A 144,179-nucleotide genomic window follows, 5' to 3' on the forward strand; every position below is an offset into this window, starting at 1 on the left:
TGCAGACAGGGGTTCTTGTTTGCCCCCAGCACACTCACCAAGCAAGCACATGGCAGGTGCAAAGACACCCTGCATTCCTAAGAGCAAGGGGCAAGGAAAAGGGGCAAATACAAATGGGGAGGTTCTATAGAATCCCCCATGTATTTGCAATAGATACTGTATTTCAATTTAAAGGGTCCACTCATTTATCATGCACATTATGATGGCTAGAGTTTCGCAAATACTGTGAGTGTGGGTGTTCTGAAGGCTACCTCTAAAGAATTTGATTGACATCAACGCTCATCAAAGTGGTAGAAAACACACAAGGGGACCAGAGAGTCAGTTGATAGCTCCTTATGATAGTTCCTTATTCTAGGTGATTATTTAGGAGGAAATACTGGTATTTTTAGATATTTGTGAATCAAAAAATATCTTGGAAGTTGTTACCTTGAGGAAGACTTGCAATACAACACGATACACCCATAACTACTATATCATAAAATACAACCGGATATTTAGCATATGGGTCTGCAATATGCTTAGTTCTTATGTGTGAAATATACCAGTATTCCATTTGAGTTCTTCTTCTAACTGGTAAACACAAATTGCTTATGTAGAAAGCAAACACTTCATTTGTAATGTTTATGAATGCTAACCATTAGAAAGGAATTGTATTGACTGTCAACACCTACTTAAGTAACCGGTTTCCATTTGTTTAACGTAATCCATTTCTGTAGCACTGTACACCAGTTGTTCCCCTTGAGTCTTTCTTGTAATGCTGAAAAAGTGTCAGGAATAATGACTATCTACCTATATCTGTAATAAAATGTAGAGCATGGATTATTATAGTTGTAAGTATTGGAAATTTATTTCATGGCTGCAGGTGATGATGAATCTCTTAACACAAGTAATGTCTGGAGGAAACCTCTCTTGCGCTCTCGGCTGTCACAAGGAGACTATTTATAAGACCCTGAGTACTCTTGGGTTTTTAGCATAAAGAGACAATGTGTCTGCGAAGCTTCTGATCTGGAATGATAGAAATGGTGTTCTTACATCAAATATCTTCTTAAAGGTGGCATTTGATTCTCTCAGTGTTTACATTCCCCAAAAGGCAAAGGGACAGGTGTTTAACATCAAACCATTAATCCTCTAACTAGTGCTTTGTGACAGCAAACCCAACAGAATGAACCCTTTGCCGTTTTCTTTGCTCTGAATAAATGCCACAGTTTAGTGCTGATTTACAGAACAGGGTCAGGTCATTAAAAACTTGGCAATGCTCTGTGCAGCTGGAAAACAATATGCATGATAAGCTAAAATCCAATACCTTCTTACACTAATTATATGGGTTCCCACCAGAACAAAATCACAAGTTACGATGCAGGCTTTTCTGCATCCCTCTGCATTTTTTCTGAAGAAGCAACTATGCTAAGCATACTTTTCTGTTCTGTTTTCTCGTCAAAGAAAACTTGCTTTAATGCATTTGTAACCTTGTAAGTTTTTTTTGTTTGTGAAGTCCGCCCTCTCATATCATTTTTCTTTTTGGCGTGAATACAGCCCAAATAACCGGAAATGTAAACTTTATAATATATAAGAAATAATATGTTTTTCTATATTCAGTAGTACACTTATGTTTGGTTGAAGTTATTATTATTATTATTATTATTATCTTTTATTTATATAGCACCTTAAACACCATCACAGAATATGGGAAAACTTGAAGCTGACATACGAAAAATGAACTGTAAATATGGTAAAGAGGGTCTTGCTCATAAGCTTACAATCTAAAGTAGCATTAATATTTTCATTAACCACACCCAAAGCAATCTTCAAGACCTGCAAATCACTACCAAATGATCATAATTCTGTAACAGGATTGTTTTTTAAATCCTGACTGAGAACCCTGCACATCAATCTTGTTTTAGGAATACCGCATTATAACGGTACTACCAATAAGAGCCTTTATAGATGTGAAGGTACACTTAAAACCTGCACTGTTTTGGCTTTTCCAAGAAAAAAATCAAAACCCATGAACTTGCATTGCTGCATCTTCTTAGTGATCACCAAAAAAAGAAGAAACCGAAAACTCTATGAATTTTAGAAGGATTCTAATTTTTTTTCCAGTTTTTGGTCGTATGCTTAATTGCTTAGAAAGTGCTAATTGATTTTTAATTTCTTCTTTTCTATATGTTTGTCGGACACACTTTCCTTTCTCCGGTGTCACCTGATACATGAGCTGAAAGGGGTTAGTCCTGGCTGAAATGTTGCTATAGCAACACCAGAAGCTTACAAAACATATTTTTTATTTAAATATTATTGAAACAGGAGAAATGTGATTTTTTATACAGAAAAAGATATATGTGTTTCATTTTCTTCCATTATCATGGCTTACCACTTATCAAGTGTATTTTATAGGAGGCACAATACATTTAAAAACAGACCCGTAAATGACACAGCCAGTAGAATACAATTGACTCCCTGCCAGAAGCTAGAAATGTTGTTCTTCCCTGTACCTCCTTCATACACCGGAGTAGTCACTGTGCCGGCAGTGATTGCTTTACAATGATTCACCTCATATATAAAGCACCTTATATAAAAAGTTTGTCTTCGGCTCTAATGGGGCCATCTTCTCAGTGCCCCATTCTCTGATCGGCAAGAAAATCTGAATGAGTTAAAGCCTTTGCGGGATTCAAACAAAAATATATACATCTCCTTTTGTGAAACTATAACTTTTGTTCTCTTCTTAACGTCAGGCTTTGTGGAAGAAAACATTTCGAATATGTAGCAATTTTCAAAACATTGCATGTTTGCTCCCCTGCTGATTTGAAACGTGTTGTTATCACCTATATCGTGTGCCTTGAAGCATCCGCTAAATGTATTTCCGAATGAACGAAGACATTTCCCCAACCTCCATATAATGCAACCCACTGGTCCCCTGCAGGAAAAGTATAGCATCATTAACAACGAGAGACACTCCAGGCTCGGGCTGAAGCTCCACCGTCTCCAACTCTTCCTGTCTGCTATCAAAATTCATATCCTGTCAATGTTCTGAGAGCAGAAAGGCTTCTCATTACAACATCATTCTCTTCTTGCAAGAAACACTGATTGCTGCACTGGTGGCTTCGGAAGGCAAAGATGTAATTTAGCAAAATAATGTACCATGCTGATTAATTTAATGTAGCCCATGACTAATTATGGTAATTCATTACATCTACAATTAGGCTAAGTAATTTATTGCACTGCAGTCTCATAAAGCAGAGGATTTATATCGAGTTTTGAATGTCACCCAAAGGACATTTCTGTACCTTGTCTTTACTGAAGCGGAATAGCGCTGCCAGCTGAGACAGACTTGCCCCCCCCTTCTCCTCCCACCCTACATTTTTATTCTGCCACATTTGACGTTTGTATTGCATGTAGAATGCGGGAATAGGGAGATAGCGATTTTTTTTTTCTCTTTAAAATCCCAGTGTATCAATAAGACCTTATTTTGATGATTTGGCCTTGTCTTTTATTGTATAATGTGCCTTTTAAAGCTGACTTAGTGGAACACAAAGCAGATGAATCTTCTCCCCTTCCTGTTGAGTGTAGATCTTCATTTTTTTAATGGAATACGTAATACTAATTTTTTTTGATGCACCGAGAAGGGTTAAACTGTCACTAATTTTGTTTTAGATCTGCAGTTATCTTTGATCGGGTAAATTAACAAGTGCGTTATAAAGAAAAAAAATATATATTTTCTTGTCTCTTTTTTTCCTTCTGTCTGGGAAAAAGGGAAGGTTCTGCTTGCAGCAGCAAAACAGACAATCGTAGCATTATGGTGAATTACTGCCTTCATGTCACACCCTGCAGCAGGGTTTGTTCCAGCAATGGTGCACTTCAGAGACCAATTTTTTAGCTGATCACTGTCTCCTTGACATGGCTGCAAATGTTACCTTTCTTTTTCAATCAAAAACACAGCAGGGTGTGCCATCTGTTTGGCACAAGTTTAGCTCTCTCTCCCCGATGTATTTTTGCACAGATAATTCAAACATGGCAGTTTACTAAAATCTTTTTTTTTTTAAGCCCTTGTTTTTTTTTCCATAAGTAATATGGCTTTGCGTAATACGATGCTCATTTTCTAGAAATAGTATATAATAAAAGCCGCAGAAAAAAATCTCATATTTCTCTTTATTTTTACATAGATCTGTAGCAGGGCAATAAGAACATGGAGAGATACTACATAATTATACATGTAACTGTTAATTTACATTGGATTGTTTTCCTCTTAGAGGCACGGGGGGGGGGGGATGGTTTCGAATGATCCTGCCCTGACTTCTGTATCTATTGTAACCGCCCAGCAAAACAATTAAATATGCATGTTTCATTCTGCATTCTGCTCCTCTTTGTCTCCCATAATCTATAGAGCTATAGAGGACGTTGGCACCAAATAAATAAATTATGACGGTAATAATGCTTTGGAAAAAAAAAACAGGCTTGAGTACAAATACCTTATTTATCGGTGAGTCTAATCATATTGTAAATATCTTGCTCACTGCAGCCTCTAAGCCAGGCACCTCATCTCCAAATTCACCAAAGCTCTTTTGGTGGTAGATGCAATCTGTGGGGTTAGATTGAGGCATTCTACAATTTTCCAGAAAAAAAAGAGTTTATCTTTTCACTATTTCGGTGAAGATCTTAAGTCAAGGATAATTTATTTTTGCATTTTTATTTCCATTTTACATATAATCAGACGTTATGAATTTTACCTGTTTGTGAAATAATTATAGCCAATGAGATATAAATATATATATATATATATATAATATATTATATATATATATATATAATATATATACACACATATATATACATACACATATATGATGCAGAATGAACGTGCTAAGCTCAGAGGTTGTTCAGAGCAATGAAGACCCCCTGATGTAGGCACAGATGATCAGCACCACAAGCAAGCACCACGGGGAGGTTCATGGATTTCTGGAAGCTTTGTAGAATACCAATGAATCATCCGCATGCTTTCCTGAGCAGAGTGCACAGACTGGGCCTCATTACAATTTATTATCCCTCAGCTTTCTGATGTTAATGTGCCAGTTATAAAAATAGCAAGGCAGAAATCAGCAATGATGAAAAAAAACCCAAAAAACAAGCACCATTCCCCACGCTTTTAAAAGCTAATTAACCCCTCTATTGCTGGAAGCTCGCGTTAACCTCCTGACTATCCAAATGCGGTGAAATTTTCAGGCAACCCATATTGAATGAAATTAAAATAAATAAGCCGCTGAAACAGCAATTACAGACTATAATGGTGCATTTAACTGCAAGAGGCCTAAAGAAAACCGATCCAATGTACATCTCCTGTTGACAAACATTATCCTTTCAAGGGGCGTTATAGTGTCATTAAAAGCTGCGGATCACGGAGAGTTCACTTCTGATCGTTCCCTGATCACCATTACCAAAGATTTACTAATGAGAACCGCAATTTCTTTTAGATGTCCCCACAAAGTACCCTGAATGTCAACTTTGTTAAAATATGTTTATAGCTCCTAGAACTGCAGTTATAAGTCACACGGGAAACTCTGCACACAAAAAAATGAAAATGTATGTTTAGCTATACTTCATCACAGCTAAAGGCAAACTTCAGGCTCTCTGCACTGTGTCTGGCAATAATCCCTACTATCTGCTTTTTTGTGTTAAATCTGATGAATGAAGATGTTTCTAGCATTCAAAAATAGTGTATACTTAATTAAAATTGGTTGCCAGCTAATCTTAGACTGTAAGCTCTACGGGTTCGGGCCTCATTTCCCAATGAATTCTTATCTATTGGACCTCAATCAAGATATCTGAAGTCCATTGTACTTATTATAGAACTGCAGTTATTGCACATCTTCTTTTATTGTACTGTAAACGGTAAAGAACTAAGTACATCTGTTACGGCTTAATAATAAAAATATACATACATACATGTGCAAAACAATCTGTTAGAAAGATAACATTCTATATGTTTAAAAGACATGGGAAGCCAAAGAGTTAAAACAAATAATAGCATCTGTCTACAAAATGACTGCTATTATGGCGAGAGGAACAGATTGACGTGTGGAGCAAGTTGTACATTTTTAGTGACAAATTGGATTTTTGGTTGCAGTGATTAAAGCGTGCTATGTAACAAATAATATGTATGTTCTGGAGCTGGAACCAACACCTACAAAATGAAACTACAATACTATCATTGATGTCATTATATAAGCCAACAAGATGAGCCTGTGATTTTTTTTTTATTACCGGATGATGTAATTTGAGATGTCCCTGGACATATTTGTCTTCTGGCCAGAGAAACAAAAACGACAAAAGAATCAGCCAGTTTTATTAATTATAGATTTTGTCTAGTAAATATCAGTAATTGCATTTTTCTTATTGAAAAAAACCTTAATGCTATAATTAACATTTTGTGTTTTTTTTTCCTTCTTTTTTTTATTTGACTTAAAGTAGCGAAATTTCGTGAAGATGGCCTCTCCATAATACATTTATTTCATTATTCATCCAGTTGTTGTAATACAGCCTAGGCTAAAGTGATTTTATTTATCCCGTTGCCCTTAACAAAGATATCTGAAAAAAGGTGATAATACAGGACTCAATGTTTCATAATTTAGGGTAAATTGGTCACTTACTGTTGGTTACCGGTATCTACTGGTAGTTAAAGAAACAAAAGAATATACAGACATACGTTATGCTATTATTATTATTATTATTATTATTTGGAACTTCATTTTTATCACCACTTGGGATTCTAAATTAAAATCTACACATAAAATTAGCCATTTTTTCTCTGCCATAAATTATTTTGTTTCTAATTTTTGTGCAACACATGAAAATGCAAGGTAAAGTAATTTGATTGATTTTGGATAATTTACTAGAATAATTCAGTGGTATAGTGGCAAACACAAGTATGTATTTATGTACATCAACATTTTCAGGTGCAGGTTTGTAAGATTATGGTCACCTTTTCCAATGAGTCAAAAATGGTCAATACGCACAAATATATATTTATTGTTGCTGTAGATGATTTTGTGTGCCTATACTAATATGTAAATGAAAATAATAAGAGCCAATCATGAAAACACATTTTTGAAAAATGATATATATAATATCATTGTAAAGCCCATCTTGTCTATATGCATTTTCTCCTCCTGACCTTAAGATCAGCTTAATTATTGTTCCCATTAAATTTAAGTTGCTGATTTTTATTGCAAGGGTGGGATGTGGAAAAGGGAGGAAATTTCAAGACAAAAATTGATTCAATCACCAAGGTAAACGACTCCTTTAACTTCAAACTCAATGCAAATGCAAATGATTTTGTTCCCATTTGAAATTAAGATTGACAATCGCTTGATCCACCGATAGCCTACATTGCTTATTGCAATAACGCAAGTTGATCTCAGTTGTTGGGTCACGACTGTTGAACTTAGTTCCCGAGGACCATAATCAAGCATCAGTACTATGATTTTGCTAATTAACATTTAATTAACCAATTAACATTTGAGTCTATAGGGAGTGCCAAGCGTTCCTTTGAAAACCAATCCAAACTTTGAACCTTTGATGACTCTATAAACTACCCATCCAGAGAATGATTTAAGGTAAATATATGTGGCTTTATGGACAGACATCACTATTTTATTGTCTTGAAACAGGATCTGTATACATTCTTAGATTGCATCGGCACGTATAGTGTATATGGTGCCATTTATTTTTTAAAGTAAGAATTTTCTAACTAGTCTATATAAAATAAACTGGTGCAAAAGTAGAAACTTGTGATACATTAAATAACTCAGTGTTTTACTTCCTTTATTACTTAAACCCAAAACATAATAGGTTTCTGGTTGTCCACACTATAATGTACGCACTCGATACCCCTTCGGACCCTAAATTCATTCTAAAAATCTAAAAATGCCAAAAGGTCTTCTGGGATCACAGAAACATAGAATTTGGCATCATGTAAGAATCATTCAATCTATTTTTTTCTAAAAACATCAAACCGTATTTCGCTATTGGTCTTGTCTTAAATTCAGGTTATCCTTATGTCTGACCTATGCATGTTTCTGCTGGGAGGCTGCTAAACTTATCTACCACCTTCTCAATGAAGCAAAACATTCTTACATGATATCTAATTAAGATCCAAAAATTAACACTGTGGACCACTGAATAAAACTGCTATAACCCCTTAATGACAAAGCCCGTATATGTACGGGCTCAAAATGCATTGTTTTCAATGGGTTTAGGGACCGCCCATTGTCCTTAAGGGGTTAATAAGGGTAACAAGGGCCTTCAAAAACCGTCATTATTTCAGGTGCTCTAATCATGTTCCACTTCATCCATGTATGCAGTTTCAGGTTTCTTGTTTTCTTATTTACTTTAATTTATTATTATAACTTATTTTTCCTTAAGTGCTCAACATATCCAAATTCTAATCAACAGTAAATTATTTTTTGACATATGTAGAAATACTGTAATTCAATTACTAAAATAAAACAGTAAGGAATACATTTGAACGAATTGTTGCCAACAGAGTGATAATAAATTTTAATTTCTGGTTTTGGAATACAGAAATTCACAAAGCAATGTGACATCTGTCAAAGCACAGTCCATGTCTGTTGGCCTCTAACCCTTCTACCGGATTTGGCGATAACTTGCATTAGCTATTGATGTTACTTACACTCCACACGGGCAATTATACATCACTTCTAGAAAGGCAAAATTACAAGAATGGAAGGGCCGAGAGCTGAGACTGTCGTATGCACTGTGCTTTCGGAATGAGACAAGCTTCATTAACAGAGTACACTTTGCACAGACATAAGGGAATCTCTAAATATCCATGACTCTACTTACAAACCTTTAGCATTTTCCTTTGAGCACCTCGTTAGAAATTGGGTTCCAAAGAACTGTTGTTTCCGTTATATATTCACAGACAAAAATAAAACCCAGGCGTAGTATTTGTATGCAATATAAATGTAATAATATATGTACACAGGCTTTTATTTGCTTAGTAACTCAACAATCTCAATAACTGTTGGCATCAAAAATATGGCTGCTTTATGAGCTATGAGAGGCCGGGTCAGCAACTGGACACTAGAGGCTGTATGATTTAAGGTAAACTTTTCATGAATTTATTACTATCCATAAATTTTTACCACGTTGTGTTTCAAACACAGGCTGCGATTGGTGGGAAGAGGTACAAAGCTTCAGGACATGTTTATTTGGCTGGAGCAAAATCAAATGGTGATGACAAAAGACAATGTAACGTCAGTGGATCACTGAAAGCGAATGAACTATGGAGAGAGCGGGACATTCATGCAGCTCCTCCAAACCACTGGTAATAAAATAAATAGGGAGAATATGCAGTATGCAGTTACTGCATATTTGATTACTTGACAATAAATTATAATATTCAGTGGGTAATAGATGTTCAGGCAAATATAGAATGGCGAAGTATGATTATAGGCATTCAGGTCAGCTGGTCACAGTCTATTATATGCCAATTATACTGTTTTTAAAACTAACATTGTACAAAATGCTCTTGAAGATATTGTCTATTACTATGTGTGTGTTGTATGTATGTGTTGTTTCTTCTTTTGTTCAGTATTGCTTTAATATAAGATCTGTTTTTTTTCCCCTCGTTGCTTAGTCACACACACAATGAATTGATTAATTAACTCTTAATTAGAGAGGCAATGAATATCTAGCAGGCTCCAGGATACACCATCAGAAAAAGATCCAGCGTGGGCTATACTTCCCAAACATTGCGCAGTTGTTATAGTCACAATACAGCTGTCCAGTATATGTAGTGTATAGCACAAAGTTAAACTTTGAATTACAGTTTATATTAGTTAAGTCTCACCTATTTAACATAAAAACAGATGGGGTTTAACACAGGAGTTAAATTCATACATTAAGAAATTCATACGAGACTTTCCACAGCATAACCGACTAAATGGTTCCGTTTATCAGATTTTTAGAATAATAAACCCGTTATATTTTTTTATGTGTATTTTACCCATTACACATTGTCATTATAAGAAGAGGATGTATCTGTATTGTTTCAGACACCCTGACTTCTTTGAATAAATTTACTTGACAACAACATTGTACTTCTTCATTTTGCTTGGAGGCCAGATGGCATTAGAATCATTTACTTCACCTTGTTGTACTTAATTACTACAATCAACACACTATTTTCTAAATTAATCATAACAAAGTAATTTCATTAGTAGCACAGCAGGCTGCTGAATTATTAGCATCATAGCAGGTTTGCAAACAATTAAACTTTATTTGAACCTTAGAAATTTGCAGGGTGGAACATATTTAAGGCTGAACAGAAGAATAATATAATTTGAACAGAACATGGTTTTATTGCAATTCTGACATTTGAAATTATACATCTTGGTGAAAAAATAAAGGTATTGAGAAGAAAATTATAATACCCTTCTTTCAACTATTCAGGGTAATAAGCATGCACCAGGAGTAGATAAAGTATTACACATTTTAATAATACTAATAATAATAATATGCCAAAAATAATGTATTTTTTAAGGCAGTATACTTAGGTGCTCAAACCAAAGTTGATTTCTAAGTTAATACTTTATTATGAGCAAGCATTAAAGGTCAGGTCATAGTGTTGATCAGCAGTTGTAGTGCTCCCTCTCCTGGGCATCAGGAGGAAAGACTACAAACTCATTTTAGAGTGACATGAATTTGTATCTATGTACCCACCAAATAATAATAAAAAAAAAAAAGTTTGGGGCTGGGCTAAGGGGAATTTAAATTCACCATTTTCGTTTAACATCTGCCACCTGCTGGTCACTAAACACAGTGCATCTGATTTAATATTCAGAGCATGATTTATTAACCCTATGTAACACCTATGTATATTTACTTGGCTAAAATTTAACTGTTTCTATGCATATACAATAAATTAGTTTTCTACAGTACAATTCAAGAAGTGTTACATGATAAAACTGAAAAATACTTACAGGTCCAGCTTAGCAACAAATTATAGTTGTTAAGATATCATGTAACTTAATAGCTCTTTTATTAAATTAATTATTTTATTATGTCCAAAGTGTAACATACAGTGTAAAAAGATCAACGCAAGCAATGAATTTGCATTGCAAGAATGGCACATATTTAAATCTTAGGGAAACATTATAGCTAATTTTAACATTTTAAAATAATCTTTATTTTTTTTTTAGATGATACATTACTATTATTTGCAAAATGTCAAATATGTTTTCTTTTGAAATTGTAAAAAATATTAAAATATTAAAAATACAAAATACATATTGTCAATATCTAGGAATGTCATATCATATCACTAGATGAGGGAAAAAATCTAGATCTGCAATGTACATTAAAAAAAATATTTGTTAATTAAAAATATTTCTTGTGGAAGATTTCCATATTTTCATGTAAAATGTTGGCTATTGTTGCTATAACAGTTGCAAAACAGGTTTAATCAACATACAGTGTGCTTCAGGTCATCCTAATCACAGATGTATTTCATTTTTATCTCTCTAAAATTATTATTCAAATCTGTAAAAACATAACGCGGTGGAATTAACGATGCACTAAAAGATGTCACACGGTAATTAATTAAACACTCTAAGATACTCTTCTTATTTTTCGATTCTAATTAAAGATGATTCCTAGAGAAAAAAAGGAAATAATCGTAATATTGAAAGAAAAAAAAAACAGACAAAAATTCAAAGAAACAATAGCTTATCGTAAACATTGCACTAAGACACTAATTAAAATGTTTGATTGAAGGCAATATACAGAAGCAAGCTGGGGAAGAGATAAGTGTAGGGATCAGTCATTGCAACGTGGGATGCTATTGCATGCAGACAACTAATGGAGCAGTATTAATTAAGGCTTAAAAGCTATTTTTTGCCACAGTCCTTAAGTTAATATAACTGCCACAGAGGTTTTAGGAAGGAAATGCTTATAAAACAGAGAACAGGAGAACACATGAGCCATTATGGAAGATTGGATTAAAATGTACTTACCCAGGCCTCTCAAATATCATACATCTCCATTATGAAGGCTTTAGGCACCAAGCCAATGGTTCCCTTCATTTCTCCTACCCACCAGCCATATGTATTGTACTCCTAATTCAAAACAATAAGCTGTATTAACCTTTTGCCTAGCACAAATGTAATATCATTTAATGCAAAAGCTACTTTTAAATGTTTGTGCCCTATGTTTGGTCAGCTAATCACAATAGCGCAGGCCATGTTTTAGCTGCTTCCTACTAGACTTCTTGTGAAATAAATTCCACGCATAGTTAGCTCGAGAAGAGAATGTAGAACACACAGGAAATATATAACAGAACAGTAGAAAAAAAATAAAAAAAAATAAAATAAAAAAAGGAAAAAATTCATTGCTGTGTACTGCAGCAGAAATACCTAAACCTATAGTGTTATAATAATCCATCTATTGATAACTGATGCTAAAATTGGTACCCAATAGTGTGACAAACATGTAAGTCTTTCTATGGAACATCTGTGTTTATATATATATATATATATATATATATATATATATATATATATATATATATAATTATTTATTGGATTATGAGGAAGCCTGTTTATGTCTCATATAAAAAGGATATATATATAGGCTTCATCATAATCCAAAAAATTATTCTGTAAACACAAATTCTATATATCTACCTAAACATAAGTATACATTTCAGTAAATTTCAAAAATTCTGAAAAACAAATGCAAATTAGAATGGCAGCTTGGCTTTTTTGCTTCCTTATACATTATACTAAAGGGAATGTACTTTAATAAATACGCCATCTACAAGGCTTCTATACCTAACAATCATTAACCTTGTTCATGTGCCTTTTAAGCTCTTTTTTCTCCTAAACGCTGTACATCAGTGGCAGTCTGTTTGCACTTGCTAAATAATGCTTATTACCAGTAAGTAGTTAACGTTAAAATGTGATAGTACCATTAAGTAGGCATACAACAACAGCACATAAACAATGTTAATTATTTAGACCACAATATTGGCAAAAAAAGGTAAAAAAAAACAATCTCTTATGGATACAGTAATCATTGGGATGGTCTCTGTCATTAAACTCTACCTGTAGGTCAGCTGTGTTGAACAATAGGACTCAGAGATCACTGCCACAGTGAGAATTCAGAACCATATTTGCCACTTTGATTGGTGATTCATAATGTATTTTGATTACATATTAATAAGGAAATATTTAAACTCTTAACAATGGAACATTGACTGCACCCTTATCACAAAAAACCCACAAGTGACCAGCTATTTTTCACAGAAATTATTAAGATGGTCTTAAATTGTTCTTAATTAAAAGAGGACATTAATCACCAAGATACAATGGACACAACCAGCTTATTTTAAGGTTGACAATCAAACTTTTTTTTTTTGCTGACAATTTGGATTTATTTAAGCGCATCTTGGCAAACAGCGATATATTTCCCTGGCACGAGTTTTATGCATGCACCAGGCCTTGGCACGCATGTGATATCAGGGAACATTCCAGGCTTTGCAGTTCTGTTTGACAAGTCAAAATCAGGTGGCTTAGAACAAGATATGCCTTTTTATAATAATAATTAATGATTGCAAAAAAAAAAATATTCAGTGTAGTCTTAAATTTCAATTAGGCTAGGTTTCCACTTGGGTTTTTTTAGCTAAAAACGCCTATAAAAACGCCAATAGCGCCACCTGGCGTTTTTTTGTGAAAAACGCATGCAGCCAGATGTTAGCTGTAATTCAATAGGAAATCGCAAAATGCCATTTCCACCTGGCGTTTTTCTGTTTGGCGTTTTTTTAGTCCTCTTTGGCGTTTTTCTGCTTTTTTGGGCTCTGTGGCAGTTTTTCAAAACTGCAGCATGTTGACACTCTGGCGTTTTTTGCAAGAAATCTTGGCTTTTTTTCTCCAATAGAAGTCTATGGGAGAGAAAAAACGCCATGAAAAAGCCATGTGGGTTTATTGCCTTGGCGTTTTTTATGGCGTTTTTTCCACAGTTACAATGCAGAGGATGGACCCAGTATCTGTGTGTCCTACGACACAAACAGTTTCACACAAAACAAAGTCCTGGACTGGTTCATATTGAATTTTACACCATTTGGAACAAACATGCCATTACAAACAAACATACGCGACCGGATCCTGCGTGCCAAAAGCAACAGCAAACAATTTGCACCATCATTTGGGGCCAATCTTCCCAGAGGAGCAGACATTCGGAATAAAGCATGCCTTACAAACCACAGAAAAGAGACAAAAGGGTCTACCAAGTAAATGACATCAGGAGAGGGCAGATACTTGCCATTTATCCTAATCCCTTTTAGCTGGGTGAAACTTCTAACTTGTAAAGGCTGGAAAAACTGCCTAAGGTCAAAAAAAGCAATTTCCACAGAAAGGCTAAAACGCCAGAAAAAACTGCAGAAAAAACGCCAAAACGCAGCTAAATGCAGCGGCAGTTTTCTTGGCAGTTTTCCTGGCGTTTTTCATCAAGAAAAAAACGCCGGACAAAAACCCAAGTGGAAACCTAGCCTGAAGGTGATTTTTTGGTAATTTTGGGATCAATCTGTAAAGATGGAAGATTATTTCCATTGACCTGGATAGTTCATGGTCCCTTATTACAATACATGGCCACTAGAGGTCTCACTGTATAACGTGGCACAGAAATTATTAATATTGGAAAAATATTCCCTGTAATTTGCCAAACATCACAGATTATGCTCACATTGACCCTACAATGGAATATGTGTAACCAACAGATCTGATGTAAAATTATATATTAAACAAAAATATTACAAGATATGCAGCCTGCTGGTACAACCTCTCAAATACTTTTATTGGTGTTGATATGGTTAGGATTGACAGAGAAGATAAAATAATAATTATTATACCAGAAATTAAGCAAAGTATGTTTTTAAAGAAAAGGAAAGAAAGGAAAAGTATATTAATGACCCGTTTAACGTTGTGTTACCCTCAAGAACATCAAAACCATTGGCTGGAGTTAAGATGCATGGAACAGACGACTGGCTTGGTATGGATCACCAAACACTATTACCGTGGCCAGATTAGCCAGCATAGCAAAGTGACTATACTTACAAAAGACTGATAAAATAATGAAGTACAGGAAACATTTCCTCGTCAATTTAAAAGAAATATTCCATCCATTTGGATGTGTAATTATTTTCTATTAATCATGAGCCATAAAAGGGCACTATTCGTTTATTGTGTTATCACTAGCAAGAGGCCTGCAGTCAGCTCTCGACAATATTGGGTAATTACTAACACGATGGTTCTTTTCCCCTGTCAGTCAGTAATATTATCAAGATGCAGAACACTTGCTGTGCCATATAATTGTAGCCTTCACGATAGTACTGGGTACCATTCAGTGATGATGGCGTAACAGATGATAAAGATATCTATTGTACTAGTCTGTAGATTATCGTGCAAGTCTGTTCTGAGCCATACCTTATAGTTACCTTATAGTCACCTTATAGTCATATACCTTATAGTTACATATGACATGAGGGTTTTTTTGCTTAAGTCATCAGTAATGGCTTTTTTTTCCACTGCTTAGTTTTAGTAGTGTGTTACAGACCCATACATCCCCCATGAGAGTTACACACCACAATAACCTCACTTTTCACCTGAAAGGTTTTCTCGACCTTACTCTTTAATGATGGCCCTTTAAGGCACCAACGGACTTAAACTATTTTGTTATGACTAATCGACAAATGCTTGTTTGACAGATACCAAACAAATAAAATGAATGAGTAAGGTATGAGTACCCATATGTGGACCATGGTATTCATAAAGTGTTGATAATACTATCTCTTATAACTTATTCCATTACAGAATAATTATTATAGAAGCTTGCTCACTAGGGGTTGAGTTGGACAGAGCACAGCCCAGAGACGAAAATGTCTCAGACTACCGATGAGTGAGTGTCAAGACAACCCAGTTCCTTTTGTGTGTAAAACTAGCCCTCATTGGTCAGTCCTTTGCTAAGTCTACTCGAATTATTCCTGCAAATTGCATCACTCTTGGGAAACTTATTCCGTATTTCCCAAAGGCTGTGCTCCTAAGCTCAGTTGCCATTGAAGTAAATGAGTCTAATCAGCTATTATAGGGTTCTCCTTAAACCTGGATACAAAAGCCCCATACTTTTTATGCCAGAAAGTTGTCTCATAATAGACTGTAAATCCATGCTGTTTAAGACACTTTTTGTTTTTGTAGAAAATGCTACTTGCAGTGTAAGTTGGACACACAGCATTTTGGAGTAATCACTGACCAGCCCCCTGGCACTCAAAAGGTGCATAGCCCTCCCCTTGTCTACCCCACTCTGGCTAGTGGGCTATACAATACGTTTGATGTTATTTTTTGGGTGGTATTGGATATGGAAAGTAAGCATCCCCAAGTCCAACATATCAATAGACTGGTTGGGTCAGGTGTCAAGTAGAACAATACATGAGTTATCAAGTTCATGCCATTTTCAAGTAATGTTATCATCAGCTGTACAGAAACTCTTATTTTTGGTGAATATTCAGTAGGTTTTTTCAGTTGTAGCATGCAATAGCGTCTAGTTGAGTCAGTCAAGAGTCAGTCCATTCATTTGATTGCAGTCATAAAAACTCTTGACAGCGGATGATTAGATAGAAAGTTAAATACATGGACTACAGTGCAGTATTTTTGAATGATAGAAAAAAAGGATGTTTATATGTTCCACAAAGGATATAAAGGAAAGAAAGCTTAGTAAGTACAGGTGTGATAGAATGCAAAAAATATTCGTCTTCAGAGCCAAGTCTGATGATTTATAACGCCAAAATCCACAGCCTACAGCTTGCGTACACGTATTAGTTAGATCTTAGAAAGCAAAGAAAAGAGCCCTTAGGAATCCATGCCCATAAATTGTAAGCAGACATATGATTCAAATTTTATAGAACGTAGAACATCTGGAAGAAATCCCTTTCATTGCATTCTGTGATTTTTGTCAGTATCTTATACATTAAAGCTGGAAGAGGCACTCAAATGTAAAAACAATATCTAATAGCGGAGAGAGTTATAGCGGTAGCCCCTGGAAAAATTGTAGACTGTCCTAAGAAGCATTCTCCTGATTATCCAAAAATCCATTCCTGCTGACTACAAGTTAATAGCAACTTTCAACAAACGACTTCCCTGGATGCCTACTCCAAACTTTTACAAACCACCCTTGTGGCTTCCAATGAAATCTTAAAAAAACATCATATGTTTTAAAACCCCTTTGAATACATTTTTGTTAGCTGTACAATTTCATGAGCTTGACCTTCCAAAAACATTGAACTGAAAGCTTGGAATTAGGTGGGGTTTCTTAGCTATTACTATTTCCAAAAGAACGCTTTCTTGTGTGGCAAAACGTAACTGATAAATACACAATGTGACACAGTGTAACGGCAATATTTTTTGGAGTAAACACACAATAACATGTACATCACAGGCTACAACAGCAGCTTTTTCTTTGAGGATATGGTAGGATTCCTGTAGTTGTTATTATTATTATTATTAATTATTATTATTGTTTCATTGATATAGCGCCAACAATGTACACAGCGCTTCCAACAGTGCATTCATTTAACTTAGGTATAGTTAGGTATGACAAAACTAGAATTGACAGACTAAGACAAGGAAATAGGTAAAGAGGGACCTGCTCGCAAACTTACAGACATTCTTTAAGTAAAAATTTACACTGATAAAAAGCATTACCCAAGCATCGCGTACGTCTTACAACCTCAAAAAAGACACATGCACCACTTTAAGCCATGTAGACAGACATACATTCCATTGGCACTTATGCCTAACAGCTGCCAGCATTGACCATGTTTAAAAAAGACATTCTCAGAAAAACGTAATCAAGGAAAGGCTTTGTGGACAGTTCAAAAATAGAAGCAAGGGCTTGGCATTCTGTATGAGCAGTATCTGGAGTAACCACTACTACACATCAATCTACCTTCTCAAGGTGCCCCCTAAAAAATGAGTATTCTACAGAGGTTCATAGGCAGTTTTATCAGGATCTTTGCCTAAAACAGTCATTTTTTTGGTGTAACAGGTGCCGTACGGACACTTTCCATGTCCCCAGACAAGCTGTTAAACAGTAGCCTTTGGCCAATAAGCACAGGAAGCAATTAAATGGAAAGTATTTATTGAGAAAAAATGTTAACCCTAATAATGACAAGGCATGTTTATGGGCAGGGTAAGGCTTCAATTAGTAATTAAGGACAAGCTCGTTTGAGCAGGGCCCTCCTCACCTTCTGTTTCTATAAGTCCAAAGTGTTATATGACGCACTACTTGTTACATCCTGTTTCCCTTTGTACAGCGCTGCGGAATATGATGGCACTACACAAATCAATAAATAATGAGAGCTCAAAGCCACTTAAACTACAAGATTGAAGTGTTTCATTTTTTTTACTTTTTCTAACTTTTTCTTCCATGTAATTTACTTGTAAGACTTTCTTCGTGAATAATGCTTAGAATCATAAGAATGGTACTGAAAAAAAAAATCACTCTGTCTTGATACCTTGTGATATCAACATAAGAAATAGAGACACAACTGTTTTAAACGGAACAAATAAACACATGTTTGGAAGCTGATGTATTTACAAGCAGCAGGCATAGTTTATAAAAGCATTATAGGAACTCTTTCAAGTTAGTCCAGTGCTGTGTGGTAAGGGGTCTGCTATTAGATACAGTATGTGAAATTTAACCTTTTGACTGCAACCCATTGAAAGCACAAAACCGTGTGATGTTGGGTTCCTATAAGTCATATAAAGCACTGAAAGCATAATGTAGTGAGAGGTCAGGAATCCTTTTTTATGTGACTTAACCCTTGGTTGGTAGAAAAAAAAACATCATTTTCAGTACAGTTGCATGGCTGTGTGCAAACACATGATCAGAAAAATATCATTAAAAATATATGTATTATATTTGATAACACTGGTTTATCTAGTACTTATTGGTATGGTTAACATGAATAATCCATAATTATTCTAACAAAAAATCTAGTTCTACACAATTTCACCTGGGCAAAATGAAACATTGAGCAATTCAAACATTTATCATATAGCATTGCACCTAAAAAATATCTTTAACATTCACAGGTCAATTTGCTAGCTTTGTAAGCTGTATAGAACAAATTGACAGTAAATCAGTCATTTCTAAACCAGGGCAAAAACAGTTTCAAATTCAAAATAACACATAAAGGGTTAAAAATAGTGAGCCTCAAAACTGTTACATTGTGTTCCTTGTAAGGAAAGCAGCACCAAGATTTATAACCTTGAAGGTGCAGAGGTTAAAAACTGCCCAGATGCCCCCTAGTAGCATTAAAGGATCTCGTAGCTTTCTGTGCCAGAGGCTTAAAAAGGCTCACATAACAGCTAGTAATTATATAATGTGAAAATAAAGAACCTGCATACTTGAGAATATTTTTTTGGGGAAAACCCATCTAAGATGACACTCAAATGTGAAGGTTCTCTTATAGAAATGCTATTATAAATAGGCTGCTCTGGATTTGTTAAATAAATAACATATGAATTTCAGGCTTCTCCTTTAATAAAACCTTCAAAAATGTTTATAAACACTGCAGCCGCTGACAAAATGTTTTTATTAAGCTAAAAATAACTTAGCCAACTTAATGTAAAGATTATATATGTTACACTGATTCATAAACAATGTCTTTATGAATTATGTATGAGTAATGTATACTAAATACATTCATTATCAGTTCTGGCGGTTTTTGCCGACTGCTTGTAGATGTGTCTAAATAATGTATTTTGAAGAATTTAAGGGTTTCAAGTGGCGTTCCTTAACATTCTTCAATTTACTAAGGAACTCATTTATCATACAGTTTTTTCCCCCATTATTCCCTTCTGTGTTGTATTTTGTACTGAAAATGAATACATACTGAGCACTGTCAGAAATGTTACTGATGCATGCAACCCTAAGCACACAATAATTACTTGTAACAACTTATCAGCAACATGGTTTTGTCATGATTCATTTCTGTACACAGCTGACATTTGATGGGATAGAAAGATCTTTGGACTAGTGAAAAGAAAGTGGGCACCTCTCCATTCCTGCCACAAGGTGGCGCACCGCACAGAAGAAATTATACTGATCTGCTCAACTTTGAGAAAACATGGATATCCTTTACATGTTTTATTTCATTTAAGCTATTTAATCAACACAAAGTCACCTTGATTAATACATCTGACTTAGGAGCATTTCTTTTGAAGTTGATTCCTTTAATAAAAAAAAAAAAAAATTCAAGCCACACAACTGTATCCCTGTGTAAACATTGTTTAAATAAATTATTTTCTGAACATATGCAGAGACCTACTTTAGAGTAAGAAGGTATGGTAGGAGTTATGTTACATAACTTGGTTAACGATGCATCAGGAGGTTGCTAGTAATAATTATCTTAGTGTGTAGATGGTAAATGGACGGTAAATGGATGGTAAATCGCTGTTCTCTCATATATGGCATAATGATAACATGAAGACCCCATATATTTTGCTAGTAGAATCTTTGACCATATCATATTTATGGCTGTGTGAGTGATGCCATGCAGTTACTGCTTTTAAATCCAGTTTATTGTAATTTATATGCAATACATTTATTTGGTTCATTTTTTTTACATTTAAAAATGTGGGTAAAAGGTTTTCTACAATTAAGTTAGAAGTTTACTTTTTGTAAACCTATTAAAACAGATCATTTTGAAAGTAACCTAATAATAATAATTACATTGTCCTAAATTTTCATTACTATCATTAACATAGAAACCGTATTGTAAATGGCTAAACAATTTCCACAGTTTTCTTTTAAAAACTGTTTACATTAAATAATGCTTTTATTTTTTGTTACACCCTACATAATGGAGATTGGAATAGCTTAATTCCCAGTTACTAGGGACAAATTTGCCACAAATATCAATTCTGATCTGATCTCAATTCTAAAATCTGTTAATCCTTTCTTACCTTGAACTAGCTGAATGAGAAACAGTCTCTAAAATGCTTTCTGGCAACTTCACTGAGGCTTACTTATTATGCTATGAAATCATCAAGAGGATGTGACATTTCAGGACAGTTCAAGTGACCAACTTTATGCTTAGGGCCAACTGAGTTATTCTTGCAGGAAAAACTCATTGGGGCTGATCCTTCCTAATCATACTTGGAAACTTCCAGGGTTTTAGTGCATAGACCACTTAGACCACAAAGTGTGTTGGCACCTTTTTTGTGTGTGTGCGTGGGGGTAATTGGATACCAGAAAGTGTTAGAGCTTCATAGATTAATTGTAAAACAATTTCATCTAGATGCTTGCTGGGAAAATACTAGCTAGGTGGCCACCAGACACAAAATACAACTAGCCGTGTCAATGAAGACTAGTATTTAATATGTTAACATGTCAGCACACTGTATTTTCTTTTAACCCATGAGATGTCAGTGTATAACTCTGTAATGAAGTACACTTAATGTATAATATGTATCACTAACAGCCAGGGCTTCTCATAGGCCGTGGCATTGGGCTCATGCCCTGGGTCCAACATACCACTGCATACAGCACTCTCTCACACACGTGTGGTCTCTGCATCATATGAGTCATATTAGAGCATTTCTCAGAGATCACAAGTATCAGGAAGTGCAGGTTCCAGCTTGCTCCTTCCCTTATCTCAAACCTTTCTTGCTCCAGGCCCTGCAAACCCTGAGGGCAGCCCTGCTAACAAGTGTTCAAAAACATAAATTGTGAACCGTATACATGTCTACATAACAATATAATAATATATTTTCCTGCACAACTCGTCATTAGGGTTTGCATTGACTAAGCCTCTCTATGATGCCTATTTATCAGCTCTACAGTACATAAAATCACATTCATTGTGAAATATCCATGGAAACAGGCTCCGCTGTACACTGCCCTCCATTACCTTCCCTAGGTGTATAAAGTGCTTTAATTCTTGTCACAATGTTGAAAATAAACATTCCCTGAATAAAAGTTCTGCATATACCTGGTATATACCTTGGTCACACATTTCTTAGCAGAATACCCAGAAGTGCATACAAATGGCAATAATTAGAAAATAAATAAAATCATTTTTGTATTTATGACTGATGTATTCCAGCCTGTTCTTCTTCTAAAAAAACTATTACAGCTTCAAACTGCCAGGGTAGCAGTTACTGAATCTTCTCTCCTTCATTACATAGTTAATTATGTTAAAAATTAAAGGCAAACCATGCCAGGCTCTCTCAGATTCACTTGAGGTATAAACGACCATTTTTCATGTGAAAGATTTACTGGGATCGCCAGAACCACATTGTCTGTAGTGATTGTGAGTAAAACAACTTTTAATGACTCCTAAAGACCATCTGTCACTTTTCCCATTTTACAGTTTCTTCTCTTAACCTATTGGACTTTCTGATGTCTATGGGCCAAATACTCACTGACACTCTAGCATTCGGCAGCAGATTGGGTCCTGCAGTGTGCATCCACCAGCTGGATACAAGGCACCACATGCTGCGTGAGTATAAAAATGTAGTGCGCGGCTGCATGACATGTTGCCAAAAGGTGTTTCTACTTAAGTTGGTCATATGTAATCTAGGGTAAACTCAGCTCTAGTGCTAATAGTGCCAATACTAGTCCAAAAAGCTGATGACTGTATCTATCTTCAATACTTGAATGTTCTTCTGTCCCTCAAAGGGTTCAAACTCCTGTTGGTACACTATGGGGAGGGACCCATAGTTGTGGATTTTTAGTCAGTAGTGGGTAGTTCCTGACCCACCGTATTGGTTTTGGCAGAACACTACAGAGCTGTAGTTAGCTCCTTTGGCACTCGAGGCAAGAACAGAAAAATGCACCACCCACACACACTTTACAGAGGTTATTTTGAGGAAAGCAGATGAATAAATTACAAAGAAACAAATGATATTAGAATTAAAACAAATAAAAGTAAAACACATTTCCCCAAACCCAGTGATTTATGCACATTTTGTGCTTCTCGAGGTCTGAGCAAGTGTCTTGTATGAGCTTAATGGGACAATAGGGACAATGGCATAGTAAAGCAACATTTGGCACATTAATATATACGAAGCTTGACAGTGGTACGCCACAATTCCCATCATTATACTCACATCCTATTAGTATTTACCAAGCCAGACACGGACGGTGGTACAGCATGTTGCCCATCATTATATAGTGATCCAAATACTAATACAGTATAACTCCCATCACTATATAATGATCGAGATAATGAGGATGGTACAGCATACATTTTATCATTATATAGTGGGCCAGACACAGACACTGCTATAACATAATTCCCATCACTATATACTGAGCCAGGCAGTGATGGTGGAACACCATAACTCCCATCACTGTATACTGAGGCAGACATAGACAGTGGTACAGTATAACTTCCACTATCATATAGTGATCCAGACGCAGACAGTGGTATAGCATGCCTCTCATCACTATATGAGCCAGACATTGACAGTGGTGCAGCAAAACTTCCATCACTATAAAATGAGACAGACAGATAATTGCGCAGCATAGCTTCCAACATATACTGCTACGGAGAACTACCTATGATGCTGAGCAAGTTTCACAAAAAATGTTTGGCTGGCTGGGCATCGTGATGTCTTACTCACACTCTGAATTACTCTCAATCACTCTTACTCACTCTATCTATCAATGCCCTGCTACCTTCTCTGCCGACCGCTTCCACGTCCCTTTCTCCCTTCCCGCAGCTCCCCTTGCTCTCTTGATTCCTCTTCTTTCTCAAAAGGTTAGAGCCTCTGCGTAACCCTCTCCCCGATTGGAGGAACGGGGGAGAGGTTGTTCACGTGGTTTGCGCCCTTCTGAGAACCACCTGGACAGCCTCTCCCTTGTTCCTGCAATTGGGGGAGATGGTTAGACAAAGGCTCCCACCTTTTGAGGACCTGCTTTCTGCGCCCCATCACAAGTGCCTCACTTGTCTCACTCTTCCTACAGCTCTGGGACACAAGAGGAGGTTCAAGACATCCCTTGTGTTGAATTGTTGTTCATCACGAAGGTTGGTTATAGTAACGTAATTAAAATTGTTAAACAAAGTTTTATATTCATGTACTGAATGTTGTACGGAAGGTTTTATTTTTCTGTAGATTAGAACACATTGCAGTGTTTACTAATACAAAGTGGCCTTTAAAATCTAACAGTCTCTGTGTGGTTATTTTGCTTCTCGACTCACTGGTTATCAGTGCAGAGGTCATGTTATTTCCAGTGCCATAAACACAGCAAGATTACATTTTATGTTTGTATAACACTTCAGTAGCTGTAATGTATTTCCTTAAGCCTGTCTTAAAGTGGCAGGAATCATTTTGGGTAAATTAAGACACTATGCTTACACAGCTGTACATAAAATACTGTAGCTGCATCTCCCATACATGTTTAATAAATTAGGCTATTTCTGGATGTTCCGGAGAGCGCTACATAATACTTTGCATCATACACACAGAATTTTTATTTTCATGAAAGATTCTTAAAAAAGTTGTATTGAAAAGATGTAATACGAATGATAATTCAAAGTGATAACTGTTGACAGTTTATCATTGTAGTGGTATAAAATGCCATTGGTAATACATTAGCAGTAGTTAATAAGATTTTCATTATGAAATCTGGCACTGACAGCATAAGAGCACAAAAATGCTCATATTTAATAAATAAAAAGCACAGGTCCCAGAAAGAGACTAATACATAGCTAATCAGAAAAGTCTCAGTTTACGTTCCTTTTACTTTACATCCACAGGAAAAATACTTTCCTTCGCATTATCAGCCTGAAGTCACAGTGCAATTTTCAACATCTGAGAAGGAAAAAGAACCATCAAGTTTAAACCTGTATGGTAAACTTATTTAATTCTTTTTAAGGATTACACAGACAATTTAATTTCTATTTCTCCAATATATCACGGAGCAGTGTCTTTGAAGGAACATTCATGTATATTTTTATTTAATTAATTTTATTTAATATAAAAAACTTAAAGCCCCAAAGCCTCCCTGTTTCGTGCAGAATATTTCTGTTGGGCTGAGCCCTTCCTGCTGGCTCACCTGGTGTCCCAACCTGTCTAGCAAACCAGGCTGCCAATGGCATTACAGAGCACCACTACAGAGCACCCCCCTATTCCAATGAGGCCAGGCCAATAGGCCAGGCCACTTTCTATAAGTTTGATATATATATATATATATATATATATATATATATATATGTTAAGGCAATAACCTAGACCAATCAGCAACACTCTTTTTCCAAGGTGGAGCAACAGCACTTAAACCAATGTAAGAGCTGGACATTGTTCACCATATGATCTGTCCAGAGGTTATGGCATTGGTGTATTCTGGACTATGCCTCGAGGGCCAGCAGCCCAAGCAATCAAGCTCCTTGGTGTGCTGCTGCTCAATAGGCCAGTTACAAGTGTGATCACTAATCTCCTCAACTGGCCAGTTTACATGATGGATGACTCTAGCTAACCAGCACAGCATCTGTATCTGGGGCCTGGTGTCCATTTGAGTTAACCCAACATAAATATATCCCTATGTGATGGGCGTTAAGGTTTTAATACTATAGGACTGTCACCTATTTTTTTCATTTATTGTTTATTTTCTACTGCTCACAGATGCACAGTGCTATGGGGTATCTTTGCTGGTCATCAGATTTACTTGCAGAGCTCAGGGCTGTTTTAATCATATCCTGATGAGATTTAACAAGATCAAAACATCTGTACATACGTGGAAATTTCAATCACGTGAAGCTGAAGGCTACATAAACAGTAATAGACATGTGCAAACAAGAGAGACCATGTACTGTAACTATGGAATCACAAAAAGTAACATACTCTGCCTGGAATCCTTGTAAACTCATCAAGTTATGGATTCACAGCAGGACTCCTTTTAAACCCGACCTTTTTGACATAGGTATGTTTTATTTTCATGGTTGGTTGTTAAACATGTAACGTTTTAGAATGTTTCATAATATAACAAAGGTACTCTTTGCAAGAACTGAACCGTTCAGAGCACACTAATTAATATAACCATAAATCATACAATATTATGTATTCATTATGTAAATACTGCTAGCATGGCAAGCCTTCCAAGTTGTCTTCTAATTATAATATACGTCAGGAAATGAATTTATCAGGTACACATGTTCTTCACCCGGGCTTGTCAAAAAGCCATTCTGGTGCTGCCAGTGAACTATGAGTTTAATTGCCCCCTGCATCACCTTGGCTGTTTTAAGCTTATGGGAGTTGCATTCCACCACTGATTGGCCACCCTTGGCTAATACTTCACACACCATACAAAGCTCTAGTGATGAATTCATAGGACCCTTGAGAAACATTTAGTTCTGTGGCGTTAACATCTATTCTATACAGAGATCTGTAGTTCTACCAAAATCCATGATGGATTTATATAGCCATTTTACACTAGAGATGCTATTTACTATAAACGATCGTACTGCCATCAGATTAAATGCGTGGACAGTACAAAAAACTGAAGGACATTTAAAAGGACCTGTTGATTAAAAATCCTACTTTTTACACATTAACACACAGAATAAACATAGGGGATGCAGTATTTATATTTATTGGAAATCCATATTCCATATATACTATATATATATTACATTACATTTGAGTTGGTTTTGACATCATTGTTGGGGGGTGAGAGGGGCATAGAAATTGGTTGTGTATGCTGTAGATCAGCTATCAGTAATTTTATTACATAATTTAAAATGCTAAGTGTAGGGGACATTTCCACTTTGACGTACAGGGTAAAACTGTTCCCTAATCTTTATCTGGAAAAGCTGCACTGGTAATAGGGAAGTTTACCGTTACTTGGCTTCAAATATAAAACAAAATATTAATATGTAGAGGGTGTTCTAACTTTGTTTAACTGTTACCATTGTGAGTCTATCCTGATAACCATATTGTGTCAACAATGTGGTCATTCCTGGTCAACATAAGCAGATGCAGATCAGAAACCCTGAAGACTGGTTTATATAATCATTTCTCAGGAACGCTCTTATGATTTTCTAACCCCTCCCAAATGTACCCGGTGCTGGATTGTAACTGGGATCTATGTGAAATAATCTAAACAATCTACGACATGTTTGAAGACATTTTAAAAAATTCTAAATAAAACAGGAAGGCTTCTTTGAATTGTTTTGGAGGCCAGAGAATAACTCACGTCCAATCTGATTTGCTGTTTATACCTTCAAATAATAAATAGCCCCAGCTGTACATTTTACTCACCTAGCCATATGCAATTAAGGATATGTAGCACATAGTTTAAAAAAATATAATTATCACATATTTATTAGTAAGCTCTAGCTTAAAGGTCAGCACAATGGGAGATCGTGCAGCCGTTCCACTTGTGGCCATCTTAGCACGATGTTCAACAACTACAGGGTTCCAGGGTTTTTTAGCACTACTCCAGGGCCCTATTCATAAAGGGACGACTCTGCTCAAGTGTTGATGTGGAAATTCTTTTGTAGCTATCTGAAACTTGCCGATGCTTGACTATGCCCAAATTACAGGTTCAGAAGCGAATGTAACTTTAACACAGTGAGATTTAAAATCATCAGAGCTTTCTGCAAAGGTGGCCTCAACGTAAAATTGTTGAATTGACTTACTTTCTCTAACACTGGAGTTAACAGTGAATTATCACACCATCTAATGTATCTATTATGAAGAGGCAACACCAGTGAGCTTCTGTCCTCACAGAGGAAACTTCAGAATCAATTTAGCGAACAAATCTTAACGTAAGTATATACTTACGTTAAGTCTATATACTTAAGTAAAGTTATATACTTAACTTACGTATTTAGACCACCTAGACTGCAAATGCTAGAAAATTTGGTTCTCTTTTCAGAAAAGAAGGTGTAAATCAGCCACACATATTTTCATATATCTTAAGTGTCCATCTTTAGCAGGGAGAACCCTTCTTTTTGACCCAAATCCCTCTGTCCCTCTTTTTCTCTCCCTCTTTCTAGCATAATATTTGTCGGACATAAGGCTATCATAGTGTTTTGCAGCTCTAAAATGCACATATTTACAGAGAACAGAAAATATATTTATATATTAAATTGTAAAAGGAAAACATGTTATTCTTCTTAGAAATGCCTTAAGACAATAGGTGAAAACAGCATGTATACATTGCGCTAAAGCCCTAGCTGCTAAGGCCATGCTATTACATTCTATATAGCTATGCCATTGACATAACTGCTTAACAAAGTGATCTGAAATGACCTTTAATGGACTTCCCATTAGTGAAAATAATTCCTAATCAGTCTCATCTACTTGCAAAAGGAAGTTAGAACATAATATAAAATGCACTGCATAGAGAATGTGGGCATTTATCCTGTAATAATTGTTTCTCATAACTGCTCAACGCTGAAGCTTAGCCAAATCCTAAGGCATGCATAAACATTCTTTTAAGTCGATTCCTGTTATTACGCTATGTTTTTATACTTGATTGTGTTTCACTGACAAAGTAATTCATTATTGTAACTGGGAAGACAAGTTTTGCAAGAGATAGTAGTCCTGGTGGCACAAGCAATACTGTGGTGAAAGCCAATTTTCCTCTCTCAAGTCTCCGTTCGAACAATAAAGGTCTCCGGTGATTCTTTCTCACTTTCTATCCATGACAGTGATTGTTTGTTACATACCTTGCTTATGATGTATATAACGTCACCGTGTCTAAAAGATAACTCATCCGGATGATCTGCAGTACAGTCCCACAGACCTCTGTAGAAATTTGCATAGTCTTTGTCTTTTCCTAGAGTAATTAAGAAACAAACTGTTACACAAAGTAAAAACATTCACATAAATAAATAACACTTTTTGGGGTGATGCTTAGCAGAGCTGATACATTGTAAATAGTATCAGAGATGTATTTTTCCGGCATCTTGTTTCTTATGTATATATTCTGTCAAAGCAGGCTGTCAAAGCCCGGGTGATTTTTTTAGCTTTTGTTAATTCATCCTTTTATGATAAAATATCACGAAAATCATCTATTATTCTGGTATTAGCTATGTTTAATGTTTTTTTTTGTTAATTTATGTGTCCCACCTTTGAATTCCACCAAAGGCAAGGTATTTTACACAAAGATTCCCATACTTCTTATGATCCCTGAGTGAAGAATTAATTGAAACTGCTGTCCATGAAATATCTAGCAGTACAGCCATCCAAACCTTTGTAAAGGTTTTTTTTAGAAATATCATTGTACTAAGGCAGGGGTAGGCAATCTTCGGCTCTCCTGGTGTTGTCGACTACATCTCCCATAATGCTCTTACAGTCATAATGCTGGCAAAGCATCAAGGGAAATGTAGTTCACAACATCTGGAGAGCCGAAGACTGCCTACCCCTGTACTAAGGCATCACAGGACCAGCTTTCCCTGTAGTTAAGAAATTAATACTTGACCAGCAGTAATATAACATATAATATTTAAGTTGATTGGAGCGGGGCAATCATGTTTTTGTTCTGAAAGTGAAAATTGTTGTGTTATGCATTTCTTGTTATGTCCTATTTAACTCTTCTACAGCCTTGTGTGATATGATGGTGCTATATACATCAATAAATAATAATGTATTACTACCTTTATCCAGTTTTAATTAATATTTAATGTTTTATTACTGATAGAATTTTAGTTAAAAAATTAGCATTTTAGTGCAAGCATTTTCCTTTAGAAAGTTCATTATAATTTGATCTGACATGTTAAACAAGACAGTGTTATAAAGTTTTCCCATTGGATCACAAAACAAAAACATGTGCTTATTTTCAAGTTAATTTCCAAGCGTTATTCTGTGTATAACCATTATATTACCATTAGCATTCAAGAATATTCTTGCCGAGACAATAGATGGGATGGTCGGCCTGCCATGCACATCATTAACTGATTGATTATTAGCACGGATCCTACAACAAGCTGACTAATATATGGTACCCATGCACGTGCCGCAATCTATATTCAGCATGAGATATTAAGTTATAGCATCTTAACTTCATTGTGGGGAAATGATGTAGTATTGTGTGTTAACAAACACTGAACAAGAACAGCATCAATTATAAGGGAAATCTTGATTCCAAAGAATATGACAAGAAAGCATGTGTTAAACTATATAAATCCACATGCAAATGACATTGTCTGATTTTGATGGACATGCAAATGCAACAGAGCCACGCTGTATCAGAAATGCCAGTCTAGGTTTGTTATATGATCTCTGAACAGCAGGCTAACTGGATTCCCTAGCACTTTAAAGCTCACATTTGCATATCATTAGCACATTTTAAGCATAATGTATAGCTCACGGATAAATTAAGCAGGTTTATCATGCCGCAATGCACAGATAGTCTATGTGTTGAACAGCAGAAGGAAATTGACACATGTAAATTAAAATAGAGTAAATACCTATCACAATTAGCTGAGAAATGGTTCATGTATATACTGTAAAAAGTAAATATTTTAGTAAATATAAGTAGATTAATATGGGTAGACAGATATTGAGATGGGTATTGGGGGAATAGAGATAGATAGTCATTGTCTTTATCTCTGGGGACAGGCTACAACCCAAACCACTGGGGGCACCTTGCACACCTCATTAGTTAAAAGAAGCAGATGAGTGCACCATTGTTGCTAGTTTTCAGTAACTACCCCGATTACTGTTTTTAAGAACTAGCATTTCTGCCTGAAGTGTTAGATCATTCTCTTCCTTTTTTGTATTGCAGTAAATATAGATGCCAAGATCTGGAACCATATTTCAATGCCCTTATTGAATAGCTGGCCAGAACTAGAAAAGAAGAATACGACGTTAGATCAAGACTCTTTGATATCTCACTAGGTTACCGATGAGAGGAGTACAGTGGGTACAGTGCCTCTAAACACTGGCACAAAGTGTCACTGGGGGGACATACTAGTCTTTGGACACTTTGCCCAAACCCTGCCCACCTGCCCGGAATGCCTTTCCACTTATTGCTCCATATGATGTTGTAATTGTCTCAGGGAGGAGAAAACGTCCCCAAGTCCACTGATCTTCCAGTGTTCTCAGATACAATTAGGAGTTGTAGAGTTCTTTGGCAGTTGCTGTTACTGATGTACCGTATATCAATTTGTTATACACTAGGACAGGGGCGTCCAACGTGGCGTCCACGGGCCAAATGCGGCCCGCCGGACTTCGAGCAGGGCTGGACTGGCCCTCGGGAGATTTCTAGGTGGGCCGGCCGGTCCATGGGCTGGCAGACCATCATTCAAAGCGGCCGCACGGCCAGGACAGAGCCTGTCCTGGTGTGTGTGTTTGGGTGTTGGTGTGGCAGAGCCTGTCCTGGTGTGTGTGTTTGGGTGTCGGTGTGGCAGAGCCTGTCCTGGTGTGTGTGTGTTATAAAAGTTGTTCAAAAAAAACTTTCCCACTGTTTTTTTCATTATCGCCAAGTTAACCCTGTATTAATATGCATTATAAAGCTAAAAAGCCATATTTTCTCTCAATGAAAAATGCGTGCAGCCCACGCACACATACATTTCTGATGAAGTGGCCCACTGCAGAAAAAACTTTGGATACCCCTGCACTAGGAAAAGATGCAAAAATCTAGGTAGAACAGCATGTTCTTTCAATGCTCACTTCCCACCCATGTCTTAACAATTTGCTAATAACCATGCCCCATGATGTGACTAGCCCCTTCTCCTCCCCAAAAAAAGGCTTAAGGCTATTATGGCTAGGAAATGAGAAAAATACGACAATGAAAGCTTTCTAAACAGGGAATTAGACAAATTACATGAGCAAATTGGTTTTATCTCCCATTGGACTTTATGCTTCTATAGCTCCGTAATTTACAGAAATATTAAGATTGCCAATTTTAAAACTCCAGTGGTACAACTGTGTGCCTCCCTCAATGAAAAATGCACCAAAGGGTAGTCGATCAATGAAACAACCCTCAGAGGTAGAAGCCTATCAAGGATTCTAAAGGGGCTAGAATAAGCTACTAGAAAAAAGTTATATTTTTAGGTAAATAATGAGACAGGTCATTGGCAATTTATGTTTCTTTGTTTTGCGAACTGAACCTAAGTCGGTTATTAAATCAAAGAAATGATTGTTTATTTCTCACTGTGTTCCTATAGCAAGATTGTGAGAGTCAGCGGGCCTGAAATTGCTTCTGCTGCTTATCAGGGCTCTCTAACAACAGAATGCCTGCACTTTGTAAGCGGCTGTAACAGAGGTTAATTCCACCCTGACATTTAAAAAAAAAAGCTCAAGAGAAAAAATTGCCAACACACACAATACAATAATAGAATTTACTCACATAAAAATGCAAAAAGTGCCAGGACAAAAAAAAATTATTTAAAATAAAGAGCTAGAAAGTGTAAAATTAATAATCTGTGCTGTGTTCCTTTCACGCAGTCTTCGGTGTAATTATTTTAGTGCTTTGTACTGGTGACATATGATGTGCTTATTTCCTTTGTGCAAAACACAAAGCCAGCCTAAACACTTACAGCAACCTGTTTCTGCTTTCCTGTGTAGGCCCTGAAATCAGCCCTTTGTTTCCTGTCCACATGTCAGAATAGGAAAAGCAGCGGAAATTGACTTCCTGAACATGGTCTTCATGTCCACCCTTCTTCTGACAGCACAAGAGGAGTGATGTATAAAGGGCACATCTGGCTGGGAGGGCAACCCAGACGACATTTCCTTACAGGACACAGTTAAGATACGGCAACCTTGCCTAGGCTTTACAGAGGTGCTAAGTCTTGATAAGGAACACATCTTTGGTGGTTTTTATGTCCTGGAATGTCTGTATTATTAAAAAACGGAATGTCCTTGGGCTTACTGACAGATCTTGCATTTGAAACCTAAAGGCTAAGAAACATTCCTAAATGATGCATCGTCACATGGATTTATTTTTCATGTTAGGCAGACACTGTAATTAGAAGCGTGGCATCCTGCCAGACTTTAAAACGGGGCAGAATACTCTTAAATACCTTTCTATTATCTTATTTTGCAGAATCTCTTCCATGCTGTTGCTTCTAGGATTTTTGCCTCCTCCACCCATCCCCGATTCGATTGCTCTCTGCTATAATCATATGCAATGAACATATGCATGGCCAACATTTAAACAAGCTGCAGATCAATTAGTGGTCTTAGGTTTATCTGATTTTTATCAAAGAAGACAGAACTGCAGGTCGATTGTCAGAGCCTGTGTCAAGTTGACCTTTTCAGAAATGTCTACATCGCCAGTCCCCAGGGTTACTTGTTGTCCTCTGTCAGCCTTTGAATGGCAGAAGTCTGTTCTGTTCAAGCACAAAGTATACACGGATGTCTATATTACATTCTCATAGGTGTGACAGCGGCTGCATGTTGTATCTATAAACTGTCCTTTAGCAGTGACACTTCCTCAATGATGATAAGCTAATTTATGCAACTAAATCTCCTTTGTGCAGAAATGAAAGCTAATTGAGTCATTACAAAGTAATTCAGGAAGGAATACCTTGTACAAATGGGCTTACTTTTGAAATCCATCTCAAGTGTTTTCCATGCATAGTAAATGGCTATAAGTTTTTAGCTGCAGCACAACGTCCCAACCCAAACACATAACTTTTTAGAGCCGTGAATAAATTTAACATGTACAGCCAGAATGATGAACATTATATTGTAATTACCTAAAGTGGTGCTTGGGGAAGCCTGGCTGAGTTTTTGGGTCTCCTTTTCAACAACTGGATTACTGCCTTCATCTGGAAAAAAAACGAAACTTGTGAAAACTTAATGAAAAAAATAGAGAAGAAAAAAGCGAAAACAGTAGTTAAACACATGGTTTGGCACATACATATGGAGTATCAAGCCAGTAGCGCTCTAATCTACAATTCCCACCAGGCTCCACCAAGTTGTTCGTTAAGAAAAGGTTAGTTAAATATGATAAACAGTAAGCTGCAGGTAAAAAAAAGTCTAGAAAAGTGATTATGTAAATATAAGTTCATCCCTTATATTTGTGCTGAGAGAATCTTCTCTTGGGGCTAAAAATACATTGCTTCCTCTCCAGTGCGCCGTACAAAGGAGGGGGAAATGGTCCAAACAACAGGTAATTTAAAAACAGCTGCAAAGCAAACATTTTCTCAAGAGCCTGCCAATATGACTTAATGTGTTACTCTCATGTTGACAGATGACTTGGCTTCCCCTGCCTCATCAATCTCTGGCCTTTCTTGTGAAATTGTCAGTAAGACTGACAACTTTCAAAACTAGAAACCACTAACTTGCTTCACGTGGCGTCAAGAAGCCAGTGTCCCTGGTCACTTGGAATCAATAACCTTTAGATAATGCATGACGGCGATCACATTGATAGAAAAATGCTAGATGCAGAAAACTACATGCTATTGGGGGGGAAAAAAACGCCAAGTGGGAAAGATATTAATATCCTTGGTTGGAGAAAGAAATTCATAAATTAGAGAAGATTCTATTAAGAGGATCCAAGTTTGGCAAGATAAAGTATTATGGTGAATTAAATCACAGTTCTCATGTGGCATCCGAAAATATTTTTCCGGAAAGTAAATGTCTCATTTGCTATTAGATGATGCACTAAACTGTTCCTGTTAAAAATATCTAAACTGGCAAATTTGTGATTTAGGGTTTGATTGCAGTGAAAATGCAAGAAAATGGAAATGCTATGTTTTTAGATCTCTGGAGGACCTTTGGATAATGGAAGAAATGTTCCATACTGCGTCTAGTTCCATGGATCTTTATAATAGCATCTGGTCTAGGTGGTTAAACTCACCAGTCGGTTTGTGGAGTTTAATCTTAAAATGAATGGGGATTGTTTGACTTGTGCAATTGAAGATGAATATACGTTAACATGGCTTGATAAACATTTTGGGAAGGCAGTGGTGTGGGGACCCCTCTACATTAGAATTACAATTAAAAAGGTTCTGGTTCTGTTGTGGTATTAATTGAATGATATTTTATAAACAAGCACTAAATTCGTTTTGTATGTTCTCTGTATATTTATGTTTTTTGTATGTTATCTTTTTTTCTTTTCTCTCACCATTCGGCCCCGAATGTGGGGGACCTGAGGGAGCTGAAAAGTCCAAAGAGATTCTTATAAGCTGTTTAAAACAAACCTACTTGTTGTTGCAATTAAGAAGATAACGATGAGTGGAAATATTTTGTATAACATTCCCATGTAATGTGAAATGCAAAACTGTTAATAAAAAAACTCAAAAAGGACCAGTAGTTTTTTTCAGTCCCCCGGCTCTCTAAAAAGTAATGTAAGCAAGAAATACTTGTCTTTTATTTCATGAGCTGTTCATTTTATATCATTATGGCCAAAGATTGTAAGCTTCTTTGAGCAGGGCCCTCATCAAGTTTTTGTTTCTCTAGGTCCGAAATTGTGATGTGATGCATTGCTGTTTACCCATTGTACAGCGTTGCGCAATACAACGGCGCTATAAAAATGAATAAATAATAATAAAGTACATTGATATGCAATTTCATCTACAACCAACTTCTGCCATGCCTTAACTTTTCATTTTCAGCGTTGGTGACAAATGACGCTGGCTTCTCAATGCCAAATGCTCAGAACCCGTGAAATGCAACATTTATTAGTCATTTTTCTGACATATGATGACACCATGACTGAACACTGGAGATGGAAATATAGCTGTTGTCGGCTTACAGTCACAGGAAGTGTCCATTTATAATTCATGAGTATACCAATCTATCTGTATTATACATGGGTGCCACTGCGTCTAATCCTCAAATATAAATATGTATAAAGTTAAGTAAATCCTGATAACCAATTAGTTCTGATGACTAAACTGAGGTTTATTGAACAGTGTTGCAAAACTGACTGGCATAGAAGATTTTCCAGTAATAATACAGTTTGTAGGATTATATACACATTATATAAATATATATATATATATATATATATATATATATATATATATATATATATACTCTCTGTATATATACATATATATGTATATATATATATATTCACATACAATTTTCAGAAATTAAAACCTGCTCTACCATGCAGTAAAATCTGTCAAAGCACACAGATAGTTGTAGGGGTTTTCATTATATTGTTTCCATGAAAATCATACCGCAAATCTGGAAGATTCTTACAAATAAGCAGCTTGTGTTTACATGCCTCTCCGCAGCAATGTGGAACCCTTCAATTTATCACTGTATTATTCCAATCACACACTATCCATACAGATAAATTGAGAGTCTTCATCTCTTCATTCGCAAGCTGTTTTTTTTTAAATCTACCAGTACTTTTAGTGGATAGTGTCCAGAGGTGAGCGTTGGAGCCTATACATACTCGTGCTTTGGTTAAACAGAATGTGCAGATGGCCAAGGGTCTTCGGAACTGCAGTCCAAAAACAGACCTAGTTGTTTTTCACTAGACTAGATATACTTTATTCATTATTCTCTAAAAAACGATTTCTTTGGTCACTGAGTAGTAAGTAAATCATCCTGAATGTGATATCTTCTACCAAGTACTCAACTAGGTTAGTTGTTATTATTTATTGATTTATGTTGCACCAGCATATTCTGAATTCTGTACAATGAGGTTGTAAAAGAGCACTCTTCATATGGTATGGAATTCATTCTACCCCCGATCTTCAGTCTCATAAGATCTACTTTTAAAGCAGTAACTACAAAATGGTGACTTGAATCTAGCTGATGGTGGTTTTTTTGCACATTGCTCGTGTTTTGTGGAAGAACAGCTCTTCATTTTGTATTTAAATATCCATCTGTATTCTGCTTCTGTAAATAGAGCTATACTGTTTAAAGTGCAAATCATTTAAGCATAATACATAATATTGCACCGAATAATAAATACAACTAAAACAATTTAGACAGAGAGGATGATTTCATACACATAAAATGATAAATTAGTAGATCTGGCTACAGCCTTGGTACTGGGTGCCGACAGGTTAATCCCGTAGCCTGGTTAAATGTGACAGGGTGCTGGAGTTAAAGGTGCCTCCAAGATGACATCATGCACAACAAACGCATGAACAGAAAATCCACACTCACTTGTCTTGAGACAAGAATTAGTGCTCACAGGAGCAAGTGGCTACAGGATGAATGAAGCTTAACGCGTTTCACACCCGTGCTGGCGCTATCTCATGAGCTAGAGTGCAAAAATTAGCTATTTATATCATATTGTGTATCCCTCAATTTTTTTAATGGCAATGATGGTCAGGTGTGTACAATTGCACATTCAATTGTATTGCATGATTCATCAATAATATGATATAAATAGCTATTTTTTTGCACTCAATCTCTAGCACCGGTGTGAAACGCATTGGCAAACAGATGCAACGTAATGTATTACATTAGGTAGGAATTTCTATGGCTAATCATAAGAGTAGTTGCGTGGGATTAATTAAAAGTAAAGTCTTGAATGGCCTAGCAAACTAAAATGTGTACTGTAAAAAAAAAAAATAGATTGTGTATTTATGTTAGATTTCTGTCTTCTCTCCTGCCGTGATGAAATAAGTTATTTCTCAACTCAAGTTTGTCAATGTAATTTTGGCAAATTAACTCCTCTGTAAACTTATTTCATGAGATGTACTGATCAAAATTAAAAGTTGAGAATTTTTTTTACAAAAAAATTCCCATGACATCACTGATGATGTATGTTACTGCAAGAGTGAAATGTTGATTTAAAATAAATGCATGATGTCTTCATAGCAGTTAAATTCATTGCATCAAACTTCTTTTAACAATTTTTTCATATTTTCAGCTTATTTAGTGGTACACAATCTGAACATAAATGGCTTATTTATACTTTTAATATCATTAAAATGCATTGTGCCTGGCAAATAAAAATTAAGAAATATATTTAATTTTAATAATAATAATTTAGTGCTTTAGGCTTATGATAAAAATAATCAAATATGTATTGGCTTCTTTTTTCTTGTCTCCTGCTGATGTGTCTTAGATTTGTATTATAATCTTGTCAAAATCACAAACACAAACCAGGACCATAAGACTCCTTCACTGAATTCCAAGGAGTGATCTCTTATGAAGTGGTGACTGGCTAACGGAGACAGCAGACAGCACTTTGAATGATGACTCTGCTCAAGATAATCCTGAGTGCATCTCTTTAAACTCTGTTTTACCAGCAACCATATTTGATAATAATGTCCACTGACATATCAATCTTCCATGGATACTTCTGACATCCATCTGTACAAATAAAGAGTTATTTTTTAAGCAGAATTGATTTACTATAGATATGTGTAAAATAAATAACATGTTTTTATTCCTGAAGATTCAAGTAGTCTCATCAACAGGGTGTTATGATATTGAAAGACTTCCCTTCGGGAGAGGGTATAAATGCCAGTATCACTAAAATATGAATACATACAGGTAAATGAATACCATAGTAAATAATATTATGTATGTTTTTTCTGTTACAATGTTATCTAGGGGTATAACTTACTGATTTCATATCCATATATACTGTCCATATATTTACTGCACTGTGCAAAAGTTTTAGGCTGGTGTGAAAAAATGCTCTATGGTAAGAATGCTTTCAACAATAGGCATGTTAATAGTTTTTGTTATTTAACAAAATGCAAAGTGATCGAACAAGAGAATTAACTAAATCAAATCAATGTTTGATGTGACCCTCCTTCGAGGTACTAGGGTGCAGGTGATATACATGGCTGATGGAAAGCCAACAATCGCCAACAGCTGATTATCAGAGATGGCAGAACTTCCCACCACTTGACCCAAAATCCTGGATGATGCTTGACGTGGCACCGAACAAGCTAACCAATATATAAATGAATGTGGCATGGACAGCCATACACTGCTACACCGCTAGTGTAATAAACACTTTGTTACAATGTAAGCTACTGACATTTTGTTACTACTATGCCAGTACCGACACATGTAGAAACAATCTCACAGCTTGAGAGGCACTCTACAGGGTGTGTTAAGAACATCCTGGGTGATGATCCCTCCAGTTGCTGATAACACATACTTTGTGGAAAAAAATGTGGGAAAATACAAAATGAATAACAAACAATAAATAGTAAAACAATAAAAAGCACCCTTTCAAGGAATGCAATTATAAGGTATTTGTGTACTCCGGGGTTGTTGAGTATAAATTTTATTTAAAAAATCTCAACAAAATCACAAAAAGTATGCAAAAAAAAAATGCAGCTGCAATTTTAGATTTACAAACTTAAGAAGTGGTTGGTGGGGAAATAGCTGTATAAAAATTATACGATTACATTTGTTAAGTCGCCTAGATTGTTTGTTTTTTTAGGAACATATACTTTTTGCAATCAGTAAGCAGTATTCAGAACCAACATATTTTAAAAAACAAATTTGAAAAACATGTAGTTTGGAAACAGTGATGAATCTCCAGGTGGTTTTGTTTCGAAACACCCCTCTGCATATATCTTTTTATGTGGGACCTGCTCATTTGTGGTAAATAAATACATAATATCAAATTTGCACACAAACGATTCAAGGATATAATAGCACCTTGTGTAGTCATGGAAATAGATAATTTAAATTGCTGACAGCAGTTATCATTAGGGGAAAAAAGATCAAAACGCTTTGCGGTCTCCTATGATCACTGAGCCCCTGCAAAGCAGGGAAATATATTATACCCTTTAAAATGTATCTTTACAAATGTTACTTTAGTAAAAACAAATCACAGCATATACAAAATGTGACACTTTTGCAGCAAATCTGACATCTTTATTATAAATAACCTCTTATCTGACACCTCTGTTGTTACCCCCCCAGAAACCACAAGTCTTATGAGAAATATATGTATAGATGTCTATTTCTTATCTAATGAGTAGACTCATTGAGCCCCATGCAACACCCCTCCCCAAACTCACATATAAGAAAAACAAATAGCTATAGATCTAACTAGTTTTTTTTAGACAGGAACCAGACTATGATTAGTTAGCAGTCATGTAAAAATGTAGGGATTCATATAATTAAAATAAAGTGCTTTAAAAGACTATATTTACATGAATATATATCATTTCGTAGGAATGGTATCTTCTTAAAAAATCTAAAGTGATACAAATGGAAAATTAGACTAATTGTTTACAAATAACATGCTATCAAGTACTCCCAGCAACAACAAAAAAGTCAAAATATAAAAAATGGAGGTTTAACTTGTAATTGTATACTTTAAGTTAATGACACACTGAAATAGAACAGAGCTGGGCACTTCATCCAGCAAATAGCAAAAATATTTGAAGTATTTACAAGCTGTGCTTCTTTTCAAGATGGATTCTCTTATGTACACAGAGACAAGAAGATTTACGCTGTATGGTTCAGTAACATGCGGTTACTGCAGACTGATGTAAACTTGGCCCTGCTGGAACCAATCCCTGAGAAAGTAATTTATAGAGCAGGACTAGTGAAGGGACACTCAACTCAGTGTAGTACAAGCTAGAAAAAAGGAAATACCGCTATTGGCAGCGGCCACAGGAATAGTCTGGCTCCCAGATGCTTCTTTCAATCACTTATCACAATCACTTAAACACTGTTTAAACAACTGACTATTTTGCACTTATTCCATAGAAGACCCACAGGCCCAAATATTATTATTATTATGAAGAAGAAGAAATAATAATAGATGCTTGGTATTTCTAAAAGGAACATATCTGTTTTGCTTTAAACAGCTCTACAAGTGCCAATTTAATTTTAAGCTACTAAGGAGAAACTGTTTACATAAAAAAAATTCATCCCGTTTTTAAATCACTGTTATTAGTTATTAGTTATCTCTATAGTTATTAGAGATATTTCACTTTTCACAAGGAAGCAGAGGTCTGTGACTCAGCGTAGCTAGCATTATTTGAGCAATTTCCTGTCCTGTACTCTCCTTCCTCATCATCCATCCTTACAAAGGCATCTTAAACCAATCATCAGCAATCAGTGACATAGCAGTTGGGCAGAGATAGCACAATGGGAGAAATATCCATGCAGATCTTGAGAAACAGAAGTATATAATAGCTATTTAGGATTTGGGAAAAGTGACATATCTTTTTTTAAGGTTCACATTAACTTATTCTATTCCTGTGATAATCTTAGAGTTGAGAAAACAGTGTCTTTTATAGGTTCCCTCCTAGGACCAGCCCTACTATATAGATTAACTACACAGGTGCCTAGGGAGTCAGGAGGGGGTGCTATGAAATTTTGCCTATAATGGAATTCATGAAAGCTTGGGGTGTGCATTAAGCTATTCTAAAGAAGTATTAGGTTAGTTAATACGATATCACTATCAATACATCTGTAGAATGTTAGCAAGCAAGTGCATGCAGGAGTGGGGCACTGCAGGCATCGTTCCTCCTGGGCTGGTCCTCTTACCTTCATTGTCATTACAAGGAATATCTATCCAATGAAATTAACAAACAAGCCATGCAAATTCTTTTTCAGCATATAGGAAAGTGTGATTTAGTAGAAATATACAGCCATGCCCTGCTTTAAGGACCGCCACTTTAAGGACACTCGCAAGCAAGGACATAGTTGCAGCGCTTTATGTATGCTTGTTGAGACTTTTGAGCATTTTGTGGTGGAAATAACCTATTAGAGTGCAGTACATGCATTGATAAGTGAAAAAAGGTAGTGCTTCACTCTAAGTAGATTTGTATTTACATACATGCTCTGAACCCATTACATATGTTAATGTGGGGTATGCCTGTATGTATGTATGTATGTATGTATGCATGTATGTATGTATGTACAGAAGCAGACTTTTATTTTAAAAGATGTGTATGTGATTTAGTTGCAAAAGATTGTGTTTACAATTGTGTACACTCCAATGCTGAGCTCTAGCTACCCCAATTATGGGGCCTGTCTAACCAACCCTTATATTTATACTGGGCCCCATGAATTTTGGCAGCATGTACTGTTTTTTTTTTTTTTTTTACTAATTTATAAGAAAATGACCCTGCATCTTCAATCAGCATACCTTTATGAACAAACCACAAAATGTTTACATAACTCATAGTATATTTTCAAAATAAATATTGGGTAAAATTTAGAACAAAGAAAACTATTGGGTGAGGTTTGCCACTAAGTCATAACTTATTCCCTGGACAGATCGTTTTACATTTTATTTCCTATTATTTTACATTTTTCAACTTGGCATGTAAAAATGCACAGTATCATGGTGCCAGAATGGAGATTGTCTGAAATGAATTATCTCTCTATTCTCTTACATCTAAGAACATCTGCATTCTGTCTTTCCAAAGTTATGTTGGAATCCTGAGCTTACCCATCTAAATACCCAAGCAAATCATTTTGAATTATGAGCAAATTGTTTGGCGAGAGTACAATTTCTGGAACCTAGAATAATGGTGCCGTGTAGTCTATAATACTCTCTTGCACTACAAACCTGCTGTGAAAGATTTGGGCTCTACACATCACAAGAATTTATAATGCCATATTGTAGGATATTCCTGGTGGTTTATTAGATTTAAAGTAATTGTGATATAAGCTTATTTTATGTGCTGTGTCCTCTTTGTAGTATGTTATAACAGGTTCAGCAGAAACTTACAAAGTTTTTGAAAAAAGAATTAAAATATGTCAGTTGTTGATGAAAAGAAGGTTAACACATAGCTGGCTGAGTATTATGGGAGTTTTGTTTTTACAACAGCTGGAGATCTGTTAACCTGCTCTATACGACCTGAAAATAGGACATACTTCAACCCAGAGTCACGTTTGTTGCTAATTTGTAAATACAATGATCTTATTTGTTTCTGTCCCATTAATACATTTAAATGTCTATGTATAACCATTACATAAGTGGAGCCTGGTTTAATTCTATGGGTTTTCACATGCGGTTAACAGCATGCACATTAGCGATGTACGTACCGGCGAGCATTAGGCTCTTGTGCTTGAAGTTATTCTAGGCTTAAAGTATTGAAGAGACTCAGACCACTTTTGCCTTTTAATGCATGATGCTTCCAGGAAAGTGTAAGTACTGGCAAAAGATGATAAATGCCGCCCACTGGCTCATAGAAGTCATTAAATTAGAGTAGGTAAGGCGGCAGTGAATTCCCCGAAGGCCTGTTCCGGCTCATTGTAATGGCTCTTGTTATTTGTGTCATTATGTAGAATCCATGTTGTTATAGGCTGACAAGTAAAGACTTTCAACAAGGAGACTTTTGAAAGACTGCAGAGGTGCTTCTTATGTTCCCATTAATAGTAAATTATTATTGTGGAGTAGTAGTAAAAATATCCCCTTAAATTTAGGAAAAGTACCATAGATTTTATGAACAGGCTGTGGCAAGGCAGAACAGGATCGGAGAAAATGAAAAAAGACTTTATATCCTTTCTGGAAAACGTGTCCCTACCTATACAGGTTTGAAAAAAATATCTGTGGAATGGCACAGAACAGATAGATAAGATCCTATAACTTATTAGTGGTTTGTATGGACACTCTAACCTTTTGTTATTTACACAGAAAATTAAATTCAGCCTCGGTTTTAAAAACTAAATCATCGTATATTTCGGTGCCACGGACAAAGCTAGGTGGAAAATCATGCAAAGCGTGGATCCATCAGAATGGTTAAAAGGCTGACTGGTGCGTGTGTGGGGGGGGTGTCCACGCTACAATTATTATAGATAGTTGTTCTAAATATTTTTATCCAATATGGTCCACGACAAATAACTAAAGGCAGATAACCAATTTTCTGGCAAGTAAGGCAGGTTCTGACAAGTATGTACTGAGTGCCAATGATTTGCTCTCTCTTAGCACAGCCCTTTTGTAAAATAAAATGTTTTTCAGTTAAAGGTTTAGCTAAACGTAGATTTATCTAAGACTTATCTGAGTTTACCGGTAAATGGGTCCATGTTACGAACTATATACAGTACAAGCAGACGCTCACAAACGTAATGTCAGCATCTTTTTTTAATTGAAAATAGATACTTAAAGTCAAAATTAAATTTTTTCCTTGACATAATGTGTATATATTCAACATACAATTGTCCTATGCACATAACTTGATGCCGAAGCCCCCATGTCCAAGGGGGAAGAAGAGGTCATGTAAGGATGGCCTCAGGGCTTGTAGAGCAATAGGTAAATGGCGGCTTGCATGCCTCCTTTTGCATGAGCTTACTTACTTGTGAAGGAATGAACCTGGCATCAGAACCCAAGTACCACCATCGCCTAAGCTTTTTAGGGAGCCGTCTACCTTTCACTTATACGAGACGTGATGAAGCTTTAATGTTTGAAAATATCATGGATGTTTCCATATTGTGCCACAGTCTTGATAAATCATGGCAATAGGATTCCTTTTAATTCAACCTATTTGTCTTATTAGAATGTACATGTATAGCCTTTAATGAAGCTAAATATAAATATAATATACAGAGATAATGAAATCAAACTACAGCACATCAGTTGCTTTGTATATATTAAACATATTGTCACCAGATATGTCGCACTAAATGAGTAAGATTAATTTCATTCCATCTCAGTAAGGTTTAGTAAACCTACTGTATAGAGCTGTGGAATATGGTAGCGCTATACAAACCAATAAATAGTAATAATAATAATATTAAACAATGGTCTTTACTTTTAAGTGACAGTAAGCTGAAAGGAAACAGCCCCCAGGCACATTGGAATCATAAATGAATTGGCCCATTCCATATATTATCAGTTTACCGGCTGTGATATGGCTTCAACAAGCCCACAACCAGTTTTAAACAGGTGTGTCTATCAGGCATATTGTGTTAAGCAGAGATTGTCAGTCTATCCCCATTGAAGATGGTGCTACTGCTGTAGCATCTACGCCCCAAGAACTGTAAGCCATTTTCTACTCATCACCGTCATCTTGAGGTTGAGGAGGACAGCATACCCTCTGTGTGGTTGTGTGGCCATGTGGCCAAGCAAAAGTAAATAAGCGGAATGGAAATATTCCTGTTTACCTGGAAGTATTTCATAAATATCGTCTTCAACAGGAGGAACAGCTGATATTCCAGCAGAATTTTCTTGAGTCACATCGTCATACACCTCATCACCATCTAAAGAGAAGCAAAAGTAAAAACTGGTTAGGGATTTTTTTTTTTATATAAAGTTCTGATTTGTAAACAGTTTTGTAAATTAATAGCCATCACTTATAATTACTCATGGGGCAATTTTAATCACCATCCCACCTTATCTTATGTATAACATAGGGAGATCCTTGTAGTCAATTCTGGTATCAATCACAAAATGTTTGTACATGGAAACTTATATTTCTGTTTTCCCCCCTGTCCTCAGAACTGATAAATCAGGACTACTAGTGGTTCAATAAAAAAAATGAATTTTACAGTAAACTTATCCTGCCACACATGCAATTCTTTATTTTCTACATGAGCAATACTTTAGTATAGACCATTTGAAATAATGACAAATAAGTCCATAAAGTACAGTAACGTTATCATAGATTAATTTGTTTATGAGATTACCATGTCTGTGTAAATATGAAGTAGAAATTATTTGAATTATTAAAAAGGATTGAATCTAAAAATAATGTTGTTCAGCAGTGGACTCCCTTTGGGTAATCCTTGCCATGAAATGTTAGTAAAATAAAAATAGGGATATTAAGAATGAATAGCACTAAAGCTGTAAAAAAGTCACAAGCTTTTCAACAAGTATTTCTCAGAACCTCGGAACATACAGACTAAATATGTGAAAGGTGTACTCATTTTATCTCTATCAAATAAAACATGCATTGACTTGAATACAAGAACGCATATAAAAGAGGCCTTTTATATTTACAACAAAGAGATCCCTACAGAGATCCATTTAGGTAGTTCTTCTGTAGGTCTCCTTTTTTCTAGAAACTTGTAAAAAGCGATAAAAAATTAAAAAAACGTGATTGTACAACGCAATAACTACATCCATTTTTTGGTCTTTGAGTTTTTTAAAGGTGTTGCGTCACCTGCACCAGTTGTGTTGGAAGTGGAGAAATCAGTGTAACGGGTTAATGTTATAATGCAACAATAAAATAATAAAATGTGTAAAAACAGACAAAACAGAAACAATCAAATGTATTGTTTTAAACTTAAGTAACTTTAGGCAAAGTCTAAATTTTAGCATGTTCATTTTCACATCAGTGTAGATCAGTGAGACTTTATACTTTACAACTTGCTGTGATCTTTCATATATTTCATACTGCTAAGCATTCCGATCGGAGAAGCCTGGATCAAATAAGTAACATCTCACGACACATACACAATGTGTAAACAGTGAAAATTCAGTGTATATTCCCTACAGTCCAATCCCAACTCCCAACCTCTGTGTAAAGATGTTCAAAGCAACACCACAAAGTGACATAAAGGCTAAGCTCAATGAGCAATGGAGAGAAGATGCAAGCATGATTAGCCAGCGTAGAAGCAGGAAAAAATAGGAAAAATAAAAGCTGAACTTAAACATTTGTATTTCTTTAAATAGGTATCTAAAATATTCCTGGCTCATTAGTATTTGGTAAAGTGGAATGGTCTGGACACCTCCTTTGTGACTTCTCTTTCTGTGTTTAGGTGCATCATATTATATAATATATATATATAGTATATATATATAATATTATATATTTTAAATATATTATATATTATATATAATATACAGTATATATATATATATATATATATATATATATATGCATATATATGTGTGTGTGTCTCCATATGTAGGAAGGATTGTTTTACCCATGTTAACTTACCTTTCAGATATAAGATGGCATTAACCCATTCCTCTGCTTCTTTGGGAGTGGCAGCCGCAAACTACAACAGAAGAAAGATAAAATCCCTAGCCATTTTGAAATAATACAACAACAAAAAAAATGTGCATCCTTGTCACTTTTTTCATAGAAACATTAACAATTCCTTACGTGCCTGCTGATACTTTTCTTGCAAGGATGCTTCTTATAATGTACGGTTAATTTTGACAAATTTACGTAATAGGAGCAGAGAATGATGGATTTGTAACTCTGATCAGCAGCTGGCAGCTGTGCAGAAAAAAAGCTGCTTCTCTTCATCAATGTCAAAGCAAAAGCTGATGAACAAAATTTGCCCTTGACAATTAGAAGACACCCGTGAATACACTTAGAATGCTAGGTATAGTTTTCTTAAAAATGTTCTTGTCAGATTCCAACACATTACCTGCCAACTTAATTAACTGATTTTCAAATGCAATTTCAGACAGTTAAAACATATTAAAGTTATATTCACTAATGACGCCGAAGGGCTAGATGTGTGACGCTCCCTGCTGACTGGTGCAACTCCGTCTTTCTTAAAAGCTTTGTTTAAATACTTTTGTATTTTTCAAGGGTTAACAAGAACACAACTGACAGCCCTGGGACCTAAGCATACATAAAGTTAAACCGAGTATATATTAGAGTGCTGTATGAATATATTTGGCGTATACTGTATATTAGCATATTGTTGTACATATGTACATTTTCTCAGTTAAAAATAGCGGCGCTATCGTAACTTCAGTCTAGTGTTGACAGGCACAGCTCCCAACTTGCTCTACTATCGCAGCTATTGCTAATGAGATATATACATATCTGCATATGTGTAGAAGATTGTCCCATGGGATGCTTCATGGAGATGTAAGGAAGCAAGAAGCATCACCCCTTTGCAAAAATGCATCCATAATAAAACCACTGACGTGTTGAAAATGACATTAGGTGTTGTGTGTATTATGTGTAGAACACAGTGAATGGTGCTGAAGGCTTCTTTGGGTCATCCGCTTATCTGAGATCTTCCCCTCTTCTGGGGGGTGACTTCATGACAGGGCAGGGCTAGCAGCACGTAGGGATGGCTAGCAGCACTTAGGGATGGCTAGCAGTACTTAGGGGCCTCAAATAATGTAACCTACACAGCCCAGAGACAATACCCTGGGCGATGTGGTTTGGTCATCTGTGCTACAAACGTATAGCTTTAAACTACTATATTCTTCGTCTATTTTTATGATTTCTTTTCCCTCTCACTCAGGATCCGCTTGAAATGTGGCGCGTATGTATACAGACCTTATCTAGATTTATTTTAGCACAGCCCCATATGTATGAGCATGCTGTGCAGATGTGCTAGCCAGCGAGCTGTTTCAACCCAACTGTTCTTGTCTCTAAGACTGGCAGTGTATGCGTTTAATCAATTTAATTTAAACAGTAGGGTGAAAAAAATATTCCAACCTGATAGACACGTTTATCAGGAGCGAAGATTTCAAAACAGCAGTCTTTCTTTGCATCCTTCCGCAGAGAATTGTTTATTCTCGCAATGTACCCGTCCAGACAAAATTCACCTTTTTGCTGTTTGTCTGTCAAAGACATAAGCAAGACAGAAACTTGATAATTCACCAGTAACTCAACAAACATGTTCAAAGTGGGGCTAAGAAGAACAGGGCCAGTCTTAGACCAAATGACACCCAGCCAAAAATGACTCCTTTGGCCCCTAAATTTCTCCCTTTACCTTGGTGTTTTACTAAAAATGATTGCGACTTCTGAGGTGGCATCTCACTGGGTGTGATAAACCAAAACATGCTGGGCTCTTAGAAAGGAGGTTCATCAGAGGAGTAAGAGAGGCACCTGCCTAGGGCACCTGGAGCTAAGACCGGTCTTGAAGAAGAAGAGAGAGGTTCTAATAGAGTATTCAACCAGTCTACCAAGAGTAAATGCAGACTGGTGCAAGTTCTTCATTAGGTGGTCCTAATTCTCCAAGTCCTTTTTGGCAGGTATTCAGCAGGTTAACTTAAACCAACATTATGGGACCCTGCATTGGTAGCACCGCAGCTTACGTGCCATGCAGGCTTTTTTGGATTCTTATTCTGTAACTTGTGATAGGATGTTCTGCAACATTTAAGCCAGCCCCATTTTCTCTAAAACTGAATTGTTTAACTTAAAACTCATAATATGGTAAGAAATTTAACCAAAGTTGTAGGTACCACGTTTGCATATCTAGAACATAATTAAGAACCACATACCTTTGTCACTTCCATAGTAATAGAAGATGGAGTTACTCACAGCACACCAACGCTTTTGCCATTCAGAAGCAAAAAAGCTGTGATCTAAAATATAAGGAGAAATGTAGGACTTACACATACAATAAGTCATTAATAACATGTAATTGTCAGAATGCGGCCCTCATCACTTCCACCATCCATCTCGCTGTGAATGGTATTGGTAGTTTAATAGCAGCTAGGGGGCTACATTATATACAATCCTGATATATTCCTCTCATAACATCTCTCATCCAGTAGTCTACTTTTGTTAAAGTTACATGTTTCTTGGACACAGAGGCTTCTCTTCACAGTAGACTAATATTTAGGAAGCTTTTTGTACAGTATTGAAAAACATAATATAAATAACTCAACTGTTCCCTTAAGGAATCCTTTTACAAATACAACATTCTAATATCAACATGTTGCATTCTATAAATGTTGAAGTGTGCAACGTACGGTATGTCACATATTTGAAATAAGTGAATATTAACCTTTCCGACGTTTTTCGAGGTAGCCTCTCTTTATAGCTTCAAGGTCCTGAGCTGCGACAGGTGGATACAAGTTTCCTGGTGAAACAAGGAACTTGTTAGAAAAGTGAGGTACGTCTGTACATCTTATCCATACATTGACATTACATAAACAGCATGATTAGGTATTAGGAACAAAAAAAGAACAATCACAGTTAAAAATTGGAGAATTTGCCACAAATTGGAGAACAGCTGTGTGATCACTTTTCAGCATGTTCACGCTATTGGCTGATGTGTAGCCAATAGGAAATTCATAGAAGACGGTAAAAACTGCATTAATGCAGAGGACCAGGATTACCTCTCAAAAACAACTCTCAAACAATGGTTTCATCTTACAAATGGAAATGAAAAAAATTGAATAAAAGAAATATGCAAGAAGAAAGAAAAATGGAAGGAGAGAAGAAAAGTCACCAAGATCATCTGCAATTTTTGGGTTATTTTTCTTTAATTTGGATTTTGCTAATTAGTTCAGTTACATCTAGTATGTGTGAGACCAGGTTGAGCTAAGCTAAATGAGGTTATGTCATGTTTTGGATCAAACCTCATAACCTTCTATCCTTTTGCTCAGTACACGTTACAAAATGTGTTGAAAGGGGCACACAGTCCCGGGACATTGCCAGGCAAAAACCAAGTAAGGAAGATTATGGAAAAAGCAGTGGCATCACCATAGCAACCAGTAGACTGTTACTGCTCATTGTTCCATTGTTACCAATCTGCACCATAACTGACCTTCCTTCTTCCCACAAGCCATGGTTATCGGGTTCATATATGCAAAAAAATATATTCTTAAAAATGTTACTTTGGTTCAGTTGTAATTCATGAGCACTGTACTACGGGGTATCCATTAGATTTTAGCATGTCTATTATATGAGCACCAGATACTGCTTGCAATGTCATTATTTGTTGTTCCTAGTCATTTGACACAGTATGGCTATTTATTTATTTCTTTACTTTTGAAAATGTGGTTATAACAAGTCACCCTTCAGCTGCTGTGGCATACAAATCTAAGTATGTTTAGCTGATGGGAGTCTGAATCCGTTGTAACTGAAATATCAGGGTATGGTTTGTATAGGTCAACATCTCCTAATTCAATTCAATTCAAGATCTGTTTTTGCATGTAACCAGTTGAAAAGCAGACCTTTTTTTCCTAGCAGAACATACCGTTTTACACACCACATAACAAATGCTTCTCCACTTTCTGAAAATGTTTTTTTCTTTTAAATGTAATCATCATATGACAGCTAGATGAAAAAAAATAGAGAAAAGGTTCCGCAAGGTCTGCAGGACACATCATCCAAATTAGCCTTATTACGAGAAGCAGTGGCCGTAAAATGAAGAAATGCAATGAAAACATCGTATTTCAAGTGCATTTTTTTTAAATCTCTAAGACAGCGGCAGCAAAATAAGCATCTGAAAGATTCATCTTACTCAATAACTCGTGCCAAGTAAAGGAAGAGCACTTTGCTCTGCACTGTCTATCAGATATCGTGACTATCACACTGTGCTTCCTCCATGAGGAATGAGTCTCCCCTGACATTTCCTGCTGTAAAAAACACAATTTTATCTCTAATGTTAACAGATTACAACACAATAATATTCTTTGTGTTAACAGTAAAGATGACCTCTCAATGGCAAAGGTCATTTTCCTTTATTTTTTGTGTAATGTTACCATAAAGTGGATATGTCACGTTTCTCAAAACCAATATATCTGGATGTATACAATGCCTCCCAAGACCTGCATGATTATTCCTCCCCATTAAGTTACCTTCTACCTGATTGCAAAGGTTGCCTTAACCTAATGAACAGCAAAGGGGGGGCGAGGAGAATAGAGAGAACTTCAGGGTCATGAAACTGATTAAATAATGTTGCCCCAATTGGGGTCGCATGCTGTAGTTTATAAAAGCTATTATGTGGGGTAACTTTTATTAATTCAACTACATATAATAAAATAGTGAGTTTTTGGCCACGTTTTATGAATTCAGTCTAGCATTAGGTGTCAAAATTGTCTAAAACATTCACATTACCTCCAAATGTCAGGTGTCTACATGCTCCATGACATTTTCATAAATCGATCATTTCATTCTTGCTAAATATCACATTTATTGTAGTAATTGCACTCCGTCTGTTATGTAAATAAACGAAAGTGAAAATCAGATCTTTTCATTGTTCCCATGAATGATCTTGATAAGAAAATTCGGAACATCTGAATGTAGCCAAAAAAACTGTTATACAGCGGTTTCTCAATACAAGTGGATGAGCTGCTGTTTAGCACCCCCCCCCCCGTGTGCACAGAGCAGTCCATGGGGATCAGGCCGTTGAATCTTGAATTACCCTCCATAAATTACATGTTGACTACACAAGCAGAAACAGACTTATGTTCTGTAACATGTTGGGATGTACCAGTTTTAAGATGTCCTTGTCTTGGCAGTTCTTGGCAGTGTACACATAACACGGTACAAGCATTTTATCAGAACTTTCCTTTCCACAAATAAATTACTATTTAGATGGATTGGGGAAGAAAAATGTAGCCCTGGTAAAAGTCCAGTAATTCCCGATACCTCCATTAGCAATATTCTTTTAATGAATTTCACTTATCGTATCTGTGGAATGGTTTTGTTGACATAAAACCATGACTGGACACTTTCTTCGGTGAGACCTTGAGGGTCAGTCAGCAATAAACACTGCTTGAGTAGAACAAAGCTAACCATCAAATGATTCGCCAAGAAATATTAGGAAGCAGAAAAAGGTGAGATAATATAACACAAAGATTTCAGGATAATCACAGGAAGGGGTTCCACGGGGAATCTCTTTAGATGTTTCATTACATACAATGTGGAAACAATATTTGGATCTATTATTCTAATACCATCTTAGCGTCCATTCGTCAGCATTTAACTTCATTCAATTATGATGATGGGAAGTGGTACATAAATTCCTATAAATCAATAGGAAATAGGAATACAAAAGGCAGTAAAATTTTAAGAGCCAGGATTTATCCAGCCCTACCCATGAGGATGACATGGACAGCCTGGCTGGCACACAAGGCCTCTTCAACAGGGTAGGTTTTGTGTTAGTGGAGTAATGATGCTTTTTGTGGTTAGTCTGAAGACTGAATTAAAAATTAGTTTAGGAGTACACACAAAACAGTCTACTATATAATGATCAACAATAAACCAATAGATAGTCCAGTGCTTATAAATGATGTCTCCTAACACAATCGGAACAACCTGATGTCAACTGCACAGGAAGAATACAGTTTCAATGGATTTACTTTTAGCGTAATAAGTAAAATATCTATACGCAATTTAGAACATGTTTTTGTCTCAAATTGTTTATGGATATTATACTTATTAAGCTAGAATCAAAGCAATTTAAAATGAAGATGTTCCCGTGCAGCCTGTATTTGTATGTATATCTAGTTTGAAGACTGAATCTGGGTTCATTGGGTATTACATATAAGAAGAACTTTTGGCTAAAAGTTATGAGTGGTCCAAACACCATAACAAATAACGGAATATTCCTGCCAATTTACCATTTTACACCAGAATTGCAATGTTTGCATAACCCCATTACCCCAGTGTTGGAGTAATGAAAGGGGTAACTAAAAGGGGGGGGGGGCTTCAACTACATGTAGCAAAATATGTCATCCACCACTGCCTTAATTTAGCGAATGCTTTCAACATTGTAAACTAACATGGGGCCAATGATTTCAGACACATAGGCCTAGAATGGGACTAGGGGCATTGATAAGCCAGGTATCTGTCTCATAATTTGAAGCAAGACATAATGGGTGCCAGGTGTTACAGCATCCCTAACCTTTACAGTCCCATTCAGGGTCAGCAGGGTCCACTAGTTGTTCTGTGTTTGTCAAGGGACCTCAGGCCAGCTATCCTTCCTTCAGAAAGTATCCAAGTTGGAAAGGGAAGTTCTGTGCATAAGAAAAAAAATCATTGGCCTCAAATGTTCCACCAAATGGCCTAAAGTAGTTTTGCAACCAATGTTTTGCCAGTTACCCATATGACACAGAATCGTAATTTAAAATGTTAAGAGTCTTAGTTGGTTTAAATGCAGTGCAGTCCCACTGATTCAGCTCCTTGGTAAGCAATATAGCCATGTTACCCTTAAAATTGGGGAACTTTGACGTAATGGCCGTATAGTATGATGCAATCCCCATTATTTATGCCTCGGTTAGGTGCTTTTAAATAGAATTTACTGGGTGCCCGTTGATCTCTTTTTGTTTGTGTATATGTTGGTCATTTTAGCAGTGTATACTTTTTAGGGTGTGCTTCCCTTTCTGTAATTTATGTGCACTTTAAAAGTAAAATCATCTTGTGATGAAAACAACTTCTAAACAACTTTAAATATCTTGACTTGTATTTGCGACGGTTACTTCAACAAAGTTAGCAGATATATTAATTCAACTAAAAAAATAAACCAAACAATAGTGGTATTTACAGCTTATTGTCTCCAAACAGTGTCTAAAGCATGATACTCTTGGCATGCATTAATTACTAGTTTTAACAAATAGGAGGAAGTTGATCCACCATTAAGTCTAAATTAGACCCTAAATCAGGCCAGAGAGAGCCTTCACAGAATGGTGTCCAATGGCAATTCTGGGGAATTGTCAGCTCACGTTATTTTGGGGTCAGCTTCTTTTTTAAAGTGATTTCCTTTAAAAACGTAATTTTTTTTCTCATAATATTACTTCTCCATAACGTGTTACAGATGCTTTCGACAAGCAAGGAGTTAAAAGCTGCAACAAAGTGCTTCAGTGAAGTCTTCAAACATAATCAATGCCTTTATTAAGCATGAGCTTTGCATGTTATTCTAACAATGGAAAGCTCACAGGATGCTTGTTTGTAAAGTTTTGATGTTAGCGGGGCTGACATGAAGCTCGCCCTGAGTGGAGACAAATGTTTACAGAGATTACCTTGGCATCAATACGCTGTGCAAACTGTCGGCTCGTCAGGATCCCGCAGAAACATATTCACCTGGCAGAGCTTGCATTGTAAGTGGTTCAAATAAATAAACGGATCAAGAAGATAAAAAGGGATTAGCTGTGCAGATTGAGCAAACTCCTAAATCACTGCCGCAGTGATTTTACAAAGGATTAGTGTGTTTTTACAAATATTGATTACTGATTTGCTACTCTGAAAGAAGATGAAAAAGCTTGCTATGCGCCGGGCTGGGAGCAAGGAGAAATTTTAATCATTCACTCCGGTGTTCCTGTCACAGGTATTATTGGAATTGACAGATATATTTAATGATACATTGAACGTTTAAACGAATGCATGCTTTTTTTTTTTTTTTTTTTTTTAGAAGGCCACACATGAATTCTTAACATAAGATGTTACTATGTTCGTTCAAAACCAAATCCACCAAGTCACAGGTATCGCAACATGTTTACAGATATCAGGCATGTACGTGCACGGATACGGTGACATTCTCTTTAATTACCGATAAAACCCATAACTTGTGTGCAATCGGCAAATAAAGAAATGCGAAAAATGCAGGAAAAAGGTTAAATGAAGATGACTGATGGTCATTAATTAAAATGAGATAACGTTACAAGATTAATGTACTTTAAAAAAAAAAATCATGCACTCTATCAGTAGATCTCAAAAGATATTGGCCATATGTTCTGTTTATAGCCTACTTTCGTCTATAGGCTACATGTATGGTAGCGAAAGTATTACTATTATTATAGTAATGGGGAAAAAAGGTGATGCAATTAGTCCCTGGCTGTTGTTGCCAGGTTTCCCTCTCTGCTAGCCATCAGCAAGCAGGTAGTCAATCCTATACAAATCAGCAATCCTGCAGGGAATGGGAGTCAAAAGAGACTCTTTAAATCATCAAGTAGTAAAACACGCCAGGCAGATTTACAGGACCACACACCTTTATTTGGGGACAAAACCATTTTTTCCTATACATTAGAACAATAAGGGGATGATTTAACAATGGATAACAATTTAAATTAGGATATCCAAGACATTAATAGCCATGGGGTGCGGATAACGTAGCACATGGGAGAATTGCCTCTACGGACCACTTAAGGCGAAAGAAGTATAAAATTATACATATATATTATCTTTTTATTTATATAAATGACAAATGCATAGAGAGGGTTGCTATATATCTGGGTGACAGATTAACACTCCTCTTAGAATAAAAGATTTTCATGGATTTTATTTTCTGAAACTCTGGATGGAATATGAAAGTTAATGTTTCATTTAACACAGCAGGCTTGTTATTCACTGCCTTCTGGCCTCAGTGAAAAGACTTAAATCAATATTATTAAATATTTAAATAATATTATATTAGTACACACAATATATGAAGATAATATCGTGCTTAAAATTGTACTTATGACATTTTAACACTATATGTCATTCTATTTGAATGTACCTATTAGGTTGGTTGAACTTTTCGTGTTAAGATGCTATAACGTACCCATGAATAAGTAAAAGTAGGATAAAGTAAGTAAAACTGGGTTTAAAATTGATGTTAACCTGAAAACAGCCTTGTCATGCAGGATGCATAATTAGAATGATATTTATTTTAACCCTGGTTTCATAAACATGATTATTTAATTGGCAGGGACAGTAATGACTTTGAATCATTTATTTGTAAGGGGAAGTACAGCACAATGACAGAATGCCATACCAATATATTACATACTGTACTTTGGTTGAACTTTTTGCAGAAGCCAAGATCCTTTATCCATGACCACTGGTTCCAGAATACATTAAGATAATGAAGCAATTAACTTGTTAATCCCAGCTTCATAGTCCAATGTGACCACTAAAGAAAAAGGTACCTATTAAAGGGATGCAGTTGATTTGTATGGACATTAACTGAACCTACGTGGGGGGTTATGTTTAATACAAGGAATGCAACTCAATTTTGTTTTATATTGCTATTTGCTTAAAAATACAGTATAGTCAACAAAATCTGTTTCTCAATAGAATTAATTTCTCCTTTCCATCTTTTGAAGTGGGCCCTACACATCACTGGAGCAGCTATAATCTTCTTTTATGTCAGCGCCATCTAGGAAGCTGTTGATATACATTGGGAACTCTTAATATTTACCCACGGATGTCAGAGATTGTACACCAATCTCAAGGTGAATGGGAAAATTCTCAGTGCCACAAAATCATCATCTTCATTTTCTACTTTGATTTAATATTTTATCATCCCAACTGATGTTTTCTCATTGGGATCCCAGCTTTACCCAATTCAACAATTCTTGATTGTAGGTCTTTTATGAGACAGGTTTCACATCATCAGATGCTTCTTGAGAATAGCAAACTCAAAATGAGTGTGTGTGTGTGGGGGGGTTATGTCAAAGTAGCTCTAGTCCAGTTTTGATTGGACTTCAGGTTTGCTAACTCCTGACTCCAATTAGCTTTTGTTGTGGTAAGCATAGGGGTTCACATACAGTACTTTTTTCCAACCCACACTGTGAATGTTTGAATAATGTATTCAATATGGGCGAGAGCAATACAATAATTTGTGTGATATTGGTTAAAACTAATTGTTGATAATGCCAAAGGGTTCACTTACTTTGTGAATAGCATTTATTATAGTATATAACCACAACACAGTTTATATGAATCTGTTGTCACAGTCTATCATATATTGTATGAACAGTTTGCTTTGAATTAACTAAACAAATTCATTATAATTTTACAATGTAAGAAATCTGTTATTGAAACCTGTTATATGATGAATATCTAAGAAATTAAGTGACAAACCATTTTCATTTTTGCTTTTAAGAATATTATATTGTATATATATATAATTGTGAATATATATTTCCACTGTGAGATTGTTTACTGCTTAGTCTAAATTCAGAATGTTTCATACATCAAAGGAAATTGCTTCATAGGTGCTCTTCCTGACCCCAGAGAAGTGACTCCTCTTAAACAGTTATCATTACATCCTACTGTTTATGTTAGCCAGAGCAAGCTTCAAAAGTGAAGGAAATAAACATTGTTTCAGGATGTAACTTACCACCCCTTCTATGGCTACATATGATAAAAAAAAACCTCAACATTCATCATGTCAGTTTATTTTTCTGCCATAGGTGGAATCTCACAAGTTAAAAGTTTTATGTTTATTTTGGTGTCTAGATTAAAGAGGGCAACGTATGATTCGGTGTTGAGGGTAGAGATGTAGGTGAAGATTAAAATGAAGTCTGAGTAAAAATCAAGATGGCGTATTGTTTTGCTAGACAATAATGCAACTGATGACATGGAATAAGATAGCTTTGTGACGTGAATCTATATAAACAATACATTCAAGTGATGTCAATAAATTCAAATTACTGCGTGTAATGTAAGTGTAGAAGAATTCTCAAGATTGGAAAATATATGTTCCTGTAGTTTCAAAGGTAACTAGGACTAGTCTGACGTTTTCCCCAGAAACTTGCTAATGTCACTATTTTAAACATATACATCCCTTTCACCTGGCTTTATTATCAATAAAGCCACGCAGCTATTTTTTATTAATATAATTATTATTTCCAATAACAAAATACAACATTTAAAATGTTGAAGCCACCTTTATGGATATCCTTGATCATTTCTGTCACCAGGAAACTGCTGCCATACATTAAGGATAAAAGCATTTTCTTAAGAAACGCCATCATTTTAGCGCTGGTACTTTTACTTCCTGCACTCCACAGCACATTTGCCAAGAAATCAAACATATCACACAAGCCATGACCTATCAATCCATGCCCTTGAAACTTAAGAAACCCACGTGGTTAAAAAACAGATAAGTAACAGTAACATATTGGATGGAGAAGCCAAAGTTCCCTTTGAGACCTTTTACTGCAGATGAGAACAGGGTGGGCACCAAAAGGTGGCCATGGTGACATCATAACTCCCAACATTAGTCCACTGCAAACATAACAATCTACGTAATTAACCCTAGTAAGTAATTACTTTTTGTATTTTAGATCTATGATTATAAATGAATCATGTGGATCCCATCGGCTGGACTGTTTAGCTAGTTAAGCAAATATTTAATGATGTAGGCAAAGCCAGTGCTGTCTAAATTAGAGAGCCAAAAAAACCCACATGTGGTCCTCAATGGCTTTGTTCGCCCCTTAGTCTGCCTAAGAACAAAATATTCCATAATTTACTTCATCAGGACACATAAACAACACGTCAGGCTAAAGGACACTCATATCACCCATAAAAATGCTTGATAGCTCCAACGGGTACTGTGTGTGCAACTGTTGATGGGCCATCATTGGTGAATCTCTACCCATATTCATATACTTTCCGACACTACACCACCAGCAGGCCTGTTTGCCCTTACAGAGAGCCCTTCTCTATGTGTTGTAATAATGTTTTGTCACAAAATTTATATAAATATGTGTTTAAAAAGGTATCATCTGTGCCAGGCTGCAGAAAATTTATCTTCAAAAAAAAAAAAAAAACAGAACTATTTTACCATAATGTCAGGATTTCCATTTAATTAGTGCCACCAGATGCAATTCTTCTAAAATATTTTACCAAATTAAGCGAGTGATCCTTATTTTTGCATGAAAATCCATTAACATCCTGCATTGTAATTGTATATTTACATTAAGTTAAAGAATTATTAATTTCACCAGCAAAAACCCATGCCCCCTTTTTACACGGCCAAATTGCACAACTTAACCATCTGTCAACTGGCCGGGATTCAGCAGCCGTACGGCTGGAGTTTTTGTTCTAATTGTGTTTAATGTTGCTCTAATTATTTCAATTGGGAATAATTTTGTACAGTCAAAGTTGACTCATTTTATAAACTGGATGCTCCTCGGCTATAAATTGGCAGGTATCATCCTTCATTTCTCCTAAGCGTTGTGCCAAAGGGGAATAAGTATATGGTTGCTCTGTGACCAAATGTCATATGCTGGGCAGAAACATTGATCCTGGCTATTAATCACTCTGCAAGCCCTCCCAGTAATCAAAGGGCACAGCTGCGGTGATATATAACCAGTGTCATAGCAGAAAGTCCTTTACAAGACGGTATGCCTACCAGCTGATTCCAGTATGTCCTACTGCATGCACGCTAGCCACTCCATGATGCCCAGGCTAATTAATCACCACATCTAACCGTTCACCCTATCATTAAACACCTTTATTGGCTGAATTACCAGAGGAGCTTTAGCCCCTAATTACTTAGGTCTGAAAGCCTGCTCACCTGGATACAAAATGTTGGCTATTACCTGAGGCATAACGACATGCCCCTTTTATTCTTACCTCAATAAAAAATGTACTGACCCAGCAATGAACCACAGTCTCGGAAGAAAATTGGATACGGTTGTGACTGATTTTTGGAGCCATGAAATCAACTGATCATGACAAAGCATGAGACAACCACCTCGACCAGCCTGAATCTAATAAGGTTTAAAGGCCTAATACCAAGAGAACGAGGAAACTCTGACATTCCAAGCTGTTACGTTAACATTCTGCTGTTACTGGTTGCCTCTTATGTGGGCACCAACATATAAATGTGCAAGCACACAAACACAGTCTATGTACACATGCAATACATCTAAGAACACTTTTTTTGACATTTGAACAATGCATATTTAGGAGTTTATTCACTAAAAGCAGGTGTTTCCAGGATGTTCACAGGAGAGCTGTGGTTTCCAGACACACATTTACCCCGGGCTAATGAAACGTAGAGTGGGGCTAGCCATGTGTGGGGGAGAAATGGTTGGGAATGGATTTGGTCAAATGCTACTCCCCGGCCGAAGGAAAGAAGAAACTGACTCTGAGTCCCAAGAAAGTATGGCTTTCTTAAATGTTATGTAAGGAAACTTTAAGGATTGTAAAGGGCAAATTAAAGGGCAAACTTAGGTTAGCTCTTAAATTACGTACAGTGGAGTCAGTAAGCTTAACATGCAGCTCTCCTGCATACTTTTTAATCGTGCCTCAGTGAATAAACCCCTTATTATCCTTTCTGATTATAGTGTGTTTTATACTATTATATACCATTCTAAGACCTTTTTTTTATTTTGGAAGCATAACAGTATTTATTTGTGCACTAAGTATTTGGGCATCAAGGGCACGTTTGACTACTATAATTTTGTTTTATATGATTTATGTGATGTGTCATATACTTTCTGCTATTGTGAAAAAGTTATCCTACTTTACAATTGTGTTCATAACTGAGATGATGAACTTGAGTAAACCCAAGTCAATAAGGCATATGTTCTTGTTGTCTTTTACCTCTATTACAAACAAATCATACAGCGTTGTAAATGTTAAGTGTACCTACCAAGAACATTTTAAAGTACAGCTACCATAGGAACCGATGGGCCTGCTTACTGACTAGAGAAGATAAGAGCATGGATAAAAAGGTTTATGGTGTAGTATATGACATTATATTTGATGTCTATTGAGACCTAAAAGCATCCCTGGTCCCATCAGTGAAGAACAGTCCTTACTAATTAGTTGCTAAACAAATTGGAGAATTAGTTGTTCATCTGTTTGAACGTTATATGTCCCGCCACAGTGGTATTAGGGGACTATAAAAAGGTAGCAAGCAGATTGTGAATCCCTTTGAAAACATCGTTAAATGATGGTTAATTTTTACATTGTAAAATGTACTTCCTTCAGAGCAATGTAGATACTTTTATCTTATTAACTCCACTTCCTAATGCATTGTAAGCTCTCAAGAAGAGGACCCCCATCTCATTCTGTACTGGAATATCTTACATTTGTTCATGTTATTGTTTATTTGTATATTGTTAATTTTAATGTTGCTATTTTGTATACTCCTGTTATCTGATGGTGCAAAATAATGATAATATTGTTATTATTAATATTTTACTACACTGATTAATTAATATGTATTTTAAAAATTATTTCCAAGTGAGTCATTATTTTTAATGCTACATAAATAAACTGTTCTTAACACAAGCACCGATGATTCCGAATCCTGTTTAACAACAACAGTTAAAACATGCCAAATGACTATCGGGAGTAATTTAAACAACACTGTCCAGACAGAAATTTGCATCAAATACTGTGGTTTTCAACGATTGTCCAAACATTTACAAAACAAGCCCCTGATTGAAATAAAATTAGTTATTAAACCATAGTACAAATGTGTTGGCTTAAAACAAGATTAATACTAGAGGACTTCTAGATAAAGGCATGTCCCTGATTTTCAAGTTTGATCCCATGGTACAGCGCTGCAAAAGGTTTCGGTGCTTTATAAATCAATAAATGCTAATCCAAACTGATAATACACATATTCACATAGTTAATGATGTTGAAAAAAAGACACAACATAAGTTAAAACATAAGATATTCCTGGTTGCACTTATCCATATCAAGGCAAAACAAAACTCATACTTAAGTTACAGAAATATATTCCCCAGAAAGGGAAGAAATTCCTTAAGAAGCATTATAAAGAAGCATAAAAGAAAGCAGCTGCCAGATAGAATGGGTAGAAACAAACAGGACAATGAATGTAAAACTGAATGAGGTGAACGCTCATTCATCATTAAGGAAACAATCACAAACGTAAGAGCAACACACCTCTTCTACTTGACATTTTAACACAACCACCTTGCGGGTGTACTGGATTGTTTCTGCTAATTTGTGCAAGTCATACTTAATGAAATGCAATTAATTAATAATAATAATAATAATAATAATGTTTAATTTATGTGCCACTTTAGTAGGGTTAAACCAGCCTTTAATATGTTACTTAAGTTGTTACAGTGAATGCTCAGTAGCCTCAGATTTGCTGGAGAGAAGCCCAGTCCCAGCTGCAAGCAAATGATTAGATTCATATACCCGGCAATTATGCCATTTACTGAAAGAGTTACCATATTTCTGTTCAAACAGAACATTATGTAAAAAGGCATATTCATGCAACAGTATATAAAGCTACCTAGTGCAACATATGTTTATGCCTCTGATCTGCTTGGAATAAAGTCATAGGGAGTTTCCAATTATACTCTCCCCAGCTTTCTTTACTATATAATTATCTAAAAACTATTTTTGTAGCCAGAAAAGCATACTGTAACATAGATCTACTAAATGAAATTGCCTCATTGCAGTTTTTCTTTTCTGTGTGAAATGCAGAGATATGTATTATGTATTTAAAGGTAATTGGCCATTATGAAAAGTTGAATTTTTAGCTTTTTGTATGTCGTTATACTCGTGTTTGTTGCATTCAGCTTCCAGCTCTATAATATGGTAATGTAGTTGGCAGATCCAAATTGACGTTACAATGTAATGATTGCTCATGATGAAATGTTACAGGTATAGGAAAATTGGCAACACTAAAAATTCTGTACATAGGAGTGTGTGACTGCTGAGCACTGCCTCTTTAAGGCATAGGTTATAGGTGAACATGTCTCAGAATGAGGGGTAAAACAGGAGTACTGACCCTCTCTTTTGCCACTTGAAGCTCTTCCATCTGCCCAACATACACTGAAGAGTTTATTGCTGTGGCAAAAAGTGTACCGGGCCAGTATGCTAAGTTACCATAGATAAGGTTCTTAAGTAAAGTTGTTCTTGGGGAAAGGCAGTTCAGACATGGCTTAAGGGCTTGTTGGCCTTGGACGATTGGTACATGGGATTGTTAAGACTGCCTAATGGGTGACCCCTTGGGTGGGTTCGATGCCAGCTAGTGGGGTTTAAACAGGCTCTTGGTGAAGTATAGTGTTATTGTTACTTGAATAAAGATCTGTTGCCTTAAGCTACACCATCTGTGGTGTCATGTGTGGTTATTTGGGATGAAGGGGCAGGCTACAGAGCTAAAGCTTTAAGCAAGGGTCAGTAGCTAGTCAATACCTTTCAATTTTTATATGCGTGTTTCAGATAATAGTTATGGGTTTCTGTGTATAATGATAATGCCTTCAACTAGGATGGAAATTCTTTGGAGAATTTAGGAACTAGGCAGAACATTTTAAGAGCCATTTTTTTATGAGCCAGAAAGAAATGTATAATGACAAACATAACACACCACAAAACAATGACTACCAAGCTCCTTCCTTTTGTTTCAAGGTGGTTTACTAGAGACTTTAAAAAGCAAAATTGACCAAGTAACAAATAATCAGAAAAAAACAATAGCATTCTGTTTTATTTGAAGAGTTCTCTGTTTGCCCATTGCTTTTTCTTTCCATTACAGCAATGGCTCGAGACGTGCATCAGTCATCTGAAGTAGGTGTGAACTGGCAAATCTTTAAACACCTAATGAAGCCTTTTTCCTACACCATTGTATATTTGACAGAAAATGCAGCACAAGTATGTGTACTTAGAGGGTGGGCTGAGAATAACGTTTTTCTGTAAAACATTCTTTCATATTGTACTCCAGATACTTTGTTCTAACCTACCCCCAAAACAAACAAGGCTATTACCACAAGTGTCAACACTGTCTGCTTGGAAACTTAATGAGTGCATGCCATTTAATCAAAATACATGAAACATTTAGACACAAAAAGGTTTCTAGATCATTTTGTTAAAAAGCAGACAAAACCTAAACACTGTTTGAGATGTGTTTCCAAATATTTTTTTCAACAAAGCACCAAAACTACACTATTAAAGGTATATATTTATTCACCTTTATTAGCTAATCTTAATAGCAAGTGTATCGTACCAAAATCTAAAATTAAGCAGGTGTTGGCATATCCCTGGAATAGGTCAAGTACACACACCTCAAGTAAACTAATATTCTTCTGTTTTATGTTGATTTAAAATCTTGAACATATTCAAGATCCACCAGTCCATAGTGTTTATTGGACCTTAAAAGTTACAGTTTAATGACACCTCCTGTAAAAAAGAATGCATATTAAAGTACTATGTGAGCACTTTACCATGCACTGTTCCAAAATGCTGCCCAGTTCCTCTCTGATCCGATTAATCTAGCCATTGATTGGCTGCTTGAGGCTGCCAATCAGTGGCCAGAAAATGCTTCCACTAAAATCAATGGCAGCACTTTCCACACATGTGCAGATGGGGAATTCTGCAAATTTTAATTTAAAAGAAAATACTAAAACAATATAGATCATAGAACACTTGTTCTTTGCGGTAATGATAAATATAAAGTTTTTTGGGTTTTTTTCCCCTGTGACAGATCCACTTTAAATATCCAGAACCACAAACTGTTCATGAATGTTTTATGCAGTTAAGTTTTACAAACATCATGCTTTTTACTGAAAGAAAAAAAATGACCTCAATCTGATTTAGCTGTTTGAAGATTTACTGAAGTGAAGTACTTTATAACAATTAGCTCAGTTTGGAAAAATGCAATATCTTTACAATCTGGGTAAATCGTATCATTAAAAAGAATGTTGCATTTAACTGAAAAGGTTCTTCTGGAGGGAAGAAAGAAGATGATTCTAAAATGACTTGGTAAAACTGCTCATATTAACAAATTAAAAGACTAAAATGGGTGTATCAGATTTCAAAAAAATACATCAACAAAATGAAAGCTTGTTCTTTCTTCAGAACATACATTTCAGAAAGAATTATTGCCTAGAGACAATTTGTACATTTTTGAATTACTGTTTCCATTCATTACATCATTTCTAGTGCTACTTAAACGAATATATTTATTCCCTATATTCTGTTATGGTGCAGATTTAAAAGTAAGGTCATCAGAGGACTGTACTTTATTGTTTGATATATTTAATCAGAAATTGTTTTAGGAATGCATTTGTCAGCCATTGGATGTGGAAGCACTACCACGGCTGGACCGGCGATGGCCAGGTGACCCTGGCATTTTAAGGCTGGCAGTTACATGATGGCATCAGTGTGGCCGACAGCTGGTTATGTGTGACCACTTACTACTCACTCAGTGTGCGATCGGGCCTATCAAGCCGCACACACCATTGAGTGGTAATGTTGGCCAGCGCCCCACCGGGCCATTCTAGGCCTGAGCACTACAGGATTTGAGAATTTTGAGAATATGCAAAACCTCTCCCATATGTATTTGCTCCATGTCATGCATGGAGTGTGTTCAGTCAAAAGTGAACTCCCCGTGTCCATGCGTGGGAAACTCCAATTTACACCAATCAGTGACAGAAATTCCAGACTTTGGATGGGCTGTTCTATTGCAGATGTGAAGCTGCAGCTTCTCTTTAATATATTTCTTTTGGAGGTTACATTTATATTACAAAGATGTGCTTAGAAAGTAACTTTATATGCATTCATAATACATGGGAGTCTGAGCCGTTGGAGTATCCTTTAAACATTTAAAATATTTGTCCAATCTGATAATGTGTTCCTGTGCCAACAAGAATAGATAATATATAAAAACCATTAAATAGTAGACTTCTTTACCCCTTCGAGTAGCAGTGTGGCATTAATTTTATTTAGTATGGTTATTGCAAATAAATAGATTATTAATAGCATTGGACATATGAGAGTATAAATAATTATATATATATATATATATATATATATATATATATATATATAGATATATATATATATATATATTCTGTTTATTCTGTAAGGTAAAATGTGTCTCTCAAATGAATCACACCAAATAAAGAGAACTCTGTACTGAGGTTCAGAAATCAAGTCAAAGAGTAAAATTGGTTAGGTTGTCATTAGCTGCCTATCTCAGCAAACAAAATACAAATATTTTTTCATTAGAAATGTCTGAGCACAATGCACCACTTCATTTAGATATTTTATCATAGACAACCAATATAAAAAAATCCTGATATATTGATATTTTTTATACAGGAATGGCCCCTAAAAAAACATAATAAAACTATAATATTTTTTATTCTACAAGAATTATTTTTCATTTGTATTTTTGTCAATGTTTTAGAACATTTTTTTTTTTACATGTCACAATAAATACACCCTGAATTTTAAATACATACCCAGTCGTTTTCTTAGTGACCCTTCCCTACTAGACATGTCTGTCTTCTAATTGCTATCTTCCAGACCCTACCTTCATCATGTCACGACAGCTCCTGACAAATAGTACTCATATCACTACAATTTATCCTGTTTCTTATTATTCCCCGAGGTGTTCTTGAGGAAGTATTCATCCTGATTAGGACTGATCTTAACCTCTGCCTCCGTGACAACATATGCTATTGTCTCATCTCATTTTGTCTGTATTTTTCTGATTTTGCATGCAATATATTTGTAATTATTTTTTCCATTGAGAAAACTGGATGCAATCTGTTAAGTTAGAGGAAAACAAGTTAAACATGGAGTCATTGACAGAGTGCATAATTATTTACCAGATGAGACTTTGTAATAGGGATGGCAAAGCATGTGCCAGGTGTCTCGGATCAATGGCATCTTCTTAGATGATGTAGTAGCAGTAGGGTTGAATGAGCAATAAAATGCCACATTAAGGGGCTATAAAACAATGTGGGGAGGATTTATCTGATTTACATCAAATGTTTCCAACTACATTGAGTAATGATCATTGTCTGTAAAAAATCAAATACCATTTTTCCTTTTTTATAACTGTACTTAATGCTCCTGGAGATACTTTACCTATGTATTTGCTGAGTTCTAAAGCTGCCCTGAGCTTGTAAACTTGTAGAGTTAAAACCAATGTAGCCGCAGCATGTCAAGGCTCTATACCAATTTCCTTGGCTAGTAAGGCTCCACTGGAGTCCAGGGTGGGAAAGCTTTTTAGTGCCTACTCACTTAAAGGTTGACAGGGGTTTTGTGGTTTCCACTCGTTCATTTCAATATACATCATGAAGGTCCTACTCCAGTAAGCTTCTGCTGCAGGAATTGCTTGGCTGGCCCTGTGCTATGTATAGTTTTACCCAGAAACTCAATTTAAAGCTCTTGTTTTCCAAGTCACTTTCTTTTCTCTGGGATGGGAAGTATTATTTGTATATCTACTAACTTCCCCTGCTACTCCCAACCAACTGTCTGGGACTAACCCAGAATATGTGCCTGTCTAGCCCTACCCCATGCATGACCATCCCCACCTCCATACACAACTAGTCCTACTTCCGTGCATGGCAACTGAATGCTCCAACAATAAATTCACTCTGTTTGGAATTCTGAGAATCACGTTTCGTATTGGTTAGAATTGCTTGGCCTACATCTCACTGGGCCATGATATTTCTCACACATTTTATTCTTTAAAGAAAAATACCAAAGCTTTTAATTTTCTGTAAGTTCCAATTGTTGAATGACTTGTTATGCCATGTTTACAGCACAGTGGAATATGATGATGCCGCATAAATCAAAAAACAATAGTAATACTCCTAAAAAACACCATACAAAGACTTTGGACACATTTAAAAAATATGAATTTGATTGTAAATTTACTGCTGGGATAAAAAATGTATGCTAAGATATATATATATTTTATTTTATAGATAAGTATACAGAGTAGCAACATGTTAGCAATGGGTGGACATTGTAAATGATGCCTGAAGCCACTGGACAACTGTGCAGAAAATCGTGGCGCTATAATTAATCAATAATTAATAAATAATAAAAAGACAAAATCTAAGTAATCTTAAAAGCGTGTATTATAATGCTATTAGCTAATTATTAGCTAATGTTAGCTTCATAATAATGGTACAATCAGTTTTACCATAACGTATAATAATCTGATTGGGCAGAATGATGCATAAAATGTAAACATCTAGTAATAAAAGCATTTATTATCACAGATGTAAACTATGTTAAATATTAACATTTCTAAAATATTTTATTTCACAGGCAAATTATATATTTTTGCAATATTTTTATATTTTTAATAGCAGCAAAAAAGTAAATATATATATTCAGTGTAGTGTAAAATGCTTCTTGAATAATAACAATTTTTTATCAGGCAGTTATTAGTTAAGGCTTATATCTTAACATGTGTGATGTCTACATTGCCAGTATACAAATATGTTATTTCTTCAGAATTAAATAAATACAAATCAAATGCCAAGATTATTTTTATTAGATTTCATCTTAAACTAATATAAGGTTTCTGATTCACAATGGAATTTAAAAGGATACTTTGGGAGGGGGGTATAGAAAAAAGATGTTTGCCAGTGTATCTTACTGGTTATTCCGAATATTCAGATTTAACACATTTCAGTTCAGTTATTTTTTCATCATATGTTTGAATGAAATATAATTATTAAAAATATGCTATATGTGTTGCCCATAATACTAAAATAGTCTTAGAATTTTTATACATTTTTTATGTTATTTATTAAAATATTAAAATGCTCTCAATAAGGGTTCTGGTTCAAATGGAATGTAAAAGGTTATTCGGGGAGGGCGAGTTGTAGCAAAAAGATGTTTGCCGGTGTTACTGGTTATACCATGATTTAACACATTTCAGTTCGGGTATTTTTTTCATCATATATAATGAAAAGGAAATATAATGATTAAAATACACAATATGTGTTTTTTTATAATACTAAAACAGTTTTATATTTTTATACATTTCTATTTTTCTGTTATTTATTAAAATATTTAAATGCTGACAATTGGGTTAACAATACTAGGATTACTCCAGATATATATATATATATATAATATATTTATTTAAACAATAGTCCTCTCATTGATCCATAGATAATTGAAATTTAATTATACATAAATACAACTTCTAGGGAGTTCCAATTATTTAATGGGACCAACAATCGCTTTACCTTTTTTCTTAAAAAAAACCCAAAACAGTTATTTCTGCAGAGTGCGTAACGACCCAAATATTTTAGAAATGCTAGTTCTCTGCTCCGGAAATGACACTAGCAAATATTTAAACAATATTTTCAGACTACAATAGAAAAAATCATAATTAAAAATAAAGCCTGTTTTGGCGGTGAAAAGTGAAATTAACATTGACTAAATGCAAATATGAAAAAAAGGCTTGTGGCTTAATGGGCATTTGTTAAATAATTAAACTCAAGCCTTAATAAAATAAAAGCTAGCCGATCGCAGCCTCCCCACCATCCTTGTTTTTCTGTCTCTGAACTTCCCATCAACACACTGAGCTAATTCAGCATGAAGCCTTAAAACAATATAAAAAAACCCTGCCTATTCCAGCCAGGACTCTGAAACACTGTAAAACGGAGAACATCATGGTCCTTCTCCCTTGTTCTTTGCTACTAGGGTCGTAAATATCTTCACGTTCAATAAAAGAGACAGGTTTTCTGTCTCCAGACTCATTTCCTCTGGGAAATGCTTTGTTGTAAATCCCAAGGACACATCTTGTTTACATATTCATTTAGAAACATCTGATATAGGCATCTTTAGCGTATAAGCATTGTATTTTAAGTGGGTTTATTTTAATATTTCATACCTTACACGCGCTACGACAACTCTTTGGAGATTTTATTTCCAAAGAAACAAGAGTTGGGTAGCGTAATAAGCGGAACATTTACACGCGTTGTTCTTGGTATAACCCATCCGATTTACGGTACGGCGCATCTCAACATTGTATTTTTTCCTGCCGTTACCGAAAAACCGCCGTGATTAAAGAGAGATCCCTAATGCAAAGCGGCGTTACCCTGCATTGCGATGAACCCCTTTTGTCCGTCAACCGACAATAAATTATTGTTCGGGTGCCACAAAAGAAAACGCTTTGGAGGCAGTAGAGATCTATGGGCTGTGCAAATGCAGTTGCTAAGAGGTGAATACGCCTCAGTTCTAATCAAATAGCCAAATTCAGAGATGCTGCTGGCTCGGGGCATGAAGCAAATTCCACCAGCCACAAACTTAGAAACAGTCCTGCATTATTTGTGGCTGACCGTTGGTTGAACCCGGCCCTGATGAGCACCATCACCATTTGCTACTTCTTAGTGTATTCCATCAACCAATAGCAAGAGCAACACGCTGCAGCTTCGGCTAGGAGAAATTGATCAAACAGGGTAATGAGACTATTTCTTCACTGAGGTTATTTTAAATGAATATAAATATTTTCTTTCTACATAATTTGCCACAAAAAGGTCACTGAACTCCCTCTGAGTCAGAAGAAAAATGGAACGGCATCTCCTTTTAAATATTCGAGCTGGAAAAGCAAAAAAAAAAAAAATAGACGACGGCAAACAATCGTGGACATTCTGCGATAGACTGGAAGCATAAATCCTAATGAGCATTGATGCCGGGTAATTAAAGGTGGCCACTGTTTTGTTTCATCTCTAAATTATAGCCAATGCGATATCTCCACAAAACTCATTTTCTGATCTCAACATGTCAATAATAAATAAAATCCTCTTACAATGAAGAGACATTGCATTAAATATGCATTAAAGATGCAGCCTGGAGAAGAATGAGGCCATGTGATTTTTAACTTTTTCTTTTTATTACTATTGTTATTGCGGTCCACGTCCCCAATGTCCAAAATGCCTTGACTTCAAAAACATTTAAGCGGCGGGAGGCAGACATTTTCATAGATATATGACAGAAGCGGCTAAATAACGAAAGCAATAGCAGAATAATAATAATAATTATAATGGGCCATAATATTAACAATAATATCTGATATAAAAATTCTAATCGGAGAGAAATCATAGTTATCTTATTTTCCCACGTTGTCTGCCGAAATACTTTTTTTTCTTAGGACACATCCCTATTAACAGAGGTATCGTTGTGTTTAGCAATCTGTATTGTACTTTATTTCTTCCCCTTTATATGGTTTATACGACTGATTCTACTGATTGCCAGTCCTGGTCAAAGCCCTTCTTTCTTGTAGGTCCTTTGCGTGTAATCTTGTTATATCCCCAATTATTTGGTGTCTGTGTCTGCCTGTTGTACGTCTCTCTCTCTCGCAGAATAAGTTGAATCTTTATATATAAAATATTATAACAACAGGTACTTAACCCGGATTATTGTTTCAATATATTGTAGTTCAATCTAAGTACACCTGAAAATCAAAACATTACAAATAAAAGACTCTCACTAAATCACTATATATAAAATCTTAAATGAGAAGCCTAACAGCTTCCACGCTTAAATATGTAATAATACAATAAATGACCACGGTAATATTTCCACTGTCGTAAAGATTCCATATGCAGCCTCTATATGTCTGTCTGCTAAATGAGACAAAGTTTTTGTTTCTGTAATATTTCTCTATCAGAAGCTAACTGTTCTTCACCTTGCAGTGAACAGATGTATAGGATGTGCTGTTTCCCACAATCTGCCATCCCAAGGGACTGTGGAGGAGAATGGATCACTGTCCAGACACACTCAGTCCCAGCCTGGATTGTCCTGTCGTTTAACCCTTTTGGCGGCAAGTGGCCATACACATTGTTTTTCTATATACTGGAAATTCCCTGCAACAGAGCAGAGAAGGTCCTGAGGGTAAAAACGGTATGTGCGTCTTACAGGGGTTTTTTTCTTTTAAAAAAAAGTTCAAAAACAATGATAAGAATGTATATATATATATATATATATATATGTGTGTGTGTGTGTGTGTGTGTGTGTGTGTGTAAGGATCTTACACTACTAGTAATCAGAATGTGATAAAGGCACAATCTTTATGACAAAACAATCAAATTTGCAATGCATTATAAAAATAAGAAAAGTCCGAGTGCTTGTCTAGCCTAAATGTTTGAAAGAAAATTCTAAATACTGATACATTTCTAGCTTAGCCAAAGCATAATTCAGTTCTCAATCCTCTATAGTTCTTTAATGGGGATACCCATCCATGTATCTACTACCATTTTCCAAAAACAAATTTCTTTTCTAGTATATTTCATTGTCTGATTCTACACTTAAGACTTATCTCTCATTGTCCAATGAAAAAATAAACTTCTTACTGTGTAACCTTACTTGAACTAATTGAAATTAATTGGACTCTCTGTCCAGAACCACATATATCAAGTAACACATCTGATCCAGCAGTCAAACACTGGGCCTTATTTATTAAGGCAATGCTGGACCAAGGCTGGACCAAAGTTCTAGCAATCACACAGTCAAACAATGGAATGGTAATGTACTTGGGCTTTATTCCGCTCTATACCCCCTAACTTGCCACTTTAGTTGGTTTAACAGGGTTCTTAGATTACCTTAAAATACATTCAATAATCTATTGTCGTTCGGTTGGTTTCTAGGAATATATCAGTGCGTGTGTTGAAGTCACATGTGGAAATCAAAAGTTTCAATGGATAAATATTAGCAAACTGGAAGGGAGGTATGTGTTGGCGAATGTTTTTTTAATCAGCAAAATTCTTCTGTTTTCATAGTATATGAAAGTTGTATTGTTTTTTTTGTTCACATTTGCAACTGCCCAATGCTAATTGGGGGATAAGGGGATACAATCTCTATTTTAGGCAGACTTTTTAAAAACAAAAAGAAAAACCAAAACTGAAAATAGATTTAGCCATGATAACTGTTCAGATTTAGAGAAGATACTTGTTTTCTATGGCATTTCACCCTTTTGTAGTGAAAAGGTGAGTCCAGATGAGTGCTGTGTTGTACCTAGAGGGATACCAAGTGTACACCATTGATGAGGCCCATGAAGGCTAAAATGTACATTTGGGGCTGTTGGTTACCTCATGCAGAGGAAATTTGTCTCACATTTCGGTTGTGGACAGCTCTTGCGGCAGGATTAGACTGATAAATTGATAGAGAGTTTTCATTTTTAACGACACAAGAGAGCTAAAATCTGAGATGCTCCAGAGTGGGGACTCGTAGGATAGGCTATGAAGTGGCTTTGTTATGGAGAAACCTTTGTTAGTGCAGAATACAGTAAATGCAAATTTGGGGAAAAGTGTTGACAGGAACATTGGAATCAATACTATGCATTATGAAGGATTAACCCCAGTAAGTTTCTCCTCCAAAAAATCTGAGCTGACACTTTGTAATGTATAGTTCAATTTAGAAATCTCACCCGCTATATGACATGCAGGGCCCTCTGTAGATATTCTTGCAGAAGCTCACAGGGGTTGGCCTTTTATAATACATGATATGGTTGAGGAGTGGTTTCAAGGATGGCCCTATTATCGGTGAGAAGGTCTGCATAGATGTGATATTACTAAGGAGTGTCAGATTCAAGCAGCAGGAACAAAAAATATTTACAGATTCAAGAAGGAAAGCCATCCATTGAGACAGAGAGCCATAACAGTGATCTATTCCTTTCATATCCTACAGACAGAGATGAGTTAGACAAAGTAGTATTGGGATGCATATCCCCTTAAGGCTTAAAGAGGAGTGGAGGAAATGTGTCATTTGGATATACACCATCCCCTGTGACAGAGCAAAAAAAATATTAATAACAATGAGTATGCTGATTTTGTTCTAACACACGGAAAGAGGTAAGGTTTCATGAGGGGGGTGGCAGATCAAGCCCCAGAGAGGGAATATAGTGAGTACCACTCAAATTCAACATACAACCAACAAGTCCACAGATGCGGCAAAACAAAAATGAATTCTGGGAATAAAGGCAGCTTTTAAAAAATCAGAGCTTCAAAATAGAGGCATGACTAACATGAAAAAATAGGTCTTACGGCTCTATTAATTCAGTACATTTATTATGGACCTTTTTTTTCTGTAGAACTGTAGGTTGCCTCCTCCTCTTTTGTATTTACTTCATTTACATCTGTAAATGCCTTAGAAAAACCTAAATAGAGCAGATTTTTTTCTAATTGTACGAGGGTATAGGAGGTCAATTATATACTACAATTAAAGTTAACTCTATTATCAAGGTAATACCAATAGTGGAATCCATGGAGTACCTAGGGTCTGTATATTTTTACTTCAGTCTTGGGGTTCGGATGAGATTCACAGGGTGACACAGTCTGGAACTAGCACTACCATATTATTCACTGATTCACTCATATTTCAACCTCCCATTTAGTGCTACTCCCCCTGTAAGTGACCATTGACATCCCTAGTTGAATACGTTAGTCAAAGGATAAAAGGCCAGATTACGGGTTCCATTAAACCCATTTTGTTACTCCAGTTATTGTGCTCCTCCACAGAATCCTTCTGAAGTTTTAAGGTTTTGAAGGGTCTCAGGGTTCACCGATACAAAGTCTGTATATTTAAGTCACTAGAATAGAGGAATCTGAAGCTAGCTGTTGCTGATCTCATTATTATTATTATTTTTATATGCATATAGCACCATACTCTGCAGCGCTGTACAATCGGATGATCCTCACCCAGCCTGTGGTTAATACCATGATTAGAGCAGCAAGAAATCTGTTATGCTACTAGATTGTTACTGACCAGCAATGCCTTATGCGGAATCATAGTACTATCTTGCTATCACCCCCACACAGCATTCTACTTTCATCCAATTATGGAAAAAAAAATATAGAGTGTTTAAGACATATTTAGGGAAGTAAAATCTATCAGTATTAAAAAGTGTAATGATCACGCGTAAGTTATTTTTTAAATTATAAAATCCAATTATTCCAAAATTCAGTACCAATAAGATTTAATCTATTGCAGAATACACTGAGATACATGGGAGGATGACTGAATTAAGACCATAGCTTAAAACCAATAGGTATTATAATTGTCATGTGAGCTCTAAACAGGTCCAAAAGCCTTTGCGGGAGATTCTGAGTAGTTGCGTATGGAACAATACGAGAGAATGTCCTTGATCATGCGTATGAATGATTTTTCATTACTTTTCATTTATAGAACACTAGCAGATTCCATAGCGCTACTGTAAATCTAGGATTGTTTGCCGTGTGCAGTGCTGCTGCCGGGTCTGTGCTGTCACATCGCTAGCCAGACCAGGCATATGTTGCTTGTAAGCACAGCTGTGTGTCACAACCTCTGCACTCTGCACGCATATGACATCTCATAAATGTGGTTAACTCTGTGATTTGTTTTATGCCACCTCCTCAAATACTACTTAAATGTCAGTGGAAGTTAAAAAGGATTCGACGCATTTCAAAATATTCCCAGTCCACATTTACATTCATATAAAACTACTGCTGTTACTTTTTTGTTTTGTAGGGTGTAATAGTGGTCATCTAGTTGCTGCATCACGTTTATTTCAAATTCGTAAACAACCACTAGTTCTAGAAGTCTGTGGATGATTAAGTGTACCTGGTACATTAAGGCCAGTGGCCGCCAAATGACATACATGCCGCCACACTTTATGTTTTTATAGTATTATAGTATAGCAGAGCGCCGCCAGGCATTCATGACCTGATCGGCAACTGGAGTGGCAGTATCGGTCAGACTTGGCCTTAAGGGGTTAAGCGCTAAGGGCATTGCACATGGATTAAGTGTTATATTTTGAGGCTCAAAAATACATTTGATTAACCAGAGATGGTTGACACAGTGGATCGGTTTAATAAGTAAAGTTCTAGAGATATCATTGTTAAATGGCCGTATTTTTCTAGAGTCGCTTTATATATCGATAGATATTCCCTGGTTTCACAGGTAACATAAGGTTAACTCTAGCTAGGAATGTTAAAGCATGAGTGTAGAACCCAGATAATTACATCTGATTAGCATATAATTTGTCCATTATTTCTAAAGCTTTTAACATCATGCTAGAATCCAATGATTTTTACTTTGTTTCCTTCAGGGAATATGGTAGTGCCATTAATGTTACTAACTGATGCTAATGTCACAATAAATGCACTAAGCATAGTGAATTAGGGTTTAAGAAGTTAAATAAGATTTGCAAAAATGGCTTAACCCTATCCCACCACATTAATAATTATTCCCATGCCTAAAAGCTATTGTGTCGTTAACATCTAATAAACCACAGAGCTCTTAGATCCTCTGTTACCTAGATCCGACACATTTCTCATTCCTATAATGCCCAAGTTGAACATGAAATGAATGCAATGAGAAGGAAGGGTACCCTACACTGCGTATAATGTCTGCCAGATCTATTTTACAAATTATCCAGCCGGCATGTACTTACCCTACCTCACACCGAAGAGCGGTCCCACAGGTGGTGCGCCTGTGACAGCAAGAGGTGGAGCAGCTCAGGCGCCCGATTTAAAAATCCAAAACTGCTAAGCACAGACACCCTAATGCGGTCCTGCTTAGCTGTATTGGATTTGTGTACTGCTGTTGACCCTTGGCTTGCCTGACTACTCTCCAGGCCGATTGATTCTGTACTTGATTGTCCTGCCTGTGCACAATACCTGCCTTGTCTGCTCCGTGAACCAACTTTGGCTTGTATGACACCCGTCTGTGTCTGACCATCCGTTCTGCATTGCTACCTGGCATCCAGTAATCCTGTCCTGTGATTCTACCTGCAGTGTTACCTATCCAGATATCCTACTGACAGCTACACTCAGTGCCTATTATACCTGCCTACACCTGAGCCTCCACATTGTTGGGATCATCCCAGTCCCTGTCCGCTTAACTAGGGGATCAACCCCTTGCTAGGCGGCTTAGGGTGAAGAATTTCTGTGGTTTGTACTCCTGGGTGACGGCAGACGTGAAAAAAGGTATAGCTTAAACTAGGATAAAAGCCACAAAAAAATCGGTAGCCTCAGGATGCAGACAAGATAAAGCAGCAGTGTTTGGCAGGTCAAAGAGTAATTAAAAGTTGCTTAGTTCTGTATGTACATGCCCTTAGTAAAATGATATTCCACCTGCATTTCCAACAAAATCTGACAGCACATAACATGCTGCACTGGAAATGGAGGCATCCGTGAAAGGTAATATGAATTGTGTGGCTATTTTCTTCGAACTTGTGTTGCTGGGGGTCCAGAATTTGTTTTCTTGCCCCTTGAAGGCAGGACCAATTTATGCACATGCTGTCCGCATAGATCAGAGCCGTAACTAGGGGAGTTGAGGGAAAGATCAAAGGATGCATTCTGTGCTAATGTCACTTCCACTTCTGGATTGATTGTTGTCTGAAGGCAATGAACAGATTTTATTTTTACTTTAACTTACAGAGAAGCTGCAGATCATTCAGACTGATCAGCAGCATTCTCACCCCTTGAGATGCAACTTCAAGGTTTAAAAGTAAACCATCATCAGCTGTCTTGTGTAAACCCTTAAACACAATTCTGCTGGGGGAGTTAAGGCTGCCACTTAACAACAGAAATTTATTTTAAGTGATCTCTCATAGCAACAGCTAAGTGCAGCATTCAGAGGGGGGATACACGGGTAGCCTCCTATGCCCAGTGTGCCCAGTAGGTATCTCCTACATAACTAGCACTTCTATGTTAAATAAATAATGGCTGTACTAACTGCGGACTTTGCATGTTTACAGGAGAACCTTCTTCGGTCACTGACTTCACTATGCATTATGAGGACCAACTCCAGTGAGCCTCCCCTGTAATAAATGCTGTGATGATCCTATATAAGACATAGTGAATTTAGGGAGATTTTTCATGATTTAACCATGTATACAGGGATAACTTCATACAACAGAAGCTCACAGGGGTGATCCAGGATGTTATCATTATCATGAAAAATTGAACTTTTCCACAAAGCCCTGTGGGTTAGTGATGGCCAGGGCCAGATTAACCAAGGGGCACATAACGCAATTGCTCCACAGCCCCAGAGTCTACCATTCTGAAGTCAACTTGGACTAGATTTGTAGCCTGAGCTGCTCCAATGGTATAATAACCGGCGCAGCCTGTGAGCTCTGGATTAACATGGGGGGCTGTCAGACACTAGCAGGGAGGAGCCGGCTCTATAGCAGGTATATATATTTTCTGATTAATCCGGTGCAGAGCCTTCTCCTTCCTCCCAGTGACCATCTTCACCCAGACAGGAAGAGTTGGAGGGCTTTAGATCTCTGATTGGCTCTTCAGCCGCCTTCCTCTCCCATTACGCCTCCTTTTCCTCCATGTTTCATGGGCTTATGGGCCGGGTCACAGGCTGCACAGGAGCTTGTGCCCTGCCGCTGAGGGGATTACAGCCTCTAGACCAAAAAGGAAGTGTCTTGAAGTAGAAGGGCTGAAAGCAACTCTAAGTCATTTTATGGGAGCTCAAGTGCCTAGTTTTTCCACCCCTAAGTTGTGTGGTATGTGTCATATTATGTTGTGCCCTACACTCTATTTTGTGTCCTGATATGAATGAGACAGTCTTAACGAGGAGTTGTGTGCCAACAGTCCCATCCAATATCACAAGAGTGGAACTTCATTGGCTTCACTTGTACAGGGCCTACTTTACAGTGAAACATGGTTTGCACGTGCAGTGCCCACACCTCAGATTATGTGGGACATTATATGATGTCAATGCTTACTATAAACAAAGAGTAACATCATGAAGGAGTGTAGACGATTCTACAATTGTTTTATTTCTATTAATTATGTTTTATTTGTGTTGATGTGGAAAAATAGTTAAGCTCAAGAAAAGCGGGACCCTTTGATAGATACATTTTTTGGTAAAGTACTTATTAGTGATGACCGGATATTACAATTATCTGTATGAAAATATAGGGTCACTTTTAAGAAATTAATTCTAATGTAATGATAAAAAAAACTCTCCAGTGGCCCAGTATATAATTTTACAAAGGACTATACTTAAGGAGCTCATAAAGAACGGATTTTATAGTACTAGCCAAAGTGGAGTGCAGATCTGCACTTAATAAAGCTCACAGTTTATTAACCACAAGTCTTGGTAAATTATAATGCAGAATATGTTATGAGAAAAGATCTAATATAACATTACACAATAAGAACGTCCATCCCTTATCCCGGCAAGTTTAACATACTGCAATATTTTCATTGTTATTGCACACTTACAAATATTATATCATTAGAAAGGCAAAGAAATGTATCTTGTGAGCACCACTAGCATATTCTCTATGGAAAATGGAGGCATATGTGTTTACATAACGCAATCTGTTTTGTGGGGTACTTTTAAAAACAAGTAGACACTGTGTCAACAAACTTACATCTCACTTGGTTAGTTACAGAGTTTCTGGACATTTTCTTTATATACAGGGATGGGAATGCTATGCTATCTTTTAAAGGGTTAAACTTTTCAGATACGACAAAATTAAGATTTTTTTTATAGAGGACAAAAAATCTTGTGAAGTTTTTTTAATTATTTTAAATAAGGCAGAATAGGAGGACTTCCTGTTTCCTGATGATCCATTTAACCCTTCTGGGCCCATTGGGCCAATTCGATGAACATCAGATCTTTTCTTGTAACAAAGAGGTTAATATACAAGTAGTACACTCGTTTACATGTCAGATTTTGACATTAATGTAACACTCTACATATCAATAAGGAAATACTGATGTCGCAATGCTACTGTTGCTATTGAAAACTGTCATTTAGATGTCAACTCAGCTGCACATCAATAAGTGAAGAAAAAGAACGAACCCTATTCCAAAATCAATTATATCACCTCTTTTGTATGGCGGAGTAGAACACCTTTCAAGCAACTGGTATTAATGAAAAGACATCACTATATAATCCCCATCAGTTTTTCTGACAAATCGGTGACCACTCCAGTCCTTCATTGAAATTCCATTAATCTCCAGCACCAAGGTCCAAAGTGAAAATCAAAACTCCTACTCCAAACCTTTATCAATACACAATAACCTGCATATGAACTGTTCTTGATAGCCTGCGTGAACTTATGATCTTAAAATCAATCATAAACTCTAGCATTATACATGCAGCTCAACAAAACGTAACATAACAGCCTAACATTTTAAAATATTTATTTCAATTTGTATGCTGGTAACCAAATCCATTTTTGTGGTTCCTTGGTCCATGCATTTCACTCCTGGGCTGTGATTTAATTGCTGCCAGCAATCAAGTCGGAGGCATCGCTGAACTGGTGTGCTTGGATTTCATTAGAAGATATAACTTATTCTACTTTCCTATTGTACCTAATAAAGCATAAAGAAACCAAAACACATATGGCTTGAGGGAATAACTGGGAAATTAGGTGGCCATCGGGGAACAGGGTGAACTTTTGAACCAGAGGAACAGTGAAAGAGAAATATTAAGCAGAAAACAGAGGATCAAAATGCATACAGAGATATCGAGATGTGACCTTTTCAGTACCTTGAAAATTACATTAGCATTATTATGAAAAATACCCATGAAATTCGAACATTTATAATAAATAGTTTTATATACTGATTTTATCACAATGATAAAAATAATCAAAAGAGCAACATAATAATATTTAATAACAGACCTTCCTCTGACCTGTACTAATTTAGTTTTCTTTCTTAAAAACGGTATCTCTTAAACTTTAAGAATACACAGTAGTTTTATAATGCATCTGCTGTAACAATCTAGCAAATAATTATATATGTAAATATATGCGCGCATAAAAACATTTTGTATAAACAGTACGTATGTAAAGAAAAAATTAAGCACATTATGTATCTATAGTGATTATATATATATATAAATATATATATATGTATATATATATACACTCATTAGCATTTTGTGTACTTGTGCAATCCCTGTTCCAAGATTCAAGGCATTAAAGCAAATAGTAATGTGTGTGCCTTGTACTATACTATATGGTATATAAGCGGTACTTTATATTTTATATAATATATTTACAGTATGTATCTGAAGACATATGGATTAAATAAAATCTGCATTTATTTTCTATCTTTCACATCTAAAGATAATCTTCATGTAGCAGGGATCCTAGTGGCTAGTGTTAGGATTAGATGCACATTAATGTCACAATAACTAAAATGGCCAAATATTACAAAAAAAGCTTAATCTGTAGCACACACGTAACAAGTCAAAATAAAAAAATGCTCCTAAATACTGGGCTAAAATTTTGACGATAACAAAATACATTTCTCTGAATCACTGCCTAGGCTATTTATTGCACATGCATATAGCTCACATATCCCTGTTCTGCAATAGACATAATTTTATACCCAATAAAGGCAATTTATGGATCCAACGGGAATGATCTGGATAACATAAAACCTTGTGTGCTGTGTTGCGGGGAGCATATTTTAGTTTGCCAATTGTACTTAAAGACAAAGTGGTATTGCTTGATCATCGTATCATGTCAGCAAGCATTATTCACTCATAACTTTATACCAAACTTCTAATGCCTTCACTCATTGCATATAATTAAATCACGGCTGCTCCCATATAATATGAAAATGAAAAACATAAGCGTTCCTTTAAATACACCATTGCTCATCATTTATTAAAATAAATACAAATGCGTATAGCAAAAAAAAAGGGTTCCACTGTGTTTAATGGGGACACGCTAGAATTATACACCACCCTTTAAATTTTTAAATACATATTTATTCAATTCTGAATAAAATCTTTGGGATCACGTTTCCCATATAGGAATAACGAATGCATAAAAAATGGAAATATTTGAAAAAGCACCCTAACTATCTAACTACATTTTTTCTTGTTTTTTTTTTCTTTCAGGGGGTTCTCATTGTTGGAAAGCTGTGGAAACCATTGCTCTACTTTTTCTGCTTTGCAGAAGGGAAAGCAAACCTCAGAGAGTTACATTTTTATTTCTATGATGCCAGGAACAATTTGACAATTATGCTACATTTTAAGTCTTTATATTTGAGGCTGGTAAACATATTTTGGTACCTTTTTAACTTTTAATTTAAAAAACAAGGATTTCCCTCTTTAGAAAAAAGATAACCTCTTAATTTTCATTTTGATGAAATTAATATATTCACGTTTTATTTTTTTTTTCTCAATGAACTGCTATAAAATAATGTATATAATGTAACAGAACTATTTTGCCTTTTCAATACCTTTAACATCAAATTCTCTGTAGTAAAATAACGGGAGAAAATAAGCAAAATATATTTCAGAAGTAAAAACAAATCGTTAATAGGCTCACATAAAATTCTATAACAGGTTCTATTAATATATATATATATATATATATATATATATATATATATATATATATTAATAGAACCATATATATTTATATAATATCTCAAAATATTTTTTAAAAAAAAATATTTCATATACAACCCAATAATATAAAGGGTTCTTTTTTTTTTTGAACTTAGCTGAAAAGAAGGATCTCTCTGTAATATAAAGGAACCACTAGAGAGTGCTCTTCTGTTCCTAAAACATCCTGTCTGAAGAAAACAACTACAATGTCAGCTGTTGCCCTATATTTTTGTACTTTCTCACATCATTTTTTTCTATTTCTGGCAATCCCACTGCACTCATTTGTGGAATAGAGCAATACATTGGAAGATAAGCAGAATCATACCTTCTGAGGGCAACTCATCATCTTTATCTCGATCAGAGGCAAGTGAAACTGCATCCTGAGCATGAGCAAACGCTTCGTTTTCATCCAACTCATCTGAGTCTCCTGTAAAAAAGGGAGCTTACATTACTATAATAAAGAGAATGGTTTTAACAAATTATTTATGGTGAAAAATAAGAATCATCTTCCTATACGCCAAAGATGGAAATTTCTTGAACATTACAACCGGGTCATGTTAAATGATTAAGAGGCATTAAAATGTTTTATTAATACACCACGGAGTCACTGTTTCTATTGCAAATCCAATGTCCAGCTCTATTAAATTCAAATATATTACATTTGTCATTGTTCGATGTTCATGACATGCATTTTATAATACACAAGCTAAAAAGTCTAACTTAAAAGCCCACAATTACTTTTTGCAATGAATATATATTAAATTAGTGAAAATGGATCCTAGGTAAAAAATAATAATTATAAAAAAAAACATATTAACATAAAAGCGATTTAGCTTAACTGGTATGTTTTTATTTATTAAAAAATCTCAGGTATTTTCCAGTAAAACTGTGTTAAGGCTAGTTCTAAGTGAAAAAAAAATATATTTTATGTTTTCCCAAACAGGAAGTCCTACCAAATTTCTTGGTATAAATTATTCTCCCGCCTAAAAACAAAAACAATGCATTTTTGGGCAATTCAAAATAGTTATAAAATCTTTTTTTTGTCAGCTTCCTAGATAAGGCATTATGATAGAAAACATCAAGTTAAATGACTAGACTTACCATAGAATTATCCGAACAGTAAGGTTTATGCAAGTTAGCATATCGTGTGTAAAAAAAATACACATTATTTATAGATGACAACGCTGCGAAATATAATATAGCTATATAAAACAATAAATAATAATAATAGATTACACTTCTGTGTAAAAGAATAAGCACAAAAAGATATTTATATCTTTTTCATTGTCAAATCTATGGTGGGAGATAAGGAGAAGTGCCATTTGCACAGCATGAGCTGAGTTGGATTCAAGCAAGACCCAGTAGAGACACTGGTGAGGACAAAAATACTAAACCAGTGGAAGAGAACGAATGAGCTCAGCTTCTTGCACTCTTTCACCCCTGACGAGCTGAGCTAAGGCAAACTTGGCAGCTGTCTATAGCGCTGAGCTGCTAGGGGGAGCCACGATGACTTTCTCCAGTGATAGTAAGGAAACGCATGCAGTAGTGTGGAACGGGAAACATATTTCACCTAGACTGGCAGAGACCCTAGGGCCAGCTCTCCTTGATGCCAACATATTTGGAAGCTGTAGACTATTTATGGCTTCATTTACAAGAACGGGCACAAAAAAAATCAAGCACACGGACATTAGGTTAACCACCACTGGCCATTTTTCCACAACACATACATGTTTCTGGATAAATGTGATGCCCTGCAATATGTAGGATGTATAACTGAGTAATTGATTTCCAAAAAGGAATTCCTCTAGCACTAAGGTGCCTTGGGATATAGGTTTTCTGTAAAAAAGCCTACCAAAAACATCACAAGATAAAAAATAAATCCCAGAAGGCCTGATTTTTTTTTTTTGCCCTGTTGAAGAGTCAATTTTTTTATAGGGTCAAAATGCATGTTGACAAGTTCTTCTGTACGATGTCATTAATAAAAAATAGTGTGCTAGGATTTATTTTATATTTTATAATATGGCAATCCTAACTGATCCAAGTGGACATTTAGAATATTGCCTGTAAACTCACAGACATATTTAGCATAAGTTCTTATGAAAAATTACCTTATGTCATAACGTGCCTTTAACATTGGCTGCCTGCTTACAAACAGGGTCACTTCTAAACATTGAGCTTACTGTAGAGTTTCAAAGCAACAAACTAGACAATTAAATTGCTTTTGTTATACAGTAAGAACACTTAAGATGTGCATATCTTGCCTGAAGCAAGATATTGCTGAAAATAAAGCCGAAATTTGCAATCTTATCTGCAAAATGCAATATGGGGCGTTGTGCGCCTTTTGTAGCCAGTGATCAGACACCACTAGCATGAAGCAGCATATAGCCAAAAATAAGGCTCCAATTTGTAGCCTCGGTGTTAACTCAATGACATTGCACGTTGTGTTGTGTGAAATGTCCTAGTTACAGTGTTCTGAGCTCTGGGGGTTCCGGTTTGCGGAGAAAGAGGCTGGACAGTGCAAGAAGATGATGGATTTGTGAGTATTTGTGTGTGCTGTTCGAGAATGATATTAATGCTACCCCTACTAGAAAGGCAAACTACATATGAGCCCAAAATATTCACGATTGTTTTCCAGATAATGGCAAAAGCCCAATATTCAGCCTGGGAAAATACTGTAATTTTCTTATGTTTATTGGTGCCTTTAATGTGGGAAACATCATCTGTATAATTAAAAGTGATGTCCTAGGTTGTAAATGTCAGGCTTGCCCATAATTTTAAGTAAAACTGTTACAGATGCCAGAACTCTCTGGTTAACGAGTTTTTGCAGCTCTTAATCTTGAATGTTATTGGTGCCACACGGGTGAACAACACATTGCTTCACAGTATGCGGCATACCATTACTAAACTCAAAGGGTTAAGATAACACCATATTTTTTCGTTTTCCTGCTGATTCCATGAAGCTTGACACAATGAATCACACATGTGACATATTGTATGCCACTGAGATCAGTGGGAAGGTGAGCTTTGTCTATGATTAATACAGTTATGTTTTATCAGTGCCAAAGATTGGAAAATAATAAAGTGGCTGCTACTGGTCACAGAAACACTGTTTGTAGTCAATCATGTAGAAGTGGTCAAAAGCTTATTACTGACTGGATTACTTGGATACAATTCCTATAAAGCCCCAAAATGACTGGCAGGGGTTAATTAGAGCTTCATTTCAATACCAGGTGGAGAAACTAAGGTAAGTAGGCAGTGACTACCTTGTGTTGTCCTATAAGGAGTGTCATGGAGTTATACCACTGGGGCCAGGAGTGATTTGGCTTTATTGTCACAGACCTCTCTGGTCCACATGCATTAAGCCACAGAGTCTTGGATTATGATATCACAAACTGGCACCCTGAGTCACAACATCAACATATGAACAGACACTGAGCAGGAACATTGAGATGTACACAGAGGCACACAGTGTGCTAAGGAGTCGGCCAGTGGGGCTCAGTTGCCTGCCACAGCTGTGGCCCCTATGGTTATTTTGCCAACTGCACCACTTGTTTCTCTAGTCTTCCCAACCCTTGTTGCTGTGAGTTCTCTGTGAGGAATAGTAAAATCTTTAGTAGCCGAATTAGAAAACAAAACAAGTCTCAGCTACCTTGATAGACAGCATGTTATGGTATCATATCTTCATTTTTGTAGCCACTTAAGTGAGAAGGGCAAGTAGAGGAGCAGACATGCACACCTATTATGATCTCTTAGACTATGCAACTGGTACTTGGATTATTCTCTTTGTAGAAGAAAGGGCGGGGGGCAAAGAGGGGACACTCAGGTGCCATGTAGATAAATTGCATTGTGAGTAAAATAGTGAAGACGTCATGACCAGTACATGCCACCTTATACTGGTACAGATGGTCTTTTTGCTAATCTTTGGATTCAGCTCTGAAGTTGGCCCTGTGGCACGTACATTCCTCCCAATCATGTTTTCTCCTTTATCTCCTTTAAAATAACAAAGTTGAAGGATAAGTGTTTTAAACACACTTGACAAGCACTTCCCCACCTAGATACAAATGTAAAAAAATGTAACTGTTGAGATGATGAAAGCAGTTGAGTATTCGGATTAGTAGAGTGGATTGGTGAAATCAGCTATATTTCTTAAACAAATTCTTTTTTTAGTTTAATAGTGTAAAGACAATATCAGTCATGTTAATAAAAAAAGCAAAAATGATTATTTTGTCTTGTTGACTTTTGTCTGCTTTTTAATCCCGCTGTTGTCACTTTGATGTTATGACTTGTTTTATCTCTGTCTTCTCCACCAGGTATAATCTCACTAGATACTGTTGTCGAGATTAAATTAAAGCGTTTTGGCCACTGAATAAAGTAACCACAAAAGGGTTGTTCTTTTTACCATTTCCAATGGAGCGAGTGCATCTGGCTTCAGATGATTGAAAATATATGCTGGCTTCTTGAATTAAATCCCAGGTGTGTAGAAGCCTGAGATATATAAATCTGATCCATCAGACACAGATCAACAGATAAAACCCTGGAGCTCAGCTATACGGCCCTTCTAATCTCGCATTCAAATATTTCTTCTTATCTCATGTTGATCTCATTTCCAAGTTATGGATTCTTTTACCTCTGCTATTCTGCCAGGTGCAAACTTGGACATTACGTAAAATACAAAGACAATCTCAGCCAATTCTGGACATACAGTAAACAAGCCAATATAGTCAACCGACAAATGAACGTTTTACAATTAGTGTATAGATACAAATCCAAAACCGAAATCCCATTACTGCCAAGCAAACTTCTTTTGTACTTAGTGCTTAAATGATAGAAGTTTAATTCAATGAACTGAATACAACCCCTTTTCAAGAGCAGTATTGTGGATCTAACTCTTAATCCATCTTTGTCTCCAAGCACCTAATATCTTTTACTTGTATATTGCCAAGCAATGCTGTGATTGAAGTTTATGAGCATTATAATTAAGAACATTACACACTAATCGGACATTGAAATGAAATGTATGTTCAAAAGAATGTTTATTGCCCCATTAGTTCACAGTCATTCTATTACAATCAGAAATATTGTCAGTGGTGCCGTGAGCTTGTGCCAATGACAACAGCATAAATTCTGCATCTCATTTCTGTGACCATAAAATTAATGATCAGCTTAAAAATACTTCTTTGTAAAAGTTATGGCACAAAAAAAATGCTCAAATCGCTGCTGATGGGCACAGAAGGATAATTAAACTTCAGTGCTAATTAAAATATCTTCTGCCCTTACCAAAAAGTGCAAGATGTATCAGGGACAGCCTTAAAGCAATGGTAACTAATTGCAGGAAAAACCAGAAAGATTAAAAAATGGCCTTTTTTTTCTTGCGGACAGATGCGCATGCTCACAAGTCATATATCCTATAGAGGTGTCCTTCCTAGAAAGTAACAGGGCTTCCATTATTCAGAGCAATAATCTTTAACTATGTTTCTATGGCTGTTTTACAACCATTAAGCTTTTGAGAGAAAGAGGCCAAATGCCTTTCAACAAGATCATAAACATATTCTGATTGCTCCTTTTATTGATTTGTGTGCAGAAAGGACCTGCGCATGGTGGGTAAGCCAGCAGTCTGCTAGACAGGATAGCAGTCACATTAACCACTGTTCATCTTGCCGAAATTGCCCGGTTTATCTAAAAAGCAACATGCTTGATATTTAACTCCTACTGTTATAAGTGCAGCTTGTTTAATTTCACCCACGTCTCTAAATGGTTTTATGGAAAGTCAATGACACATAATGAGTACAAAAGGTGAATGCTTAGCACTTATACCAAAGTAACCAAACCAATCTCAATCTCCTGCAAAGAGATATAAATGTCCAGTTTATTTGTTCTATAAAACTAAAACATCAAACAATGTTTCTGCATTAGACCTCAGTGATTCACATGCACAAAAAAGAGGGGAGACATATTGGGGGTGCTGGATTACCGAGGAACAAAAGTGATTTGGGCATACTTGGACATATGTGTATTGCGTAATATCATAAGTGGGTCAAGCGTGGATCAGGATCCTTTCTTTTTTGCGTATTTTGTACAGGTTCAGGGTCATACTACATGTAAGTATTCCTGGGTATTATTATTATCTTTTATTTATATAGTGCCAACAATTTACGCATCGCTTCTTGCAATTCATATATTCAAGGAGTATGACAAGACTAGAATTGACAGACTAAGACAAACCAATACATTAGGTGGAGAGAGCCCGGCTCGCAAGCTAACAATCTTGAGGATGCAGATTTTACAGAATGATGGGTCTAGAAAAGAAATGAAAAGTGCTGAATATAGGGTTCAAGCCATGTGTACGTAATTTTAGGAACTGATTTAAAGCTGCTGTTCCACCTACTCTGCTGAATTTGTAAGTACACTACATAACACTTTTGTAGCTAAATGCAAACAGAAACAGATCATTTCTAGCGTTGCTGAATGCACAGATCAGTCACATAAATAATTCTTTAATCAAATACAATTTGCTTCATATTTACAGGGAGCACTTCATTGTCATGTGACACAAAGGCAGGCACATGGTGATGCCATAGAAACCAAAAATGCTCCCTCAAGATGTTTGTGTTGTTGTACAGTGCTTTGAAAAAGTATTTGCCAATTCCCGATTTCTTTTATTTTTGCTTAATTGTCACATTTAAATGCTTCAGATTATCCATCCAATTTTAAACTATGTGAAAGACAATGCGAGTTAGCACAGAATGCAGCTTTTACATGGTCATTTCATTTATGGAAGGTAAAGAGTTAATCAAAACCTTTATCACTCATTTGAAAAACTAACTGAAAAACATAGTAACTGGTCGTACCACCGTTGGGGTCAACAACTGCAATCAAACATTTTCAATAACTGGCAATGAGTCTTTTGCGTTGCTAAGGACCAATCTTCTTGACAGAATTGTTTTAATTCATCCAGATTGGAGGGTTTTCCATGAACTTCCTTTTAAGGTCATGCCACATCTCTATCGGATTCAAGTCAAAACGTTGACTAGTACTCTCTCTAAAACCTTTATTTTATTTCTTTATGGCCGTTCAGAGGTAGACTTGCGTGTGCTTCAGATCACTGTCCTGCTGCATTAACCCAACTACACTAGAGCTTTGGTTATCTTTGTCTAATATTGTAAGTGTGGCAGATTTGCAAAATAGAAGAAATATTGAAGGAGCAAATATGCAACAATAGAAAAAATCGGGAAGGAGCAAATACTTTTTCAAAACACTGTATGCGATTAAACCTTTACATGGTAGAATAAAATGGTTGGTCCTTGCAGTTTGTTTGCTTAGCATACAAAGAGTGCTACTAGATACTAGATGAAAAAGTTAAAACCGTCCATGTAATTCTACAAAGTCCATTCTTCAAAGGGAAACTGAGCATCCATAGCATAACAGCATAGTTTTGCACACGTTCATTTTTAAATTCTTGATAATTTTGCCCCGTGCTGTTACTCTTCTAACTACAGAAACAGAACAGCTTCCAGGATTAGCAATGCTAAACTGCATATGTACTCATGGTACCCCTTTAAAGCTAAACTGGAAACAGCATCAGTGGAGGTGGGTGGCTTCCTTCTGGATTAGCAAGCATGAGTACATGGAAAGGCCAAACATACTGGACTTGTCTTTTTTTTCCATTCCAATGAACTGTAGAACTATGTGAGCTGTCATGTCATTTTGTAGTTCAGCCTCTTACTCAACCTTAAAACGAGTTTGAGGAGCTGTGAATCCTGCTCTAGAGGCCACCATTGATTCTATGTACCACAAAAGGTATGTTTTTTTACAGGAAGATCAGAGCATCATGCTTGCCCACTGGGAGCGAGGAGGAAAGACCTTACATTTTTAGCAAGAACTTAGAACAAGGGAAAAAAAAAACAGAAAATTTGTTAAAAAGTCTTCTCTCTGTAACAGTCTTCTTTATCTTCCTTATGGCAGCCACACAAACCCCTTTTCATTAAGTTTGAGATTGCCTATTATTTAAATCACACTATTTCCCCTACTGGGACAAGGTATGTGGTAAGCTCATTCCCTTCCAACACATACAGTACCCAGCTGTACTTACAAGCCTCAGTATATTATTTCCTGCTGTCCTCACATGTCCCCCCCTGCCCACAAGACTTTCACAGACACCTTTTTGTATCTACTTGGCTATTCTGATAAATTTATTTTTTCACTCACTGTAGTGAATAGGAAATAATGTGTTTATAAGAGTATAATAATAATAAATAATAATAGAAATGTTACAGAAGTGATAGTTTAATTGTTTAATTTAAAATAATATATTGAAAACCCTAAAGGACTAAAGTAAAGGACCTTAAAAGAACAGTTCTGCAGGCATTAATATTAGCTAAGAAAATCTATAAAGCAAGTAAAATTGCGAATTGAATCAATTTATAACACAAATATTCTCAGTCTACTGTACATTAAAAAAATATACCAAAGATCAGATGGCTTGGTCAGTGCCAGTGGATGAGGCGTTAACAGGTTTTCTTTAGACGTGAGCAAGCATTGTGCTGCCTTGCATGTGTCCCGATAAAGCATTTCCATATGATTTCCATCACACCCTGCTGTTCTAGGTTTGGGATTTTTCCTGACTAATGTCTGCCAAATGTTAGCAGTGCCAAAAAATACACATATATGCACAACACACACAGATGTGTGCAAATGTGCATGTTGTTAGTGGTAGTTGCAGATAGTTGCAGAGTAATCTAAATGTATATACAAACAGGAGTGGTAGATTCAATTTGGTGCTTCAGGTCCACAGAAACTCATGCTCAGAATAGCAAGTAGCAACTCTTTCTTTACTAAAGAACCGGCAGAGACCAGAAAGGGGGTTGCAACTTCCTATGTATTCCAATGCAATGATCACTGAAGGATTGTAGGACATTATGTACTCTATATGTCCCGCTACTGTTGTTAGGAATCAGTAGTATCTTAAAATGCTACAGCTGTATTCAGTGTGACAGTTGCCATTAAACCAATTTTCAGGAATCGGTTGTCAGTTTGGCACTCTGAGGCTTTAATGTTAGTCCATCATAGCTCTGTGAAGGGAGAGTAATGCAAATAAATTGGCAATTATTTAAAAATCTATTCTGCTTATTCCAACAATGGATTTAGTTTCAAGCTTCAAGCACCCACAGCTGGAAGACGGTGTGAGAATATATCCAACCATGTGAAACACCTAAAGAAACGCAATCAGAAGAGACTTGAATTTGCAATCTATAAGCCTTCTCATTCATAAAAATCCCCTTGTTTACCATTATTGCCTAGATGTGCCCTGCATTGTACCATAGGAGACAGAGAGAGAGAGAGAGAGAGAGAGAGAGAAATCCCAAGATTCACACAACTGAGTTTAGGCATGAGAATATATTACATGGTATGAAGACTAAAATACAATTATCACTGCAGGACATAAGCTTTTCTAGAAAACATGTTCTAGCTTGCTTTACAAACCATGTTCTACTTTACTCAGTAAGGTTTTGTATATTTTAGCTATACAGATAAGACAGTAAAAAACTTGAAAGCCCAGCAAATATCCGATTGTGAAGCTACTATGGAAAATGCATAGGTTCTTCACATACAGGTGAACGTATCTGGTATTTTTATGCTTCTGCTGTATAATAAGGTAGCTTTGCAAAACATGGTACATCCTGGATCCTGTGCATTTTGAATGATGTTAGTTTCTAGAAGCCGATCAGCGCACATAGTGCGGTAGAAACAACCCTTGATAGAGATATATCTAGAGACCTACATCTTCAGTTTTATCTGTACATCAGTGGTTACTGGGAGAAGCCACAATTTATTCTAAACCACAATTTAAACAGCTTCTTGATTGAGAATGCTGATTGATAGATCAAATACTGCAATGGCACATACAGCCACTAGGGGTACAAATAACCGTAGAAAGCATTCACACCATTTTGTGGATCTTCCTTGCACTTGTGATCTATCCCAGTAATAAATATTCAAATATAAAAAAATAGAACCATCTTGTGACAGTATCAAGGGGCCACTGGACCCTTTTAGGGCTATGAGTGCTTGAACTGTCTCACTGTCCCTGCTGATATCACTCTCATGGAGCTGGATTGAACTGCTACTTCCCAGTTGTCAGCAGGCTATAGTACTAACTAATCTAATAGGATTAACATGCAAATCAGGTCTTAAAAAAAACAACAGACCAATCAGATGGGGCAGTGGGACATACAGTAACCAATAGAGACTGGGCATTCAATGGCCAGTAGTAGTGAAGGAGAGGGACATCTAAACAATCATCATGTGGGCAGCATGACAATAACCCATTAACTCTCTGTGGGCTTGGCAAAGGGTGTCAAAACAGAGTGCCTAGTCATTCCCATCTAGTCACACTTTTTACCTCTTCTTATCACTAAAAGAATGTTTTTATTTGATATTGATGGCTTTTCATAATAACACCTAAATTTGTAGGTATATTTACTTACACATATAATTTTAAGAATCCTTAATACAGCACTGTGGATAGAAGGTTTAAAAGATATCCTACTGTTTATATGGGGATGATGGAACTGTCAGTACCCTCTCATGTTATCAGCTGGGGCTGGAATTCTTAACATTAAAGAATGTGAGATACATAGCTAGCAGGCGCTGATTATCACTTCGCATAGCTAGATCCTTTGATCACAAATGGCTCATGCCAACAACCAGTGTCTAGTAATTGCATCCTTATAACTGGTATGATCAAACATATTTTACACACATGTAGGGACCTCCAATATGTATAAACTGAAGCACAGTCTATTCTGTTAGACAAAGGGTTCGTTAAAACATTTGCTTCCTTCTAACATAATATGTATATATTGTGAGGTTAAATATATATTCATGTTGTTTTTTGCAGGATATGTTAAAAATCACTTTGATTTAAAGCCTTCTCCACATGTCCCATAATGTCTAGAGCTCCCGTCATAGCTGTGGGGGAAATAGGGGCAAATCACCAAATGTACAAAGGCTCCAAATCTGTGTGCATTATCATGAAAGGCCATCTGTCACCCCTTTCCGGATGTGTAGGAACTTGCCATTCTGCCATTCTAGGGCACATTGCTATGTTTGCAGCAGTCACTGTAGAAAGCAATGGGATATTCCTGTTGAATGTCTTTAGATTCAGTTTCATTCCTATCTCTCTTTGACAACTGTGGCCTTACGTGTCTCTAGTAAGAGAGGCCTTGCTGTTCTATGTACCCTGGTGGATACACATGGAATTGCAAGTAGAACACAAAGCTTCAGGTACTAGCCCCAAATCTTTAAATCAGAGCCACCCATAGTGGTTTCCTGCCCCTCGCCAGCCTTTCCTTGACCATAATACTTACAGGTGAGCTTTTGTTTATTACATCAAACATACTTAGCATATATATCCCTCCTCCCTACCATTCTCATTAAAATCTTTGGGACCATGAAGTGTAATAAAATAAAACAAAACAATCTGGAATGTGCATTTGGAGCAAGTGTTTTTCACAAAAAGAGCTTCCAGCGAGAATGCAATTGTCATTTAGTGTGTCATTTAGTGTAATGGCAAACAACACAAACCCGACTTTTAAAGCATCCGGCATTATAACAGATTAAGTAAATTTTGGGTTATGTTGGTTTTGACACAGATTGTTTATTGTTTGCATAATTGTCTTCTTCTCATTAACACCTTTGCGTTCAGCTTAGAGCTAAGCAAAAATATGTAGTGACAAAGGAATTGATGCATTAGTAAAAAGGAAACCCATTCTTGCAGGAAATCCTGTTTATTAAACACCTATTCCTTATCCACGTATACGTTCCCATTGTATGTCCCAGTAAAGCAAATTCAAAAGATTTCTCCTACTGTGTCATATGAATACATGCCAACAAAGCCAGTCACATGTCGACTATTTTTACATATAACATGTGCAGTACCAAAATTAGCTGTGGGAGAGGGCCTGTCTGCAAGGTTTGAGTAGCAGAATCCTGATGAATTCCTGATGAACTCCAGCGGAGGAGTCATCATGACTACAAACTGTCCATAGACATAGACTCACCACATCCATGTGAATGAAGATGGTGATTCTTTGGATTCTAATTCAGCAATTACTTAACAAAGCCTATGAATCACAGATTGAAAGACAAAATACGTTGAAGTCGAGTGGCCAGCCAAACTAAGCATTAACTTGATTGACCAGACCCAACTGAGGTGGCCTTGCATGCTAACACTTGCTAAAATGTGAGCTGTTACTTGCATATCCTCACCTGAAAGTTGCACCCCTCACTGCAATACAATTATTTAAAACATGTATACATTTTTAAACAAAAACAGGGGTCCCAAGGAAAACAACAACCATCCCCTACTTCCCCATCCCATGATTGGTGGGCTAATTAAACAAATTTGGGGGAGGGTACAGTGATCTATTAGAAATCCCACCTCATCCTCCATCCTGTTTCGGGTGGGATGGGACAGTTGAAACAAGGTTAAACCCATTAGGTGCATCTGTGTCCCCAAACCCATAGAGGGAGGGGGGATTAAATCAATGGATATGTTTAAAAAATGTCATTCTTTTGATCTGTTAAGTTTTTAAGGAATGTCATATATACCGGTAATTCACCATAGAAATCTCATAAAATATAGCAGGAAGTCCTTTGTAATCTTATAAGAGCGTGGCAAGCTATACTGTAGTATTTGTGCCCAGGGATGTTTGGAAAGTGACTCCTGGGTACAGCATAAGGGATGTTGTCCACAAGACAGTAGCGTTGGCAGTGGCCGTGCAGGCACATGCAACACATTTTGCTTTTCCTCAAGCGCAGGAAGTGCATTAAACAGGCATGCATCATGCCAAGATTGCTTACCGTCTACTAAACAGCTTTGGCCGCCTGTATTACAGAAATGGGTCATACTTTATATTATTGAACACACATTCCACATAGAAGCCCTGAAATAATTAGCTTCATTTTTTGTATCAGGAAACATTTAGCGCTGCACTGTTTCTTTATGCAAATTGGGTCAATACATGCAATCATGAAACTACCATACAATTCCACGTATAAAAACAAAAAAAATCTATTTCTCAAATCTATTTCTCAAGACAGAATGCTTTTTAAGGAAAAGTAAAATGTAACCTCTCGAAAGTAAAAATAATACAATGTTGAATAAAAGCAGTAACGCAAACTGGTGTAATAACTGAATAACTGGTCATATGGTGCCATCGGATTGGCAATGTATGCACTGCATCTGTAATTTAGGGTTAATTAGCCATCAAGTTAATGGCCACTAACAGCAAGTTAATGCTCACATTTACGTTCTGCTCCAGCAGGGGGAGCTACAATCTTCATTTCTTTTTCAATTCTAAAGCCTAAAGATTCAAATGTTTTTTTTTGCATGCCATTTAAAATTAATCTACACTTTTGTTAATGTCTCAGTATGTTACTCAAAACTTACCTCTGTCTTGAAACTCATGTGGGTAGCTGGAAATAAAACACAAATAAAACAATTATGATCAAGAAGTAAAATAATTATATGATGTAATCATTGCAAATGGTGCTTTCATATCAAATAGCTTTGTATCACGATCTATTTAAACAGCAATAGTTTTTATTAGTGAATGTTTATATGCATGATTTGTATGATTTTAAGGGATAGGTTTTAACCCCTTAAATGACAATACGTTAGCAGGCATGCATTCAAATAATGTAATATAAATTAACATTATTGTTTTGTAAACCGTTTTATTTGACCAAAATAGCTGTTTTTGGCATAAGTTACTCAAATGCACTTTTGTCCATTTTTAATGTTTTTTTTTCTCCTTCTGTTCTCATTTTTCTGTTTAGTGTGCTACGATTTTATATAAACTAATGTGGACTCATGCCTAGACATATAAAGAATTTATGAGGCTACAGAGGGTTGTAAAGATTAGATTTCTATGTAGTCTGGATCTCATTTGAAAATGGAAACCACAGCTACACCACCAACCCAACATAAGTGTAAGTTTCATGCAGAGGAAAACTCTTATTGGTGCAATTGTTAAACAAAATTAAATGGACGCTGTTTGTTTGAAAATACAACTGCAATAACCTGTAAAAAATCTGCATACTTTGCCATACGTGTCAGAATATAACAACTTATTTTGTTGCGTTATTTTGGCACAAATGAACCTGAAACTTTTGCCAAAAATGGTCCCTCCCAATGGTATAGATGCATTTCTGACCCCCTCCTCACTAAATAAATGTGTTTTACAATCCTTCTAACCAAGTACAGTAGGACTTCTTTTCTTAACAGTATTTGACACTGATTGGTAACCTTTCTCAGCCCAGCAAAATGTGGGCTAAGTTTAAAATGCTATCCACAGAAAAAATGGGCAAAAAAAATAAAATAATACAATTTTATGCTGGAATATACAGCGTACACCAAATGTGAAGTGCAGTTGTTTTTGTGCCCATTTTTTCTGTAGACATATTTGAGACCTAGGAATCTGTGTGCGCGCTTGCCTCTGATTACATGCTAGAAAACTCCATATATGCCTAAATTCAGACCCAATGACTAAGATGAGACAGTGTGAGTAAAGTTTCTCTCATCCTGCTAATCGGTTGTGGCTTATGGTTGGATAAGCATTATGGGAACTGGGGTCCACATTAGTTGAACATCTGAAGGTCAGCCATCACTGCTTTAGTGGTATTGCTGAACCAATTCCAGAGGAAGAAACACTCTTCTTCTGTAAATTACTATATAGGATTGGGCAGCCCAAGCTTGGTTCATCTATAATTTTTGGAGATCAAGGTACAGCATAGCCATAAAAGGCGGGAACCACAACGTCCATCTAATAGATCGTGTAATCATAGCTCACAAAGACCGCCAGATTTGGCTTAGCTTGCACTCCAACTCCAGAAACCAAGCCAGACTCTAACCTGTCTCCATTCTGACTTGCACCTTGCAATAAACTCTCAGGTAGAAAACATATTAACATATTATGAGCATTCTAGATTAAGTGTTTGCAGGAAAACTTTGCATATAACCTCATGTAAATGTTTTCTATAGTACACACTCACTATCCAACTCCAAAAATAAGGAAAAGAGTATTATAAGATGAGATTTTACAGTGTATTCCCTGGCTTCTCCGTCTTTATTTATATAAATATATGTATAAAATTAATCTATTCCATCTGGTATAAATACATAGAGAGTATATTATCTAATAAGCATGTATCTTTATTCCCTGATGGAGGAAAGCATAAAGCCTGAAAATGTGCATACTTAATCTTCACATCTTTTATCTTCTTCAGCAAGGCTTCTCTTTTATCTTTTGCCTTCTTTGACAAGTTCTCCCCTTTTAAGACATCCGATATGAATGTTTCAAAGTCTAATAATGGAAAACAGAAAAGACACAGAAGAATTAAAAAATTGAATCTGCAAGAAACTCTAAAATTAGATTCCATTTTTATTGCTCCTTTGCATTCATATGCCAACTGATTAGTTTGGCTTAAATTGTCTTATTTCTAACATTTCAAAGTACAATTATATACAATTTTTTTAAGAAAAAAGTATTGTACAAAAGCAATACAATGATCCACAAAAACATTACATTTCTCCATAGAAAGAGCTGTGCACCAACTGGTGTAAATTATCTGGGGTTCTCACCAAGTTATTTATGCATTATATAGGGTAGAGTTGGCCATTCTCACAAGAGAAACTTTCGAGGTCACTTCATAAAGCATAGCTGAATCACTGAGATGAAATGATCTATTCATTTAGTGACTAAATCATGATGGCACTCAAAGGGCTAGCACAAACTGAGCAACCAAATACAGCTCAAGCCTGTGGCGTTGCTAGGGGGTACTGGGGCTGAAGCCCCAAATCTTAACTCCATAGCCCTGAATGGACACTCTGGGGCATTAGCTTCAAGTCTCTGTAGCTGCTGTCCCGCTTTTCATTTTCTTCTAGACATGCGCAAAACTTTCATCCTCCCGGAATCGGAGAATGAAACTCTCTTGCAGGTGAGACAAAGAGACACGTCGGCAGTGATATGGTGATGACAGAGCAGAACACAAAGCTCTCAAGACTAATGACAGAGCCTCCCCATAGTGACCGCGCTCCGCGGCCGCGCTTACTGAAAGACCGTGGCCGGCGGCTCGCAGCTGCCTGCCTCCCATCAAGTGACCGCGGCCGCGCTTCTAATGAATGACCGCGGCCGGCGGTTCACAGCTGCCCGCGCCCCCTCCAAGTAGTTTGCCTATAGGTGGCGCCGGCCCTGCCTTTCGAAGACCTAGCAACACCCCTGGCTCAAATTAAAATTGTACATGTTTACAATACATAGCTGGCGTCAGATATTGGTTCAGACAGAATATTATACTCAGTCATAGGCTGATGCTATTTACTTGCATCCAGATCCCTAAATTCCTTATGTACTAGTAAGTTCTGAAAATACTTCATATTAGCTGCATTAACACTCCATGGGGCCCTAGGCAAGGAGGCAATTAGGTGCCCCACTCCCGATAGGAATTTATTCCTTGGTGCGCAAGACCTCAGCTTTTAAGCTACTAGATGGGGATGGAGTCCATGACGGTTACTTTCAATGTACGCTGTTCACATCGAAGTCAGACCTCTTATGCTTGAGTGATCTGCCTAAATCCCTTACACATACAATAGTAATGCCGAGTCCTCAACAACTATTAAAAAATATATGTTTGTTTGACTAACACTAGACTTATTTCATGTCATACTTTTGCTGATGAGATACTCAGCTTGCTATATGTATTTGTGTAATTATTCTCTTTTATTCAAATTTGCATGGAATAAGAATATCCTCACTCCTCTTTAGCATCTGATATACAGATATTTTTATTTTCGGTTTATTCAAATCATCCTGGCAAAGCACACTACTTGATTTTTCAGCCCAATATATATCTAGATCAGTGGCGTCGCTAAGGGGGGGCAAGGGGGGGCAATTGCCCCCCCTAGGTTATTCCTTGCCCCCCCTGTTGCCCCCCCGCCGAATTTGTAACCCCTTGACTGCCAACGACGGCATGGTGCCGTCGCTAGCAGTCCCAGTCAGGTGCTAACGACGGCACCATGCCGTCACTAGCACTACCTTACCTTGATGGAGGTCTGTGGACCTCCATCACCACCTACCCCGGCGATCTGCCCCTCAAACTGAAGGGCATCACCGGAGCCACCCGATCTGCCCGGTGACGTCTCGCGCAATGACGCGATGACGTCACCGCGCAACTTTATTAACAACTGACAATTGTCAGTTAAAGAGGTATGGGGGCATGCTGCTTAGATGCCTGTATCTCAGGCATCTAAGCAGATACATACCCCCAACATATACCATTGGAAAGGTAATCGCCTCGCCTTTCCAACGGTATATAGATTGTAAAAAAATAATAAAAAATATTAAGTAAAAAAAATAAAAATGTAAAAAAAATGATTTGGGGGTCTCTAAAGGCAGATAAAAAAGATCAAAATTGCCTAGAGACCCCCAAATTAAATTATTTAAACATAAAGTAGTTTAACTTTAAAAAAAAAAAAAAGTTTAAGTATTCTAGCTTAATGATCACTGTGGTAGCCAATGTTACCACAGCGATCATATAGCTATAAAAAGTCACATTCCCTTTTTAAAAATGGCCGATACTAATTTTTAATCCCATGATCCCTTTGATCATGGGGTTAAATTTAGCCAACGGCAGAGGGAGGCAATTTTTGAAATCCTGATGAACAGCAAATATTATTAAAATCAGCCATTTAGCCTGTGCGGTACGTGAGTAACCATACCATCCCTGGAGCGCCTTGCATTTTTACTGCAAAACTTATTTTTGCTGTAAAAGTGATTTTTTTTCTCCCTTTACCATTATTTCTTTGGGATTGTAAGGGGAAAGAATGGTGTGTGCGTCTGTGAGTGAATGTATTTAAAGTATGGTGTGTGCTTCTGCGAGTGAATGGAGATATGAAAGGCGTGTGAATGGTCAGTAATTAGGGTTGAAGCCTTGACGTGGCATTACTGCTCACGTAGGAAGTTAAATTATGGCACAAAAAGTACACATTTGCAAGAACTACACCCCTTGGCACATCAAATGAGGGGCTGCATGTGTTTCTAGTACAAACCTGGAGTGCACAAGACACAAATGAACATGTCGCTATGGTTAGAAAAAACATATTTTCTAGCCAAAGCGACAGATTCCATCATTATTTGTGCACTCAACTTTTGTCCTAGAAATACATGTAGCCCCTCATTTGAAGCTCCAAGGGGTGTAGTTTCTTAAAATGGATGAATTGTCTGAATGAGGGAGAGCATGAGTTAATATGTGGATGAATTGTCTGAATGAGGGAGAGCATGAGTTAATATGTGGATGAATTGTCTGAATGAGGGAGAGCATGAGTTAATATGTGGATGAATTGTCTGAATGAGGAAGAGCATGCGTTAATATGTGGATGAATTGTCTGAATGAGGGAGAGCATGAGTTAATGTGATTGTGCGTATCATAGATGTATAATTGTGGAAGGGCAAAGATGGCACTAGCAGGATGTTTGAGCCTTGGGGACCAAGATGGCACAGGCAGGGTGTATATGGGACAAAGATGGCAAATCGTATGTGTGTTATCTGGGTGTGCAACCGGTGATCTATCCCTGTAATTTAGGGGGTTTTAAATATACCATTAATGCCGTGTTTTTATGTGAATTCCAATTGATCTATACCTGCAAAGCTGGGTTTCTGTGTTATTCTGTAGATCCATATCTGCTATGCTATGCTTCCATACATTATTTATGTATACCTGTAAATACAGGGTTTGTATGTCTTGTTCAGTTGATTAATACCTGCAATGCTGTTTCCATGTATTTATTTGATCTATACCTGCGATGCTACGTTTCATATATTATTATTGTATACCTGCAAATACAGGATTTGTATGTCTGATTCTGTTTATTTGATATATACCTTCAGTGCTGAGATCACAAGTGAATTTCAATTGATCTATACATGCAAAGCTGGGTTTGTGTGTTAATGTGTTGATCTATACCTGCTATCAGCAGCAGGGTCTAATATTTATATATATATCGGCAGCAGGGACTAATATTAATATATATATCGGCAACTGGGGCTAATATTAATATATTTGGGCAGCAGGGGCTAATATATATATATATATATATATCAGCAGCAGGATCTAATATTAGGCCCTTAAATCATTTAGTGCAAAAGTTAAGGTATTGTGTTGTTTAAAGGATTTCAAGGATTAGTCTTACTAAATTGTGGCTTCAGGCTTCCCATGTTGAATGATCAAGTATTGTATTGTCCAATAACAAAAGTATCATTCCATAGCACATTACTTTTGGCAATATATATATATATATATATATATATATATATATATATATGTGTGTGTGTTTTTTCAGTGGTATGATTTAATGGTGGAAATTATTAATGCCCCCCCAGTTTGACTGTGGTATCTTGTGTGCCCCCCCTATATATTGTTTCTAGAGTCGCCACTGATCTAGATTAAGGACCATGATGTGGTCCAAAACGCTGATTTGATTTTTCTTATCATGCTGCTTGTATCTGGAGACATGTGAGTGCAAATCACCATGTCTGGACATTACATATACACTAAATGCACAAACATACTGGTTGGATGAGTTTGGTGTGGAAGAACTTGACTGGCGCGCACAGAACCCTGACCACAACCCCATCGAACACCTTTTGGATGAACTGGGATGGGGATTGCGAGCCAGGCCTTCTTGTCCAACATCAGTGCCTGACCTCACAAATGCCCTACTGGATGAATGGGCAAAAACACAGAAACACTCCAATATCTTGTAGAAAGCCTCCCAGAAGAGTGGAAGCTGTTATAGCTGCAAAGGAGAGTCCAACTACATATTAATGTCTGTATTTAGCATGCATGTTTGTGTAATGGTCAGGCGTCTCAATACTTTTGTCCAAATTCATTTTATGCCACCCCCATCTGACCCAGCCATTCAGACCCTGGTACAAAATAGCAGAATGGCCTGCTGGAATATTTGCACAGGAATCAAGTTAACCAGGAAAGTCTAGCTCAGATAAGCAGAAAAGAATCAAAAATGTTAACACAACATTCCTTCCAAAAATAGATAGCAATATTTGTTTAGCTACTGTTTACATTAACAATCTGACTGCCTTCAACTTTCCTCCAGAGAGAAAATGTACTTATATACTTAAAGGGATAGTTAACACAGGCACAGAGGGATCCACGCACAGATAAGTGATAACACGCCATTTACAAATTACTTAGTGTCAATTACAGAGAGAAATGATTTGTGAAAACAGAGATAAAGCGCGCCACAAGCACTTGGGTAAAGTACAGCAGGGGTAAAATGTTTTAAAATGAAATAGGATGATCATCCACAGTGTTTTAGACTGCTGAGATAAACTACTTATGCGTAACGTACATCCACATTAAAATACATGTGTTTATTTACTGATGGATAATGGCGGAAGGGAATTGTGTCCCCCTTTGCCCTGGACACGTGTGCATGAAAAATGTGTAGTTCTGCATTTCTACGCAACCAGAAAATCAAGTGTCAGTTTCAGGAAACATGCATAGCCCTACTGTTTCAAAAATATGCATGTCTCTTTAATTAACTGTACATTAAAGGAGCGCTCCAACCATGAAATGCACTTTAATGCATATGATAGCTGAGACCCCCTTTAAATTTTCATGGTCTGCTTTGCATTTACCCCTTTTTTCCACCCATCAGCTATTTCCTATAGAGGAGATGTGTTCAGCCTAAAGCACTTTCATACGCACTCATTGTTAAGTGGGCACTCTGGGACCCTGGAGTGTCCCTTTAGCTTACACGTTGTCACTTACTGATGGCTTACCTTAAATCAATTAATTAATATTAATACTTTAAAAGTTATTACCTTGTACCCTTATTGGGCAATTGGACAACTCCCAATGTCAGCTCATTCTTACAGGTAGGATTGGATGGATCCACTATATGTATAATCTAGGAGCTACAAGGAAAATTTTAGGATGACCGTTGTAGCTTCGCGTTTTCTGAGCTTCTGTACTCAAAACGCGGAGCAAAGGTATCTAGCAAGGTTCTGCCATCACTACAATAAGCAAGCGGTCTACATCCATGCCTTGCAACATTATAAAAAGTCAGCCCTGCTTGATCGAGAATTAACGTCTGCAATTAAAGTGCAACTTTACAACTGACATAATACAGTCCGTTATGATCCACTAGGCACCAGCCATTGGGTGCTATGTGCAGACCTTTACTTATAGGGATATGCATAAATTATTAAAATATTTATTTCGACATCCAATAAAAATTAAGAAAATATTTCAACCAATACCAATACGGTTTGAATCGTAATAACCATGACACAATACACTATTTAAAATAGCCATTTACTAAGATTGTGTGGCAGGAAGCCCCTATCAAGAACCACTTCTATTACAACAGCAACAGGTGAAAATCAACAAACAATAGAAAAAGGATCCACCTGGACATTCTGTGGCAGAAGTGTCAATACTCACTGATAACTCCCTATAGCTAAACAATGTGCTCAAGCAATATTAAACAATGGTCGAACATTCTAAACAAGGCCACACACATACATATACATGTAGACAGATAAATGCCAAGCTCATTCTCTCCCCTAGGTAGGTTGCAAGACTTGGAGGTCTACTTTGTATAACCTTACATATATTTAAATACACGCACTACTTACAAAGGGTAACTTTTGCATATCATGAAACTACCTATTTCAATATAAATTTGCATCCTTTGGTTGCCGTAGTATTATAATGAACATGTCTATTGGGTTAACAATTCTTATCTCCCAAGCCTACCTCATCTACTAATCTTCCAACCCTACTTACTTGCTGCGGTGTAAACTATGTATGTGTGTGGAGTGCACAGCATGCATGTGGTTACTATTATCCTGTGTGATGCAGGAGCCCAGATGGGGTCCCACTTGGTGCATGTGGGCTCTCTGCTGCTGAACATGCATTTGCAGAAACACAGACATACCCCATTATGGGCATCAGTGATGAGTCAGCTTCCCACGCTACTTCCTATCATGTGATATGATCAGCCTGTAAGAAGCTCATTTTTTAGTCACATTTACAGTCAGTAAATGGAAGTTTCTCTTTGCTTGAAAGGAAAAGGCAAGCATCATGGTTACTGGGCGATGATCCCCTAGCCAGCAGCTTGTAGTCACAGGAGCAGAGATACTCTACAGGAGCTGGGACTTGTGTTTATGGCAGTCAGTGTGTATGCGGGTGTGTCTGTGGAGAGAGGGTCTCTTGTAACAGTGTTGCCCCAGGGCACCTCCTGACCTTGATCGGTCCCTGCACTTGCCTCCCATTCTTGATTTACTGTAAACAAGTCTGTGTTCCTTCTGGTTTCACTAATAAGCAGCATGTGTTGTGTTTCTACTACCAACGTCTGCGCCACCCTGCTGAATCCATGAATCCATATGTAAGAAGGGATAGAGACTCTAACCAAATAGATTGTAAACTCGCAAGAACATGGCCCCTTTTCTCCTTCTGTACCAGTATCTTTACCGGGGATTAATTGTATTGCCATTTTAAATTGTCTAAGTGTTTCTACAGTTCCTACTGGTCCTAGAAATAAATAAAATGTAATTGCACAGATTTTTGGTGCTTGTGCTGCAAAGCAACTGATTCTTATTTTTCATTTATACGTACAATTGAGATAAAGGGTGTTGTCTATGCAATAACAAATTGTTTATAGAACTGAGAAAGTACCGATAGTCCTGGGACAAAAGATAAGTGCCTGTTATTTGTTTATTTTTACTTGTTCTTTACCTAATATATTGGCTTAGTCTGCCAGTTCTAGTGTTGTCATACCCTTTTAATGTATGTACTGGGTGAAACACAGCATGTATTGTTGGCACTACATAAATAAAAATGTTCAGGCAATAATTATAATAATAATAATATATTGAATATCACTCCTAACTACACTCACTTGCACAAGGTTGTGCTCCGTTAAGTATAGTGCACGCAGGGCAAATGACCAGTGGACTGCTGGGATATTGCGTCCCTTTTTGTTGCATAGATAATTAATTCACATGACCCATGTATAGGGTATAGTAATAGCTAACACAAAATCACAATTGAACATATTTGCTGCTACCAAATCAAGAGACAGAAACCTAACTCCCAACCCAACAGGTCAGTGAAAAACGTAGCGATGGATAATGTTTGCTGGAGATGACAGGTAGAAGAAGCAGTAGTAGCTCATCTTCAAGGAGGGTGATCCCCTAAGTTAAGACAGATAAGTCTTTGGTACTGATTTCTTTTGACAATTAAAAAGTAAACTTGTAACATGTGAACCAAATGTATAACATATTAAAAACTTGTAAAAAACATATAAAGAACTTGTGGATAATAAAAAAGGGGCATATTGGTCCCTAATATCAAAAAAGAGCTTAATCTTAATAAAGTAGATGTTGGACATTGCCTCTGCACAGTTAAGTGCTATATTTGGAAGAGCCAAAGTAATCAATATATAGGAAATCTTGCAAGACATACGAACAGTCATCAAACTGCACTTGAAATGGACATTGATACCGACTATTTCTCATATCCATTATGTTATGTAAAATGCAAAATGCAATTTGGCAATATGCAAAGGGAGTTTCAAAAAGAGCAAGCCATCCTTTAACCAAAGTATTGCTTTGTTAAGTTGAGTCAGATTGTGGCTCAGACAAACTCAATAGCACTGTCTAAAAAACTCAAACCTGTACATAAACTAAGAACAATAGCGTTACATATCCCCTCTACCCCCAGCATATGTACAGAACTGCAGACACCTTAAAGAATGGCTGATGTACCCAGGGCCGGCCCTATAATGGGGCAGACTGGGGCAATTGCCCCAGGCGGCAGTTTAGAAGGGGCGGCACTTTGCCGCCCCAATCGCTTTTTTTTGTTTTTTTTTTCGCTTACCCGCTCGGCGCCCCTCTCTCTCCTCTGGGGCGAGTCTCCCTGTTCGGTCCCGGTGCCGGCTTGTAATGCAGAGCGCCGGAAGTGATGTCAATTTCCGGCGCTCAGCATTACAAGCCGGCACCGTGGCAGAGCAGGGAGACTCGCCGCAGGACTGTTTAAAGGTAAGTACCGGGGGGGGGATCGTAGATTATGGCGTTGGCGAAGTTTAAAATGCCGCCCCCCCCCGCGGGGGGGGGCGGCGTTTTAAACTTCGCCCCAGGCGGCGTTAATAAAGTCTTCGGCCGGCCCTGGATGTACCTACTCAACACTAGAGAAGAACTTCCTATTATCATGGAAGGAAACGCAAATGACTCTCATACCTCCTCACAAAAACTTCACAATTAAATGTGTTTTTGATGCAGTTCCATTACAAATAAATGCATGGCTACACATGTACTACCTTTAAAAGTTCTTTCTCTTCTTGTAGATTTACTGTAACACCGAAATCCCTCTGCTAGTCACCATCCTAAAACAAGCACATCCACCAAAAAAAAGACTATACTTAACCATTGCAATGTCAGAAATCTCTATACTGAAATTATACCTCAGATCATTATAAAAGTCATCTTTTAAAAATATCTCAAAAATCTGAATCGAAACACCAATTGTATCACATCTGAATCGAACGATTTCCCAAAATTAACAGTTTTCTTGAATAGAAAAATAATCTTGCCAGATTAGGCACATCTTTCCATAATGCTGGGTACTGGAGCTAAACATACACATTATGGGCAAGGGATATGGTTACCACGTGGCTCCCTACCCTCTCAACCATCCATGTCTCGGTTCCTTTGCTTCTTCTTTTGCCTCTTCTTGTTCTTCTGTTTTCTATTTTGTACGCTTCTTTTTGGTATCAGCTACGTTGACCAGGCCTCCCAGAGTCCTTCATTTAAGATGACTCTGTGCACACCCTCTCCCCGGACTGAAGGAATGAGGGAGAGGCGCCGTCGTTATGCTGAAGCACTCCGGAAGACCTGGCCAACAGAGCTGATACCGGGGAGAAGTGGGCGAAGACAGCGATCGAGTGAGTGAGTGAGTGTGGGTAGGTGGACAGAGAGGGGACTAGATAAGGGCAGGGGACCCAGAGAGACCTAGGGGGAGAGATTAGAGAAAGTCTTATTTTTGGATTTTGTTTCCAAATAAAAAAAAACTCCAATCTTTATACAAACTGAAGGGCCAGGAAACGCAATTCATTGGCTGAAAATGAATGAGCCAAAAAATAAAGTAAGATTCATCCAAAATGATTTTGGGCCTTGTGCGCAAATCTAATAAATGGGTGCTGGTCACTTTCTAATAACTAAATAATATTTAGGGTGATTTTTCTGCTGCAATGACAATATGATAAACAATGTTACAGGTCAAATTTAATAAAGTCCAATATTAATACAAATGTAACTGAAATATTTATTTTCAGGTTCAGCAATGGCAGTAATGTTCTTATGTTCTAAGTTTTGATATGATTGTGAAATTAAGAAGTGTTTGTATATTTGCATAATATTATTATTTTACATCTTTCTTTATAAGAAATATCATTATTAAATTATGTGCAGGTAGTAAATATTAAGGTGTTGATATCCTTGAAGCAATAACTTTTTACAATTACAGTAGATGTGGGAGCGTATCATGTGAACTGACATACCCCAAGGTTATATGTATGGTATTTTGGTAATGCCTGGCAATTCTCTTCCATTGGTATGTTGAACTCTGTTGGCAGAGGGATGAGTGATTATATATTTTCTAAATATCTGAATTTGTTCCCTGATACAATCTAAAACATGTAACCCTCCTCGTATTACTTGCTGTTTCAGTTTAATTATACTGTATACAACTATGCTGATTTTGTAAGTTTTGCTTTATTTATCCGTCAATTAAGCCATTGTCTAGTTGTAATTCCAGGCATAAAGTAAGGGTTTATTAAGTATGCATGTAATCAATGCCAGTACACGTCGTCTGTGTGTGCTCAGAATACCTCATCTGTATATTCAATTCTGGTTTGTTATGACAATCTAAAATCTCTTTTTATTTACATTCTAATGTTTCTAAACTTGGTTATTTTATGGAATATTATTGAACTATACAATTTTAGGATACTCTAAATTGCGAACAGACGCTTAATATCTTGATAACCAACCTGGTGCATCTTAAAAATGTGTTTACTTGCTTGTACTATTACAGACTATTGCTACTCATAAAAACAGATCAGATAGGCCTTCAACCACACACATACTTTTTTGGCCTCTAATAGCCCACATGAATGCCATACACTTAAATGTAAACATTTCTCACATGAGCATTTGTTAGGAACACAATGCAATCATCACTGAGCTACAATGTTATGGCTGGGAAATATAAAACATGTATATATATATATATATATATATATATATATATATATATATATATATATATATATATATATATATATATGTGTGTGTGTGTGTGTGTGTGTGTAAATGGGTTTAGCCGTATTATTATTATTTATTATTTATTGTTTTATATAGCCCCATCAAATTCCGTAGCGCTGAATTAGTCCAGTAGACACAATGTCAAAAAAATCAGAATATTGCAGAATATGCGGATATACCTTTTTTTATTGGACTAACATAATGTTTAAGCTTTCGAGAGTTATCCTCTCTTCATCAGGTCTGAAGCCATACTGGTATAAGCAAAGCAAGCCTAATACCCACATTCTTCTGGAAGAACTGTACTCAGTTGCCAAGAAAGGGTAGGACACCAGATAATTCCGGTGTACTCATATGTTTACATTTAACTCAGACGGGACTCATAAGTCCAGACCTGCTTAAGCTAAAAGAGGAAATGCCCACAGAGGGCAAGATGCCTCCTAAGCTGAGAGAGTGTATTATTATGATTTTGTTTAAACACAAGGACAGGGGGTCTGACTTAAAGAACTGGTAAGTCTTCCTCTTTAGTTTGGACTACACAATCTCAAGCAAGGACCTAGCAAACAGGTAGCTGGTCATCAGACAGACTGTCCACCCTGTCTACACCTGCAATGTTCCTAGTCACAGAACACAGAATAGCTGGCAGTCTAACCCTTATCAGTAAAAGAATATGTCACAGGAACCATGGGTCTTTAACTGGGCTGGCATGTTGATGTCCTGCTCAGGTCCTTTAAATATAAGCAAACAAAGTACCAACACTCAATCTTCAGGATCATATTAGAATTTCTAGGGAGTTTTACAGAAAGTAATATAGCTCCTTTGCATGGAATTGATATCACCTTTCCTCCACTCAATAAGTGTAGTTGCCCACACTCGGGGCACTGATTAGGTGGTTCATTGGAGGATCACCTTTTGGTGAGGGTGACTAATCGAATAGGAAAGCACCTGCTTTCAATAGGTATGTATGTATGCTGTATGTGGCTGCACAATGCCAATCCTGGTATGACTTTTTCACCGCTAGGATTCAGCATTTCCATTAGGCCTCAGAGTCTATTAGGGTCCAAGCTGCCCTGGTAAAGCTTGACCAGGAAAATGTATTTGATTGTTGACCTAGAGAAGGGCCTCTGTAACACTGTTGTCTGTGTCCATTGCGCATACACCCTGCGACTGTCAGACAGAATTCCCCACAGCGGTGTGGGAAACTCTCCTCTCTGACAGCCGGAGGGTGTATGCGCGATGGACGCAGGCAATCCACACTGATAACGGCACCTCCTTCCGGCTGCAGCAGAAGTTGCCTATGCAAATCGCGTAGACGTCTACCTGCTGCCCCGACTACACACCAGGGAGTCAGAAGCACCAGCAGCGGAGGTTACCAGACAGGAGGATCCAGGTCCCCAGCAGTGCTGCGGGGGATCTGGATCTTAGTCTCATAGTCAGACCTCTTTTAACTTATAAGCTTGTTCAGAAGATCAAATGGAGCACTTCTGAAAGAATGAAGCACTTAGTCCTCTGTCTGGATGGTCAAGATGCTGTTAAACTCTTATGGAGGTCCAACCATGGCATACTGTGTCTAGTGTTTGTTGGTGGATATGAAAAAAACACATGCTAAATTTAGAAGGCACTCTTTGAATGCCCTGTTTTTACACAAGCCCTGGCCTTTTGGCTGGTAGGTGGAGGATAACTTTTAGAATACAAGCCAAAATCACTATACATTTTGCTTATACAAATGATGCATTATTTTTATCGCGCACTCATCATTTTGTATTATTATTTTAAATTGTTTAACTTTTATTAAATTTAATTTAATATACATAGATGGATGTTTTGAATGGATGCTCTAATAAGTCACAGTTGAGTCAGGTCCCTTAAGATTGAGAGGTAGAGAGGTGTACTGCAGCTCATCCTCTCAAACATTATGCAAATTGAGTCATTCTGGTGCAACGTTTGAAAAGTAGCCTTATCACCATAGCAACCAATTGAATGGTCCAATTAAAATGAACATTCCATTTGTTGCTATAGTACGAAGACTGCTTTCAAAACATACAGCTGACCTACTTATTGTATATATATAATAATCCTGTTTTTTTATTTATTGAGGACACTTTACATTTTAATTTGTAGTAAATGTTAACAACAAAATCTGCTGGGTGACCTAAAAATAAAAGTGACATTATGGTGCAATAGGAAAGAGCTAAAATGCTTCTCGCTTTTTTTTGGTCCCTAAGGGTTCATCGTTGCATAATAACGGTACAGTCACACTGTGAGGAAGTTAAATTCTTAGAAATAAGAATAATCGCAATGATATTGGGATAAATGATATTGGGAAAAAGAAATTCCTTAAAATACCCATAAGAATATTTAATTCATAATGATAATATAGCTACAATTGTACAACACAGTTCTACAGCAATAAAGACCAATGAGAAATTACAAGATTAAACAATATGAATAATTGACTGTCAAAAATGTAACCCCAGAACAGTGACCAAATTGCTTTGTAACCTGTCTGTTTGCAGTGGGTTAGTAAACATTCATCCAAAGACAATAAAAGCCATGGAATGTGAACATTTAGCCTGGGAGGTATTTTAACACTAAACAATACTGACAAAAAAATATACCCCTCCCATCTTTTACCTGCTAACAGGTCCTTAATGTCTTCTGGTACCACAGGATTCATTGTGATCCACTGGATTACTCCTGTTGTTAATATCCAGGAGGTTATTAGGTGGCAGCGGCAAAGGAGCTGTACTGTTTTAAATGTGTATGTAAAAACAGGGAAGTTAATAGCTAAGAGGAAGAAAAAGAAAGCCTCTCTGTTTGCTGTGTTTAAGGAAGTAACCGGACATATGAACCAGCTTACTATTCTCCTCCTCCCTCTAACCAAAAGCACACAATTATGCAATGTAATGGCTCCTTTTTAAAAACAACTGTATTTGTCTAAATGAATGTTTGAAAAAATATTTCTAAAAGAATACACAGGCCAATGTAAATCACATAAGTTAAAAGTGCTTAAAAATTAATTCAATATTTTTAAGCTTTAGCAACATCTTGGTTACCTTTTATTAAAAAAAACTGTGCAGTGTTTTGTGTTATTACTATTATTGGCAATAAAGTTATTTTTTACACACATATCATACAGTATGGGTATGATGGTTTACTGTGGGCCTCGAGTACAGTGTATCAGTTTGGGATGTGTGTGTGTTTGTGTGTTAGCATGGATTTGTTTGTGTAAGAGTTTTGTGTTAGCATACATGTGTATGTGTAAGTTTGTGCGTGCATGGATGTGTAAGTGATTGTGAGTTAGCATGGATGTGTACATGTAAGTATTAATGGGTTAGCATCAATATGAAAGTGGATTAACATGAATGTATATGTGTAAGTGGTGTGAGTGTATGTTAACATGAGTGTGTGTGTTAGTGAGTATGAGTAAGTATATGTTAGTATAAGTATGTGTAAGCATGTGTATGTGTGTTAGTGTGAATGTTTAAGTGTATATATGTGTGCCAGTGCATATGTTGGGAGAAAGGGACCAATGAGGCCATTTGCCTTTACCTGCCCTCAGTCCAGACGGTGCCATTCTTCCCCTGATGAAGGCCATCAACGCAACATGCGGTGGGGACTGAATTTTTTGTTACCTACTAAGACTGATAACTTTTCCTTGTTGTTTCACTGGATTTGGCCCCTCAAACATTTCTTCCTCTAAAGGTACATTTTATTTCAATAGTAAATGACATTAAAAACAAATACAATAAACATCCCACCAGATGCTTTTATAGAATACTGCCCTTATAGGCGCTGTTCCATATAGATGTTTTTTTCCCCAACTGTTCTAGATTCTTATATTATTATGTACTACTATGATTACATAAGTTATGGTGGGTAAAAGGTGATGGAAACCCTTCCACTTAAATTTAAGGGGTAGTAGAAGTATTATTAAACACTCATCTACAGACACCAGACAAGCCAGGAGGCTTGTTTTTTCCCTCAGAAATCTCATGGTGCTTTCGCAACCACAAGGGATTCTGGGTAGGCGCATGCAAATAAGGTTAACAATTATCACCTTTGCCTCTATATCCACTTTATACATGGATCCCTTGAAAGTAATTGCCCGCTGTACAAGACAGCCTTTAGACAAAACTCGGGAAGAGGTACAATAGCCAGATCACCACTCATGGACAGCTGTTTTGTTTCGTCCTTCATGAGACTCATCAGCATGAGGTTGTGATACTGGGTTAATAGTTGAGGCTTGGGGTAGCTAAGAAATACCATTACATAAGTTATGGTGGGTAAAATGTGATGGAAACCCTTCCACTTAAATTTAAGGGGTAGTAGAAGTATTATTAAACACTCATCTACAGACACCAGACAAGCCAGAAGGCTTGTTTTTTTCCCTCAGAAATCTCATGGTGCTTTCGCAACCACAAGGGATTCTGGGTAGGAGCATGCAACTAAGGTTAACAATTATCTACTATGGTACTATGTACTACTATGGTACTATGTACTACTATGGTATTCATCTCAAATTATCTTTTTTTAAAGTATTTTAGCATTTCACACGTCATTCCCATCATACCTTTCATAGAAAACACCTCACTCCCTCAAACCTATCACAAATCGCTCCCATCACAACTATCACACATCACAGTCATAGTTGCCAATTGTCTTGAATTTGCCGGGGCTATCACAATTTTTTGGGTCCTGTCCTATCAAATTTGAGTCTGTCTGGCAAGTAGCCACACCTTTTGGACATCAAAACTCAATCCCCATCATTGCTCATCACTGTGTATTAGGGTCTGTAGAACTTTGCATGAAATGGTAGGTGGGAGTGGCTGTGGGGGTCAGACAGTTTCTTTTATACCCTTAACCCCTTCAATCCCAGGGGTTTTTGGTACCTCAAAGCCCGGAGCAATTTTGCCATTTTTGCGCTATGTCAGAGATTATTCTCTTTTCCTGTGAATAGTGCACCCATGTAAACTATATATTGTTTTTTCAAGGAGAGATAGAGCTTTCTTTTGATACCATAGTTGGATGATTAGCTGAAAATTTAGAATGAGAAATTTAGTAAAAACTAGAGAAAATTAGAAAAAAAAAATGATTTTTATTTTTACATTTTCCCTCTGAATCCTCAGAAAATTATGTAAAGTGATGGAAAATCCCCTCCAACTTTATCAATTCAGGTGTCCTGATTTCAGAATTACCTAATTTATATAGATTTTCCATACTTTCCCAGCACCAGGGAGCATACTATAAGGTGTACATTTTTTGTAGAATTTTTATGCTTATGGCTTAATGGGTTTGGGGGTTGTGAACGGGGGCAGGAGGGTTATACTGGCTAGATGTTATGCTAGGGCAATGGGATGTAAGGTTTTATAATTATTTTTTTTATTATATTTTTTTATATTTTTATATTATTTTATTTTTAATTTTTTTTTAATTTTTTTATATTATTTTTTAATTTTTTTATATTATTTTATTTTTTTATTTTTTATATATTTTTTTTTACACAAAAATGGTTAGAGGTCCTCTTAGGGACCTCCTGAACATGCCAGTGATGTCACAATGACATCACAGCTCACATTATTATTTTTTTATTATTATTTATATTATTATTTTATTATTATTTTTTAAATGAATTAACGGCTTTTTTTTCCTTCACTGTTTCAGGACGGGAGGGGGAGTGAGAGACATGGTTTCTCACTCCCCTCCTCGCGAACCCCCTGCACCTATCACACTGTGATCTCTATACAGGTCCTCACAGACGTGCATAGAGATCGCAGCGTCTGTGCCTCATCAGAGGACAGGATATCCCCTGCAGGGGATATCTTATCCTCTGATGACCTTCCGGGTTACGTCAGCAGTGACGCAACCCGGAAGGGAATGTCTGATCGTGCGATCGGGCAGTTTGAAATGTAACAGCTTTCATGCCGGAAGCTGTTACAGCAGATCGGACAGTAGAAAGCCGGCGATGCCAGCTTCTGCTGTCAGTGGGGAGTCCAGGCTGTGTCCCTGACCCTGCACGAAGGGCTGGACATACCGGTACGTCCATAGGGGTTTTTTACTAGGCGTTTTTGGACGTCCCAGTACGTCTATAGGGGATTGAAGGGGTTAAACACAGTTTTTTTCAGTGACAGGGAGCATTAAGGAGAAAAATAAAATGACAGATAGGTACTCTCTACACAATGCAGCTCTTATCGAGGGATATTTAAAGATTATGTTATGTCTGAGGTAAGTTTATGAATGATGATACTTCCTTTATTATTGATTTCATTTTCATTACACCAAATGCAGTATATACTTACTTCTCCTTTGCTTATAATAAAAAAATCTGTTGTAAACTAAATGGTAACAGTGTATTGTTATGTACAGTTACAATAATCAATAATCTTGTTTAAATTGCATGTTTTGTAATCTGTGGTAGGTAACAGAGACCCCCAAATATACTCCTTATCAAATGCCTGCTTACTGAAAGCAGATGTCATGTCTTTTGGACACTATCAAAGAGAGGTAGTGAGCCTGGGTGCCCCCTCGCCCTGTAACTAATGTACAAATAGTTTCACCCCTGACTCACTAACATCATACATTATCATACACCCACACTTAAACACTATATGCTGACACACATTTATAGTAACATACATTAGCACTCACACCATATAATAACAGACACACACGCTAAGGACATGTGCTCCCACATGCACTAACACCATACTCTAACACACACACTTAAGTTAACACCATACAGTAATACATGCTAACAACATATGCTCACACACACACTAACACCATCAACTAATAGCATACACTAACACACATGCTCACAAACTCTCTCTAACAATCTGCACACACACACCATAACACTACACACACTCAATCCCTCAACTCCTTTCCCACTCATTCATTGTGTTTCACAATCCCATGGCTTTCAAAGAGTTGGAATGTTTGGGGTTCACTGAGGACTGCTTTGAGGGCAAGTGTTGAATCATCCTGCCCAAAATGTGTGGCCTGGTAATCTTAGAGTTAATAATTGTAAACTCCTCAGGGTCAGCCTCAGTACTTAATGCTCACCTGTACTGTTTTCAGGATTAAACACGCTAGTAGCTTTAAGGCATAAACTATGCAGGAATGCAGCATGTAGACTGATGACCCAAATATCTGTAGACAAAAAGACCAAAACACAACATGTCTCAATAAAACAATATCAAAGCATGGGTCCGCAGATATTACAGTCCTTATTGGGGTAGCTAGGAATTAAAAATATTGACAGCATGAAATCGCCAACTAGTTAGTATTGATCAATGAGGACCTCACATAAGACACATTTCTTAGATACCAGATACCAACAAACTAGCCTAAGATTCCTTAAAATATACCTATAATCAACTTTTTAGTTATTAAGAAAATGCCATTGTACAGTGCTGTGGAATATGTTGGTGCTATGTAAAACAATAAATAAAAATAATAAGTACCCTGTTAGTACTGTTGAGTATTATCCACCAATTAACCTACCGACTGTTTTATCCTTCTTGCCTGTTGTACTGTGGTTGGTGTTAAACTCACTTTGGGGATAGAGCAAAACAGACAGAAGTTTAAAAAATCTACATTTCTGCACATTTTCGACATATGTTTTTGACTTCTGGCTCAGCTGAGGGTTAAACAGTTAAATCTTCTCACTCAACAGCTCTAGATGAATTTCTTTTAAGAAGTTTAGAGTTTTGAATGAAACTTTAAAACATACACATTGAATCTCTTTCAAATTGTTGCCTAGGGACTAAGAGATTCTAGAACTGCTTCTGCCTTTGATGTTTAACAGAAAAAAGTATCAGCTATTGTTTCAGAAACTGCTTTCCTTAAAGGGCCCTGTATCCTTAACTATGTTTACAACAAAAAATTCGATCTTAGTCTGTTACATGTTGCTAGTATAATGTTATTATTATTTTTATGTGTTTGGATCCCAATGTAAATAGTGTTGCATGACAGAAAGCTTTAAGCTGCTGTTTTCATACCTTAGTCTAAGTTACTTCCAGATCATTCTAAATTGTAATAAAAAAATAACATCCTTCTTAGAAAGAGTTACTATGAATTAAAAATGTAAAATGCACATTTGGGCTGTGATTTACTAAAGTTAAAGCTATTATTTTAATTATTTTATATAACATCAGATAACTGTTATTTCTAAGTGATTGTTGGGTTAGTGGAGTTGCCATTCAGCAGAAATGATGGAAGTTAATACACTAGTGGATTTTTGGATATAGGCCTAACACTATCATGGATAAATAACAGGACCTTAATACAGTGTGAGGTCTTACTAGTGGAAAGTGTTTTGTTCAAGACACTTCTTATGTAATATATTCAGAAAGCTGCATATTAGCCAGTTGTGTGTGTTTGGTCTGCTATCTTGCTCTGAATCCTTATCATTCTGCTTTGCGGAGAAGACTAGAATGGCTCAGTCTTAATCACAGAGTTAAACACTCTGACTTATGAAAGTCTATGGATGTCTACATTCAGAGCACATACATAACAAATTATGACATGGAGAACTTGGTTCTCCTCTGGAGACACTTCTCACATGTTTATCAATGATAAATCTGGAGCAAAATTTTGAAGTAATGATCATAAAAGCAAATGGAAAGTTCTATTGAGAATTGCTCCTGTTTTCCTAAACAAGTACATCTATATATTTATATCTCTGCACAGGTGTTAAGTCAGATCATCTCCATTTTAAAAATAAGGGGTAGGGTACAGTCTGCAGGTAGTGCAAGGGAAGATGCTGATAAAAGCTTAAGTATGTGCAAATAATGGGAAAGGGGGAAATGATCCAACATGCAATTTCACAAGGGACATGAAAATGACAAGCCAATCCAAATTAGGGTTAACAGAGTTTGGTTTTATTTGATGAAGTTTATATTTCAGTTTGTTGACTTTGAAGATTAAAAATTAGGGTACATTATGGATACATACCAAGAAGGAATTACAATACAATATGCCTTAAAAAATATGCCAGTTAAGATGCAAGTTATAATACACATGTAATACATATAAATACATATATATATATATATCACACCTAATTGGACATACTATGGATATTACCATGTGAAAATGATGAATGTCACCAATGTGAGAAAGGTGAAGGAGACGAAGTGATGTCATTTCTATAACGTTGTGATGTGAATGTGCGGATACTACTGCGTCTCCTATCTTTGGAAAACAATAAAAATGGTTGAACCATTAAAAATAAGAGGTAGGGTCAGCCATTATCTTTGTTATGTTAAGAACTGGCTGATTAATATTTTGAACTATGCAAATTATATACAAACATCATGTTTCTGGTTAGGTATCATTTAGATAAGTAGTGGTAATGGGTCTCTAGTAACTGGAGGAAAAAAGAACATAATTGTGCAGACAAAGAACTAAGTGGTATCATGTCTATTTGTACCTTCTGGTGAAAAGCTGACAATTGTCGATCGTTATCTTATTTTATACACTAAGCGTCAGACATATTCAAGTTGTCCTTGTACTGTTTAAAACTGTTGATCTTTAATGCAATGTCCCAACAAATAATTTTTACCTTTTGCAGAATTTTAATACTAGACATTTAAGTAAACGTTAAAAAACACTACTAACATGTCAGTGGGTTTCTTCATGTCCTCCTGAAGAATATTTCTTTAGTAATAACATCTGTGTGTACTTTTTCATGCTCATGTGGAAGGACTTTATGATAAATGATTTGACATGAAAGGCTACACTCAAACATAATCTCTGAATATTCTCTCATTAATCAGAACTGTATCCTCCTTTAGTAAGAGTATTGGGAATGATGTACCACCAAGACAGCTTATACTAAAGTTTACTGCGTCTGATGATATTCGTGCTTCTTGATCATCGTGGAATGTCATTTTTAGGCAATATATTTTAGAAGCCGCCATTACTAACTCATCCCCAAGACTGTTTTTGATAAACCAAAATTTTCAAGCTCAACTCTTTTAGATTAATATGTTTCCAAGCAGTCTATCAAAGTAGTGCATTTACTAAGAGGCGAAAGGTTGAGAGTGCCAAGCACCAGATTTCCTTTAAGGTGCCTAAGGGAATTGCCTAGAGGCCTTTATTGGGCCATGGTGGGAATGGCTAATTGCTAAAGAGTCATATCCCCATTTAACCTATACTGCTTTTTAATTATTTTAATTTTTAAGCAGTTGGAGAGTGCATGTGTATTGTCTGTTCTTAAAAGCACATAAATATATAAATTCAAACTTATTCCATATAACTTTCCAACCTTCAATATTTTGTGGTTTTTTTTTTGTCAGATCCTCCTCAACCTTGATATGTCGAGATTTTTCATTCTACACCTGGTTTTTAGCAGGTTCATTCAGGCACAACTTGGGAAGTACCAATGAAATCTAAAACATCACTGTTCTTTCTGGCAACCCAGGTAAAGATTTATTTGTCTTCCACGCCATGCTTTAGCCTTTATAACACATGAACACCAGCCAAGAACGAAGCCCATCTATTCTGAGTGATGTCTTCAAATCTGGTGACTTGGTAGCGCCTTGTGTTCAAAGCACCTCTTAATCCTGCTTCATTGTTATAACAGCTAGAGACACGTTTGAATATTTCCTCATGGTAACACCAGGTCAAAACACTACATTATCTACAATGCAGGAATATGTGAGGCACCTGCCAAATATACACCTGAACAGGATGGAACAGCTTAAGAAGCGTCCTTTTTTTTTTTGTAAACTGCACCTATGCAGAGCTAGGAAACAATCAACTGGATAGAAATCAAAAGAGCTTCTCTCGCCCCCCCCCATGTAGTGACATACTGTCACTACATAAAGATGAAGGAGTTAAAGAAGGTAACCCTCGGTACAGCTGAACAGGTGACAAATCCAACTAATGGTGGCTCATTTACATCTTGATCTCATTCTGATGTGTGATACTTTCTAAAGATTAGGTTAATGAACTAGTCTGGAGCCCAAGTAACTAGCTTTGATACCCTAAACCTTTGGAGAAAACCCAGAGTGTTCCCATGTGTGAAAGTACGTATCATATATTTTCCAACCATGAACTAACAGTTCAGAAGGCTGAAATAAGTGCACATCTTTACCCTGCAATAAAATCAACTGTAATAGCTATTTCAGTACTAATAAGAAGGAACAATGGCTGGTAGGGACCATTTACCCCACATTAAGTGCTCATAAATAAAATATTGGCCATCTGAGAGATGCTTATTTTAACCTCAAATATATACTCTGTACCATTAAAAGGTTACAGAATCAAATTACTATTTAAATCCATCCAATGTTAAGTGTTGTTTTACTTAATATTTATTTTACCTGATTTTTTTTTTTAAATAATTGTATTTTGATCCTATCTAGTCTCATAAAGGTTACCAATTACTCCCAAGTGCTGTATCTTTCATTCATTTTCCCTCTGATAAAACGCCCCTTAATCATGATAAATACTCATTCCTTAATACACGTTGGGTGAGTACTTTTAAAATCTTCACAGAACATATTTGCATGTACATTTTTTTAACTGCGAAAATACGGTTCCCAGAAGTGCTTTCCGCAGGTCTTAGATATATTTAAGGGTAAAGAAAAATGACATTGGGTATGCACCCATCCTCAAAGAGATTTGAAGCGCTACCATTCTATCATTTGACTGGAAAAATTGCTCTATAATTCATTCAAGAATGCAAAGCTGTATGGAAATATGTGTTTATACAATCTACAGCTTTGGTGATATAGTATAGTTACGGTAAATGCACAATATTTTACAAGAGCTGTATTCTAAGATGAGCTTTTTGAAATGTCAGAACCTTCTAAATATATGACAAAGATAATAACAAATGATGAAAGGGAAGCAGTAAACCATATAAATACGTAATAATTAAAATGAATAAACAAGCATCAAAGGAGCATTACGTAAAGTGCTAATTTATCAATAACACTCTAAATTAATATTTTCATAGAAAATGAGTTACCAGCTACTACCCATCTGTGTGCTACAGGAGTTGCTTTTAACCCTTAACCATACATGTCAACCAGTGGCGACTCTAGAAACAATATATAGGGGGGGCACACAAGATACCACAGTCAAACTGGGGGGGCATTAATAATTTCCACCATTAAATCATACCACTGAAAAAACACACACACATATATATATATATATATATATATATATATATATATATATATATATTGCCAAAAGTAATGTGCTATGGAATGATACTTTTGTTATTGGACAATACAATACTTGATCATTCAACATGGGAAGCCTGAAGCCACAATTTAGTAAGACTAATCCTTGAAATCCTTTAAACAACACAATACCTTAACTTTTGCACTAAATGATTTAAGGGCCTAATATTAGATCCTGCTGCTGATATATATATATATATATATATTAGCCCCTGCTGCCCAAATATATTAATATTAGCCCCAGTTGCCGATATATATATTAATATTAGTCCCTGCTGCCGATATATATATAAATATTAGACCCTGCTGCTGATAGCAGGTATAGATCAACACATTAACACACAAACCCAGCTTTGCATGTATAGATCAATTGAAATTCACTTGTGATCTCAGCACTGAAGGTATATATCAAATAAACAGAATCAGACATACAAATCCTGTATTTGCAGGTATACAATAATAATATATGAAACGTAGCATCGCAGGTATAGATCAAATAAATACATGGAAACAGCATTGCAGGTATTAATCAACTGAACAAGACATACAAACCCTGTATTTACAGGTATACATAAATAATGTATGGAAGCATAGCATAGCAGATATGGATCTACAGAATAACACAGAAACCCAGCTTTGCAGGTATAGATCAATTGGAATTCACATAAAAACACGGCATTAATGGTATATTTAAAACCCCCTAAATTACAGGGATAGATCACCGGTTGCACACCCAGATAACACACATACGATTTGCCATCTTTGTCCCATATACACCCTGCCTGTGCCATCTTGGTCCCCAAGGCTCAAACATCCTGCTAGTGCCATCTTTGCCCTTCCACAATTATACATCTATGATACGCACAATCACATTAACTCATGCTCTCCCTCATTCAGACAATTCATCCACATATTAACGCATGCTCTTCCTCATTCAGACAATTCATCCACATATTAACTCATGCTCTCCCTCATTCAGACAATTCATCCACATATTAACTCATGCTCTCCCTCATTCAGACAATTCATCCACATATTAACTCATGCTCTCCCTCATTCAGACAATTCATCCATTTTAAGAAACTACACCCCTTGGAGCTTCAAATGAGGGGCTACATGTATTTCTAGGACAAAAGTTGAGTGCACAAATAATGATGGAATCTGTCGCTTTGGCTAGAAAATATGTTTTTTCTAACCATAGCGACATGTTCATTTGTGTCTTGTGCACTCCAGGTTTGTACTAGAAACACATGCAGCCCCTCATTTGATGTGCCAAGGGGTGTAGTTCTTGCAAATGTGTACTTTTTGTGCCATAATTTAACTTCCTACGTGAGCAGTAATGCCACGTCAAGGCTTCAACCCTAATTACTGACCATTCACACGCCTTTCATATCTCCATTCACTCGCAGAAGCACACACCATACTTTAAATACATTCACTCACAGACGCACACACCATTCTTTCCCCTTACAATCCCAAAGAAATAATGGTAAAGGGAGAAAAAAAATCACTTTTACAGCAAAAATAAGTTTTGCAGTAAAAATGCAAGGCGCTCCAGGGATGGTATGGTTACTCACGTACCGCACAGGCTAAATGGCTGATTTTAATAATATTTGCTGTTCATCAGGATTTCAAAAATTGCCTCCCTCTGCCGTTGGCTAAATTTAACCCCATGATCAAAGGGATCATGGGATTAAAAATTAGTATCGGCCATTTTTAAAAAGGGAATGTGACTTTTTATAGCTATATGATCGCTGTGGTAACATTGGCTACCACAGTGATCATTAAGCTAGAATACTTAAACTTTTTTTTTTTTTTAAAGTTAAACTACTTTATGTTTAAATAATTTAATTTGGGGGTCTCTAGGCAATTTTGATCTTTTTTATCTGCCTTTAGAGACCCCCAAATCATTTTTTTTACATTTTTATTTTTTTTACTTAATATTTTTTATTATTTTTTTACAATCTATATACCGTTGGAAAGGCGAGGCGATTACCTTTCCAATGGTATATGTTGGGGGTATGTATCTGCTTAGATGCCTGAGATACAGGCATCTAAGCAGCATGCCCCCATACCTCTTTAACTGACAATTGTCAGTTGTTAATAAAGTTGCGCGGTGACGTCATCGCGTCATTGCGCGAGACGTCACCGGGCAGATCGGGTGGCTCCGGTGATGCCCTTCAGTTTGAGGGGCAGATCGCCGGGGTAGGTGGTGATGGAGGTCCACAGACCTCCATCAAGGTAAGGTAGTGCTAGTGACGGCATGGTGCCGTCGTTAGCACCTGACTGGGACTGCTAGCGACGGCACCATGCCGTCGTTGGCAGTCAAGGGGTTACAAATTCGGCGGGGGGGCAACAGGGGGGGCAAGGAATAACCTAGGGGGGGCAATTGCCCCCCCTTGCCCCCCCTTAGCGACGCCACTGATGTCAACAGAAACATTAACTTCAGTCCATTTCAATCCATTTTTTATTTTGTTTAATTTTACCTTGTTTACTCCACTTTGTTTCTTAAAATTCACCTTTTTACATTTTGGAGTCAATTTTGTAAGGATTCCACTGCATTTTATTGCATGCAAATCTCTGCATGCGTTCTTAATATATGGGCATTAGAACATGCAATTTCTCTTCTTTCCTAGGGCAACCTCTACTTAAAGCAGGAATCGTGTTTAAATACTCTTTCTACACATGCTCTGCATCTTCCTCACTTAAATTAACGGAAGGTTAATGTATTAGAATGTATGAGATTGGCTGCAGGTATGGGGCAGTAGGGGTAAATGATCCCATGGACCATTCTTGAATTTTTATGCAGGGCTGGTCCCTGAACACTGGGCCAGTCTGCTTTGGGAGGATGATGATCACCAAGATCACAGTAGCTGACACGTCGCGTGGCCAAGAGTTGAGCTAGGTGTCTCATACATGGGCTGAATTTATGAATTATGAATTCATAATTGAGAATTACCTAGTTCTTGTCTGTGAACTTTTTTCTGATATAGTTTCATCTAATAGAATGACCACGTGATGAGTCGCAGTTTTAGATTGCTGGTTCAAAATGTGTTTTTTAACCCTAGTAAAAATAAGTAGGACTTTCAAAGGAAATGATGGCAGGAAGTCTTTGTGTCTGTATCTGGCAGATATAGAATGTTTGAGGTAAGATGTTTGACTGTACCCTCTGTGCCAAATTGTGGCAGTCCTTCACTGCTTTCCTACTTCCAGTAGAGGTAATTAAGCGAGGAGCCAAATTATTATTATTATTATTATTTTATATATATAGCACCAACAATTTACGCAGAGCTTAATACAATACATATATTCAAGGGGTATGACAAGACTAGAATTGTCACACTAAGACAAACTGGTGAAGAGGGCCCTGGTCGCAAGTTTACAATCTTGAGGGAGACCAAAGTCTAACTTTCTGAGTCCTGTATTTTTAGAATGCATGCAGTAAATTACATTGGAACACATACAAAAATGACTACAATATTCAGGTATTTCCATTTGTCCTTACATACTGTGCATGCTTCCAGCTGTCAAACTAAAAAAGAGATAATAGAAATGTCTAAATAATTCTACATTACCCTCCATTAATTCTACCTAGGTTCATTACAATGCCCAGAAACAATACATTATTGAGGTACCGTCAATATGGCACCCCTTCTTCCCCCCTAAATAACAACAAACACAGTAGTAATCTTTAACATTGCTCTTTATTAAAGTCAGCTATGGAGCCAGTTCCCAGAACATTTGGCCTTTTTAGTGGGAGAGGCTGTGGTGCCTGTCAGCACTTGAAAACTTCAGTCCCCCTCTCAGCATTCTTGAGGAGGACCAAGAAGATCCAGCCCCCTGAAGGCCAAGAGGGCAAATGAAGGAGCGGTATATCCAGTGGTGTATTCTTGATTAAGCCGATGACGACAGGTCAAGGGGCAGTAGCCCCTCTGTCAAATAATAGGGAAACCATCGACCTGATTCCTGTTGGGCAATAAGGCTCCCTGTAGTGCCACTGTTTAGTGTGCCGGTTAAAGGGAGATCACTGAGCTCCCCAACCTGCCTGTTACCACTATGGAAGACTGTACCAAGTTGGGACAGTGGCACCGAGGGGACAGCTGGTAGCACCGATGGGGGCAGCTGGTGGGACAACCCTTGATATGTCCTGTAGCAGCACCATAGCACTGGGCATATCCTTTAGGAGACAGCCACGTCAGAAGAAGCCAGGGTCTGGTTCCTGCTGAAGTTCTGACCAAGGAGGCACAAGGTAAACCTGGGGCCAAATAAGTGGTCTACCTGGGGCCAATTGGTTTTCAGTTAATATTTATTTATATCCACAATACATAAACATGCATCGGTTTCTGGTTCTAGTCTGTGGTTTAATGACACAGTTTCTTCCTAATGATGTGTTTTGCATCATTAAAAACTGCACCTATACGCAAAACTTGACCACAGTGACATAGTTTGCAAATAACCCAGCATGCTACATTTCTGCATAACGCACCACAAGATTTTATTAACTATTTGAATACCAGACACATAAGAAAAACATTTCACCACAAGGTGTTGCTCACATATCCAGCTCTGTAACAGTTAAAGTCAGCTCCATTATTTAACCTATTTATAATCACCTGCACTGAACATACCGTGCGTGAAAAGGAGTCATATATCTGAGCGCTTTTTCCCAGATGACTATCACCTCTAAATGAATGAATGGATGTATTGTGGTTATTTGTGTATAATTAAATCCATCTGCTACCTTAATATTTCTGCTTGGTGCCACTAACAGGTAGTGCTACAAATTAATTATATATTCTGTAATCACTAATTTCAGATATATTATGTTTGATATATAGGATGATCGGTGTAACTCGGTTCAGATTTTTATTTCATAACCAAGCAAGTTTGCATGCATAATACAAACCGTGAGTTCTCCAAAAATCCATTATGTACTTTTTACTTGATAGAAATGTTGCCTTACTGGCCTAGGTAGTGTTTATCTTGGGTGCTGCCCTAGGCCTAACGCATAGCAGCACCACCAGCAGCCCCCTCCACTTTGCCTTCCTTACGGTTGAGAGCTGGGATATGACATCATATCCCGGAGCTCTACCTTTTGTGACATGCTGCACTAGGCAGAAGTTAACTATGGAAAACTCTGCCAACATGGAGTCCTCCATAGTGTTACTAGGGCAATAGACTCCCTGTTTTGAGGAAGAGGTAAAAATGTCACTTTATTATTTAAAGAGCACACAGAAAATATTTACTCATGCTCTGCCACATCTGGCCAGCAGGTCATGCTACTGAGCACCTAAAAAGTTTCTCTTATTAGGGAGATGGGCTTTTGAGATGCTGTCAGAGATATTTAGCAATGGAACATTTGTCTCAAAATGTGCATAGAACATATTAAAGGAATAGAAAGTTTAAGGTCTAATAAATGTGAATATTTTAAATATTAAAATAAAAACATTAATAATAGTTTGTTTTGTTGTATTAATGATTTTCTTTGCAAATAGCTTCATGATCGTCTGCAGAATTTTAGTTGTCTGGATGGGTTCTACTAAAATTGCTAAATTACAAAAAAATAGAAATTTTATTTTTGGTGATGTCTAAGGTTGATGCATCATGGAAGTCATGTTTTATTTTCTTCTTGGTTATCCGCTTACCTTGTTTCGTGCCTAAATGCAATGTAAAAAAATGGATATTTCACCTTCAGCACAAAATACAATGTTGCATATAGTAATGTTGTTTAGCATTGACAAAAAATTATTTTATCCAACTTTGTTCTAATAATCATCCTTTAAATGCAGACTGGGGGCTGCCATTGTTGTCAGTCATGTGATATTTTAAGTGACTTTCCTTGCTCAAACACTACACTGAGCTATTTATTCATGGCAGCGCTAATGTGGAGCATTCAGTTACAGGCACTCATTAGTCTTGCTAGATGTGCCATTCTATTGTTTACCACAGGCAGTATGATAAGGAGCCAGCGGACTAGTACATTGGGCTAAGTTAACACAACTAGAACATACACATGACTATTTTTTTTTTATTTCTTATCTAAAATTACAGCGATCAATTCCATAAGGCAGCTATTATGTGTCTTTTTTTCTTTGCCACAATGATTAAATAAATGTCGAAATTTTTCAAATGTTCCTAAAGTATTGTTTTATCTCTCTTTTTCCATTTAATGTATTTCCAAAAAAAGAGCAGTAACGCATGTTTTCACTTTTAGGTTTGCACTTTAATCACCTCTTCGTGCATTTTACACCTTTGCATGAGTATACATGATTCATATAGTGTTTGTGCCCGCAGTTAATGAAAAATAAATAGTTAGCTTGCATAGAATGGTGATTTGTTTGGTGATAAACACAGGTGCAGCCTTCTGTCTGTTCTCTTTTTCCTAATACCACAACCTCCCCATGCAAAATGTGTCTACCTGATCCCTTTTATGAAATGTACACCTTCTCTGTAAACATGGCATTCACAGAGAACAGACTACATTCTGAAGTTTAGTCCCAATTTAGCAATGCAGATAAGTATATTTAACAATGCAACCTAGGGCTAGTAACCTCTTATATAACTTAACTTTATTGTATATGTGTACGTGTGGGCGCTTGTAGCGTGCGGCAATATGTATCCGTCCAGCTTCACACTCAAAGACCAGTATTTGACCAGTTGCCAGATGTCTAGTCTAGGTCTGTGGTACATCTGATCTAGAAAAATGTGCTATTGGTATACAGATGTACACTAGAAGCATGCCTGGAAATTGGGCAGCTCACACGTTCTCATACCCCAGCTGTGCACCCCCACTCGCACAGGGAAAGGCAACTAAATATGATGATAATTCATGATACAATCATGAGCTCCTTGTCAGCAGATACAAAAGATAAGGCGAGTGTAATATCATATAAGAAAAGCACCCTTTTTCAAGCCTTGATTCTTAAATAATTGTTAAATTAACCCGGTGTTCATTCTGCATCACATGTGTATCTCTGTACATGCTGATAGATGGTGGTAGTAGAGTTCAACAAATGAGATGACATCTGCTTTACACATTTTGTAGAAGTAGTAAACAATGTTTGTATCCAACCGTGCCCAACTGAAAACTTTCCCCCATGTAAAAAGATATATATATATATTTTTTAGTATAAGTCATTTAACCCTAGGATTTGATTGTCTAGTTTGTAGGTGATGTTGAGGAGTAAATCACTTGTGATCCATAGGAACTCACGCCACTGAATCTGCTCACGGTTATAATGCTTTATTGATTGTAATAGATGCTTTTTCACCATGTGCTGTTTTTTTGTCTGCACGCTCACTCTCAGTGAGTCACCCGCCTTTGAATAGGTAACTGACACTTTCTGGCAATAAGAAGCTGCTAAAAAAAAATAATGGCGGTGATTAAGTCTGGCCCAAGTCTCTGAATTGCTACATTTTTAAAGATAAAAAGAGAGAGGTCTTATGTGCTAAGCAAAGCTAAGTCACAACCATATGGAGCCTCCATGCTATAAAATAAAAGCCAAAGTGTTATGAGCACAGTAAGGTATAATGCGGATTAGTAATGCTTACCAAAAACATTCTACTGTGTAAGTCACGTACAGAGGACCATTGGTATATATCCAGTCTTTAAATGGAGTGGTGTTATGGCAGCAAAAAAATCCCAGTTGTTTTCAATTTACTTTTTTTTTCACACCTGGGGCTTATTATTACTCAACAGTTTCCTTGAAATATATTGCTGCATTGCAAAATATATAAATAGTAGTTTTTAAGAACCATAAACCATAAAGGTAGTTTATTTTCCAGGAGCCAGCTGATATATAATGTAATTACCTCAAAACATTTAACTCAAAAGGTGGTTTTTTTTTGTAAAACCTTTAATAAAATGTATAAATTGTAACTGTATTTTGTGTTTTTTTTCTTGAAAATACACAAAAACTAGGTAAATGTAATATTTTTTAAACCAAGAAGATCTAGTGTATGAGTTGTGAAAACGTACGTAATCATTTTAACAAATTAACCCTTTCATCCCCAGGGGGTGATTACCGAGAACAGATACACGGCATACTCATCCAGTACTCAGTGTTAATACACATAGTTGCTGCTGGAGTTGACATATAAATTTATTTCACTTGTTAACAAGGAGGTGTAAATGTGGTTTTATGGCTGCCTGTATGTTGCCGACTGATGCTGTTCCTTCTATAATCCCATGCTTCAAGCTTTATGATGACAGAAAAATTACAAAATGTCCTTTTACATTTAAATTCCAAATATGTTATGCGAAATCGCATATGGTTTTTGTTATTACATGTATTACTTTTCACTTTCCTTTAAAGTAATCAAGGAAACCCAAAATGAAATTTGGTTAAAGGGTCTCCCAAGAGGTATTGTTAGTCACATTAACCATGCCTTTCTGATTTGTATGAGGTGATCCTTGTTGCAACAGGGCTGCCGAATCTGAGTTTATCCTATAAATGTGGTGCATTATTTCCTCTTAATCTTATAACTACAAATCCCCAACCTACAAGGCTCTTCTACATCGTGTGGCAGATGTACTACGCTGCTGTGACTAAGTTACTGGACCTTTTGGAAAGAGGATGTTAAAAATAAACAGTACATAATGATACCAATATTTTCATTTTTTATTAAAAAAAACTGCCAACAAATGAAATGATGTTCCCTAACACTAATAGTGGTATTTTTTCCCCTTTCAATAAAGATTTTTTTACTTGATTAGGCAGTAGAGTAGAAAACATGGCATGTTGTCCAAAATGCTACCCATCACTCTTTGACCAAGGCAGCAGAGTGGAATATGTGTATATAGTATAGTACAACATATAGTACAACATATAGTACAGCCATTTACAACATTAACAACATCTTCATTGTATATCTGATCCAATTTAGTGTGATTTTGTGAATTTTGAAGTGATCCCAAACTTTTGAATGGTATTGTATGTGTGTAACAACAAATTTACTAGAATGTAGACGCATATTATCCTCATCGTCAATAAGACAAAGATAATATTTATCACAAATGAAAAGGGATATTTCATATTATTATATGTTATTTATATAGCACCAACATAGTACATAGGGCTAGCAATATTTTGGAATACAGCAGATGGGGTCAATAAGGGCACATTGGGATTCTATATATATAGAGCACAGGGACACTGTGCCCTCTGACCTCACTCATTGATGTGGGGACCTCCCAATAAACAAATTGTATAACTTAAAAGTCATTGGTGTCATGGGACTTATGTGATAAATCCGGAGCAAACTTGCACACTACCACCAGGGATGGTATATAGAGTTGGCAATTTCACAAATTTAGGAACCTCAAATCATAGGCTTAAGAGGCCCCCTGCCCATCAGAACATTAGGTTAAAGCACTTTAAAGCTCTCTCTAGGATGCCAACACAAATACACCAAAAACCAGAAGCTTTTTATGTGAAATGCTGGAGGCAAAGATAACCTGGAACGTGTCAGATCAGGATAAAAAGATGCCACACCTAGAACATATTTACATACTAATTTTAATTACATGCCGTCCTGAAACTGTTTCAAGCAGTGCCAAGTTTATATAAATTTACAAATTAGAATTTTATTTCCAGATCATAGTTATAACCATACAGCAAAATCTTTTCATGTACATGGTTTCAGGAGAATCATATATTCTATACCCACTGGTTTCGTACGTTGTCCTCATATGTGCAAATTTAAATAAAGATCCTACTAACTTCACTCAAACAAGCAACATTATATAACTTTATATATTATATTATTTATTGTCTTGCCAATCTACAAAATTAGCATAGGAATGATTAAATCATAACAATAGTCACTGAAGTGTGTAGAATTCCAGGGAAAATATGCCCAGAAGTATCCATCATTACCTATGTCAAATGGGCAGTGCTTCCAGCAATGGGTTTTACAGAGTGTCATTGTCACCTTTTATTATAAGTAAAATATGAACAATAAAGGTTCTAGAGTCATCAGACTTGCTTCAGGATTTGCTGGTTCTATCCTTTATTTGGTTACCCTGTTTGTGACCGTGTCACCAAGCGAGAATCTATGTCCACGGTCTCACAAAACCATATACAGGTAGCCCCCGCTTTTAGGAAGTTTGCTTTATGCCCCTTTTACAAAAGACCTACAATATGACCTGTTTTAAATAACCAAAAGAAACCTGTGGAGGATTTTATCTTTTACAAAAAAAAGTTTTAAAGTGAAAATAGTGTTCAATGCTTATTCGCTTTACGCCATTTTGGCTTACAAAGCACTTCATAGGAACACTCCACATTCGGATAGCTGGGTAAGGCCGTGATATGAAAAAGAAAGTTATTACAATATAGACATGAATATAGAAATAAGAGGCATTATTTGAACGTTGGAGAAGTTTTCCATAAAAAAGTGGACCTAAGTATTGTAGAATATCTCCCACAATCAAAGAATAATTGCATCTGTATTGTATCTGTATGCCGATAAAGTCTACTGCCTATAAAGATAGGAAGACCCTGTTTCAGAAAGCGTATAATATAAATCACAGGGTAGTCCTGTGATGACAGACCTGTAGACTATCCTTCCACTGCCATAAAATGAGACAACTGTTTCTCTGTAACTCTAGTGTTACTCTCCAGTCTGTTTCAAATGGAAGCAACAATAAGACGCAATTCCCAGCTCCTCCACAATGGGACTAAGCATCTGCCTTGGTATATAGCCAATAATGGGAAATGTTATGCTTACCAGACCAAATCTTGAAATGTGCCTTTGTCTATATATGCTCTATTATTTATTAACTCCAAAAAGGAACTATTCTGCTACCTATAATCTTTCTAAACATCCTTTTTAATTTTTAACCTGGAAGTAAAGGATCTGTATGACTGTTAATCTCTTATGTCAACAAGAATACAATGAAAGTAAACAGAGCTATCACCAGAACAGGTACCTGATGATGTACAAAGTGTTGAGGATGTACTTGGAAAAATAGTATTTAATAAGTCAGCCTTTAGACAGAAAGAAAAAACAGGTTAATCCCTAATTAAAACAATCAATAGGATGAGACTGATGTATTCAATGAATTAAGATTCACTCAATTTTCCGAATACATAAACACTAAGTAACATATTGTTATTGTTAAGCCTCATCCATATTCATACATTTTTCAGTTCTTTATAGAATTCTGTTTACTTATACAAAATTCCACTTACAATAAGTATCTACTGCTAATGTGATGCATTCCAAATTTTGGAATCACATTGTCTCCAGCGCATGGTATTTTGTAGGGCAAATTTATGACAATACTATAATAAAAATACAACAATACAATAACAAAATAATACATTCTTTCTATAATAAAGCTATATTTTTAGTTTTAGGCCTAAAGGACAGCCACTACACGATGTGTAAATGTATTCTTCTTGGATTACTAAAAAAATCATATATCGAAAGTATTACATGATCAGGTAGATCAAACACCTAGAGTCACGATATGGGTGATATTGTGTGGCATACAAAAGAAATGCAGCCCTTTTATGAGTCTCTCTCAACCATGGCTTCCTTAAAGGTGGTTGAGAGCAGGCTACATACAGTATATTCTATTCATACCTTCAAGCAATAGCACAAAAAGCTTATCAATAGCTTGTTTATTTCACTATACCATGTACTACTTTCACTTATACGCCATAGGAGAGCTGTGTAGGCAATAATTTTGGCACCACCAGAAACTACACTAGATACTCTTATCTCAATAGTTCATACTACGGAGAAAGATAAACTTCTAGGTAATTGAATTATATTCCACAACGGCTGAAGGACCTGAGGTCGCTCATTCATGATCTGGGGCCAAAATTAGAATGGTTAAACCACAATGATTTTATTTCTACTGTTAATCTAATATAGGATCAACCCATTCATTATTCTATATTAATGCTGTTTTGTATATCCATGTTTTGTAAAATAATCTAATACATATGCCTTAATCATATATCTAATATGTATGAATAGAATTATGTATTTGTGTCCAGTGGCGTCGCTAAGGGGGGGCAAGGGGGGGCAATTGCCCCCCCTAGGTTATTCCTTGCCCCCCCTGTTGCCCCCCCGCCGAATTTGTAACCCCTTGACTGCCAACGACGGCATGGTGCCGTCGCTAGCAGTCCCAGTCAGGTGCTAACGACGGCACCATGCCGTCACTAGCACTACCTTACCTTGATGGAGGTCTGTGGACCTCCATCACCACCTACCCCGGCGATCTGCCCCTCAAACTGAAGGGCATCACCGGAGCCACCCGATCTGCCCGGTGACGTCTCGCGCAATGACGCGATGACGTCACCGCGCAACTTTATTAACAACTGACAATTGTCAGTTAAAGAGGTATGGGGGCATGCTGCTTAGATGCCTGTATCTCAGGCATCTAAGCAGATACATACCCCCAACATATACCATTGGAAAGGTAATCGCCTCGCCTTTCCAACGGTATATAGATTGTAAAAAAATAATAAAAAATATTAAGTAAAAAAAATAAAAATGTAAAAAAAATGATTTGGGGGTCTCTAAAGGCAGATAAAAAAGATCAAAATTGCCTAGAGACCCCCAAATTAAATTATTTAAACATAAAGTAGTTTAACTTTAAAAAAAAAAAAAAGTTTAAGTATTCTAGCTTAATGATCACTGTGGTAGCCAATGTTACCACAGCGATCATATAGCTATAAAAAGTCACATTCCCTTTTTAAAAATGGCCGATACTAATTTTTAATCCCATGATCCCTTTGATCATGGGGTTAAATTTAGCCAACGGCAGAGGGAGGCAATTTTTGAAATCCTGATGAACAGCAAATATTATTAAAATCAGCCATTTAGCCTGTGCGGTACGTGAGTAACCATACCATCCCTGGAGCGCCTTGCATTTTTACTGCAAAACTTATTTTTGCTGTAAAAGTGATTTTTTTTCTCCCTTTACCATTATTTCTTTGGGATTGTAAGGGGAAAGAATGGTGTGTGCGTCTGTGAGTGAATGTATTTAAAGTATGGTGTGTGCTTCTGCGAGTGAATGGAGATATGAAAGGCGTGTGAATGGTCAGTAATTAGGGTTGAAGCCTTGACGTGGCATTACTGCTCACGTAGGAAGTTAAATTATGGCACAAAAAGTACACATTTGCAAGAACTACACCCCTTGGCACATCAAATGAGGGGCTGCATGTGTTTCTAGTACAAACCTGGAGTGCACAAGACACAAATGAACATGTCGCTATGGTTAGAAAAAACATATTTTCTAGCCAAAGCGACAGATTCCATCATTATTTGTGCACTCAACTTTTGTCCTAGAAATACATGTAGCCCCTCATTTGAAGCTCCAAGGGGTGTAGTTTCTTAAAATGGATGAATTGTCTGAATGAGGGAGAGCATGAGTTAATATGTGGATGAATTGTCTGAATGAGGGAGAGCATGAGTTAATATGTGGATGAATTGTCTGAATGAGGGAGAGCATGAGTTAATATGTGGATGAATTGTCTGAATGAGGAAGAGCATGCGTTAATATGTGGATGAATTGTCTGAATGAGGGAGAGCATGAGTTAATGTGATTGTGCGTATCATAGATGTATAATTGTGGAAGGGCAAAGATGGCACTAGCAGGATGTTTGAGCCTTGGGGACCAAGATGGCACAGGCAGGGTGTATATGGGACAAAGATGGCAAATCGTATGTGTGTTATCTGGGTGTGCAACCGGTGATCTATCCCTGTAATTTAGGGGGTTTTAAATATACCATTAATGCCGTGTTTTTATGTGAATTCCAATTGATCTATACCTGCAAAGCTGGGTTTCTGTGTTATTCTGTAGATCCATATCTGCTATGCTATGCTTCCATACATTATTTATGTATACCTGTAAATACAGGGTTTGTATGTCTTGTTCAGTTGATTAATACCTGCAATGCTGTTTCCATGTATTTATTTGATCTATACCTGCGATGCTACGTTTCATATATTATTATTGTATACCTGCAAATACAGGATTTGTATGTCTGATTCTGTTTATTTGATATATACCTTCAGTGCTGAGATCACAAGTGAATTTCAATTGATCTATACATGCAAAGCTGGGTTTGTGTGTTAATGTGTTGATCTATACCTGCTATCAGCAGCAGGGTCTAATATTTATATATATATCGGCAGCAGGGACTAATATTAATATATATATCGGCAACTGGGGCTAATATTAATATATTTGGGCAGCAGGGGCTAATATATATATATATATATATATCAGCAGCAGGATCTAATATTAGGCCCTTAAATCATTTAGTGCAAAAGTTAAGGTATTGTGTTGTTTAAAGGATTTCAAGGATTAGTCTTACTAAATTGTGGCTTCAGGCTTCCCATGTTGAATGATCAAGTATTGTATTGTCCAATAACAAAAGTATCATTCCATAGCACATTACTTTTGGCAATATATATATATATATATATATATATATATATATATATATATATATATGTGTGTGTTTTTTCAGTGGTATGATTTAATGGTGGAAATTATTAATGCCCCCCCAGTTTGACTGTGGTATCTTGTGTGCCCCCCCTATATATTGTTTCTAGAGTCGCCACTGTTTGTGTCACACCCTCATTAAGTCATGTGCAGATTTTTCACAGTATAATCATGATTAAAGCCATGCACCCAAACAGATTGATATGGAACTTTACAAAAAACTTTTTAACCTTTTAAAAACCACAACAAAATAATGCATAAAATGTGATGTTCTTTTGTAAAATCGTTCAAAAACTGTATTACACGTTTTTTAATAAAAAATAAATTATTCCAAAAACACATAATATTAAAAACTATAATCTTTTCTTCTAGATACAAAATCTACTTTCTTTTGGAACCAGGGATGAATTCTTAAGTCCCTTAGTCAGGTTCCTCCGACAAACTAGTTTATTTGACAGACGTCAGGGACCTGAAGCAGGCTTCACGGGAAAAAGTGGTAATCATTCATGCTTCATTGGATTTCTATGACAGTGCGATCAAATTGTGTAGAACCTGGCATAAGCACATCATTATCCAGACCTGCCTTAGCATTTCTTAACTGATCACGGATACGCTGGTCCTAGGTGGCTCCTGTTTTCTGGCACTGTTTGTACATATTTGACCTTTCTTTAGTGGATAATCCACACAAAAAGCCCTAATTACTTCCCCAGCTTTAAACGTTCAAGCACTGTGAATAATCAATGATACTGATTCAAGTATTGCATCAAATGCATCTGGTCCTTTAGAGAACATCTTCCCATTGACCGGGCCCATCTGTAGGACAATATCAAAGATCAAGCTGCAGTCTTGATCTGATCAAGTGACCTTGTTTGTCATTATGTGATTACCATAGGACATTGTTTGCTAATTCATGCTCTTTATAATTTCTTTAAGGGACAGTTTAGTCCATATTTTTTTTTTGGTAATTAATATTGGAGTCTATTTTACATGGTCTTCAATGTATTTGGGATAACATTCATACGCATTCATTCTCATTTTACTGGAGTTTGAAAACAAGACATAACTCTCATTCTTCTCCTCCTCTTGCTTGATTCTTCTGAAACAGTATGCATACTTCAGTACATTTCACACTCATGCGCTATGGTACTCCAATCAAATTTGTTTGCAGTTCTAGTTGCCTACTCGCAAGCTGAGCAGCACCCAACCTCACATTGTCAGCATGCATACACATGAGCTGGAGTATTCCATTAACATTAAAAAAAGATTGGAATGATTTGCTGATAGGAAGACAACGCTGACCAAAAATTTGCTCTTCCGTATTAATAGATGATTTGGCTGGCAAGGTTTTATTGGCCCTCTGGGAAATCAGGATTCAAAAAAAGTAATATTTTACACACATGGTTCTTGCCTTTTATTTTGTCTTTTTACGTGTGGACAAGTTTTGTTCTTTCTACTATTGACTCTCAATGTTTATGGGAAACAAAGCAAATATGAATTGTAAAAGATATAACATCAAAAATAGCAACTACAAACATGTATACTGTATCAGTATCATCATGAAAACTTGGAAAAGTAATGACATTTCCGTGGATCACTGCCAGAGCACTGCAATGCGAGTTTCAGCATCTGGAATGCAGTTACAGCTCGGGACCAGGTGTACAAACTAGTTTCATTAGGCGCGGCCTAGCATTAAGTAGCACCTTAACTACTGCTTGTAAAAAAAGAAAAAAACTCTGAGGTCATACTCGTTTTAAAGGCTCCTTCTAATTTTGGAATGCTCTGACGCTTTTCTTTGGAGCTGTAAATTGCAGCACATGTTTTTTTGGCCTGATCTATAAAAAAAGTAACTGATTCTACATGGGACAAAATAGTGTGGATCGGTGCCAGTTATTTTAACATAAGAGAAGCCACTTCTAATGATCTTGCGAGTGAAGGTAACACAACTGCAGTTACATTGACTTAGTTCTTTTTGTTCAACATATGATTGCAAGTTTTAAAGACAATGCTCCGTTATTACACCCTGTACACTTTTATAATGCAAACCAATATTTTTTTCTGCTCATTATAGAGTTTTATAAAGCCCTTTATAGCCATTTCTCTTCCTCTGCACACTTTTCTGCAGATATTTTACCCCAATTACTTTTTTCTCAATCAGTTCTCTCATTAAGGATGCCCAGTGTGTGACCACCTGAGGTCAGCCAACACTGGCTCACTTGCATCTGCCCATTGGTTTAGCAGTGCACCAATCATCACCTGCCCTAAAACAAGCATATCAGTTTGCATGTTGAAGGCAAATCAAAATCACCATTTAATTAAATATACCACTCGCTTATTTGCATGACAGAGATACAAATGATTGTTGTTTAACCTTTTCATTACAAGGTGGTAAGCACTGACTGTCATAGTAATTTATTTATTGCCCTTATGAACCTTAAAGGGTTAAGAAGCAGCTGTAAATTGAAAGACATATTAATTGTAATAATTGCATAATTTTCAAGTCTGGTTGTCTGCTTAAGAAATATTGTTTTCAATACTACTGAAGCATAAGATTATGTTTAAGTGTCAAGATAAAGGGGTAAATCAAATGTACTAGCTTAACAATATCAACGCCTTCTTTTAAAAGATTATTTTAGCATATTCCTTTTTTCTCATAGGGACAATATATCAAAGAGCATTAGATCTTGATGTAAACAGTACAATATTTGACACATTTGCTTGGTTTAGTCTAGGCCACTATAGAATACATGTTCTGTATGTAGAATGCAGTATTGCTGGCATGCAAAACCTTGGACAAACAGATAAATCTGAAATATTCCTTAGCTCATATGTTTCCAAGTATCTGTATATTTTAGCTTAAATTTTTTATATCTGCTGACAGCAAGACATATGGACAACTCTACTATTTAGCCTAAAACTTCTCTATAACTACTCCACTGCTGCCTTAAAATCTTCTACCCTATCTTTTAATTTTAAAGTTAAACAAACTGATCTTCATCATTGCGATTTGTGTAAGTTGAATACATTTAGTATAATGAAGTGTCAAGAGTCAGTAGAACAAACAGCATTCATTTTTAGAGCAGATAAGTCATTTGGTTTTGTGTTAGACCCATGTGTTTGTCTTCTTAATATATATATTTTTTTACCATGGCTGAAGGGCAGCATTGAAATTCTCATAAGAACAGGGCAGTCTAGAAAGTCAACCAATATTCCCCAGTCTTATCTCCTGTTAAGAAGTATCATAAATTTAAAGGGATATTTAAAAAAAACCAGCAGAAAAGCGACTGATTCAAGCACAGCTCAAATATTTTGTACAAAAATTATTATTATTATTTTAAATGTTTAAAGTAAGTTGGCAATTTTTTGTCTGTAGACAAAGTCTTATTTACCTGAAGACTTTACACATAACAAACTTGTGTTTCGTTCCTATACACCGACCCTCCATCTCTCCAAACAAACCTATTTTAATGTATTAATCTCCTCCATAACCCTAAACATCTGTTTTCCACTTTTAACACCTTTCTCTGTCCCCCAGCACCTCATTCGCCTTCAAACTTCTCTGCCCAAGACCTATTTTTAAAAACAAAATATACACAACCAGGAATAACATTCTCTCTGTTTTTAGTCCAGTCAGCCCTACTGAGGTTTCTGAGGTCCTCTTAACCTCTCATGTCACCACCTGCCCCCTAGACCCTGTATTCTCTTGACTCTTATCAACTCTTTCTGGCGTCCTTACGCCAACCCTAACTAATCTCTTTCATCTATCCTCTATTGTATTCCAATAAAATCTACTGTCCAGTTTCCATTCTCCCCTTGGCATTGAAACTGCTGGAATGCTTAACTTATTTTATTTCCACAAACTCCCTGCTTGACCCTCTCCAATCTGATTTCCATCCATAGCAATCCAGATAGAGCATACTAACAAAACAAACAATCTTCTTATGACTGCAGCCTTCATGCTCATGGCATCCATAGCTCTTTCTGGGCTCAGATCATACCACCTTGATGGTACCTTTAGTGTCCTTCCTTCATCTCCCCTATTGCTATCTATCTGTGTTTCTCGGGGTTCTTGGGCCTCTAACTTTCTCCATCTACACCTCTTCCCTTGGCTTCCAATACCACCTATACATCTAAATTTTTTTTTTCTTGCCCTTAGACCTCTCTTCTCACCTCACTGGCTGTCTTCCTGCATTTACATCATGAATGATGCCCCATTACCTGAAGCTCAACATCTCCAAGACTGAAATTATGTTTATTCCGCCATCGCCTCTGCCCACAATTCCTGACATCTCTATTACTATTGACAACTCCACCATCTAACCAAGAGTCTAATTTTTTGTAGTTGGTGTGGTAAGAAATCTTCTCTAAATGTTATAGTGCCTGTACAACTGTAAATGATCTTGTTTCAAGATAATTTTGGCACAGCCTAACTCTCGTGGCTAATAAAACTGTATTGCCATGTTTTGATATAATGCAAATATAAATGCAATGTGTGAAGTTACATATTTAGTTAAGATTTTATTTCAGATTTAGAAGTTTGAACTACTTTGTTCAGTGTGTTGTTCCATTGAATAAAGCATCAAGAAAGGTTCCCCCAATGTCTATCAATGTGTGTATATATTTCTGTTTAAGGTGTTAGAGTGGGGGTGTGAGTATGTATGTGTAAGTGTTAGAATGGTGTGTATGTAAATATAAGCATATGGTGTTAGAGTGACTGTGTATGTATTTATGCATGCATTTGTAAGTGTATGTTGTGAGAGTGTATGTGTGTAATGTATAAGTGTGTGTGTGTGTTTAGGTATGTATGTATGGGTAAGTGTATGGTGTTAGAGTGGCTGTGTGTATGTATTTGTAAGGTGTTAGAGTAAGAACATGTATGTATGTATGTATTTGTAAATGTAGAGCTGCCCCTCACCATCATCATACCCCTACATCAACCACAGCCCCATCTCATTCATTAGCCCCAACCACCAAAATTCCCATCCCTCCCATGATAGGGTGGCCACATTTTTTTTCTGCCATTCAGGGACACACTGTGAAGCGGATGAGATAACAGACACAGGCGTATATTATAATATACATACAATCATCATAGACATGAGCAGTTTCACTTAATTAACCCCTATTTTACCAGAAATGAGAAGATTCAGATAATTAACCCCTCTATTACCAGACATCTTCTGGCTTGTGGCTTCTGGCTTGCTCTTCAAGGCACTTTAAGTCATCTTATAAGCTGATTCTTCTATCAGCAGGTGTAGCATTCAGACAGGAGGCCTCATCTCCATGGGTCTCTATATTATTATTATTATTATTTTTTTTAATTTATTTAGTGCCATCATATTCAGCAGTGCTGTACAATGGGTGAACAGGACATAAACAAATAGTACATAATGTAACAGTTTGACTTACAGAGGCAAGAGGTAAGGTTGATCCCTCTCTATACTGTGATATTAACTTTGACAAGTAGGCAGGGTTAGGTAAGTGTCTGTATACAAGGGTACTAGTATACATGAGGTGTCCGCAATAAGTTTGGTATCAATATGGTAGGCCTGGAGGAGCTCAGGCTCACCAGGTTGGTCTGAGGAGGGGTGAGCCGGCCCAGGTCGGAGGTGGACCAGGTCAAAACGCTGTGCTTGACAAAAGTGGGATCAAGTCTGTGAAGAGCCATTGTAGAGCAGCATGGACAAGACAGCGAGACATAATCTTTTAACAGGCAGACTAGTTGGAAAATGGTGGTTATCTGCCATCAAATTGGATGTTTCACTGTGTGCATATTGTAGTTATATATTAATCATATACCAAGTACAGCAGTCAGATAAACATTATATTTTAGGGCTAAAAAGGTGTATCTCTTTTAGCACATCTGTAGAACAAAATAATAACATATTACAATATACAACTAGAACCAGGTCTGAGGCATTGTGTGATATATTTAGATTTGTCTATATTTCTTGCCATCTACAGTAACTAGCCCCATAAAACCAGTCTAGTTTGCCATGTATCTTGTTAGTTCAGTTCAAACCACAAAATAAATGATTCCCATACCTCACAAACAAGTGTATATTTGTACCCTCCTTTGCATTAGAGATGAAAAGAACCCTAGGGGCCCCTGGAGGTGACATTAAGAGCTTTCATCTCTTTCAATAAATTAGGATAGAACGTGCCTGGATCAAGGAGAAGGGTGATTACAGGACATGCAGCCACTGAGCGCAATCACTTGACAATTCAATAGATTTTTTGGGAGGGGGGGGCTCTTTATTCTAAATCCACCTTGCAACTGTATGTTGATTGTGTTTTCAATGTACACAGTATTTAGATGTTTCTCTTTGTCTTGATATGGATTAGAGACTATTACTGTGGGATATTTGCTATTGAAAGTAATTGCTAAACTTGTTCAGGATACTTCTGTAAATCCTCAAGATCAAAAGACCTTTGTTTGCATTTACATGTTAAACCTCATTGTCAAATGGCCCGAGGAGCATTCTTAAAATCCCTGTTGTCTGCTGATACAAATTCCCCACAGCCATACAAAGGACCTTTACAGGATACAAAAATATATACCTTTAGCAAAATCAGCACAGTTCCGGTTTATATTTGGAAAGGAATTATTAAATTAACAATTTTGTATTTCTTTAAATCTTACATAACATAGCAAAAAAATAATTTTTTTTCTTTTACTTAGTTAGTATACCAAGAACACATGATGGCTGCCTGAAAGTAATACCCTGATATATTATATTCATGGGGAATGATAAATATTATAAAGATTATCAGAAGAGATTCTGCATGCATAAGGCCATATTTAGAGGAACTAATATCAATACATTTTGGGTCAAAGTTCCTTTATATTTTCCTGTTCCTAATTGCCCAGACTCAGTTTCCCTATCTATCATTTTGAAGCAAGGGGTCGGTGGAATTCTAACTCCTTGACTCGCTTACCGTCTTCTTTTCATAAGCCCACTGCAGGAATACACAAAGTTCTAAGCACTGATATATATGTAGTGAATTGACCCAGCTGAAATCAATTGGATCACTGCTAGTCACCTTAAATTACTGTATACAAGAGTACTCTTGACAAGCATCTTTGGAGGATTGTTTTCATGTCTTCTTCTGTGTTGTTACATAAAACACGAACTACAGAACTACTAAAGTAAAAGTAGGTTTCTGAGAGCCATTGTAAATTACTACGTGACCTTGATACAAGAAATTACTATAGACTGCCAAGAAGGGCCAAAAGATAAATTGTATCACAAGAGTGGAACTGCAGATCTGCTTGTCTAGAAAACAAGAACAGCTCGGTTTAGAATGCTCCTGACTTCCAAAATTACTTTCTTGCTGTGTCTGGATCCACATTTCAATGCCTCACACATAGAAGCATGCAATGAGAATACAAACAGTGTTATCCTCATCCTCAAGGGCAATCTGTGATGTCACATTCACAGAAATATGTCCTTTTAACTGGGTGGTAAATGAGATATTTTTAAAGATAAAACAGGTTAGACCTAATTAGATTTAATAATGTTTAGTAATATGTAGTTTTTCCAGTTTCTTTTCCTGATGAGTATAACTGTAACTGACAGATATCTTGAAGTCTAGGGTCATATATCCAGGACCCTAAGGCACTATATAGGAGAAACACCTTCTTGCCCTGCTTACCATTTCTTGCTGCCACTATTTTCCAAGGCCACCAAGATTGCATGTGCACTCCCATTATCATGGGATCTCTCACTGGCTGCCTGATTTATGTGAAGTCCATCTGTGGATATTAACAAAATCTCAAACATAAAACTGTGGTTAGAAGTAATGTGTGTTTCCATTGATATTCAATTAATAACTATTATCTCAAGTGCTCCTTCAATCACTTCATGGTTTTTGTAAAAACATTGTAAATCATAGCATAAACATGAATATTTTACTGAGTTTACTTAATTAGGAGTTTATTGAGCAAATAAAAATGGCTGCTGAAGAAAATGAGAAGGAAAGAGAAGGAGATGAGAGAGCAGGAGGTAAGGGAAGAGAAGGAGATGTGAGGGATATAGGGTATCTATATGTATGTATGCATAAAGTGTTAGCTCACATGTGTGTGTAACTGTATGGTTTTATCGAACATGTGAGCATATGGTGTTAGCGTGTGTGTTAGTGTATGGTGCTAAGTGAGTATATTTATACATATGCATAGAAAATATTAAATAATACGTTGGCATTACATTAAGCTAATGCAAATACATTGTTTCTACTGTCTTAATTTTGAAAGGTTAATCTAATAGAATCTTGTTTGCAGAAATCACATTGACTTTTTACATTCTGAATCTTTATTGCCATTTAAATCAATTAATTTTGCAAACAATAGAATTTCGTTCCCAGAGATATAAGATAAAGCTAAGGTCCATCAGGGCTCTGGAGATCAGAATGGTCAAGGATTGCTTTAATTCCTTTTTGCATAGATATGGAGGATTAAAATATTGACTACTGTTTAACCTTATCCAGTAAGATAACGCTTTATCTTCATTGTAGAACCATACATTTGTTGAATAAAATAAATGCAGTAAGACAACAACTGCTTACAAAGGAAATCAATGGAAACCCAATGAATAATGAAAAGGAAAAGAAAAATGCAAAAGTCAATAGTAAATAACTCATCAAGTTATGAATGCAAATACAATTAATCAGAAATAACACATTTTAATATTGTTACAGATGAAAATGTTTTCAGTGTTTTTTCTAATTATTATTATTATTATTATTATTAACAAATCCAAGTGTAACCCCCCCCGTGAAATACATGTACATTGTGTGATAGCCTGCATGTA

At 36.5% G+C, this 144,179-nt stretch overlaps 1 protein-coding gene across 1 annotated transcript; it reads right to left on the reverse strand.

Moving 5' to 3' along the window:
• Positions 1 to 10,271: 10,271 nt before the first annotated feature.
• Positions 10,272 to 111,527, reverse strand: SKAP2 (src kinase associated phosphoprotein 2). The gene is made up of 13 exons (XM_053466830.1): positions 111,337 to 111,527; positions 97,560 to 97,665; positions 95,751 to 95,776; positions 82,626 to 82,727; positions 49,533 to 49,607; positions 49,024 to 49,107; positions 48,236 to 48,360; positions 46,763 to 46,823; positions 44,985 to 45,080; positions 33,722 to 33,793; positions 28,745 to 28,854; positions 12,027 to 12,128; positions 10,272 to 11,666 (listed from the first exon to the last, which is right to left on the reverse strand). The coding sequence occupies exons 1-12, from the start codon at positions 111,377 to 111,379 to the stop codon at positions 12,036 to 12,038; spliced, it is 993 nt and encodes a 330-aa protein (XP_053322805.1). The 5' UTR covers positions 111,380 to 111,527; the 3' UTR covers positions 10,272 to 11,666; positions 12,027 to 12,035.
• Between the last annotated feature and the right edge of the window lie 32,652 nt (positions 111,528 to 144,179).

This window comes from Spea bombifrons, chromosome 5 (genome assembly GCF_027358695.1).
Source record: "Spea bombifrons isolate aSpeBom1 chromosome 5, aSpeBom1.2.pri, whole genome shotgun sequence".
NCBI lineage: Eukaryota > Metazoa > Chordata > Amphibia > Anura > Pelobatidae > Spea > Spea bombifrons.

Coding starts and splice junctions, on each gene's coding strand:
- SKAP2 (XM_053466830.1), bottom strand. CDS start 111,379: ATGAATCCTGTGGTACCAGAAGACATTAAGGACCTGTTAGCAG. Junction 97,666..111,336: donor CATTAAGGACCTGTTAGCAG/GTAAAAGATGGG, acceptor TTCCATTATTAG/ACTTTGAAACATTCATATCG. Junction 49,608..82,625: donor TGATGAGTTGCCCTCAGAAG/GTATGATTCTGC, acceptor TTGTTTCACCAG/GAAACTTGTATCCACCTGTC.